Raw genomic sequence first — 144179 nt, 5'->3', positions numbered from 1 at the left:
AATGGATCCTCTGATGTATCTCGTAAATTACCCCACTAATAATCCCCAGAATGGTGGCAAACTTCTACAGTAGTACAAATAGGTTTTGTACTCATAAAACAAGGCATTGGAAAGTTTGTAAGTACAAGAATGGTACCTTCTGCAAGTGAATCTCCACTAAAATTCAAGCTTAAGAGCGCCGCCGCGCGCATGCAAACAAACAGACGGAGAACTAAAATATACATATTGCTAAATATATTTGTTGTTGGAGACAATAAATGTGCCATATGTGGAATTTTAAACCTACAAGTAGATTTTTATGAAAGTGCCCATAATGGGGTAATCAAATGCAGACTAATTTAATCAATTTAAAAACAAAAGCATTATTTTTACTTTTAGATTGTAATGCTACATTGTTAGAATGGAATGTGATTTGAACCACCTTTTTGCACATAATATATTGCATAGCCTACATTACATTCACTTTATTACATGGCTTGGTTGAATTCCAGTGTAGAATGCAGTGTGTTATTTCTTGATAACAGACCGCTGCGAAGTATAACACACTGTTGCCATGAAAAACAGAGCGTTGCTATGGACGCAGGATTCTAACCGTAGAGACGGAACGGACTATTTTCTTTAGCGGAAGCAATTCAATCGTTTTTAAATCAATAAACTCCTTTTTAAATCAATATTTTGTGTCAAATTATTGATTTACTTGGTAGGTAGCCATGTAATAAGCGGGATAATGTAGAGCGAGGCGGTTGTTATACAATTGATTATAGTAATGTTTCTACAGTATGACATCCAAAAGTGTTTTAATAAAATAAACTGTATACGTTTTTTTTTTTAATTCCCCTCCAAAATGTATTTTAAATGTGTACTTTAATTGTACACATTAAAGTTGTTTTGTAAAGTTGTTACATGGTATTTTAGCATGCTCTCTAAATTCATGACTTTTATCACACACAAAAAGAAATCACTTGCTGATTCACTTCTCACATCTCAGCCTAGATTTCGGCCCAAAATTGCAGATTGCATTAAATAATTGTTTTAACTAATTGTATATCAGTGAGGGTTAGGATTTGTCAGGAACCAGTATTGTACAATATTAGAAAATCATTGTAGGGACAAAAAAACACATAAACCTGAAAATTGTTTATGGAGTAAAGAAATTTCTCTAAACTGTAGAATTATTGAAAATTAATTTTTCTGATTTATGACCCATTACCAATGATTCCTCTATTATACTATGCAGTGGAATTCAGCTACGCTGTACTATTTATTTTCACTTGCAGGAAAGTTGAGATGTGCATTCCCTGATGTGGACTCTCAACAAACTCTCAAATGACCGAAAACCTAGCAGTCTTAACATGTACACAATTGTTACTAATTTAAACTAATAAAAGTATTGTCTTCATATATAGTTGCCATTTCATTCTTTGTGTTATTGTGCTTTTACCCTAGTTTGTAGGGTATAGAGATGTTTGTGAACAGTCATGGTATGTGTTGTGAATAAATGTTAAATGTAATACAGCAAGTGTATTTGATGTCACATAACATGACTGACTGTAGCAATTTACCTTGTATATCAACATGTCACCACTAAAGCCTTGTCTTGCATGTGTACTATATCTTCAGATTATGACTAGTATGCAAGTAATATCACAGGTTTATCATGGACAAACAACTTTTCTAGCAGGAATACTATAGAATGTTGGGGTTTCAGCCAGTCCTGCAGGGGGCGCAATGCAGCAGAGCCAGCAGAAGTACTGTCGATGTCGAGGCCATGAGGCCTAGCATCCTTTGAAGGTTCTGAGTAGGGCTGGGCGATATATATCGTGAGCAGTGGCGGTTCTACATTGAATTACACCCTGGGCGAGACCCCCTTCGAGCGCCCCCAATACTATTTATTTCCCCAGAAAACAAGACTTAATATCTTATGTCAATTTACTACTTTAGTAAAATAACGTTATGCATCTTTATTTAAGAAATGTTTGATATTTGGACTGGAAACAAGACAAAAATACTAAGTAAGAAAAGCATTTTTTTTCAGTGTAATAACTGAACTTGTAACAGTTTTGTTGCAAAGAACAATATTATGGTGAAATTAGATCTCGTGTTTGAGTTAAAACCGAATTATTGTTAAGCATAGAAAGAATCATAGCAAAAAGGCTAACAAATAAGAGTTATACCCAACAATTAATATTGCCCCTTCATTCATGACATGGATACCGTAATCATACAGAGAAAACATAGTTGCATTGCATACCTTTATCTTTCGCTCGTTTCTAAATTGGGCACCTGATGGCTTTGACTTTTCTTGTCCATCTCTTATTTGGCACTCGACATCGACAATCAACAGATTTCCCCTGATCCCCCCCATAACAACTGTCACTCACGACGAGTCACATCCAGAAGTCAAGACTAAACCAATTCACCTTGGTGGTGGTGACCAAGTAATCGTTTTGTATTACCTATTTTTATTAGCCATTCAGACCATTCAGAAAATCAAAAATGTGCAGGAAATATAGAGGCCTGTATTTATAATATTATGAATGAAATGTGCGTTATTTGGAAGAAAGTCGAGGTGTGACTGACTTCGATAACTATATGGACACACACATTGGTGCGGGGCTGTAAAACAACCACTGGCTAAAGATGCTCTTTAGAGAGTGATATGCTCAATAATTGTCCCTGATAGCCACAGAGTATTTTAACACTTTTGAGTGTGGTCTAAGATAAATTCCCAGGAGAGTTAATTTAACACTGGAGTTTTTGCTGTGTATATATAGATGAAGTGTGATCTTGACACATCTGTCAGTGCAACTCTTCTGGAGGTTGTGAATTTGTGGTTTCACAAGCACAAACTTAGTAGCCTAATAAAAGCTTCATGGTACACACACACATACAGCAACACAATGTGTTAGTGATGTGATGGGAAAAAAAAGTGTAAAAAATACATTGTATTGGGTCACTTAAAAATAACTGTATTTCATTATGCTGAAATGTTTTCTCTGACAAATAATCAGTAGCTACAATAGCTGGGTTTCCATCCAACCGTAAAGTTTAGAAATTTTGCGTTTCCATCACTCATTTCTGATGCGATACTTCAAAATATGCATAAAAACAGGGTGATGGAAACAGCTAATGAGAGGATAAATATATGTTTGTATTGATTTGTGTGGAACGGTTCATTCAAAGCACTTTGTTCAGTGTCAAACATAATACTTCTTTATGGACTTGGTTGGTTTCTGGACGCCACTGTACAGTTCAGTTCACTTTCTGATCCAGAGCTTTTCAAACTCAACACAGTTTTACACCAGAGATCTTTCTGATCGCTTCTTCAGCTGTGTCATAGAGTCAGGACTAAACACTCAGATGATGAGATCAGAGGAAGTAACCAACCAGAGGAGGAGCTGATGATGTTTAAAGGAAGAGCTGTAACTATATATAATGAAGAGAAAGACTGACAGAAACACAAAATGGCTGGTAAGTGTGATCTGTGTCTGCTGGGACTGATCATTCTCTCTTCACTTCTCACAGGTAAAGACATCTGTATTTTCTCTAAAGACATTTAGTGGAATTAGTCTGGAAAGAGTTCATTTGAACATGCTCAGTTTATTCTTGCACACATTCACGTTGTGATCTCAGAGTTGTGTATTGATACACAAAGATCATACTGTATTATTCCTGATACTGGACATAGTGTCACTCAAACATCTGATGATGAAGAATTATCTTCATATTAAGAGTGTGTCAGTGATTTGAACAGCTCTCTGATAAATAATAATAGTTTGATACTAATGATAATTCAAAGCATGAACGATGGAGTCATTATGGATTCATGCATGAATAACGGCAGCCTTAACTACATGTTAGTACATGTTTGATAGTTAATGCATTCATTAACATTTATGGATAAACCAAATCAAACTGCCGCTTTAAGAAGGAATAAGAAGTACCCTGACTGCACCTCCGTTCTCTGACTTCTGGAAAAGTCACACAACAACTGAACTGGGCTGAATACTTCTTGTATCTCAAATAACAGAGGTTTAGTTGATGATGATTTATTGAAAATAATAGTTTGGTTTGATGTCACCATTGTGGTGATCAGTGTTTGCTTTAGTTGGTCAGTTTGACTCTTGATGTTTTAATGTTAGTTTTTCTCTGGCTGCTGGAACTGTGTGTTATGGCAAGAACAGTAAGAGAAAAATGTGATCAGGTGATGTCATCTTCTTGATGATGACGATAATGATATAATCATCATGTTGTGTTCTGATCAGCTGATCTCTTCTAGACTTTCAAATGTGTTATTAATTTCATATAATTGATTATAGTAATGTTTCTATAGGATGACATCCAACATTTTTGTAATAATAAAAAAAAAGTGTATAAAAAACACTAAATATTTTGTATCTCCTGCTTCACTTATGGCGCTTTTCCACTACACAGTACCAGCTCGCCTCGGCTCGGCTCGGCTCGGCTCGACTCGGCTCTGTTTGGTTTTCCACTGTGTAAAAGTTGTACCTGTACCTGCTTCCAGGTACTTTTTTTCGTACCACCTCCGGCGAGGTTCTAAGCGGGCTGAGGCGAGCTGAGGCGATACTAAAATGTGACGTGAAATCATGGCAGACTGCTGATTGGTCAGAGAGAATCGTCACTATTCACTGCGTCATCATTGCACGCGCCAGATGCATTATCCTGAAAAAAAAAAAGCAAAAACAAAAAAAAAAACATCCAAAAACAGCATACACTCGATTTCCTCCATTGTCCTGTGTGTGTAGGTAGCGGGTGTGTCTCGCGTAAGAGATTAAGTCAGGGCAGTTTCCTGCGGCGTCGCTATGACGACCAGGTACTATTGTGGAGGTACTATCTGCAATGGAAAACGGAGCGAAAAGCGAGCCGAGCCGAGTTGAGGCGAGTCGAGTCGAGCTGGTACTGGTAATGGAAAAGCGCCATTAGACACACTCAAACCTCAAGAATCGGCGCGTGAATCTCTATAATGGTGTTGTGCTTCATGCTGCAATGCATTCTGGGAGCCACTGATTAGTTTTGTATGATGCACCCAGAATGCATTGCTGCATAAAGCATGTCACCGTTATTGAGATTCACACTTTGATTCTTGAGGTTTGTGTTTGTCTCGTTGAAGGCGTTTAAATCTTATTGTGCACAGTTTTTGTTTTTTATAATAAATACTAATACTAAATAATTTCTGATTAAAACACTGGTGGTAGTGATGGGCAAATGAAGCTTTGGTGAAGCACTGAACCACAGTAACAGCGCCCTCACCTGGTGAAGTGCCAAGGCTGCATCTAAATGATCCCGGCTAGATAGTGGACAGGAGGCTTTAAGACAGCCTTTAAGATTTAGTCCCTGGGTGAAGTCAGACCGTCACATTATGATCAACAAGTAGCCAGCATACTTGATCACATTTTCTCTTGCTATAATAAACACTTATAGCAGCCAGAGAAAAACTTACATCAAATAGTCAAGGCCAAAGAGCCCAACTAAAGCAAACACTGATCACCATAACGGTGACCAAACCAAACTATTACGTTCAAACAAACTTCGACATCTAAACCTCTTTTAAGAGGTGCAGTCCTGTGTCTGCTGGGAAACTTCCCGCTAAAACTTTATAAGAATGTTAGGGGATAATGTTCTATCAATGTTAGGACTAAACATGTTTAAAATGTTTTAGAGAGTGTTATCCTTCCTTTAGGAGAACATTCTGGTAACAAAATAAAATGATCTACAGAAACCATTACAAGAACATAACAACACTGATAGAACAACAACATTTCTATCTGGGATGAGCTCATATTGTGGCCACAGAGAGTGCGCTGTGAGTTACACTTTTAGAGTTACACTTTTAGCTCACTGTGACTCACATTGATGACGTTGTGACCACATGGTGAGATCACTGTTAGATTAAAGTGTTGACTGGGCAAGTAAAGTCATGACAAAATAATGCATTAACAAATCATTTAATAAAATATGATTAAACATGCACTAGGATAATATTTGTATTCCTTTACACCACCAGTACAAAAAAAAGGGTTATAAAGGTTATTTGTAGTTATTTTATTATTTATTTACATCATTAAACATATAGACTCAAAATAAACAAACCTGTAAAGACACACACATGGCACATTTACAATCAAATATGGCACGTACACAAGTTAATTGAAGCATATACAATTAAAAAACAATACAGTTAATTACTGTACATAACTTCCTGGAAAATTCCCAATTTAAAACTCATGCAAACATGACAATAATTATCAATTCGGTTTACCAAAGCAGTCAACATATATTAGATTAAAATGCCAGCATTACCTTATAACAACACAACTAACACACCGAGAGCACCTATTCATGACGAATAATTCGAACGGTGCAAGATTATTTTCCCATTAATTTAATAGATCTATACTCTAATTAAACGTGGAAAATAGACTAATAACTACCACTAATAAATGAATAAATCTAAACCGTTTTCTGATTTTAATTATTCATAAATATTTAGTCATATTTTTTTTTTCCTGGAACTACAGTATGTTGGGTTTGTTTCTGGTGAGACACTTATAGCTAAAAAAACCAAAACTATTTTCGGTGTTTACAGAACACTAGAAGCACACGATATAAATATATTTATTAATTATTATTATTTTTTTTAACCAGAGCTTGTTCAGTGATTTGTTTAGTCAATCTGTTACTAATAATCTTCAATAATATATATTTTGCGCCTCCTGCTGGAAAACATTATCATCACACATCAGGACTGAGAAACTTCACATTACAGTGTCAGAAACTGACAAACAGATCAAATGCAGCTACGGTTATTGTTTTTATTAATTAATTGAATTTTATTTATTTATTTATTTTAGTTGTTGTATGCCATTTTTTTATTTTATTTTTTATTAAGCAAACAATACAATACTGATAAGTACATAAAGATAACAAGAAAACCAAATACAGACATATATATAATGTTGAAAAAGCAAGTATCAGACAAATACGACAAGAGAAAATGACGGAAAGCAAGAAAAGAATGCATAATACGAAAGAAAACCAATGGGTAAACAAATAAACAAACATGCAAAAACAACCTAATACATAAAGCAATATGGATGAACATACATATCTCCACATACACACATATATACACATATACACACTTACATGCATACAAACATTCACATCTACATACATATATATACATAGACACCTTGCACGTCTCTCCTTCCAGAATGTGTTTTTGTAAAGTAGAGCTTGTGTGATGTTATTGCTATCATTTATTATTTATTGTAAAAAAATATATATATACAGTATGCAAGGAAGAAGGGATATAGATGGGGACAGATAGAAGAGAAAAGTAGAAAAGAAGAGATGGAAGTGAAAATGGGGGGAATGGGAAGTTAAGATGGCTATTGCCTGGTTGAATCGATTTATTTCTGTATTGTGCACATTCCACTATCCTGCATCTTGCATGAGTTCACCAAGACACAAAAAAGGGGAGCCAGGAGAACAAAGAATAATTCATATATTCATATTAAAATCATATTTAGATTTTTCATTTATATATATATATATATATATATATATATATATATATATATATATATATATATATATATGTAATTATAATTTAGATATAGTTGTGGTAGTGGAATCAATTATGAGTTTGTAGAAAAGAAAGGGAAGGAGAGAAAAAACAAAAACAAAACGGTACTTATATGCAAGATACATGTGTAGTTCATGCCTTTAAATCCCTTCACACAAATCATATAGCAACAGTTAAAAGTAATTCAGAGTAATTGTAGAATATTTACATATATACCTACAAACATACACACCCATATACCCACTCACATAGACATACATATGCAGGGGCGTCAGTTTGTGTTGAAAAGTGGTGGGGACAAAAAATCTGATGAAAAAACATTACAGCAGGACGGGAAAAATATTGAATAACGGCGCATCAAAAATGGGCATAGCGTAGGCCAGACAAATACTGTCATTATGTATGCCACAAAAAAAAAAAAAAAAACTAAAATCCAAACTATTTTAAAACTATAAGATGGCACGCAGGCCCTCTCTCTCGCATGCACACGCACACGCACACACACACACACACACACACACAAAGCCAATTTTTTTTTTTATTGATCTGTAAATTACTTAATCGGCTAATTAACTAAATCAATCACAGTGCAAATATATGCTATATAAAAACTCCCCTACCTGTACTGTTGATCAACATCTTCTCTTAAAGTTGAAAATTTTTAAAACGTCAAGAAGAACTAACGATGTTAGCTGGCTAATACATGGATGAATGAAACCTCCTCCCCAACACTTCGAGGTCTGAACGTAGCACATCATGTCCATCCATTCCTGCTCAGGCCAGAGCGCAAATCCATGAAGCTGGAAAGGAGCGGTAGTCCCATGGAATTTCTAACACGTTCTAACAACGTAGAGTTCAATATAAGACTGACATTGGTCAGTAGCAAATCTGCGTGTTCGGGGCGTGGCTTTGCGAAGGGTCAATTCGCTCCGTGCACGGTGACCGTTGATGTTCGAACTTGAGTGTGTGGGCCAGTACTTCCGGTGAAAACTTCTGGTGATCTGAGTCTGACAGCGAGAGCGAGAGACAACAGTCAGTGACCGAGTTCCATTACAACAGAGATATTTTTTCACAATGAGTGTTTTTAGGATTCAAGAGAGGCGACTTGACTTTCAGAGGGTGACAGCCTCAGCACTTCATCGTTGTGTGCCGTTATGTACCGTTTCGTCACGTTACAACAGAGAAGTCAGCTTTCATGCATTCCCCGTTGACGCTGCGGTACGGGCTGAGTGAGAAGATCCGGAGGGATGACTTCAACCCGACCAAATTTTTAAAGGGATACTCCACTTTTTTTGGAAATAGGCTCATTGCCGTACCATGGGTGCTGCAGGCGTAATGATATGACGCAGCGCCTGAAAATAGTCCCCAGCTCGGTAGCCTATTATCAGGCGGCAGGCGCTGCGTCATATCATTACACCTGCTGCACTCATGGTACGGCAGCAAAGTTTCTTGATTATTACGCAGGAATGAGAGTATAGTTCCTAGCCATATCAAGCTAGAAAATCGCAACTTTTAATTTTCCGTCGGTTTTAGTACATGATGTAACTACAGAAGAGTCAAGTTTTAAATAGGAAAAATATCGAAACTCTTTGTTCATTTTTTTGAGAGAGATGCTAATGGTCCTGTCTGGTTCAATTCATTATGCTAAGCTATGCTAAAAGTGGTACCCCCAGACCCTTTTTCCAAAAAAAGTAGAGTATCCCTTTAAATGCATATACTTTTCAGTGCATTTCACCTATGCGTTTCTATGCTTTCTTTTACTGCATTTATTTTGTGCAAGTGAGATGAGTATAGATCTGTTTCATAAATCATTATTTGTCTGGTGTTTATTAGCAGTATACAGTATTGTACTACGTGTAAAATATACACAAACTAACCTATATTAAATTGTTTACAGGTAGCCTACCTACAGTAAAAAATGTAAATGTAAAATATGTGATGATAATATTGATCGAGCAATTGATGAAAGTAAAAATATATGCGCAGAATTGAGAAAATAGTATTTATGGAGATAAATCGTAGCCTATCACAGGGCAAACATGTGAATGTTCACGGTGCATTTTATGCAAACAACTCTAATCATAGTTGTAACTCTATATTTACAGTAGGCATAATTGTCATTGCGTATGTGTATGCAGCATAAGTCAAATACAATCTTCTGTTCGTGAATCATAAATCTGACTATGCATCCGTGCATTTAATTGCCATTGGCTCGTGTGATAGCAATATGGATTTTAGTAGTATTTTAAGTGATAATTGATAAATAAACCTTTAACATTTCTTGGTTCGCTTCATTTTTCAGAACATTTTAACCAAATGCTTTCAAAAAGTGGTGGGGACAAAATCAGCCATTTCAAAAAGTGGTGGGGACATGTCCCCAGCGTCCCCAGTGTAAATGACACCTATGCCTGATAGTAGAAATATTAATAACAATAATAGTAAAATGTCTTAGGTATATACGTACACGCCCTACACATACATAATATATTAACTAGTAAAATGCAAAACAATAGCACGAATATATCTGCACTGTAAAAATAAATCCTAATTTTACAGAAAATAACTGATTTTTTTACGATCATTTTCTTTCATTTTAAATTGTACTCAAAACACTTTAAAATTACAAAAAATATCTGTAAAATAAAAATTCAGCTGTTATTTTAGGTATTGTGACATTAATGACAAATTACAGTAATTCACACTTTTTATACAGAACATTTGTTGTATTTTTCATACAGTATTTTTTCTGTTTTCTTAAATTACATAAAAATGTATGTAAAATTACAAATATAATCTGTAATTTAACAGAAAGAAAACAGTTAAATGATAAAATGGTCAAATGACTGTCAGCTCCCCAAAAAACTGTAAAACATCCTAAATTAAATAAACTGAAAAACACTGTTATTTTACAGGTATTTCCTGAATAATCACGATCAAAAACCTTCATTGTAAAAAAAATCTTAAAAAAAGGGTCAAATGACTGGCAGCTGCGGCTGCCAAACAAAAACCTTAAAATTAAAGTCAAATATGGTAATTTAAATAAATCGAAAAAGCACTGTAATTTCACAGGTATTTCCTGCATTATTATAATCAAATACCTTGTCATCACATGCATGAAAGTAATCATCTTGAGTATTGAGATTGCAGTGTTCGCATTTATTTGATTATGATAATCCCATTTTAAACAGTTTATGTTGGGATAAATGTGTTCTGTGTATTACTTTAAACTGGATTAGTTGAACATTAGTATTTCTGCTTAAACTAAATGTATTTAAGCAGACTTGTTTACAGAAATTAACATCTGTTTTTATGTTAAGGTCATTTTCCCGTTGTTTAATAGGTATTGAACATAAAAAAAAAAAAAAAGATTGGGAAAAAAAGGGAAAAAATCTGACAATGACTTGCTGATATGCACGGAAACCAGCCATGTATTGGGCATTTCTTGGTTTGCCATCATGTGGTCCCATGCCATCTTTGTCCTCCTCCTCCACCACCTCTTCATCTTATTCCTCCCTGTTAAGTAGGACTCTCTCATATGCCCTGACAACAACTACACACATTCTCAAACTGCTGAGGTGTTGTGGCTGCAGTCTGGACAACTGAAGATGGAGGCTGAGGCCAGGGAGGGTTGTTTGGAGGACTAGGAGATGGCAGATGAAACTGATGAAGGACCTGACTCAGGCTCAGGTTGAGTTACCTCTACTCCTCCATGGATGTCAGTACCACCACAAATGCCATTTGAAGCACTTGTGCCAAGTATTGACAAGGCCTTTTCTTCCTCTGCTGTGAGAAGGGGGGACTCATTGGTCCCACCACCTGTTTTATTAAATGTTGTCCTCTGCAGTGCCCTTTTCCTTTTAGCAAGGCTGGCAAAGTCCTGCCACTTCTTCCTGACCTCCTTCCCTGATCTTCTAATGCCACTAGTAGCAGTCAGTTTTCTAGCAAAATCCCAGATTTTTAGTTTTTGTTTATTTGTATGACTTCCATTAAACCTGCTGAAAATAATGTTTGTATAGCTCCACCTCCTCTAAAATGACATTAATCTCCTCTTTTAGAAAAAAAAAAAAAGTATTTTCTTTGTTTTTGGTTTTTTGTTTCAGCCATTTTGCACATCAGTTGAAAACAATTAGGTTAAACATTTCAAAAATACAAGTGTGTGCTACAATTACGAGCCATTCTACAAGGTGACATTTCAGCACTTGACAAACGGACAGCGACTCTTAAAGGGATACTTCACCTCTGGGAAGATGAATGTGTATTTAAAACAGGTCATTTAAGTAGTGTTGTGGCAAATTCATAGTTCTTTTTGGTTCAGGTCTCGAAGAAGTTTCTCAGAGTCGAGGTTCCAGGTCAGAAGAATTAACTTTATTGACAAGCAACAAAGTGAGAAGCCGGCCGGCCGTCCGGACATCTAAGGTTACATTGGCCAGTGTTCATGTCTTATACTTTTTCTTATCGCTAGGTGCCCAATGGATACTCTCAAATCTATTTCTTCCCCTCTGTCACGCCTGGTGACCTTGGCACAGTTAGACATGTCTTCTCTATTGGTCAAACCTCACACAATGGTGCTCTGTTTCATACTTTGTTTTGACACTTCATATTGCTGATGCATACTGGTTATTTTCCATTCTCTCATCCTTCTTCAGGCCTATTTTTTCATGCTTGTCATCATTTTTTGTTTTGTTTCATTACATCATACTTAGACATGGATCAAAGGAAAATTCTCCAACATATCCCCCCTTTGGGACTAATCCTAGTCCCACCTTCATTTCTGTCCCAGAATGTATCTTCATGATCAGGCCTCTCTCCATTATCTTTCAATCATGGCCAATATGGACCATCCATCTCTTATCAATAAGCCCACTCACGAAGGTACACCCTGGAGGAATAGTGAGACCAAACATCTCCGCCCCCACTTGACTAGGGTGGAGTAAAAGATCCCACCTTCCTTTTCTATCATCAATCTTGAAGGGATAGATTACTTCAAACATTTGATTTTTCATCATAATCAACATATCTCAGTGTGCAGACTTGGAGTTACGATTGTCCCACGGTGCCAGAGGAACTGCACAGGCGCTTCCGGTGGCCTGGAGTGCTATCTGGGTTGCTCCATCGTTGCCAGAGGTGCCCTGGGCACTATCTGGTGTTGGAGCAGACAGCGGGCTTTTAAACCACCAGTTGAGTCTGCCCTTGCTGGTCCAGCAATTGGTGACCGCGCTTGTAATTCATTTCTCTGTTTTACCCCGTGAAAACAATTTCCAGTAGTCTAATGCATGTGCTTCACTTTTGATTCATAAAAAACTTTAAAATATTAAAAATAACTCTTTTATAGCGAGTAAAATGATTAGTAAGTGATAAAAATAGTAAAAAACATTCTTATCTTTTCCCTTTATATCTGGTTGCATTACCTCGTACCACGGGCAATGACCTGCTTCAAACCTTTTATCGTCCCCTCTCATTCACATATTCATATTTGTGACTGTTAGTGTGATTATATGTAAAAATATTCTCAGTAGGATTATAAGTGTAAAAAGAAAGAAAAAAGAAAACACTCAGGAAGGGGTCCTTTATAAAAATCAAAGAAACAATTAAAACCCCTCTAACTAACTCCCTGCTCTACTCATGTTCTAATGATCTGTCTAATTTTACCCCAAAAATAAAATACACAGTGTTACTACCTCCCTTTCTATCAAAAACAGAATCAAACTGTTAGAAATCAAAAGTAACAAGGTACCCCATTCCTTACTCCTTCACCAGACCTCCTTACAGGAAGTCATCTAGTTCGTCCAGTCCTGGCCCATTTGGTGCACTCTTGTGTTTGTGCACCCGATGTCAACTGCCGATGGCCTGACCGACACATTAATCATGTTTGGCAGCCACGTTGGTTAGCATGGATCTGAGAAAAGGCACAACACAGCAGAACAAAAAAAGAAACATACAACAGCCACAGCTATTATTATTCCCACCTTAAAGAACCATTCTTTCCAAGACCCAAATATAGAGTCAAACCAGTATTCAACTTGTCTGTCTCTCCCCACATTCTCAGCAACTTCTTGTCTCAGATCCTTCAGCTTCTTCATGGCCCTAGTAAAAACTCCATCAGAGGCTGTGTTATTCGGAATAAAGGTACAACAGTCAATTCCAAACATCACACATACCCCTCCTTTTTCTGCCAGTAGCCAATTCAGAGCTTGTCTATTTTGCCATGTCATTTTGCTGGTGTATTTTAGCTGATGGCCTAAGGCATCCATTGCTTGATCTTAGTCTTAATGGTTCTGTTGATTGTCAGAGCTAATCTGAGATGGTATGCCAAATCTTGGGATGACTTCTTTGGTTAAAATTTTATCAGTTTCTGCTCCTTGGTCTGCTGAGGGTTCTGCTTCAACCCATATGCTAAATCTATCAATGAAAACTGTATCGGTATCTTTTTCCTCTTACTGATTTTATCATGTCCTCATAATCCATCACTAGATGTTTGAAGGGTCCTTCTAGAACTGGGATAGAGCCTATTGGAGTTGCTGTTCCTTTTCTGACATTATTTTGTGAATCTTTGTCTTTTTTATTTTTCTAATTTTATTTGTCTAATAATTAAATTTTTCTAATAATCTAATCTCCCCCCTTGCGCAATGGTCAACCATGCGCATCTGGAATGAAAATGTTAAGCAATAGGCTGGTGTCTATCATATGGCCTTCATGTGATCTCCATATATATTGTTAGTGTCTCTCTTGTCGCCCCCCTTTGCTGCCATATATGTATTTCAGATTGATAGGCTCTGGATTGCATTTGAGCAATGCTGTCTACAGCAGGTAGGGGCTGGATCAGAACAGACGGTGCCATAACTGCTAATTGACATCCTGAGGCTTGTTTAGCCTGTATATCGGCCGCATTATTACCTTTGTTTACAAAGTCATTGCCTTTTTTTTATGAGCTTGACACTTGATAATGGCCAATTTGTTTGGAAACATCATAGCTGTGATTAGTTTAGTAACTTGGTCCCCATGTTGGATTGGGGTTCCATCACTCTTTTTGAATCCTCTTTGTTTCCATACTGCACTAAAGAGATGACATACGCCATCAGCATATGCAGATTCGGTATAGATGTTGGCTACTTTGTTTTTAGCCAACATGCAAGCTTCAGTAAGTGCTTTTAGTTCGGCCAGTTGTGCTGAGCAAGGTTGTTCACAATGCTGCATCACAACAGAATTGAAATCATCTCCATCTCTTTGTACAACAGCAAAACCAGCATGATTACCTAAATGGTTTCTAAAACACGAGCAATCCACAAAGTAGTCCACGTCTGCATCAACAATTGGTGTTGATTCCAAATCTGGTCTCAGACGAGTAAAGGCTAGAGAGGCAAAAATACATTCATGAGGTGTTCCCTCCCCCTCTAGCTGGACAAAATTAGCTGAGTTTGCTGCAGTAAATATCCCTATTGTAATATCAGGATATGTTAGTAACATGGAGTATCCCAGCTGGCATTTTAACGTAGAGTCAGCGTTGAATCAACGTCAGGTGTCAGTGTTGGATAACCGTTGGATTTTGTTTAGATTTTGCAAATCTAATCAACGTTGAAATAGCAACGTCATTCCAACGTCAATCTAATCAACGTTGAAATAGCAACGTCATTCCAACGTCAATCTAATCAACGTTGAAATAGCAACGTCATTCCAACGTCAATCTAATCAACGTTGAAATAGCAACGTCATTCCAACGTCAATCTAATCAACGTTGAAATAGCAACGTCATTCCAACGTCAATCTAATCAACGTTGAAATAGCAACGTCATTCCAACGTCAATCTAATCAACGTTGAAATAGCAACGTCATTCCAACGTCAATCTAATCAACGTTGAAATAGAAACGTCATTCCAACGTCAATCTAATCAACGTTGAAATAGCAACGTCATTCCAACGTCAATCTAATCAACGTTGAAATAGCAACGTCATTCCAACGTCACGTTTCTCAACATAGGTGAATTCGCCAACGTTGAATCAATATTGATTTTAGTTTAGATTTTGCAAATCTAATCAACGTTGAAATAGCAACGTCATTACAACGTCACGTTTCTCAACATAGGTGAATTTGCCAACGTTGAATCAATATTGATTTTAGTTTAGATTTTGCAAATCTAATCAACGTTGAAATAGCAATGTCATTACAACGTCAATCTAATCAACGTTGAACAGTCAGCTAGGAAGAAGCCAATTGGTCAAAGCAAGACCAGGAAGAAGATTAATAAAGACATTTCACTGACGTAAGAAACATGCTTTATTGCATGGCTGCAAGTGTGCCAACATTTCACACAACATCATTTTACATGTGTCGAACTTTAACCTTTAGAAAAACGGCCCAAACATTGGGCAACATTGAACACAGCTGGTTAAATCTTCCCTTCTTGTTACTTCTTTCTGCCACCGCCACCTATCCTCTCTGGTGCATATTTCAAGTATTTGGCCATGTATTCGTCTGCTTTTGTTGTAGTTGTATCAAATGAGCTCAAGACAGCGTCTGATGAGGGGGGGGGGGGGGGGAACAGATCAGTATTAGCAAACGTTAACCTCTCAAATTAAAATATTTTGCAAATATCAACTTTTGTGGAATTGCCAATGTTTCAAGTATATAAATTAGTATTGATCAATGTGCAAGGTCATTGATAATCATGTGCTTGGGCAAGCAACAAAAGGCAGTTGGTAGTAACCAGTGCTGCCGGTAGAGAAGTTAGTCTAGAGCCCAGAATGGAGTACTGTATATAATATTTGACCATGCTCTGTAGAGTCCTCCAACTAAAATGATTTCTTCATTTCTTATGAATTATTATTCTGCTTACTATATTCAATTATTTAAAACACTGTTACAAAACTACTATGTTAAAGCAAACTCACCACAGATTATCTTGTAGAGACGGGTCTTCATGAAGGCAACCTTCCCACTTCTTCCTCTGAGGCTCATTATGGCCATCATTTTATTTGTCATAGTTCTGCCATGGTTAAACAGATTTATATTAGAATATTATATTGCAATCAAGTTCATTATGAAAATGTAGCAGAGAGTGAGTAAGTGGGTGTGTGGGGGGAGTGCATGACAGTATATGACAGGGAACATCACTGTAAACTAATGCAAAAAAGGAACATAAAGTTACTTACGCAGCCATTGACTTCTTCACATGGTCTGCAGCATCAACGCCTCCCAACATCTTCAGTTGTTTACTCGGAAAAGAACAAGAAACAAGAAATTAAAATTATAACCAGAAAATGTGGTCAGAGTCAGACCTCCACAAAGCAGGCACATGATGAGGACGAGGAGTTTGTAGTGGTCACCAAAGTGAACAAGCCAATTGTCATAATGAAACTTTGCCAGCACTTTACAAGATTAATTATTTAAAACTTACCAGTTCTACTCCCTCATTCTTGTCCTCCAAGTGATTCTCTAAAGCTTCAAGCTCTTCTTCAGTGTTTGCCGGCTTCACTTCATAACTTGTTCCAGCAGAGCTCTTTTCCCGCTGTCTTCCCGTATAGTATTTTCCTATAAAATATCCCGAAAAATGAAAATTTCAACATTCATCTTTCTGTTGCTATCCCTCTGCTGACAGCAAAAATTCGTACTACAAAACTGCAGCATTAACTATGCGAGTTGTGAAGCTAGGTCTAACGTGACTTTGCTTACAGATTGGCATGAAATCGTGCTCTCACAACAACCACGCTGTTATCTTAAAAAGGCCAATATCACGCTAAGGTTGACTTCAAGTAAGCAAAACGATGCTTTGAAAACATCTGTTTCGCTGAAAGGGCAAGGGGGTAGAAACAGGACAACAGTGCAGAGACTGACAGGTCCGATGGAAGGGCTAACATTAATGTTATGAGAGTAAGGTATTAAAATACGGGATATTTTACAGGAAAATTTGTCCACATACTGGTCCCTGGTTTCCCCATTTAACGTATCCCGGTAAATTCCACATCCTTTTCGGGATTCTAGCATCTTTTTTCTTTCTTTTCTTCTCCCTACTCTGTTTCTCCTCGTTCGACTTGCTGTATGTTTACATTCGCGAGGCCATCAACATGGCCGCCACGCCAAGTATGACGTCACGACGCCCATTAATATATGTGACAGAGTCAGGCACACACAACATTTATTTAGGAATTTTCTAGTTATAAAATGTGACTTCAAAAACTTTGCTTACCGTTTGAGATGTTACCACCAAATTCATTCCGAACCCGTCCAGGTCAGAATCTGCCTGACGATGACAACACAGACCCACTTCGCGCATGCGCAATCGGGTGTTGTCTGGAACCGTCAGAGCCAATAGAATCACAGTTGTGTGATGGACAACCGCCGTCCTCCAATCAAGCTCTTGTGTTGAACGATATTCCAAAATGATCAATCAGACTGGAGTTGCTCTCAAAGTACGCCAGATGTAGAAAGCGTCTCAATTCTCTTTTGGCTGATGTGTATTTATTTTTATTTTTTATTCCTTATGAAAACATGAATTGTATCTAAATGATGTATTACAAGATCAATTTCTTTTTTCGGCAAATTGTAACAAATGTGTTATGCAATAAAAAAGAAAAAAAAAGAAAAGATGTAACGTTAGAAAGCGCTTTTATCACGACTCAACAAACGTTTAATTCAGAGTTGATCTTTCAACGTTGTATCATTATTCATGTATCAACACTTTTTCAACAGTTAATTGATCAGCATTGTTTGGATGTTGGAACAACGTTATTTTTCTATTGATATATTTCAACAAAATGTTTAAAAGTCATGGTTGTAAAAAAATAATGTTGATTTGAAGTACAACTAAAAAAAAATTTTTTATTTCTATGTTGAATCCGTAGTGAGTTAACAACACCACTTCAACCATTTAGTGTTCAACGTTGTTTTGACGTTGAATTAATGTTACTTAACAAACGTTTAATTCAGAGTTGATCTTTCAACGTTGTATCATTATTCATGTATCAACACTTTTTCAACAGTTAATTGATCAGCATTGTTTGGATGTTGGAACAACGTTATTTTTCTATTGATATATTTCAACAAAATGTTTAAAAGTCATGGTTGTAAAAAAATAATGTTGATTTGACGTACAACTAAAAAAAATATTTTTATTTCTATGTTGAATCCGTAGTGAGTTAACAACACCACTTCAACCATTTAGTGTTCAACGTTGTTTTGACATTGAATTAATGTTACTTAACAAACGTTTAATTCAGAGTTGATCTTTCAACGTTGTATCATTATTCATGCATCAACACTTTTTCAACAGTTAATTGATCAGCATTGTTTGGATGTTGGAACAACGTTATTTTTCTACTGATATATTTCAACAAAATGTTTAAAAGTCATGGTTGTAAAAATAATGTTGATTTGACGTACAACTCAAATTTTATTTATATTTCTATGTTGAATCCACAGTGAGTTAACAACACCATTTCAACCATTTGGTGTTTAACATTGGTTTGACGTTGAATTAATGTTTTTCCATAAACTGACATTATTTCAACCACATTTAAACGTTTAAGGTCAGTCGAATGCCAGCTGGGATGTCAAACATCTAGCCTGGGTTAAAACAAAATGTCATTGTTCAAAATATTAGTCTAAGTCTTGTTGATAGCATGGTGGGTAGCCTTGAGCAACATTATTCAATTTGGTGCTATAATATGCAATATAAAAATATAAAATATATTTTATCCAGTCTTAAATCTTCCAAATCAAGCTTCAGGACTTGGTCCAAGTCCAAATACTTAGGGCATCCCAGTTTATGTATATTGCTTACAGAACAGAGATCAATTATAGTGTAATAATGAGCAGCAGGTGGAACACTCTTTCAATAGCTCATGTGGATTTGGGACTTCTGCCGGCCAATCTTCTACTATCTCATTGATTGCCCTTAAATCATGCACTAATCTCCATTTTGACTTACTGGTCTTTTCAACTGGGAGAATAGGTGTTACAATAACTAACAGTTTCAACTAACACTCCAGCTTTTACCAATCCCTCAATTGTTGTTCTGATTCCTTCTACTGGTTCTAACTTCAATGGGTATTGTTGTTTTCTTGGCAACTTCATTCCTGATTTTACTCTAATTCTAACAGGATTGGCTGACTTCACCAGGCCCACATCTGTATCATGCTTAGACCACAACTCTACCGGTATCTTTTGTTCCATCTCCAATTTCAGCTCCTCCATTTTTGACTTCAATTCATTTTTCTTTTCTGTCTCTACTATTAATTTAGGGATCCTTAACATGTTAGCCGAGCATACAATTTTAAGATGTGTCTTATCTGGTGTTTGAAAAAATGAAAGGGTTTTCAGTGGCTTCCCACTGTTTTTCTGTGGCTTTCAACATCATTGGGCCTATATCTTTCGCTTGACACCCTTCATTCAGGTAAAGAGTTACATGTGGGATTGAATCGTCTACTCTAAACCATGTTTTAGTAAAGTCACATTTTTCAATTTGCAATGCTGTCCCTTCTGGTCCTACGATTATATCATTTGAATTCAAATATACTCTCTGTCCCCTCGTTTTTTCTAACCAGTCATTTTCTAATCTCGGGTTTCTAAGGGGGTCATATATCATTGTACAATGAAACTCAGATTATGGCACACTTTTTTTTAACTGTTCTGCTGGTTCTGATTAGTCTGTTGCCATGGTTGGTACATTTGGTCACGCAGCGGTTCATTTTGGGGCCATGGGTTAATAGGACAGTTTCTCTTGATATGTCCAGGCTGGTTGCACCCCCAACACATGCCTTGAATGTCTTGTGTTCTTTGTTGATTGTTGTATTCTCTTCCTCTTCCTCTTCCTCGTCCTCATCCTCTTCCTGGCATTGCTCCATTTCTGTTGTTTTGCTGTTCAGGTAGGTATATCACAATTGGTGCACTTGGCTGTTGCTGATTTCCTGTGGTGTTGGATGTGCTCTGACCCATAGGGGCTGGTGCCTGCGGCATGGCTTGTGCAGCTGGGTTCAGTATGTTCACCGCTGCCATAACTGCTGACTGATCTTCAGCATTTTTCATGGTAGCTTGGACTTTCTTCTTTTTGTTGATAAGGTCATCCAGCTGTAATTGGGTCAGCCCTCTTTGAAGCTCTCTTTCTTGATTCTTCAGCTTCTGTTCACTCTTCCTATATTGTTGTACTGCATGAGTCACATGGTCACAGAACTCTCTTGTCGTCTTTGAATTCAGTCCCACTACATCTTCCAGCTTGGCTTTTACAGCGGGTGGCATGGCTTCCATTATAGCAGTCCTGAACAGCACTGTTATCACTGGATCTCGTTCAGGGTCTTTTTCCAGCTCTTGCTTCCATCTTCATGATTGTCTCTGGATGTAGGTAGTAGGGTTTTCTTCTTCGCCTATTGGTTCCCCTTTTAATAACTTTAATCCATCTGGGTGGGATAATATCCTCATAGGGCTTGCCACATCACTGTTCTGTAATGGTCAAGTGGCATGGTCAAGTGGCATGGCAAGTGGCATGGCATCCATCCTCGTCGAGTCAACTGCTTGGTTAAGTCCTGAGTCATCAAGGATTTCATTTGTTCTTGCACCTCCCACACACTTTGCCAACAAGGCTTTGATGTCTCCGATGGCTAGTATCTTGCCCATTGTCTCTTCTTCCAGTAGTCGAATCCATTTGCCCGCCCCTTCGTGTATGTCAGGGAGGCGTGCTATCAGTCCTTCCAGATCTTGTTCCGCCCACAGCACGTACTGTCCTTGGTGTCCTTTAATCAGGATGGGGCACTGTTTTTGTTCCTCTCTTAGTTGGTCTCTTCCGTCTTCATGCAGATATGCTCCACTCATTGACCTTCTTCTCAAATTGTCCCCTCTTATCCAGTGTGGTTTGCTTTGGGGGAGTTCTTCCAAGAGCAGGGTCCCTGACACATTCTTGTATTTTTTGTTAGGGCTGGCTGAGTGGGGTCTGTTTCTTGTGTAGTCCTGAAGTCTCTGATGTTCTCTTCGCATGTTTTCCTCCAAGGCTTTTCACATGGATTCAGTCTCTCTTTGGATTTGTTCTTTGGTGATGAGTATGACTCTTTCTATTTCATCCTGTTCAGGCTCGGATTGCTGAGTTGCAGCTTCCATCTCCTTTTGCAGTCTCTCTTCAAGTTCTTGCAGTGCTTTGCTTGCATGATGATAAGGATTGGATAGGGTGGGGTCTGGGGTTACCCTGGTCAGATGTTTCATGCTTAGGTTGCTGTCTTGACTTCCCCCATAGTTCAGTGTGTCTTGCTTTGAAACTTCAAAGATGTCTGTAGTTTTTCTTTCCCTGTGGCCAGGACTCACTTTTCTGTCGTCATCCTCTCCTCCCTCTTTCTTTCTTTCTTTCTTTCTTTATTTATTTATATAGCACAAGTAAACACAACCAACGTTGACCACTGTGCTTTACATAAAATACACAAAAAACAGAAAGACAGAAACATAATATAATATAAAAACCTCGTCAAAAAAAAATCAAGGAAATGCCTGTTCGAGAAAATATAACTTTAGTTTGTGTTTAAACTCAAGTAAGGAGGTCAGTGTTCTCAGGGAAATTGGGAGGGTATTCCACAGCCTAGGACCCACAACAGCAAAAGCACGATCACCTCGCGACTTCAATCGAGAGTGAGGCTGGGACAGATTTCGACTGCTGGAGGAACGTAAACACCTAACAGACACGTTTGCTGTCAAAAGTTCAGATAAATATGAAGGGGCGATACCATTTAAGGTTTTAAAAACAAACAGCAATATTTTAAAATCGACCCTATAACGCACCGGCAGCCAGTTTAGTGACTGTAAAATAGGCGTGATGTGTTCATGTTTGCGGAGCCCGGTTAAAAATCTGGCAGCAGCGTTTTGGACCATTTGCAGTCTAGTAATAGAAAACTGCGGCAATCCCACATATAAGGAATTGCAATAATCAAGGCGGGATAGCACGAAGGCATTTAGTACTCTTTCAAGCTCATTCGACGATAGAAAAGACTTGGCCCTGGATAACAACTTTAGGTGGTAAAAACAGGATTTAACCACTGAGTTAATATGTTTATCAAGCTTAAGGGCGGAGTCTAGGGTAATTCCTAAACTCTTAACAGTAGGTTTGATCTCAAAATAAATATTTCCCGCATTAAGCAATGTTTTCTCATTTTCTACTGGAGGCCCAAATACAATAGCTTCCGTTTTACTAGCATTTAAGAGTAGAAAATTAGTAGACATCCAGGACTTTATCTCATTTAAGCACAAATAAAGATTTTCTAGACCCTTTGTGTCAGTGCGTTTAAAAGGCAGATAGATTTGGGTGTCGTCTGCATATAGATGAAAAGACACTCCGTGTTTCCTAAAAATAGAGCCAAGTGGCAACATGTATAACGAGAACAGAGTAGGTGCCAAAATGGAGCCTTGTGGAACACCACAGGTAAGAGGAGCTACAGACGAAAGAGAGCTACCAATGCCAACAGAGAAAGTTCTATTTGTGAGGTACGACTTAAACCAACTGAGAGCACTTCCCTCTCTACTTGCTTCATCACTTGGCTCGTCTTCAAAATCCACTTTACCTTGAACTCTTAAAGTTGCATTCACTAGTGGCAGTTGTTTACCGGTTGAATCATACAGGGGTAGATAAGGGGGTGGTGTTGCCATTATGTCACTTTTATTTTCTATCTTCTCCCTAATTCCCTTAATTAATTTTATCCCCATGTCTCTAAAAAGATTCAACACTTCCTGCTCTTTCTCTCTCTTCTCAACTCTTTTTTTGCTTCTATCTTTGGCTTTGTGATTCTTTATTAGTGCTCCCATTTCCCTGCACATAGCCAAATCAAATGTTCCCTCTGCTGCCCACTTAGTGCCTAACTCTCTGGTCCTTTTTTTTTTTTTTTCACTTCCGAGATAAGTTTTTAATAGCATCTCTACATATCGGAGATTGTGATATAATCTGCTCTACAAGGGTCTCTTGTTGCTGTGACATCGAAGCCATTGCTGCAAGTCTCAATTATTTACTTCACTCAATGAATCAAATTATAATTTTGTGTTTTCTGTTAAGTTTAAAAATTCTGGTATCTGTTTAGTTTTTTGAAGATACCTCAAAATGGTTTGTATTTATACCTCAGACAATGGCTTCGGCATCACTTTTTCTAGCTGGTTGTGTATATTTCGTTTCCAAATGATGTCCTCCCCCAGACACACCAGTTAGAAACTCCAGATAATGTTCTTTTCCAACCACTGTCCTCGTGCAGTTACTTCTCCCGCCCTATATAGATAAGTGAGAGATGGGGTTAACTTCACTTCATGGCCGTTCAACATGATGACTGAAATATTTAATTCCTCCTTGCTACAAGTGTCTGATTCAAATGGTTCAAATAAATCAATTAAAGTCTTTCTTCCTTTTTTATTTAAAATTCTTCTCCCTCTATTGCCCCTCGCGCCCCTCCTGTTCTTCCAGAACTGCGGCATTCTCGGTTGGTGCAGGATGTCTTTCTATCTCCTGCCTGTTTCGGTGAATTTACACCCACAAATGAGTTATATCTCTTGGATCTTTTTCAAAAACAACCAACACTGTCAGTCTTTCCAATGTCCAACTATCTACAAAGACTGGCCTGATTTCCCCTCCCTGCTTGACTTCAAAGATTGTGTCACTCTCCCATTTCACTGACCTAATGTACGAATCCACCTTTATATATACATTTCTCAGAATGGTTGCCACTTTCAGTTCTCTAGGCAAATTCCTCCTTTCCTTCCTTTTCATATATGGAATCCATATTGGATCTATCTTTATTTCGATGGCTGTGAGCTGTGGGTTCAAAAGAACTGTTTTTAGAAGATTAAATTTGTTCAAATGTGGTCTCAGGGCTTCAAGAGTTATCTGTTTTTTTTTTTTTTATCACATTATGCCAATCCACTAAAGGGCCACTTTTGTTCAACCTGGTTCAAATTTGTTATTCCTGTCAGTTTTTTCAAAAGCTCATTCTTCCCTTGGTCTGTTAACTCCTGTCTCTGTCCTTCATTATCTATGAACTCTTTTTCTAACCAGAAGTGATTCTTAATACCGTTGGTTAGTTTTAATGCCTCCTGAAAATCATTCTCATCTTTTCTTCCTTTCTGCAATCTAGTCTTCTCTGCCTCATAAAGATCTCTCGCTTTAGACTACATGTGTACTTTTTTCATGTGTCAAAAGATGAAAAAACTCTCTCTGTCACTTCTCTCCCTCCTTATTTCTTTATCTCAATATAAACGCTTTCAGTCTGTTATAACGCACACTCATACACCCGGGATTTCATACACACCGTCACACAACCATGCACAGAGTCACTCACACCCACGCAGAGCCGCTCAGAGTCACACACACTCAGTCACACACACACAGAGCTGCTCTCACACGCAAAACTGCTCTCTCACCCACTCGAAGCCACACACACACAGACAGCCGCTCTCACACTTATTTATTATTTTCCTGCTTTGTCTCGTAACAAAGGAAAAGTCAAAGTCAATCAATCAAACTTTTGACAATATCGGCTGTGTTTTCTTATCCGGATCACAACGATTACAGTCCGGAAGATGGCCAAACAGCCGACAAAGCCAATTTCGTGGAATATTTTTTGTTCTTTGATATCTTGATTTCTTTATTTTAATTTTAATTCTCCTGTCATCAATTTTTGTTTTATCATCCATTTAACTTTTAATAACACTGATTCAAAAATTATTTCTTGTAAGAGTTTTATTTTATGTGCCTTTGTCTGTCTCAGCCTAATTACTCCCTTTTTTCTCTCTGAGCGGTGCCAAGGTCACTTGTATACCATTGTAACAATTTCGGGACAGTGGCTCAGCTGTAATTTCATGCAAAGCACAGAGCTCAGCCAAAAAACACTTTATCTCTGCGTCTCTGTCCCTTCCATGAATTTTTACTCAAATACAGCTGTATTATTTCTAACTTTTAATTTCTATCACTTTTGGATTTTTGGAAAAATACATTATAAGTAAACTGTATTTTATTATTATTATCACTTTTGCTAATTTTCTCCTGAAATGACCCTTCCCCTTATTTCTAAGACGAAAAATCACTTAGACAAACAAGACTACAGATTTTTCTCCTTCTATTTAAGATGAAAAATCACTTTAGACAAACAAGACTACAGATTTCTCTCCTTCTATTTAAGATGAAAAATCACTTACACAAACAAAAAACAGATCAGACTACAGATCTTTCTCCTTCTACTCAAGGTGAAAAATCACTTAAAAGACAATTCTACAGATTTCTCTCCTTCTATTTAAGATGAAAAATCACTTTAACAAAAAACAGATCAGACTAACAGATTACGTGCTCATCATTTCAAACGCACTTTTCACGTAGGGCGTTGCACGACTAACATCAAACAGGACAAACGGATCACGTGCTCATCATTTCAAACGCACTTTTCACGTAGGGCGTTGCACGCACACACAACAAATAACAAATCACGTGCCTCTCACGTGCAACGCGTCTACTGCGTTGGGGCCACGCGCCTCACGCGTGGGTACACGCCTCCGTGTACAAATAACGTGCCTCTCACGTTATAACGCACCTTTCCTGCGTTTAGGGACAATACAACATATAATCTTGCAAACGCACTTTTCGCATAAAATACTGTGACGCACACATGTACAATGCACCTTCATGCGAATGGAATACGCACTTCTGCGTATGGACAGACAAACAGATACTGCATGCACTTTTTCTCAAAACCTGGAACCTACCCTCCTTTTACCTCCTTATCTTTTATCACTTTTAGGTTCTTTTTGGTGGAGTCTTTTGTTTAAGGCAGTCACCAACCGGGCGTTAGCTTACCAGGGGCTGCACAAAACAAATATAAGCAAAATTTGCTTACCTTATATTTATGCCGCGCCTTTGTTTTGTTAGGCCTCTGCCAGCAAGCCCACTGTGGTCACTCCTCGACCCCTTGTCCCTCCTGGCTCGGCTCGACAATTATGTTGTGGCAAATTCATAGTTCTTTTTGGTTCAGGTCTCGAAGAAGTTTCTCAGAGTCGAGGTTCCAGGTCAGAAGAATTAACTTTATTGACAAGCAACAAAGTGAGAAGCCGGCCGGCCGTCCGGACATCTAAGGTTACATTGGCCAGTGTTCATGTCTTATACTTTTTCTTATCGCTAGGTGCCCAATGGATACTCTCAAATCTATTTCTTCCCCTCTGTCACGCCTGGTGACCTTGGCACAGTTAGACATGTCTTCTCTATTGGTCAAACCTCACACAATGGTGCTCTGTTTCATACTTTGTTTTGACACTTCATATTGCTGATGCATACTGGTTATTTTCCATTCTCTCATCCTTCTTCAGGCCTATTTTTTCATGCTTGTCATCATTTTTTGTTTTGTTTCATTACATCATACTTAGACATGAATCAAAGGAAAATTCTCCAACATTAGTTCCCTTGGTTTCCCTCCTGTGTTCCCATGACAGTCAACCAAACCCCCTTGTTACCTTGTTATCCTGTGTATAAGTTGCCTTTGTGTTTCTCTTGTGGTTTGTCAGTCATCGTTTACGGCTAACTCTATTTCACACAAGCCAAAAACCACTTATGTGTAGTTATCTTCTAGTCATTGATTAGCATATTCTGGCATGATAATCTATAAATCACGTTCCCGGGGGCGGGGTTTATGTAAATTCTCGGGTTGGTGATGTCACTTACCTGGGAGAAATGTTGTGTAGTCCCTACCAGCCGTTTGTTGTAGTCCTTAAAAAGCCATTTCTTAAAAGAAAATATTTCCCTTTACTTTGAACTTTGAGCGTTGTAACTTTGCAGATGTTGTTTATGCTCAAACAGCAACATTACACACTGACTAAAGTTTAAAAAGTGAAATCATAATCAACCACCCCTTTAAGAGATTTTTATTCTAAATATGGCGTCTCCATCACTCGTTTCTAATGCAATACTTCAAACTTCATAAAAACAAGGTGATGGAAACATAGCTAATGAAAGGATATATTTTTGTATTGATTTGTGTGGAACTGTTCATTCAAAGCACTTTGTTCAGTGTCAAACATAATACTTCTTTATGGACTTGGTTGGTTTCTGGACGCCACTGTACAGTTCAGCTCACTTTCTGATCCAGAGCTTTTCAAAGTCAACACAGTTTTACACCAGAGATCTTTCTGATCGCTTCTTCAGCTGTATCATAGAGTCAGGACTAAACACTCAGTTGATGATATCAGAGGAAGTAACCAACCAGAGGAGGAGCTGATGATGTTTAAAGGAAGAGCTGTAACTATATATAATGAAGAGAAAGACTGACAGAAACACAAAATGGCTGATATGTGTGATCTGTGTCTGCTGGGACTGATCATTCTCTCTTCACTTCTCACAGGTAAAGAAATCTGTATTTTCTCTAAAGACATTTAGTGGAATTAGTCTGGAAAGAGTTCATTTGAACATGCTCAGTTTACTCTTGCACACATTCACGTTGTGATCTCACAGATCATACTGTATTATTCCTGATACTGGACATAGTGTCACTCAAACATCTGATGATGAAGAATTATCTTCATATTAAGAGTGTGTCAGTGATTTGAACAGCTCTCTGATAAAGACTAATAGTTTAATACTAATGATAATTCAAAGCATGAACGATGGAGTCATTATGGATTCACGCATGAATAGCGGCAGCCTTAACTACATGTTAGTACATGTTTGATAGTTAATGCATTCATTAACATTTATGGATAAACCAAATCAAACTGCCTCTTTAAGAAGGAATAAGAAGTACCCTGACTGCACCTCCGTTCTCTGACTTCTGGAAAAGTCACACAACAACTGAACTGGGCTGCATACTTGTTGTATCTCAAATATATTGAGATTAACAGAGGATTAGATGATGATGATTTATTGAAAATAATAGTTTGGTTTGCTGTCACCATTATGGTGATCAGTGTTTGCTTTAGTTGGGCAGTTTGACTCTTGATGTTTTAATGTTAGTTTTTCTCTGGCTGCTGGAACTGTGTGTTATGGCAAGAACAGTAAGAGAAAATGTGATCAGATCATGTCATCTTCTTGATGATGACGATAACGATATAATCATCATGTTGGGTTCTGATCAGCTGATCTCTTCTAGACTTTCAAATGTGTATTTAATTTCATATAATTGATTATAGTAATGTTTCTATAGGATGACATCCAAAAAATGTGTAATAAAAAAATTTGTATAAAAACACTAAATATTTTTAACTATTGTTTCACTTAGACACACTCAAACCGGTGACATGCTTCATGCCGCAATGCATTCTGGGAGCCACTGATTAGTTTTGTATGATGCACCCAGAATGCATTGCGGCATGAAGCACGTCACCGTTATTGAGATTCACACGTTGATTCTTGAGGTTTGTGTTTGTCTCGTTGGAGACTTTTAAAACTTATTGTGCACAGTTTTTGTTTTTATAATATTCCATATTTTCTGATTAAAACACTGGTGGAAGTGATGGGCAAATGAAGCTTTGGTGAAGCACTGAACCACAGTAACAGCGACCTCGCCTGGTGAAGTGCCAAGGCTGCATCTAAATGATCCCGGCTAGATAGTGGACAGGAGGCTTTAAGACAGCCTTTAAGATTTAGTCCCTTCGTGAAGTCAGACCGTCACATTATGATCAACAAGTAGCCAGCATACTTGATCACATTTTCTCTTGCTATAATAAACACTTATAGCAGCCAGAGAAAAACTTACATCAAATAGTCAAGGCCAAAGAGCCCAACTAAAGCACACACTGATCACCATAACGGTGACCAAACCAAACTATTATGTTCAAACAAACTTCGACATCTAAACCTCTTTTAAGAGGTTCAGTCCTGTGTCTGCTGGGAAACTTCCCGCTAAAACTTTATAAGAATGTTAGGGGATAATGTTCTATCAATGTTAGGACTAAACATGTTTAAAATGTTTTAGAGAGTGTTATCCTTCCTTTAGGAGAACATTCTGGTAACAAAAATAAAATGATCTACAGAAACCATTACAAGAACATAACAACATTGATAGAACAACAACATTTCTATCTGGGATGAGCTCATATTGTGGCCACAGAGAGTGCGCTGTGAGTTACACTTTTAAAGTTACACTTTTAGCTCACCGTGACTCACATTGATGATGTTGTGCCCACATGGTGAGATCACTGTTAGATTAAAGTGTTGACTGGGCAAGTAAAGTCATGACAAAATAATGCATTGAGAAATCATTTAATAAAATATGATTAAACATGCACTAGGAGAATATTTGTATTCCTTTACACAACCAGTACAAAGTTAATTGAAGCATATACAATTAAAAAACAATACAGTTAATTACTGTACATAACTTCCTGGAAAATTCCCAATTTAAAACTCATGCAAACATGACTATAATTATCAATTCGGTTTACCAAAGCAGTCAACATATATTAGATTAAAATGGCAGCATTACCGTATAACAACACAACTAACACGCCAAGAGCACCTATTCATGACAAATAATTAGAACGGTGCAAGATTATTTTCCCATTAATTTAATAGATCTATACTCTAATTAAACGTGGAAAATAGACTAATAACTACCACTAATAAATTAATAAATCTAAACCGTTTTCTGATTTTAATTATTCATAAATATTTAGTCATAACTTTTTTTCCTGGAACTACAATATGTCGGGTTTGTTTCTGGTGAGACACTTATAGCTAAAAAAAAAAAAAACAATTTTCAGTGTTTACAGAACACTAGAAGCACACGATATATATTTATATATATTTTTTCATTTTTAAATTTTTTTTAACCAGAGCTTGTTCAGTGATTTGTTTAGTCAATCTGTTACTAATAATCTTCAATAATATATATTTTGCGCCTCCTGCTGGAAAACATTATCATCACACATCAGGACTGAGAAACTTCACATGACAGTGTCAGAAACTGACAAACAGATCAAATGCAGCTACAGTTAGTACAGTCGCGTCTGAACGCGTTGTTGTCTTTGGAGCTCCATCGATTTGATTTATAAATCTTGATTTTATTCTTTAAACTTACAACAAACATTTTCTACTTTACCTCACTGAGAAGCACTACTGCTCAACCCTCATAGTTACAACGCGGACTGTTGAGCAGACGCGTCTCAAGCCTATTAGTGATCCAACGCTGGATACTCCTATAGGTTACGTCCGTGGATCACGGCTGAACGCGTCTTCTCAACACTCACTTACAAACATTTTTTGCTTGTCGTGCGTCTACTCTACACCCGTACCACTAAAAAGACGGATTAAATCTAAGACTTCAATCATAAATTACAACGCGGACTGTTGAGCAGACGCGTCTCAAGCCTATTAGTGATCCAACGCTGGATACTCCTATAGGTTACGTTCGTGGATCACGGCTGAACGCGTCTTCTCAACACTCACTTACAAACATTTTTCGCCTATCGTGCGTCTACTCTACACCCGTACCACTAAAAAGACGGATTATATCTAAGACTTCAGTCATAAATTAGTATTAATATTTATAGCATCACTGGTAGCTTCGTTGCTAACTTACTGTCCATCTGTTAAAATGGCGAATATATCAGATGTAAGTAGTCTACCTTTTGGTGCAGGTGAGGACACATTTGATCTGCACGCACTGCAGTCTGAGCTGGAAGCTGTTGAGAAACAGATCCACGGCCTTTTATTGAGACAAGCCGAGCTGATAGACCGGCGGTTAGCTCTTGAAACATCACGCGCCGATGCACACAAATCAGAGATTAACGTTACTAACCCGCTGACTCCGACTTCGTCTACTCCGTGCGTTTCTCAACATAGGTCCCGAGCGCCGAGGTCGCGATCAGCCATGGTCTCGTTCACTCCGGCTCCAACACGCCACCACGAAGCCTGGGTGGTTCCGCAGCGGAAGACGCGAGTCAGGTCTAGACCAAGACTCTCTCCGACCCTCCCGGTTTTCGAGTTATCCACACAAAACCGCTTCTCCCCTCTTCGCGAAACAGAACGCGATGCTGTGATCATCGGCGATTCCATCATTCGGCACGTACGCGCAACGTTAGGTAAAAGTAAGGTGCACAGTCAATGCTTTCCTGGTGCTCGTGTTTCTGAAATCGCTACTCACGTTCCCGAGATTCTGAACGGTGACGAGCGCGTCGAAACTGTTGTCCTGCACGCGGGAGTGAACGACATCAGGATGCGCCAGACGGAGATTCTGAAGAAAGACTTCAGGAATCTGATCGATACGGTACGCAGCACATCGCCTGAAACAACGATCATAGTGTCAGGACCGCTTCCCACGTACCGACTAGGACATGAAAAGTTTAGCAGATTATTTGCGCTAAATGAATGGTTAATGTCATGGTGCAATGAGCAGAAACTGCTCTTTGTAAATAATTGGAATCTGTTTTGGGAGCGTCCTAGGCTTTTCCGTGCCGATGGCTTACACCCAAGCAGATTCGGAGCAGATCTTCTGTCGGATAACATCTCCAAAGTGTTAAATACCTTTTGACTAGTAACCAAAAGTCCAAATCATAGTCTCTGCTGCACCAATTTAACTGATATAAATACTAGTGTAGAATATTGCATAGAAACCGTGTCTATTCCTCGTTTAGTGAGATCAAATAATAAATCTACTGCAGGATCTAGGAAAAATCTAATTGTTATTAAAACAGAAAATGTTGCTATTAGTGAACAAAAACATTGTCTAAAGCTAGGTCTTTTAAACATTAGATCATTCACACCTAAGGCAGTTATTGTAAATGAAATAGTCACAGATAATAGCTTCGATGTAATTTTCCTTACTGAAACCTGGCTTAAACCAAATGATTATTTCGGTCTAAATGAGTCTGCTCCTCCTGGATACTCCTATAAGCATGAGCCCCGTCTGATTGGTCGTGGCGGTGGTGTTGCGACAATCTATAGAGATATTCTCAATGTTACTCAGAAAGTGGGTTATAAGTTTATTTCGTTTGAAGTACTTGTACTAAATGTTACGCTCTTAGATGTTAGAAAAACATCCCTATTATCTCTAGCCTTGGCTACCGTATATAGACCGCCTGGGCCTTACGCTGATTTCCTAAAAGAGTTTGCAGATTTTCTCTCAGACCTATTAGTCAATGTCGATAAAGCATTAATTGTTGGAGATTTTAACATACACGTAGATAATCCAAATGATGCGTTAGGGGCTGCGTTTACAGATTTATTAAATTCATTTGGGGTCAAGCAAAACGTCACCGGACCAACTCATCGTCTTAATCATACACTCGATTTAATTATATCACATGGAACCGATCCAACCGATATAGATATTATACCGCAAAGTGATGAAGTCACTGACCATTACATGGTAACTTGCATATTACGTACTGCTGTAATATGTCATGCGGCACCGCGTTATCAACCAGGCAGAACAATCCTTCCATCCACCATAGATAATTTCTCAAATTGCTTATCTGATCTGTCTCAGCTGCAACCTGAACCCAAACAAACAGATGAACTAGAAGAACTAACTAGCACTATGAGCACTATTCTCTCTAGAACATTGGATGTTGTTGCACCTATTAGATTAAAAAAGGTCAGAGAGAAAATTAAAGCACCGTGGTACAACAATACTACGCATGTTCTAAAGAGAGAAACCCGTATTTTAGAGCGTAAATGGAAACAAACTAATTTAGAGGTCTTTAGAATCACGTGGAAAGACAGTATGTCACGTTATAAAAAGGCCCTAAAAGCAGCCAGGGCTGAGCACCTCCGCAAACTAATAGAAAATAACCAAAATAATCCAAGGTTTTTATTTAACACCGTGGCTAGACTAACAAATAAACAGACATCACCCGAACAAAATATCCCGTTACAGTTTAGTAGTAATGATTTCATGAAATTTTTCACTGAGAAAATAGAAAACATCAGAACCACAATTGTAAACGTTCAATCCTCAATCGCACCTTATAATTCAGCCTCGATTACCCCTCAAGAACAATTACAGTACTTTACAACTATAGAACAAAAAGAGTTAAATAAACTTATCACTTCCTCTAAAACAACAACATGTTTATTAGATCCGATACCAACTAAACTACTGAAAGAAGTGTTACCTGTAGTGGAAGAGCCTCTCCTCAATATTATTAACTCGTCTTTATCTTTAGGTCATGTTCCAAGAACATTTAAACTGGCAGTTATAAAACCTCTCATTAAGAAACCACAATTAGATCATAATAACCTAGCAAATTATAAACCCATTTCAAATCTTCCATTTATGTCTAAAATATTAGAAAAAGTGGTGTCCGCTCAATTGTGTTCTTTCTTGCAAGAAAATGATATCTATGAAAAGTTTCAGTCAGGATTCAGGCCGCACCATAGCACTGAAACTGCGCTCGTTAAAATCACAAATGATTTACTTTTAGCTTCTGACCAAGGCTGTATCTCAATACTAGTTTTACTTGATCTTAGTGCTGCGTTCGATACTATAGATCACACAATACTCTTAGATCGACTACAAAATTATACTGGTGTTCAAGGACAAGCATTAAGCTGGTTCAGATCATACTTATCTGACCGCTACCATTTTGTCTATTTAAATGGAGAAAAATCGATCATAACTCCAGTAAACTATGGAGTGCCGCAGGGATCTGTGTTAGGCCCTCTATTATTCTCAGTATGATGCCACTTGGAAATATTATAAGGAAACATGGAATTAGTTTCCATTGTTATGCTGATGACACTCAAATATATATTTCATCACGGCCAGATGAAAACGCTAAATTATCCAAATTGACAGAGTGTGTTAAAGATATAAAAGATTGGATGACGCGTAATTTTCTTTTATTAAATCCAGACAAAACAGAGGTACTACTTATCGGTTCAAAAAAACGCCAACAAAACCTCTCGCAATACAACTTTAATATAGTAGGATGTCCTGTTACTTTATCCTCTACAGCAGGGGTTTTCAAATTGGGTGAATGTGAGCCTCCCCTTAGAGTAGGTAAGGACAGCCGAGCCCCCCCTTCCCCAAAATCCGGTCCGCCTGCCCTAACCCACACACGCCTCGGTAGTAAATGCCATCTTCTGTGTGTTCCAGGTAATGATGAGTTTCAGTAACAACTGATAAAATGTAAATATTTTTTAATATTGTATTTTATTTCCAATTTTTTTTTTTTTTTTTAAGAAGTGCATTCATAAATGATTCTTTGCAACAGCAAATAACTTCCAACTTTTATGCAGGCCTAATTGAGGCTACTTTTAAAAATCACAGAACATTAGTAGGCCTAACCATAAGTCAACAAAACATGCTTAACGTGTAAATGTTAAAAGTGTGAAACTTGTGTCTGGGCCTTAAAGGGATAGTTCACTTTAAAATGAAAATTCTATCATCATTTACTCACCCTCAAGTTGTTTCAAACCTGTATGAATTTCTTTCTTCTGCTGGACACAAAGCAAGATATTTTGAAGAATGTCAGTAACCAAACAGTTAACTGGTCCCATTGACCTCCACAGTAAGAAAAAAAAATAAAAACTATGGAGGTCAATGGGACCAGTTAACTGTTTGGTTACTGACATTCTTCAAAATATCTTGCTTTGTGTTCAGCAGAAGAAAGAAATTCATACAAGTTTGAAGCAACTTGAGGGTGAGTAGCCTATGATGACAGAATTTTCATTTTAAAGTGAACTATCTCTTTAAGCGCACATTTGAATGCACATCGTCTCGAACAAAATCAGCACAATGGACAGCTCTCTGATCAATGAACGACAACGCTTTTTGTTCACGGAATGCATAATAACACATAACAGTCAACTGCATTGAAGGCATGTTATCAGATCAAACAGATTTGCATTACATTTTTTTTTTTTTTCAGCCACATAAAATTTCAGATTTAAACAGCGAACAAAATGCACCATTCACGTCATTTGCACGTGTCATTCACGTCATTTGAATTTTGAATTTAACCGCCCATATCAGTGGGAACAATGAGGACGCGCTTTTGATGCGCAGAGGTGTTCGATGCGGGGCTGCACTGCGGAGAGAAATAAACGCAAGTCGTCCTCCACCTGCAGCCTTGATCTGTATTTGTTTTTAATCATGGTCAGAGCGGAAAACCCACACTCACACAAGTAAGTGGAGGTGAAGGGGATTAGGACTTTCATAGCCTTAGTGGAGATCTGGCGGAACTCGCTCTCCACAGACAACCAGAAACGCGTGATCGGCATTTCTACCAGTCTCTGCTTCAAGTCCACATTCGAGCTGAGATCGATCAGGGCCTCCTCCTCCTGCAGGCTCAGTCCATCACTGGGTGTGGCGGGGAAAGAGAACGGATTTCTCACCCACTGATTTCCCATTGCGTCCTCTCCAAAATACTCGCCAAACTGTTCACGCAACCCATTTAAATGCGCAATGATGACCGGTTGGACAGAATTAAGAGGCAGCCCTGTCTTCTCCGCAACATCCTCCAGGGTTGGGAACATTTCCACAGAACCTCGTTCAACACGAGCACACCACAAGTTCAGTTTTTTCCTGAACCCAGACACTTGGTCGTGTGCCGAAAAGACGTGGCACTCTTTGCCCTGGAGAGAGGTGTTGAGGGAGTTGATCCTATCAAAGATGTCAGAGAGATAGGCCAACATAGCAAGCCAGTTCATGTCTGCCAGATGTTTTGCCAGTGGGGAGTTCATCTCGGTGAGGAAGAGGAGGACTTCTTCGCGCAAATCGCACAGCCTGGTGAGGACTTTGCCCCGAGAGAGCCACCTGACCTCGGAGTGCAGGAGCAGCTGCTGGAAGTTAGCGCCCATCTCATTGCAGAGAATTGAGAATAGACGGGCGTTTAAGGCACGCGATTTAATTATGTTTACAATTTTGACAGCCTCATCAAGAACTGCACGCAATTCTTGGGGCATCCTTTTTGTTGCTAAAGCCTGACGATGGATAATGCAGTGCTTCCAGACAGCCGCAGGGGCAAGTGCCTGCACCTGTTTTACGAGACCGCTGTGACGGCCAGTCATGCCCCATCAGTGCATATCCCACAGCACCGGCCCCAGTCAAGGCAATTAGACTGGTAAAAGTTATTCAAGGCCTTGAAAAGTTCGTCAGCTGTTGTGCGGGCAGGTAGAGGAACGCAAAAAAAAAAATTCTTCCTGCACACTGAGGTCTTTGATAAAGCGAACGTAGACCATCAGTTGAGCACAGTGTGCGACGTCAGTGGACTCATCCAGCTGAATGGCGTGAAAGGGGCTTTCACGAACACAGTCCAGGACCTGCTCTTTGATATCACAAGCCATGTCTGATATTCGTCGCTGGATGGTATTGTCAGAAATAGGGATCGCGTCAAGTTTAGCAGCAGCTGCTTCTCCCAGCATCACTGAACACATATCTCTAGCTGCAGGGAGTAGCAATGTTTCGCCGATGTTATGGGGTTTGCCTGCCTTCGCTATACGTAGCGCGACACGATACGATGCTTCTGTCGCCTTTATGTTAACAGTGCCAAATGACTGTATTATTGTTTTTTGTGACTGCAAATCATCACGCTTCCTCTCAAAAAACTCAACGGGCTTGTTCACTAAATTTGTGTGCTTGGTTTCAATGTGACGCCGAAGTTTGCATGGTCTCATGCTATCATTTGCCAGCACCTCCTTGCAGACCACACACTGTGGCAGAGGTGCGGCCTCGGACCCCGACCAGGTGAATCCTAACTTCAAGTATTCAGGATCATATTTCCTACGTTTTTTGCTGGGTCCTGTCGCCTCCCTTAATGCTGACTTCTGTTGAATTGGGACAAGGAAACGATGCATTTTTTAAAGCTAATACACGCAGAGTTACAGATATCAATAGAGCTGTATGAATTCACAACTATCCCGAAATCCTTTCAAATGATCACTATGGCAACGTAGAACAACAAGCCTATAACAAACTTCCGGTTTGCGTTGGCCTGAATTGACCGTTCGCAAAAGCAAAAGCCACGCCCCCTAGTTATTGTTACTACGCCCGTCAAACAATTGAGAACCAGACACATAGCTATGGCTGGGTTGAGCTCCATACCGGTATAAATGATTGGTTTTGGAGTAATGCAGCAGACATATCCTCCAGGGCACGACAGAAAGGGCTGCAATATGCAGTGGAGGGATATGTTAAAATGTTAAAATAAGCAAAGACGGGAATATTACAACAATCAAGGCCAGTGCTTGAAGTGGGGGAAAAAAGGTGCCGATAGGCTAACTGTTACTCTCTTGCATTGGCAAATCATGACATTTGAGATTAATACAGTGAAAAACAAAACTTGAAGATATTGCTGGTACAGCAACAATTTATTGTTATTTATTAACAATATAAATGTATTTAAACAAGTCGTGTGTGCGTGTGTGTGTGCTTGTGCAAACGGAACTCCTCCAAGTCTGCAAGTCCAAAAATACATTTAGGCTATGGTGAGTTTACTTCATTTTATTTTATTAAATGCATTTATGGTGAGATAGATTATTATATTTTCATGTCAATCTGTGTTCATTTTGACCACATATTCATGTCAATCTGTGTTCATATTCAACCTAATAAAAAAATAATATAGCCTACTGTTATATACTATCTGTGCGTACACATAATATAGATTTTAATAGCTTGATGCTCTTTAAATATTTTGTTGCATTGTTAAATGTTTCGGTGCATAGGACAGACCTATCCGCGATCGCTCTCCATGGTTCTGACCTAAGAAGAGCGCTTTGGAATCTCCATTACGCATCATATGCATCATACCTGGGCTGCATTTTCCGATAACATTGTCTCTTAGCGCGCTACGAAGACTCTTAAGGTATAACTTAACTAAAGGTATACTACCACTAAAGGTATATCATTGCTAGGCGTCTTCAGGGCTATCATCCACTCGCAAGGCAGAGGCGCTGAAAGGCAGAGGCGCTGGCGCCCTCCTAGCAACGACGCTGTTTTTGGTAAAACATGATTTTGACGACTTCATTAAGTTTTGTTTTATATAAAACTCTTTTTAAAAGATTTTCGTTTTGTATAAATTGTATCTTAATTTTGATCAATGTTTTATCAATAAATTGCCCGTATTTAATAAATAAGAAGCAAATATATAGCAGACAATGTAATAAGATGCAGGCACGATCACTTGCATTGCATGTGAACTGGAGGGCGCCGAAACTCAGCTTGTGCCTCACAGATTTGAGAAATATAGGCTATCTATTACAGAAAGCTTGAAATGTCTACTTTTAAACGAAAATATTCAACATATATTCCCCCCCTAGTTCCTACGTCTATGGCCCAATGACGCAACGATGAGTATTTACTACTTTTAAAAAATGCGGGTCAGGAAGCGGGTCGGGTACAATATTTTCTTTTTCTTTTTTTGCGGTCCGAGTTGCGGGCGGGTTAGTTGAAAACGTCGGCCGGGTGCGGGTTGTTTATACATTGACCCGCGCACAGTGGTGGAGGAAGTACTGAATCTCAGTACTTAAGTAAAAGTACAAATAACCAGAGACATATTTACTTTAGTAAAAGTAAAAGTACCACAATGAAAACCCTACTTAAGTAAAAAAGTACCTGATTTTAAATGTACTTTAAGTATTAAAAGTAAAAGTACTTTCATAACAATTTATTCTCTTAATATCTATATTCTAATAATTAGGGCTGTAACAATATGCAATATGAAACCGAAATCGCGACACTCGGATCCACAAACCTGTGTCGCGGTGTGAGTGTGAGAAGGCAGAATCGCGACACACCCCTTATTTGAAGTTAACAATACGCAGACCTGGATAAATTCTTTAAAATTGGGCAATCCCAGCGTTATGGTCGTGACAATTGCAGTAAAAACTTGAAATGTAAATTCTCAAATACCAATTGAAACTGTTTTAGAGTCTACAGTAAAAGACCTGGGTGTTATACTCGATTGCAACCTGTCTTTCAAAAATCATATTTCATATGTTACAAAAACCGCCTTTTTCCACCTTAGAAACATTGCTAAGCTACGTAATATGCTATCAGTTTCTGATGCAGAAAAGTTAGTTCATGCATTCATGACCTCGAGACTAGATTACTGTAATGCTTTATTAGCTGGTTGTCCTGCATCCTCAATTAACAAGCTACAGTTAGTCCAGAATGCCGCCACTAGAGTTCTTACTAGATCAAGAAAATATGATCATATAACACCGATTTTATCATTACTGCATTGGTTACCTATAAAGTTCCGTATTTATTACAAGGTATTGCTACTTACTTATAAAGCCCTAAACGGTTTAGCTCCAGTCTATTTAACGGATCTTCTATCGCCCTATAATCCATCGCGCTCTTTAAGATCACTAAATTCAAGGCTTTTGGTCATACCTAGAATATCCAGAACCACCAAAGGAGGGAGAGCATTTTCACATTTAGCTCCAAAACTCTGGAATAGTCTTCCTGATACTGTTCGTTGCTCAGACTCGCTCTCTCCAGTTTAAAACTAGATTAAAGTCGCATCTCTTCAGCCAGGCATTCATATAATATTTTTAATCTTACAGTTCAAATTACAATCCGGCCTCTAGTTAATAAACGCCAGAGGAGAACTGGCCCCCGACTGAGCCTGGGTTCTCCCAAGGTTTTTTTTTCTCCATTGGGTCACCTGATGGAGTTTTAGGACACCATTAGGTCACTTGATGGAGTTTTTCGGTTCCTTGCCACTGTTGCCTTTGGCTTGCTCAGTTGGGGATATTCTGGGGATATCTAATTTGATTTTATCAATAAATTCCACTAGAAACAAACCTTGTTGTATTATTTTAATTTAATACTGTGAAGCTGCTTTGATACAATCTGTATTGTGAAAAGCGCTATACAAATATACTTGACTTGACTTATTGGTTTTAATTATTAATTTAATTAATTAATTTATTTATTTTAGTTGTTGTATGCCATTTTTTTAATTTTATTTTTATTAAGCAAACAATACAATACTGATAAGTACATAAAGATAACAAGTTAAACCAAATACATACACAGCAAAAACTCCAGTGTTAAATTAACACTCCTGGGAGTGTATATGAGTCCACACTCAAGAGTGTAAAGTGTTAAAATATGAGTATTAAATTAACACTCAAGAGTGTTAAAGTTAATGAGCTAATTAAGTGATTAATTTAGTAATGATTGATCATTATTGAAGACACCTGATGTTAACAAGCCGAATCACTGAAGGAGAAAATCACAAATTGTAAGCCACCGTTATGGTGATGGGTGTTTGCTTTAGTCGGGCTCTTGACCCTTATACATTTACTTTAGATTTTGTTTGGCTGTTGTATTTTATAACTGCCCGATGAACAAAGAGAAAAAGTGATCTGATGGTGTTGGTTATATTATGACAATCATCATTTGAACTTGATCACTGAACTCATTAAGATCCTTATTTCTGACTTAGATTAATGTTGTTGATTACAGCATAACTGTGAATCTGCATAAATATCCAGAATTTTAGATATAATACAAAAGATTTCTTAAAAGTTGTTTAAAAAAAAAAAAAAATCATTATTTTAGGCACACACAGACATCAAGATTCAGTCTATATGCATCTCAACAATGGTGACGAGCAGAATATTCAATTAGGAAAAGTAAATTACACAGACAATTCAGATCATAATTTATTCATACCGCAATGCATGATGGGAGCCATTAATGAGTTGTGATTGGTGGCAGCGACTGCAACATGCTTTATTATTGTCACCATTGTTGAGATTCACAGGCTGATTATTGATGTCTGTGTTTCTAAATAAATTCATTTGAAAGTCTTTTGATCCGAACAATGGTTATGAAATATTTTCGGATTATATGAAAAATACTGAAAATCATGTGCTGTAGAATCACAGAGCTGCTGTAACTAACAAGTTAAGCCATCTCAATAAGTTTTGTTTTACAGATCACAACATGATTATGTCAAAACATAACCAACACCATCAGATCACATTGTCTCTTTGTTCATCTGACTGTATATCAATAACAGCAGACAAGCAAAATTTAAAGTAAACATATAAGTGTCAAGAGCCCAACTAAAGCAAACACCCATCACCTTAATGGTAACTAATTAATTAGTGATTTCCTCCTTCAGTGATTCTGCTTGTTAACATCAGGTGTCTTCAATAATGCTCAATCATCACTAAATTAATCACTTAATTATCTCATTAACTTTAACACTCTTGAGTGTTAATTTAACACTCATATTTTAACACTTTACACTTTTGAGTGTGGACTCATATACACTCCCAGGAGTGTTAATTTAACACTGGAGTTTTTGCTGTGTACATATATATAATGTTGAAAAAGCAAGTATCAGACAAATACGACAAGAGAAAATTACGGAGAGCAAGAAAAGAATGCATAATACGAAAGAAAACCAATGGGTAAACAAATAAACAAACATGCAAAAACAACCTAATACATAAAGCAATATGGATGAACATACATATCTCCACATACACACATATATACACATATACATACACACATACATACATACTTACATGCATACATACAAACATACACATCTACATATATATATATATATATATATATATATATATATATATATATACATAGACACCTTGCACGTCTCTCCTTCCAGAATGTGTTTTTGTAAAGTAGTGCTTGTGTGATGTTATTGCTATCATTTATTGTAAAAAAAAAATATATATGCAAGGACGAAGGGATATAGATGGGGACAGATAGAAGAGAAAAGTAGAAAAGAAGAGATGGAAGTGAAAATGGGGGGAATGGGAACACTGTAAAAAATTAATCATGAGTCTTGTAATTTTCATTAAAAAAAATGAGGTGATCATTAAAAATATTATGTATATTTTATTAAGAAAATTGTGGTTAGGGTTTTATTGAAAATATTGAGAAAATTTCACTAATAACACCAAGATATGCATTTTCCTATTTTTTTTAAGGAAACATACACAATTTTAAGGCTTGAATTGAGGAACTGATAAACCTCATAAAATTAAGGAAAATGGGCTACCTATTTATTTTAAGAGAATTAGCTCATTTAAACGGTTTTATTTAGAGACACCATTGTTTGTTCCCAGCATGCTTTGCACATGGCTGGAAATGGAGAGTAAATCTTGAAATTAAGTGTTATTTCATGTGTTTTTGAGTAAAGGGAAACATCTGTTAATGTTTAATGTTCAGGTATGTTTGACATTTGAAAGAGTTTCTATTATGTTAAAGTTTTGATCGTTACCATTGTGCAGAAGAGTAGGGCTTATGGTTAGGTTGTGAATAACTGCATTTATTTAATATTATGAAGCATATTGTTATATACATGTAGCAATAATTCTGCTAATGATCATGCAGTAATAAGATTGGTTCTGTGCTGTTCTAGCAGTATAAGGAAATTTTATAAGACAATATATCTCAAAGTTAAATATAAACAGGTCATATCCATTCACTTAACTTCACACAATTTTGAGAATAAAAAATACTTAAAATAAAAAAGCACATTTTCACAAAAAAATTGTGTGTCATAGACTAAATAAATTAGGGCATTTTACATGATTTATTCAGGTAGATTCCATGAATGAAATCAAGCTTTAACTACTCAAAAATATTATGTGTAATATTGTTACCATAATTTTTTTAAGTAAATAGCAGTAACATTTTTTACAGTGAAGCTATTGCCTGGTTGAATCGATTTATTTCTGTATTGTGCACATTCCACTCTATCCTGCATCTTGCATGGGTTCACCAAGACACAAAAAATCTCTTTATCATTGTGTTTTTCATCGTTACTTTCAGCAATTCCACGTTTCCCAAAAAATGCACTTAACATGAACGCGCGAGAACGCGCTCTACGTGCTACTTAAGAGTCGCTGTCCATTCGCGAAGTGCTGAAATATAACCTTATATGGAATCGTATTCTAATAATTGTCATATGTTGTGGATTAGCAATCAAGACAAGTCTAAAGACGCCCTACAGGCGGAGGCACTGACAAAATGGCAAAAAAAAATAAAAATCCCCGCGGATCGGGTCCCGCGTCCGTTGAGGCGGCGCGGCGGCTTAGATCGTGGGGATCGCAAAAGGATCTTGCGGATGAGAACGAGACTGCCGAGGCACTTTCTCGTTCATCATCCGAAGATTCTGTGGCGCCCGTTCGCGGTGCAGAAGCCCGCGCTGCGGCTTCTTCTGCCCACGACGAGTGCCCGGTGCTCGAGCTATCTGCTTCTGAGGAAGTGGATGTGCTCAGCATCGAGGGCGGGGAACATGAGTCATACTCGCCGGCTCATGTTCCCGCTTATGAGGAGTTAATAGAGATTGTAACGCGTGCTGTGGCCAGACTCAACATCAGCTGGCCACAAAATAAGCAGGATGATCCTTGTCAAAGTAAACTAGACGAGAGATTCCTGCAGCACAGTTCACAACCTCAGCGCCGGGGTTTACCATTTTTCCCAGATCTGCATAAAGAGATCTCAAGATCGTGGGAAAAACCACACTCGTCTCGCATCTCATCACCAACATCATGTGATTATAGTAATGTGGTGGGTGCGAGAGAGTTAGGTTATGGCAAGATGCCGCAAATGGAGGAAGCTCTTGCGAGTTATCTTTCTCCTGAAGCGGCATCTTCGCTTAAAGCCCCGGCGCTGCCCAGCAAACCGTGCAGAGACACTTCTGGCGGCTGGTCGGGCTGGTACGTGCTTGCACTCAATGGCGATTTTGCAAGCGTACCAGGCCGACCTTCTTAAAGACCTAGATGAGGGCTAGGGACCGACTCCCGCTGATATTGCGGAACTGAGAAGAGCCACAGATTTGTCTCTCCGGGCCACTAAAGAGATGGCACGTGCTATTGGCCGCTCGATGGCAGCTATGGTGGCCACGGAGAGACATCTGTGGCTAAATTTTTTCGGGAATAAAAGAGCGAGACAAATCTTTTCTGCTGGACGCACCGCTATCGCCTTCTGGCCTGTTCGGCGACGCAGTCACTACTGTCGTCGACAGGTTTCAGGAGGCGAAAAAACAATCAGCGGCGTTCCAGCAGTTTCTCCCTCGCCGATCTAAATCCAGGTCTAGGAGGGCTGGTCCAAGTGGTCAGCCCCAGCCGTCAACTAGCTCCTCCTCCTATCGCCAGGAACAGAAAGAGAGTGTTTCCTCTAGAGCCCCTCCTGCGGGAGCTTGGCAACAGAGGAAGCGCTCTCACTCGAAGTCCTCTAGCCAGAAGGGCGACCTGAGGGACGTCATTCAGGCGAAGAGGGCTTCGGGAAAGAGGTCCTAACTGATGTGACAGGACCTCTGAGGGCTGCCCCTCCCGCAGTGAAGCAACCGAGGTTGTTTTCACAGCGGAGCCCTCTGGAAAAAGATGTTGTCCCGCCGTCCTGGACGCTTCGGGCCGCATCGATTTCCAGCGAACGCACACCGTGGCGTTCGCCCCAAAAGCTTGCAAAAGAGCACCGACTATGGTCACAAAATCTTTCTCGACTTTTTCCTGCCGGTCCTCCGTTTCAGGAGGTCGAGAACAGTGCTCGAAAAACACCCGAGGCCAGTCTCGAGAGGCTGGTTCCCTTAGTAGATTTTGTAGAAGAATGGCAACGCCTTCCGAATATATCTCTGTGGGTTCTGAATATAATAAATAATGGGTACAGACTGCAGTTCGGTCACCGACCTCCCAAGTTTGCTGGGGTGGTACCGACTGCAGTAGTTCCAGAACAGGCTCGGGTTATGGAACAAGAGGTACGGACTCTATTGGATAAAGGGGCCATAGAAAGTGTTCCCCTACCAGACAGGGAGTCCGGGTTTTACAGCCGGTACTTTATAGTTCCAAAGAAGGATGGCGGGCTGAGGCCAATTTTAGATTTGAGGCAGTTGAATCGTTCTCTGAGGAGATTCAGGTTCAAGATGCTCACTATTCCCATCATCGTGAATCAAATCAGATCCGAGGATTGGTTTGTCACGATAGATCTAAAAGACGCCTATTTTCATGTCTCCATCCTTCCATGTCACAGGAGGTTCCTGAGGTTCGCTTTTTAGGGCGAAGCGTACCAATATCGGGTTCTTCCATTTGGCCTAGCACTCTCTCCCCGCACGTTCACTAAGTGTATGGATGCAGCTCTGGCTCCACTGAGGCTTCAGGGCATCCGTATATTGAATTATATCGATGACTGGCTCATATTGGCCCAGTCTCGAGAAATGGCAGTTCGGCATCGAGATGTTGTCCTTGGCCACATTCAGAAATTGGGGTTGAGACTCAACACTAAGAAAAGTGTGTTAGAACCAGCTCAGAAAACTACTTTTCTGGGTGTGGTGTGGAATTCGGTTACGATGCAGGCACGTATGTCTCCCGCACGTATCGAATCCATCCTGACCATGGTGTCAGGGATAAAGCTAGGCCAGGCCATGACTGTAAAGCAATTTCAAAGACTATTGGGCCTCATGGCAGCGGCATCCAACATTATTCCTTTGGGCCTTCTTCATATGAGGCCCCTTCAGTGGTGGCTCAAAGCCAAGGGGTTTTCCTCCAAGGGGAATCCGTTCCGTATAATAAAGGTTACGCGCAGATGCCTTCGTTCCCTATTAATATGGAAGAAACCTTGGTTCTTGTCCCAAGGGCCAGTGTTAGGGGCGTCATGTCGCCGGAAAACCGTTTCGACAGACTCTTCCCTCACTGGCTGGGGCGCGGTCATGGACGGCCGCTTTGCTAGGGGTCTGTGGCAGGACCATCATCATTCTTGGCATATAAATTGCCTAGAAATGTTGGCTGTGTTCAGGGCTCTGAGGAGCTTCCTCCCAGACATCAAAGGTTACCACGTCTTGATACGTTCGGACAATACACCAGTGGTAGCTTATCTGAACCGACAAGGGGGACTCAGATCGCGCCCTCTATCCAGATTGGCGCATCAGATTATTTTATGGTCCCAAGGGAAAATATTATCTATAAGAGCAATATATGTCCCGGGGGTTCAGAATCAGGGAGCAGAAATCCTGTCGAGGCAGGGGCTGAGGCCCGGGGAATGGAGACTCCATCCAGAGGTGGTGGAGCTGATATGGCAGAGGTTTGGACCAATGGAAGTGGATCTGTTTGCGTCTCAAGGGACGTCCCACTGTCCACTTTGGTTCTCCCTCACTCATCCAGCCCCGCTGGGGTTGGATGCTATGGTACAGGCCTGGCCGAGGCTTCGCCTGTACGCTTTTCCCCCGATTGCTCTGCTCCCGGGAGTCCTGGAGAGGGTCTGTCAGGAGGGCATCAGTCTTCTTCTGGTAGCCCCGTTTTTGCCGGCCCGAGTATGGTTTTCGGACTTAATTTCACTCCTGATAGCTCCGCCATGGCAGATTCCTCTGAGGAGGGATCTGTTATCTCAGGCGGAGGGCACTATATTCCATCCTCGCCCAGAGCTGTGGAAATTGTGGGTCTGGCCTCTGAGGGGGCTCAGTACCTAGATGCTGTTCTATCATTTGGGGTGCACGGAACCATACTTATCTCTGGGGTTCCGTCTACTAGGAGATTATATGGCCTTAAGTGGAATGTTTTTCCACTTGGTATAGAGAACATGAGTTAGGCCCAGTTAACCGCCCAGTGGCTTCAGTTCTGGAGCTTCTTCAAGATCGTTCTCTGCGAATCTCTCCCTGTCCACATGGATGGTGCTTCTTCTTATAAAGATACTGGGAGATCTCCAAGCCCTGGCATTAGTACCAGCTTGCTTGGGGTTTACCCTCGGTGGAGTTATGGCCATCCTGCATCCGAGAACCAGCTATGTGCCTTAAGTGCAATCTAACATGGCTAGGTCCATGGTCCTGCAATCATGTCATCCTCCACCACATGTGTCAGCAGAAGAAGAGAGGTTCCTTGCTCTGCCAGTCAGAGTTCCGAGTATTTACCTTGAGAGGTCCTCTTCTTGGAGAAGGTCGGACTTACTGTACTGTGTTTTGGATCACCTAATAGGGGCTCCCGGCTAAACAAACCATAAGTAGGCCTACAAGGTGCACAATTTGCCTTCACCTTTGGCCGTAAGGGCTCATTCTACTAGAGGCATGGTGTCCTCTAGAGCCCTCCTCTCGGGAGTGCCCCTCCAGGAGATCTGTGGGGCAGCCGGTGGGCTACCCTGCACATTTTATCAGGTTTTATAGTCTGCACCTCCCTAGTACGCCTGGCGCACGTATGCTCTAGTCCTAGCTGAGTGTCTGAGATCAGTTTCACTCTAGGGCAGGCCTTTTTCGGTGCGTGGCCTAGTGGGCATTCGTTCCCCAAAGAGTCGTTTCCAACGACGCAGTTCGAGTTCCCTAACGAAAGGGAACGTCTCGGGTTACGGTTGTAACCCTTGTTCCGTGAGGAGGGAACGAGACACTGCGTCGTCTTGCCACGCCCCTCGATGCCTAGGAGCGGCTTGCTTCATCGCGAGGCTAATGTGTGTGTGTGCCAGCGTCACTTTTATGCATCCGGTTATGCCGTCACATGTTACGTCATGACACAACACCAATCAGGATTGGATTAGTTTCATTCATACTTCAGAGGCGCACGCTAAGGGAGCGTCCCCAAAGAGTCGTTTCCAACGACGCAGTGTCTCGTTCCCTCCTCAGGGAACAAGGGTTACAAACGTAACCCGAGACGTTTTCATCATCAATGTTTGATCCATAAAGGTTGGCAATAGTGATATTGTTATTATTAATGGTAGAATTTATGATAATATATCTGCCCTCTGTGTCAGTTATTGTTTTATTGATGGTAAATATTAGGTTCTGTCGTATTAAAATGGCTACTCCTCTCTTCTTTGAGTTATAAGATGAAAAGAAGATATGTGAAAACTGGGAGGTTTGAAGTTTCTTATGTTCAGATTCTATTAGATGGGTTTCTTGCAATAGACAAATGTCTGCATTTAATTTTTTTAAATGATTTAATATTTTGGATCTTTTAATCGGTGAGTTAATGCCTCGCACATTCCAACTAACAAATTTAATACCCTTTTTTATCTTTTTTTCTTTTAGGATAGACGATGTTGCACATTATCAATGTAATATCGTATTGTAGTTTGTATATTCCAGATAGTCTGACATAATCCAGATATTTGTGCAGATTTCCTTTATGTGATATGTTTAGTAAAAGGTGTGACAACATACAACATTTAACATATAACAAATACATTTTAGAAAGTGGATGGCATACACTGAAGTTGGTGAAAGACATGTTTATAGAATACGAGTTTTGGACATTACATTTTTATGCGTAGCTGATCGGCGACCTGATGATCCAGCGTTGTCAGATATTAAATCCAAGTGGTCTCGGAGTCTCTGCCATTTTTATTAAATATCAGACTTATTCTAGTTTTACTTGTAGATTTTATTCATTGTGTAGCATAAAATTACAAATATAACAAATTATATATAGCTAAATATAATTAGAAATAATTGTAATTATAATTAAAGATTTTGAGGATTAACGTCAAATAATATAAGATAAGTACAATATAAGAACAAGTGAGCAAAAAAAAGCATTTGTAAAATTCACAAATATATTGCATAGACAATTCTCATTATTACATTTCTGTACTAAGTGTTAATGTTTATAACATAAGTAAGGAACAAAAGTAAAACAGCATGTATTTATATCCTTAACATTTTGTATAAGATATTGGTAAACATGAGATAGTTTAAATCTGCCTAAATGCTACAAGAACAACATACACATATCAGAGGATCAGTGTGTTCAACTGTTATCTATTACATTCATTAGAGCATCAAAGGAAACAACAGAAAGAAAAAAAAAAGAAAAAACTATACAGTGGAAAATTTATAAAAAATTCTAAAAAAGGATTCAAAAATATATACATCCGTTCGCTTTTTTTTTTTTTTTTTTTTTTTTTTTTTAGGTCCTCAATATAATGCTTAAATAATATAATGTTAGGTTTATTATTGGTCCATTTCTGTTTGTGGTATTTTACATAATTATTAAGTTAATCTCCACATTTTGCTCAAAACTCTTATTTTTATTCAACAAAATTATATCTTTACCAGACATTTTATTTTGTGAATTTAAATATTAGATATTTCAATATCAATCCAAAATAATTACATTCATAAAATAAATGTTTTATGGATTCTTCTTCTAAATTACAAAAGACGCATTTAGTCTCCATGTCTGTAAAAACTCTTGAGCTCTTCTCTCTGGATAAATCAAATGAATGGCCTTATATGTAACATCTTTAACTTTATTTGAATTTGGTTTTGTTCTATATCTTACAGTAGGATAATGTTGAGATGTGCTGTGGATTAAATGTAGCCTTTATTCCCAAACGAACACATTTAAAACTGTTAAGCATTCGTATAGGCCTGATTGAACTCATGGTTAATGAGAGATCATTAAAAGGAAGAATATTATTATCCAAAACTGAAAGGTTGTGACGCTTAGTGTATTCAGCTCTTGCATTAGATGTTCCACAATCTGTCAAAAATAAAAGAGGTGAATACTATTTAGCTCAACTTAAAATATCTTCACTTTAGATGCTCTCGGCGTGTTAGTTGTGTTGCTACGGTAATGCTGGCATTTTACTCTAATATATGTTGACTGACGAGTCTTTAATGATGTCAATAAATAATAAAATAACTACAAATAACCTTTATCTTTTGTTTGTTTGTTTTGTTGTAGCCTACTGGTGGTGTAAAATAATATTCTCCTAGTGCATGTTTAATCATATTTTATTAAATGATTTGTTAATGCATTATTTTGTCATGACTTTACTTGAGAGGGCCCTAATCATGATCAAATTCACTGTTAACTACTTCCCAAACTCAGCTCATGATTGATCATAAACTTACTATCAAACACACAACGAGTGTTCAGCTCAGTGAAGTGATGTTGTGTGGTCAGAGAACAGAAGTACAGTATCATCACGACTGTGTCTGGATGGAGAGTGAACTACTGATCCCAGCAAACCTTCCCTGAGTTTTGCTCCTTCCTTTGGGAACTGTTCCACAAATATTCTTTGTGGGTTTTGAATTGTTATTTTGTATTTAGCTGTGCATAAGTCACAGTAGGGTGAGTTTGAAGGAAAGAGAGAAACACAGAACAGATAAAGAGCTTTTAAGGTCAGTTATTAGTGTATTTTCTACGGTTGAAGAGGAGGATCAACTAATCCTGTGCCGTCCAGTAATGTTTATGACAAAGCTGAAATCAAGAGTTCAAGATATGATGATATTACATTATTTACATTTGTTTCAGAGTCAGGGTATTTCTTATTCCTTCTGAAAGAGGCGTTTGATTTGGTTTATCCATAAATGTTAATGAATGCATTAACTATCAAACACCGGAAAAAGACTGTATGATTTGAATCTTCTGCTTGTTATGCTGGTATGGTTTGTTTTTTCATTTAATATCATAATGATCACTGAGATATACTGTGTTTCAGGTATCAGTGGAGTGGATGATGATCATGTGTTCATCAATTCTGGTAAAAATGTGCGTCTGTCCTGTAATAATGCTCTTTCTGACTGCAAATCAACTACATGGGCCTACTCTAACAGCTTCAGACATTCAGGGAGAGTTGAACTGATTACTGGAGGGATAAAGAAGAAAGACACAGAGAGACATGAGAGACTGAGTCTGGAGTCTGACTGCTCTCTGAACATCAAGAACGTCACAGAAGAAGATTATGGATCTTACATCTGCCAACAATATGTGAACGGACAACAACACCAACAAGGAACTGATGCACATGTTTTTCTACATGTTCTTCATGGTAAGTTTATGATTATGTGGTCAATTTAAAAAGGGCAGATTCTCCCTTTAAACTCAATGATGATTGAAGAGTCTGTGATTTGTGTCTTGTGTTCAGTTTCAGTGTCTCCATCATCATCATCATCTTCATCCTCACAGACTGAGATCAGTCCAGGCCGCTCTGTGACTCTCTCCTGTCAGTTGTATTCATATACTGGATACTCCTGTGATTATTGGGTTCGTTCTGGGGGTCTTGAGCTGTTGTGGGTGAATCAGGCTGGTGTTGATCTGAAGACAGACTCCAGATATCAGATATTATCATCATCAGATCAAGATCACTGTATCATCATCACTCTGACTACAACACTCCTGAATGAAGATAACAACAGAGAGTGGAGATGTCAACTTACTCACAGGAATCAACTCAAGACCTCAGTCAGATACACTGTCAAGTATTCAGGTGAGAAAACACTCTTTTCAGACAGATTTGTCAAAACTTTCACACACTGGCTCTACTCTTCCTGATGGCTTCATACGTTTGGCAATTGTAAAATATTAGAGGTCAAAGTCATAAACTGCATAAAAATCCTTATAATTCCCAATATTGACCTCCTAATGGGTCATACTAGGCTAAAATAGACTTTTCTGATTTATGCAATATTTCATGTATGACCCATGAGGGACGTCAATATTGGGAATTATAAGGATTTGTTTGCAGTTTGAGGAATTCTAAGGCTTAATAATGTCATTGATTCAGGAAAGCTGAAGGTTTATGGGAAGCAGCTCACTGTGTTTCACTCTCATATAAACCAGGAATAAATGATACAGTAACATCTCTCTTCTCAACTACTGCCACTGTAAGCTGTGATGATTGAACACAAACTGCATGTCATGATCAATATGAAAATATGATGTTAATGTCCTGTCAGTGAGTTTTGATACATATGACCGGTCTTGTTGTTATCTTTTTCACTTCGCCGCTCTCCGTCTCAGCAGCCGTATGTGTGTGCGTAACAGTTTACCAGTTACTCAAGTCCGTGCAAATGATGAGTTATACAAAGTATTCTGAGTATGCTGCTTTATTGGTCTCTCCGGCATGCATCCACATGACCCACAATGTTGCAATGAACACGAATACTCAGCGCATCTCTAATGAAAACAACAGAAATCAAGGAAAACATACATCTCCGCTCTATTCCATGCTATACACACGACCATGCGTGTTCCGGACTACTCTACCCATAATTCCCTCCCGCTCGTACTACAATTTACGTCCTTACGACATTAAAGGAACAGCTCCCTATTTCCCCTTTGTTCCACAACACTGTACAGTCTGTTGTCTAATGCAAAATAATCATAATATACAGTTAGTGTAACTCACGCCACTGCTATGATAAATTAGTCAAATTCATGATTTATTAAACACAACTCATCCCATATTTTGAAGATCTAAGCGCACGGTCTAAAAGTGTTGTCCTTATTCTCTTAATGAGTAATGGGTGTGTTTTGGGCGTAACGTGAAATAAACCAATCAGAGTCTCCTCTCCCATTCCCTTTAAAAGCCAGTTGCGGTTGCGGATTCGCTATTAACATGACTAAATTTGCAAGCGGAAATACTGAACGCTTCTCTAGCGAGGAAACTGATCTGCTCGTGTGTGAGTTTAAAGGTGTGTGTGTGTGTGTGTGTGTGTGTGTGTGTGTGTGTGTGTGTGGTTAAAGGGACAATCTACGGGACAAGCCGGATTCACCATTTCTTTATGTACACAATAATAATCTTTTACATTGTAATCGATTTATTTTTAATATTTGGCATGTTTGTGTGCTGCTGCACGTCCCTGTGTGTGTAATAAGCAGAGTGTGTGTAATAAGCAGAGTGTACTCGCGTTGTGGACCCGCCTATAGGTCACATTACTACCGCGCTCTTTAAATAACAAAAAAAAAATTCCATCAAAAATTACATTTGCTATTTAAACAACGTGTTGCAGGGCGTGAAAATGAAAACTGCGTCGAGCTGAAACTAGCAAAACACACTTGCGCGGGTGTATGAAAGGGCCCATAGTGAGGATTTATTAAAGGGCACCTATGATGTAAAATAAGTCTCTGATGTCCCCAGAGTATGTATGTGAAGTTTTAGCTCAAAATACCCAACAGACCATTTTTTACAGCATGTTTAAATTGTAATTTTTGGGGGCTCAGAAAAATGCGCTGTTTTAGTGTGTATCCCTTTAAATGCAAATGAACTGCTGCTGCATGACACAGGGGGCGGAGCCTCACGAGCTCAGAGCCAGGACAACCTCATCTGATCATGGTTGCCAGATTGGGCGGTTTACCTGGCAAAAATGGGTTTGGGCGGGTGGATAAAAATTGGGCTGGTTTCGGATCAGTTCGGCGGGTTTTTATTGCCGAAACACCAGCACTTCAGATCCTGCGACCCAGTGTTCAGCAGGCAGCAGTCTCACTCACTCATTCACACACACACACCCACACTACGTGCCCCGGGCCCTAACCTCACATTAGGGGTGTCGCAATATACCGGTATTAACGATAATCGTGATATTCAAAGCATGAAATATCGACATCGTGTTAATTTAGAGCAATACAATATACCGGTATTGGCGATATTGGCGTTTTCTAGACGCAGCGCTCGTCCGCGCCCGCGCAGCTAGAGTGAAACACTCTGTCCACACCCGAAAAAAGTAAGCTGAGCTCGCCAGTATTAACAACAGAGTTCTTCGGCTTCAAAGAAAACAGCACCTTAGAGGTGGTCGCACACCGGACGAGAAGCGCAGCGCCACGTCTTTAAAATTCGAACTCATTCTGTATGAGTGGTACACACACCGGACGAGAAGCGCAGCGCCACGTCTTTAAAATTCGAACACATTCTGTATGAGTGTACACACACCGGACGAGAAGCACAGCGCGGTTCTATTCGGCGTCTGTCCGCGGCGCCCAGCAACGGCTCAGGACCTTGTTCAAAATCCTGCCGCGACACAGAGCGCAGAAAAAAGTGTTCAGATCACAGACTCAGCAACTATTGTATTTAATTGTACAGTATAATCATAACATAGTACAGACATTATCTCAATTCCATAATGTCCTTAAACATAATGATATTGCTGGCCATAAACTGAGAAAGTGCGTGTCCGGTGTGCAATACCTCGAGTTGTCATAGACGCGACGCGGCTATTATTTTACTAGTCATCATGGAATGGGAAACGTGACATTAACTGTTACAGGGGGTTTCTGTGTTCATATATTTAATAAAGGGTGATTATTAAAATTAAGAACCCCGTTTTCTTTACTCATCTTATTTTTGTATTTGTATTTGCACTTGATTTTTTTATTCAAATCTGCTATCTGCATGACTTTATTGGCGCCAGTGCAACAACAGGTTTAAGAGCTTTTCAGTTCTTCAGGAAACCTTCAGACAGTGTTTGGCTTCAGTTTGAAACCAGATAAACTTCACATGCTTGTCTTCCTTCACAAAAATTTGCCATAGATTGAGTACCCCCCCATAGATTCTATAGATATCGCGATATATCGATATCGTGAATTCTTTTGGCCACAATAACCGTGGTGTGAAAAATCTAACATCGTGACAGCCCTACCTCACATCAGACACTCCCTCCCACTACCTTCAATGATGCACGCACCTGCCCCTCAAACAACAGCACACTAGATCGCAGGGTTTTCAAACTTACTTAGCTAGCTGACTGACATTGCGGTTTCATGACAACTCTCTCTGGGTCAGCGGCAGCGCCAACACAGATTTGAATGTTGCGATATGATTTTGTCAAATGTTTAAGACAGACGAAATGGAATAAGATCGCGTGGGTGTTTGAATCGAGATCAGTCCTTTAAAGATGAATCGTGCAGCTCTTTAATGACACATTTCATCCTGAAATGTTTTTGAAACGAAAGTGGCTAACTTCTGTCAACCTCATCAGAAATAAAGCAATTTAATTTGAATTAATATCTGTAATATTCTGTAATAAAAAAAAATTGATTTTAAAATCATTAAAAAAAGAAAAAAAAAAGTGATATCTAGGTGAATCGATTTTTTTTCTCCCAGCCCTTATATGCATGTTTCATGTTGCCATTTGAAATAATTGAAATGTTAAAGTGGGTTATTTTTTTATGTCCATAGGCTATATCCACTCAGTGTTTTTATGTTACTGAATGCTTCCAAGCGACTTTTATTGACAATAAACAGACTCATCGATAGCCTAAGTTGATCGCATTATTTTCCGTAACATAATAGAATAGTCTGACTGAGGTACAGCCTACTTCTGCGTTCATTTGATTTTAATATTGTTTCTAAAATTGGATAGGCTAAGTCGAAAAATGGGTCATTTTAAAGCTTGTTAGTGATTTCAATGTGTTTAAACGAGAAAAAAGCCACAAAAAAAAAATTGGGCGTTTTTTTGTGCATTCTCGCGGTTTTTGACGAGGTTTTGGGCTGGAAAACCTAGCTGGCATCTGGCAACCCTGCATCTGATAATATCAGAACAGAAACTCTCAGTTGCGGTGTTCATTTCGACTCAGAGTCGGACAATAATGCCCACAGAGCCAGAGAATATATGCTGTATGGAGATAGAACAGGAATAGTTTAGTTTAATTATGGTTATAACTTATTTGTCATCTGCTTTTATCCACTATTAATACAAGCCTGCTGTAGCAGACCCTGTCCGAATGATGACCAAAATATACTGACGAGTTCAGTGAAGTTTATTGTACATCACACAAAAGATGAGCATTAGTTTTACTCCAGAGAATCACTGTAAGAGCTGAATAAACACAGTATAAGAAGTGCGCAATGCATTAAAGTCTTATCCATAAACTCTCTCTCTCTCCCTTTTATTATCATCAACATACACAGTGAAGGACACAAAACACTCGTTACAACTAACAGTAAACAAATATAAACACACCTTTTCAATGACTCGATGAGCTGTCATAAAGTGCGCACTTTCATTTCTGCCGTGGTCAGTAACGTTAGGCCTGTCGCTCCGGAGACCGTAAGCTGGATCACAAACAGTTGGTGAGATCCATTCTCCAGTAACAACGAGAGTAAATGAAGACTGCTATGTTCATTCTTACATCCAACAACAAAACACCTCAATCGCTTAGGAGACATTCTTGTCTACAGCGGCTCAAGCGTCAAAACAATGGAGGACTCTGTGTCCAGGTCACTCAGGGCGGGGCTATGCTAAAACTGAAGTGTCAATCAACAGTCGTGGGAGGGGCCTGTGCAAAGTGACATCACATTGCACCAAATCTGAGAACAGCTTGTTCTCAGACAGTGCTTATGATTTATGGGGATTATAAAAAAGCACTGGGTGGATTTTTATCATTATAGGGTGGTTGTGTACACACACTGCCAACACACATTTATGTTCAAACACCATGTAAAAGTGAATTTTTCATAATAGGTGGCCTTTAAACATATAGCAGTTTGTAAAATGAATGCCTTGATATTGTGTTCATGCATTAAAATATGACATATTTCTATTTCCATTTTGTTTTTAATAGTTGTAACATCAACTACAGCAACAGCACTTACTCCAGATACCACTGCAAACTCTCTGAATCCAGGTGTGTATGAACATCATCTTCATTTGTCCGACTCATGGAGTTTTCTAAAATCAGTATCTGAACACACGCACACTCTTTTACCACCCTGTGCACAGGTCTCACCACAACACACACACACGCACACCAATAAGGTCAAGCATGAACACACAGCACTCCGTGACAGAATCCCACCACCGCACACGAGGGCCTATAAGCCTGAAGCCTCGGCTCCTATAACGAGATACAAAATTAACAAAATGGTCTCCAAATAAACAAAACAAATAACAACAACAACTGAAACTTAAAGTTACAGAAGAAATTCTTCTGTAACCACGCTGAGGTTAAGAATTGGGCACCAAAACTGGGTGGATATTCACTCCACTTTCATACTTCACCAGCAACCCAGCGATCACATAAACAATGCTGGAAAGCAGGTGTCACAATACACATGAACCGAGCACACATGCTCGTCACAGGAGAAATCAGGGTAGACGAAACAAACAAAAGAGATACAGCAATGGCACTGAAGAACAATAAAGTAAATGTACAAAAAGCAAAGAAAGCAAAACACGAACCGAGCGCACACGCGCTGACGAGCGAGTTGTCCAGGAGAAATCAGGATCAACAAAGCAGCAGCATCAAATAGTGTTGCCCCACAGGCCTCACTGAACACACGGTACCCAAGAACAGATTATTCCTGTTAAAATTTAAACAGAAGATTACTCCCAACGTAACTATGAATGAACGTTGCGCAGTAGCGGTAGTTACACGTACCTTCATTTCTTAGCGGGTCGCAAGTCCAAGTCTCGCACACAGAAGACTATCGCCATGCCAACAAAAGCACAGTAATGCAGGAGGGGCATATGAACAGCCGCCGCCAACAACCCCCAGCAACAAACCATCCGCCATAATGCTATAAACCAAATGACTGTTACATAAAGTCACAAATCTATGTGCTAACTAGTTAGCCAAACGCATACCTCAAGCGGAAGGGATTAAGCAAACCGGAATGGGTGTTCCCCGGCAATGACGCCCAGGCGGTGACCACACACACACAAACGGTGCATTCAAATCCCTTTTTATACGCTCCCTCATGGAATATAATTGGACACTACATTACCCACGAGCATTAAATTAATTAAAACGAAACTCGGTACGTCCCACCACATGTGGTCAAAGGGACAATTTACGGGACAAGCCGGATTCACCATATCTTTATGTACACAATAATAATCTTTTACATTATAATCCTTTTTGTTTACATTTTTGGCATTGACTGCTGCACTTCCCTGTGTGTTTAATAAGCAGTGTGTGTAGTAAGCAGAGTGTGTGTAATAAGCAGTGTGTGTAATAAGTGTACGCGCGTTGTGGATAACAAACTTTTTTAAACAAAACTTTAAATAACAAAATAAAATATTGCACCATTGACTTTAGAGCAGGTTTCAGTTGGTCAATGGCTCAGTCTATTTCAGTTCCTCAAAATAGCAACGCACCGACAACGCGCCTGAACACACACCTCGTGCTCGTTCATACAGACCAGCAACCCATGGGTGCACGGATGGGCACAAATGTATTTGCTATTTAAACAAAGTGTCGCAGGACGTGAAAATGAAAACTGTGTCTGGCTGAAACTTACGGTGGCCGAGAGAGCTCAACGCGCTGCAAATGAAGAAAACGCATGCAAACAGAAAAAAAAACGCATGCAAACAGAAAAAAACACATGCAAACAGAAAAAAACACATGCAAATAGAAAAAAAACCACCAGCGAATAAGAAAACATCTTCATCAGTTTTACGATCACGTGCGTCCCAATACTCACAACACAACCAAATACGGAAACGCGCTGCAAATACTGAAACGCGCTGCAAAAGTTCACAACACAATCAAATACAGAAACGCGCTGCAAATAGAACAGAACACAACGGAAATGTTTCCAGGGAACGCAATAAGTGACGGACCCGGCTAGGACGTGCTTACAGCTGTCTACTTTTATTATTTTTTTATTTTGTATTTTTTTGCAAAACATACAAAGATGACACGTTTATGACATACAACTTTGTATACAATATAGGCCTACAAAATGTATATTTGCGATATGTTCAATGCCATAAGAATACTAAAAAGAACAATGAGCTGAAGACTAAAATAAATAAATGAATAAAAAAGATAGAGAAAAAGAAAGAGGAAAATACATTAATCTATACATCAGTTACATTGAACACATTTTGTCATGTTATGTTAAAATAGGTTTCATAAGAAATGTTAGAATGTAGCTATAGGTCCAAATATGAGACGGCAAGTTGTAAAGTTGAGACACTCACACAAAGATAACACATATTTTAAAAACTTTGTTGTATAAAATGTATATTTATTTGCAACAGTTATGTTAACAGCATTAATACTATATTTCTGGTAAGAACAGCTGATGGACACGCACTGCGTTGTCATGGGAACATCCCAGGTGAAAATAATGAGGAAATTACATTGTCTTTCGTTGCTCCCTTCATCAACATAATGGCACACAACAAGTGCCCCGCTCCCTCCAAAGTGCCCAATTAAAGGGCTCTGCCGTCTGGCCTTTTAAGAGAGTAGGGCATAGGTAAAGCCAGAGCCCGCGTCTCTCTGGTAAAGCTCGCGAGCCGTCCGTCCGTCACTTATTGGGTTCCCCGGAAACATTTCCGTTGTGTTCTGTTCTATTTGCAGCGCGTTTTTGTATTTGGTTGTGTTGTGAACTTTTGCAGCGCGTTTCTGTATTTGGTTGTGTTGTGAACTTTTGCAGAGCGTTTCTGTATTTGGTTGTGTAGTGAGTATTTGGAGCACACATGTGTTGTGAAACTGATGATGTTTTCTTAATTTGCGGGTGTTTTTTCTATTTGCATGTGTTTTCTTCAGTTGCAGCGCGTTGAGCTCTCTCGGCCACCGTAGAAACTAGCAAAACACACTTGCGTCTCGCCTGGCGCTGTATTGCGTGAAGATTTATTAAACATACAGCAGTTTGTAAAATTAATGCCTTGACATTGTGTTCATGCATTAAAATATGACATATTTCTGTTTCCATCTTGTTTTTAACAGTTGTAACATCAACTACAGCAACAACACTTACTCCAGATACCACAGCAAACTCTCTGAATCCAGGTGTGTATGTTTATCATCTTCATTTGACCGACTCATGGAGTTTTCTAGAATCATCAATCTTCCCTGAAGTTGTCCGAGCAGCTGATCACAGATTTTGACTCAAGCCATGTTTAATTTGTAATCTACATCACTTTCTAATTAAATTCTCTTGTACATCACCAACAACCCATAAACATGAAAACTAATATTGTTAGTAATACATGTTAGTGAACATATGAGGTACAGTCTGTTAGTGTGCGGATGCTTCAGCACATATAAACAACTCTCTGGACTACTTGTTGGTGGAGGGCAGAGGGGGCGGAGTTTAGGGATAGGGATAGGGACCAATCGGGTTGCAGCCTCAACAAGGGGGTGGGGGGAATATTGTAGTGAAAATGACCTCAGAGGACGTCAGTATTAAAGGTGCTGTAACTTTTTTCACTCTACTAAAGCATAAAAATACCATAATATGTTTGCAGATATTTAGGAAACATGCTGAGTTCAAAACACTCGTTTCTCTGAAAAACACTTCTACTGCCAGTTATTTACTTATTATTAATATTCAGTCTGTTTTTGTTTTAGTCTGTGTGACTCCGCCCACTGCCAGTTCAGTCAATAGTATTCCCACACCCCGGGATGCCAGATAGCAGGAAAACACAGTGTATCGCAGCCATCAAACAAACTGGGTCAGAGATCGCAGATTCTATACAACCTAAAAAGCCTCGGTATCCATCTAAACATCTCTATGAACAAGAGCTTATTAAAACACGGATAAATCAACTCATCAACTTACAGTGTGTAAGTCTCCTCGGCTTTCATTGTCAATTGCGCTCGTTCTGTTGCGTGTCCTCAAACTGGCGACCGCCCGTAAGCGTCGAGTCTGAGGAGGCGGGGAAACAACGATCTCTGATATTATGAACATAACTCATCCCATGTTAGTGTGAGCAGCTTTCAGCACTGATACTGTAGCTCTGGACTACAGCAGCTTGTAAAATAAATGCCTTGATATTGTGTCCATGCATTAAAATATTATATATTTCTATTTCCATTTTGTTTTTAACAGTTGTAACATCAACTACAGCAACAACACTTACTCCAGATATCACAGCAAACTCTCCGAATCCAGACAGCACAGAAAACTCTCTGAATCCAGGTGTGTGTGAACATCATCTTCATTTGACCGACTCGTTGTTCGAGCAGCTGATCACAGATTTTGACTCAAGCCATGTTTAATTTGTAATCTACATCACTTTCTAATTCCATACTCTTGTACATCACCAACAATCATAAACATGAAAACTAATACCGTAATGTAAAAAGTAACTGTCATTAAATGTCAGACACATCATTCTCATCCAGACAATCCTAAACAATCATGTCACATTCATTTAGTGAACATATGAGGTACAGTCTGTTAGTGTACAGATGGCTTTTATTATATATCAATTTCTATAAAATCATCATCACAAGCATCAAGGATAATTATGCTATTAAATGTGCCATTTTTATGTATTTGGTTAAACAGTAATATAGTCCTGCTAATGGTGTCTCTCTATACTCTCTCTCAGGGATTGTGTTTGCGATTGTTGTTGCCGCTTCATTCGCTCTTCTCCTTCTGGCTCTTATTCTCTGGGCGATTCGTAAAAAAAGAGCAGGTGAGTTTTTCATATTTTGTAACAACAGATAAAAACATCTGATAAAACAAATATGTAATTTAGACAAATGTCTTTCTCTAAAAGTGAAGAGAAATCAATGAGTTAAGAAAAATAATGTTTCTATTCTACAGCAATAGATTCTTCTAGACTCTTTTAAAAACTGATTGTCATCTGCATTAGAGACTGTGTGTGTGTTTGATCATAAACTTTCCCGTGACATTATGTTTCAGGCAACAGAAGAGGGACTGGTGACTCTGTGGTAAGTATTGCAGGTTGATCCATGAGTTATTAATGTTCATAAGGACTGACCCTGAAATATGACACTCTTATTACTCAGATTATAAAATGTCAGGGTTCTCAGCAGACAGTTCTGTCAGTCTCGTCTTAGTTTAATGTGTCTTTGTTTGTGTTGTGTTTGAACACATGACTCTGTCTTTATTTGTCTTGGCCATGTGTTCCTCTTGTCCCGCCTCCTAGTTTCCAGTGACCACACACTCTTGTTTAGTCGTTGATGAGTCCTCGTCAGTCTGAGTGTGTGGTCACCTGTTCTTTGTCTGAGGGGCTGTTCACACAACACCGTTTTCAACCAAAAACGTAAAACCTTTTATGCGTTTTGGCCGTTCATTTACACGACAACTGCGTTTTGGGTCCCTGAAAACACAAAGTTTTGAAAACGCTCTCCGTGTAAAACAGCAAAAACGTGAATCTCTGAAGATGATGAGGTCATGCACGTGCGTATTACGTGTTCAGCCTATAGTGTTTCATCGCCATCTAGTGGCCTGGCAGCAGAATACAGCGTTTTTAGTCATTTTCGCAGGGAAATATTTCGAGGGAAATATTATTGATGGATGGCATTTAATTGCTTGAATTTTTCCATATTTCCATTGATGTTTAGGAGCAGACAGATGATGTGACTTATACTGAAGTCGCTGCGTTCAGTAAAAAACGAGGCAAAAAGAACAAGGTGAGCGAACACTTCCTCGATGTTGTCTAGCTTCTCTCAACAGGATTTTTCTATATTTTCCTCTTATATGCAGTTCTTCTTGATTTGTGTGATTATATGCAGTTCTTCATGAATTGAGCTCAAACAACATGCTGTAATAATCGTGGGTTGAAACAACTGTGATGTTCATTCAGGTTCGCTGTGATGATAAAGTGACTTATGCTTCCATCAGAGGAGCAAAAGCTGGAGCTCAGGAGAACTGCAGTCAACTTTATGCCTCTGTGAACAAGAACAAATCAGTCAAATAATTATACAAAACCCACATGAGCAGAGGAATATCAGTCTAATATAACTCAATCCTAATGGGTTCATTCATTGTTAATACTTTCATTGTCTTTTAAATGTTAACAAACAAATTGTAATGAATTGTTGTCTTTTGTCCTCTTTGTGTTCTGGCTTTGAGTTCTAGCGCTTCCAGAACTGTTTTAATAACCTTTGGTCTACTTTTAATTTAGCAATGTGGAACTAGTGTGACTACATATTTTCAGTAGTATTTTCAGAGCGGTGAACTCACTGTTGAGGTTTGGAAACATGTTACTGTGAGAACTAGTTTAACCACACGTTTTTAGAGAAACATGTGGGGTTAATGAAGAAAGAAAGAAGAGGAACTGACATCTTAACCCACACAGAACTGGTCATCTCTGAACCCAGTTTGGACTGAACCTGCTAAAACAAAAATAACTTATTTAATGGAAAATACAAGTATTTGTCTGGTACCTTTTATTGGATGCTGAATAAGACAAAACATTTTAAAATGTACTAATTATTCAGTCCCATAAGTACATAAAAACAGTTATTTGTACATAATCGCATTAATAACCTTATTAATATTGCAAGAGTAAATTAACTTCCATAAATTGCAGATCCTTTATGTATTCCTTAACATGTTTTCAGATGAGAAGTTTATTTATGTATAATCTTATTACTCTTTTAGGGCTGCACGATTAATCGCACTTTCCATGTAATCGCACTTAAATCGAGATCGCTTAGGCTATCGCGATTGTGAAATCGCAAAGGCTGCGATTATTTTTTATGCACAGTTTGTCATTGATGTACGGCTCTGTAAACGCTGCTCACTCTGAAAGGACTGTGAGTTTGAGTCACTTATAACGTGCATTTGAAAAAACAACATCAGAAGTCAAACATCTTTCCAAAACATGAGAAGCATTTATGAACCTCTTGTCCAACAACAGACAACATTTAATAACATGCATTTACTCCAAACTCACTTCATAACGACAGCTGAGCTCATCCTTCTGTACGATGATGTGCTTCTTACACAGAATAAGGCAGTCGTGTATTTATAAGTAATATTTAATCAAAGCGTTTCAATCTTCTGTTTATTCAGCTACAGCGATAGGGATTTCCTGGAATGATGCGCATTATTGTACTTCTGCAGCAGGGCATATTTTTCGTGTTTGCATGAAAGCGCCCTCTGGCGTTCAAATGGGGCATATTTGGGTCAAAATCACCATAAAGTGCCTTTGAGACTTCACAATTTCCACAAAAAAATCTGAGATTTTCCATTTAACTTCATATGTGTTGTGTTAAGGAGACATTAGGCTGTTAGAAATGCATATTGGTCAAGCTCCAGCACTTTTTATAAATTAACTGCAAGCTGACAATATACGAGCAAACCATAAAATATGTCCACCCTGTCATGGACAAACTCATAGTAGAATAAATACATTTTCATTGCATAGTGATTATAAAATGTAGATCTGAGGAAAGAGAATGTGTCCCTTTCCCAACAAAACATTTTAGTTAATGGTAAAAGTATTTTGATAATAATGAAGTTACTGCTTAAATATGTATTGCCCAATAAAATATGCGATAGTTGCACATTCTATTCTAAATAAAATCTAACAACAAAGATATTTAGTCAAAATTTAAAACCATACTAACTGGCCCTCATTTGTTTATTAAGAAATCACACACAAGGTTTTGTTAACTTGTTAAAATAATTAGTTTATTTTCATCATAAAAGTTGAACATGACAGGGTGGACAACAAAATGACAGGGTGGAACTTGGCATGACAGGGTGGACAAATGCTTTAATGGGTGAACTAGAATGGGGGAACATTTTATAAACAACAGGACCTTCAAGAAACCCTTAACCAATATAGAAGAAGGAGGGGCCTGGCTCAGGCTGATTTTCAGGAGTTGCAAATGTCCAGGGTGGACATTTTTGGGCTAAAGTTAGTATTTAATGAGCACATGGTGTGCAGCAGTAAGCAAAGTGATTCACTGTTGAAGCTGACTGTGCACTGTTTAAAATGTATATTTAGAATTTCTGAAAAGTTTTTAATATTTCACAATGACAGGGTGGACATGTTAAGCTTGACAACACGCAACTACAAACACAATATGATGAAAATTAGGAAATATAAGTGTAGATACTTTCTGTGTGTGTTGCAGATGTTTTAACCTCCACTGAAGAAAGACCAAATGGGGGAGGGGATGTCACTGAGTACATCAGTTGGTTTCTTAAAGGGGAGTTTACCCCATTATGACAGGGTGGACAGCAACTTCAGGGACACATGCAAACTGCTTAATATTATTATGAAAATAAAATATAAATAATCTAAATGACTTGTTTTATTAAATAACTTGCTGAGGACAATAAGTACATTAAAAAAGTATTTAAATTTTATGTCATTTAACCACTTTTTACACTCACTGAAGTTAGCTGAGCAGCGTGCGGGACATGCCAAAATCACATACATCCAATTAAAGAAAATGGTATAAAATCAGAAAAACACATTTCAAGAGATGTATCATTGTACTTGTATGTGTGTAAGTGTTTGGCCATTTATAATAAAACCTCAGAATTTCATTATTTTGCATTATGTTCATGATGACTGAGTGATTCTTATGAGGACTTATAGCACTTTATAGTGATATTGACCCATTTACTACCAATCAGCCGCACTCCACTGACAAGCTGTCCATAAAATAATCGCAAATCGCGTGCGGTTCAGCCTTACTTTTAATTCTTTTTATAACTGTATCCACTGTATGTCCAACTGATTGCACTGTATTCCTCCTTTTGATTCTAAACTAAACTCAAATGGCACTGAGAATTGGGTAAGAGACAAACATAAACCACTTAATTGGGGAACTTGAGAGATGAAACCCTGCTGATGGCCTGGGTCTGTGGTTTAGTAGTTACTTTGAGTTTGACATGTCAATTAAACTCGAGGTTCTGTGGGTGCGGACTGGATCGACTCCATTCCTAGAGCTTCCCAACAAATGGGTTTTTGGGGTTTGGACTGATGGGTTAGTGAACCCGAGGTTATCCCGTGAGTCAGTCCTAGAGCTCCTTTTAGGGAAAAATCGGGTTCATTGGAGACGTCCAATAGATTTTATAGGCGAAAGAACACCTCAGACACAGTGTAATCACAATGGGAAAATCTCCGGTAAAACTGGGAGTTGTGAAAAATATGATACACCGGTGTTTTGCCAGATGAGAAGTTTATTAATGTATCATCTTTTTACTCTTTTAATTCATTTTATTACTGTATCATATATCTCTTTTAATTTCTTTTATAACTGTTTTTATTTTCCTTAGTTTTATTTTGTGATTAGTTTAATTCCTTTCTGTGTAAAGCACTTTGAATTTCCATAGTGTATGAAATGTGCTAAATAAATAAACTTGCCTTGCCTATTTAATATGATTTAAGGGTGGAAAAAAATTAAGACTGAATTGAGGCTGAATGAACGTACATTTTGAAATTGTGAGAAATGCCTCTTTTTGGGTCACTGCCAGTTGTTTTGATCACATATACTAGGCTATATATTGATAGACATTTCAAACACACTGATTTGAAATAAGGTGAAATAATACGTCTTTTATTATTAATTCATGGCCTGCAGGCTAGAAAATGAGGACAGTTTTATCATTTTAGATCATTCTCATTAAATCATCTATTTTCTAAAGCAGCTCATTAACTGTCATCTTGCACTTATTATGAGAACAGGCAAAGCTTGATGATGTAGGCTAAGCGTTTATCACAATATGACAGGAATGATAATTTGGTGTTTGAACTCTTTGAATAGTTGCTTTCAGCAATGCTTGTAATGTTATATTAAATTTGTCAATAATAAAGCCTATATGTCAAACGTGTGTATTTATGGTGAAGTATATTTTCCATCATGCACATATTTTCTTGTTCAGACTCGATGCAGAAACCTCCTGAGGAACCTCTGATTGTATGGGCTCAAACCTTTACAGATACTGATGCAATGGATTCTGACAGTTTCTAGATGTGAGTTTGTGCAAATCTATGTTTGAATCTCAACCATCATTACATTTTTAAATATCCAGCTCAAAAACAGTAGGCCTTAATGCACAATCAGTGTCTGAATTCACTCACTCGTTTTCATTCACTCCTTCAAGTGCACTATATTAGTGGACTAATGTAGGGAATAGTGAATGAGGGTATAGAGGGCAGTTTCAGATATAGCCAGAGTATTTATCGGTGGAAGAAAGCATGTCTGAGAACCATTAACATCTTTCACTTCTGGTAGGATGGAACGATTCTAAATAAAATCAACCTATTCATTCCATTGTTTCAATATTCTGTGAACCTTAGATGATTCATACACATTTGTATACCTGATACGTTTTCATACATATCATTTTGTACAGTGTGGATGCTGTCAATAGATATTTTGCATTCTCAATGTCTGTTTCAGAAATTACAAAAGCATAGACGTTTACACGTAAAACATCTATTGACAGCATCAAAATGGTACAAAATGTTATGTATGAAAAAAAAACTAACATTAAAATAAGCTAAACCAATATATTTGTTTATGTTTTGGAAACAATCTTGGAAATCTAGATATATGAGGTAGCATAATTTTAAAAGTGGGATTTTCTAAACATCAAAAAGTCATGTAAATTAAAAAAATATATATATAGTTATGCCACACAGTGACACAGCAAAATCGTCTCCGTTACTAATGTAACCTCGGTTCTCTGAGAAGAGGGAATGACTATTGCGTAAGTGGGATTTTCTAAACATCGAAAAGTCATGTAAATGACCCAATATATATATAAAGTTATGCCACACAGCAAAATCCCCAGTGTTAAATGAACACTGCCCAGTGTTTATATGAGTCCACACTCAGAGTGTTATAAATAACATTGAAGCAGTGTTGAAGTTAATGAGATAATTAAGTGATTAATTGAGTTTGACCATTATTAAAGACACCTGGGGCCCTATTTTAACGATCTGAATCGCAAGTGTCAAAGCGCACAGCGCAAGTAACTTTGTGGGCGGGTCTCGGCGCTGTTGCTATTTTCCCGGCGGGATAAATGACTCTTGCGTCAGGCGCAAATCTAAAATGGATTGGTCTGAAGTAGCTTCATTATTCATAGGTGTGGTTTGGGCGTAACGTGAAATAAACCAATCAGAGCGACATCTCACATTCCCTTTAAGAGCAGGCGCTCTTGTTCTAAAGCGGATTCCTATTATAACGGCGGATTTGCCAGGCGCACGACAGGAGCGGTTCACAGCCAAGGAGAGCAACGCTCTCGTCAGGGACGTTGGGGATGGAGAAACCCACCCAAATTAACTTCGGTTAAAAAGGCGTATGATAATTTGGGTAAATGTGTAAGCTAGATGTATGCTTTTATAATAAATTATCTATCTATCTATCTATCTATCTATCTATCTATCTATCTATCTATCGTAATAATGTATGATTTGCAAAAATGAAAACTGCTGCTTCTGTGTAGATGAGAGAATCAAAGTGTATGTGCACACGCTACATTGATTAAGGCCAAGCATGCGTCCTTAAAATAGCATATGAATAACATGCGCAACGCGCCACTGACTTTAAACTATTTTTTCCTGGTTAGTGGCGCAATTGTTTTCTAAACCTGCAAAATAGCATGAAGGAACGTTTGCGTCGGAACACGCCTCCTCTTTGCGCTGAACCGCCCCGGGGAGCGCAAGTTCATTCCCTAGTTTAGCGACGTGCTTCTGTGGAGGGAAAAGTGCGCTTTGCGCGGGTGCAAACTAGGAATGATACATGCGTCAGTGTACAAAGTCAATTGCGCTGGGTGCAAGATAGGGCCCCTGATGTCAACAAGCAGAATCACTGAAGGAGAAATATCTAAATGTTAAGTCACCATTATGGTGATCAGTGTGTGTTTAGCTGGGCTCTTGATCCTTAAAGTTTTACATTTATATTTTGTTTGGCTGCTATAACTGAGTAATAACAGCCAGATGACAGGCTGATTCTTGATTTCTGTGTGTCTAAATAAAATAAAATTTCAAAGTTTTTGTATCAGAATGTAACGCAGTTCAGATGTTATGGGAAGAAGGAAGCGGGAGCCGGCATTTAAAGACTTTAATAATAAAATAAACAAATACAAAATATAAGTAAAGACATATATTAGCCCCTCACGGATGACTGCTGTCACATATAACAAAACACAAATAAAATCCAGGCCTGGCCTCACTCGATCTTCACTGTCGTCGCTCCTCCTTTTATGCATCCGCTCCTCTGTGAGAGATACGAGACCGGTGCGTCTCACAGGTGTCGCTCATTAGCAATCACGTCACCGGCCTCGCGCCATTCTCCCACGGCCCTCAGCCTCGTCCTGCTCGCCACACAGAACAAATTATAAGAAATCCTTTAGATTACAAGGAAAATGTTACAAATATTATGCTGTACAAAGACAGTGCTGCAGTAATCAATGAAGTAACTCAGAGATTAGGTTTAAGGAGACGAAGCAAAAAGAACAAGGTGAGCGAACACTTCCTCGATGTTGTCCAGCTTCTCTCAACATGATTTTTGTATATTTTCCTCTTATATGCAGTTCTTCTTGATTTGTGTGATTATATGCAGTTCTTCATGAACTGAGCTCAAACAACATGCTGTAATAATTGTGGGTTGAAACAACTGTGATGTTCATTCAGGTTCGCTGTGATGATAAAGTGACTTATGCTTCCATCAGAGGAGCAAAAGCTGGAGCTCAGGAGAACTGCTGTCAACTTTATGCCTCTGTGAACAAGAACAAATCAGTCAAATAATTATACAGAGAAATATCAATCTAATATAACTCAATCCTAATGGGTTCATTCATTGTTAATACTTTCAATGTCTTTTACATGTTAACAAACAAATTGTAATGAATTGTTGTCTTTTGTCCTCTTTGTGTTCTGGCTTTGAGTTCTAGCGCTTCCAGAACTGTTTTAATAACCTTTGGTCTAGTTTTAATTTAGCAATGTGGAACTAGTGTGACTACATATTTTCAGTAGTATTTTCAGAGCGGTGAACTCACTGTTGAGGTTTGGAAACATGTAACATGTTACTGTGAGAACTCTGTTAGTTTAACCACACGTTTTTAGAGAAACACATCTGGTTAATGAAGAAAGAAAGAAGAGGAACTGGCATCTTAACCCACACAGAACTGGGGCCTCATTTATAAAACTGTGCGTAGGAACCTTACTAAAAGTGTACGTGCGCCCGAAAGCCAAAAATGGCGTACGCAAAAAAATATTCAGACTTATAAAACCGTGCGTACGCCAGAACCTGCACAGAATTCACTTTATAAATCCCAGTCAGCGGAAGATTGTGCGCACATGCGTCTCCACCCGAAATAACCATATATGGAGCTTACAACGCATAGTTTTACTATGCAGATCCTCATCTACATATCATTTGCATATGATTATTCATCCACGTGATAACTTAAACGTTATCACATGGATGAATAATCATATGCAGATGATATAAACGGTACAAGAAACATTACATTAATACAAATCAAGTAGTTGTCTATCCTTGCCTTGTTTTTGAATACATAAATCAAATAGTGTAAAATACATTTCAGAGAAAGTTATTCTCAATCTTTTCCACTTGCCGAATTGTATTTTTAATTGATTTATATTTTTAATGGAAACAGATAGGCCTTGGGCATTATTTGCACGAAACTATTTTCTCAGACAATCTGGTATTATCATGATAAGCAATTATCTCTGTGGTTAAAACATTAAAACAGCACGCCACAGGAAAAGTGTTCAAAAACAATCGCATCCACAACAAATATTTCTAATGATTGAATTTAAAAAAATGTTGTAACTTCAGTAATGATTTCATGTTTAAGTGTTTAACTCCATTAATTTGAATGGCATATTTAATATAAATGTTTATATCAGAAGTATTTTATTTATTTAAACTGTTATTTGCGTCAGTTTCACTAAACGGCTCAACGCGCTCGCTGCCGCGGACATTTAAGAAGGAATGGATATTTGCTTCAAGTGACAGGCTTGGTGATTGAAATTGTATTTGTATAATCTTTCTGTATATGTTTAATTTTCTTTAGATTTTCTGTATAAAAGTGACCAAAAATACATTTAACTCCAGCTCACCATCGGTGTCGCCAAAGTGCTCCATCTCCAAAACGTTCGTACGCATGGGTCAGAGTTTGCGTGCAGGTGCGCAAATTTTCCCGTCAAGTTTTTCTTTATAAATCCCACCTTTTGCGCAGGAACTGGCGTACGCATGTTTTCAGCCCCGTTTTGTGCGTACGCAAGCTTTATAAATGAGGCCCCTGATCATCTCTGAACCCAGTTTGGACTGAACCTGCTAAAACAAAAATAACTTATTTAATGGATAAATAGTTGGGTTTGAATTGGAATGATAAATACAAGTATTTGTCTGGCACCTTTTATTGGATGACAAAACATTTTACAATGTACTTATTATTCAGTCCCATAAGTACATAAAAACAGTTATTTGTACATAATCGCATTAATAACCTTATTAATATTACAAGAGTAAATTAACTTCCATAAATTGCAGATCCTTTACAGTTTCATATTTGCTGAAGAGAAGTTTATTTATGTATAATCTAATTACTCTTTTAATTCTTCTTATAACTGTATCCACTGTATGTCCGACTGATTGCACTGTATTCCTCCTTTTGATTCTAAACTAAACTCAAATGGCACTGAGAATTGTGTAAGAGACAAACATAAACCACTTAATTGGGGAACTTGAGAGATGAAACCCTGCTGATGGCCTGGGTCTGTGGTTTAGTAGTTACTTTGAGTTTGACATGTCAATTAAACTCGAGGTTCTGTGGGTGCGGACTGGATCGACTCCATTCCTAGAGCTTCCCAACCAATGGGTTTTTTGGGTTTGGACTGATGGGTTAGTGAACCCGAGGTTATCCCGTGAGTCAGTCCTAGAGCTCCTGTCCGTTTTTAGGGAAAAATTGGGTCCATCGGAGACGTCCAATAGATTTCTTGGGCGCTGAAAGAACACCTCAGACACAGTGTAATCACAATGGGAAAATCTCACAGTAAAACTGGGAGTTGTGAAAAATACTGTAAGATACACCGGTGTTTTGAAAGATTAGAAGTTTATCAATGTATCATCTTTTTATACTCTTTTAAGTTTTTTTATTTTTTTATTATTATTATTCATTTTAATTTGTTTTTATAAATTTGTAATAAAAAAAATAAAAACTAATCCACATACAAGTCTACGTTTTCCATACTTTTTATTTTAAGTACCACAAAATCATGTTAAAAACTTAATATCTATATATTTTTTCTAAATAACAGTTTATTTAAAACAACTGCAGTCAACTATTGTTTATTTTGGCACGATCTCCACGGTAACAGCAGCTTTTCTGGTTGGTGAATGAGGTTCACATGATGCGTTGGTTGAAATTTCTCCCGCTGAAGGACGGTTGAAGAAGACGTCTCAGACAACCGCTGGTCAGGACAGGTAACTTAAGTGAAGGTCACTCTCTTTTTTGGCGCTTTTTTTAATACCTGATTTCAAAATCGGATGGCACTTTTTTCTTTATTGAAGTGAACTTTTGCCTATATGGTAGCTGATTCAGCTGCCCCTGAACATGAGAATGCCAGAACAGATGCGAACGGGGTGCGATAGACCGGCCTGCGGAATGTCCGAGGTGCGGAACAATGTACTGCTAATGCTGTTAAAATGATAGGAAAATCACAGCAAATTCAGCAACCGCAATTTACTTGTAAAGCTGAAAGTGATTCAATGGTTGTATAATCAGATATATGATATCTAAATCTAATTTTTGACTTAACTATATGTCTGATACTTTTGATTTAGCTAAACATTTTTAAAACAATAAGAAAGCAATTTGTTATTATTATTATTATTATTTTTTAATTTTTTTGCATTTTGCATCAGTCATGTTGAATCAAATCTGGATTAATCATTGTTTCACATGAAAAGGACATGTTTTTTATTTGTGATCACAGAGGCCTGCTTAGTTCTCTTTGCTAGTCATGTATTGCTAGTCATCTCATTCCCATGTGTGCCATATTTGTAGGCGATTGAGAGAAAAAATAATTATACTGTACTATTAAAATATCTACATTGAAAGAATGAAATTGATCAAATTATTATTATTTTTTTGTTGTCTAAAACAATAGTTCTCAACCTGGGTAATGTTTAGAGGTCACATCTAGGAATGCAATGAACAATTGGCCACTTATGGCAAAACTGAACCAGGAGAACAACCATACAAGTGGCTAGTATTATCCTATGAAATTAAAGGGAATGTAATAATTATGGTTAAAATAATTAAATATAAAATATTTAGATGCGGATATAAATTGATTGATAAAAACAATGAAATTAAAGTTACTTAAAAAGATGGGAAACTCTGGCCTAAAAGCACTCACTTTCCATGATCTAACAAAATTATTAATACAAATGAGTTTTAGAGCTACAGTAGTATCCTATATTGGTACATCTGGAATAGGTGAGGCATATTCAATGTTAATCTTTTTTTTCTTTTTCTTACAGGACTGTGCTTGGTCAAGAAAACTTGACAGACTGTTGGTATGGATGGTAATTGGAGTTACAGTGAGAGGAGCAATGTGAGAAGACGTGCATTAAAAAAAGTTGATGAACTAATACAGACAATACATAGTGAGTGTAGCAGGCAAGAGTTTGAAATAAATTATGCAGAGAGCTTCAATGATGAAACTTCTGTATGGTTTGATGAGGAGTTTCAGGGCAGCAGAGTTAGTGGGAATGAACAGATTCCAAAGGATAGGTTTCTGTCTGATGAGGAGGAAATGGATCATAGTGATGCATGCAGTGACACTATTGATGACTTGAAGGATTCTCTTGCTGACTGGGCCACTGAGTTTAGCATTCCCCTGATTGCGTTATCAGCCCTGCTCTGCATTTTACAAGTTCACCATCCCTCTCTGGCAAAAGATGGGCGAACATTACTTAAACCAAAAACAACATACGAAATAGAAACTCTATCAGGTGGAATGTTTCACTACTTTGGAATACTAAGCTTGTTTCATGGACTGTTGATTAAGGTGTGGTCTGTTGTCCCAGATAGACACTTATTTAAATTACAGCTGAATTTTGATGGCCTACCCCTGTTCAAAAGCAGTAGTACTCAGTTTTGGCCCATTCTTGGTATGTTGCAGGGGTACAGCGAGAAACCAGTGCTGATTGGTCTTTTTTGTGGCAACACTAAACCAAAGTCTTTGTCAGAGTATTTGCAACATCTGGTGAGTGAATTAAAGTCACTGAATGGTGGGTTTGTTTTTCAGGGAAAGAGGTTCTTTTTGAACATGTGACACCCCAGCCCGAGCCTTTGTCAAAGAAGTGAAATCACACTGTGCATACCATGGATGTGATAAGTGTCACCGAATTGGTGTCCGTATAGGACATCGAATGACATTTCCTGATTTAAGTGCAAGGCGTAGAACGGACGAATGCTTTAGACAAAATACAGATGTAGAACACCATGAACACTCACCTTTAGCTGGCCTTAATTTTGACATGGATGCCAGCTTCCCTTATGATTACATGCACTTAGTATGCTTAGGGGTTATGAGGCGTCGGCTTGATTTGTGGATGGGTCCTCCTGGACCCCTGCGTTGTCGTATGTCAAGCAGTCAAGCTTCCTTGATTTCAGAGAGACTGCTTTCTTTGAGGGATTACATTCCTTCTGAGTTCACTAGAAGACCACGTACACTGGCTGAAAAAAGTAGGTGGATGGCATCAGAATTTCGTCAGTTCCTGCTCTACACTGGACCTGTTGTACTGAAGGGTGTGTTAAAGTCTCAAATATATGACAATTTCATGCTTTTGTCAATTGGTGTACACATATTACTGAGTTCAGAACATTGTTTGACGATGAACAATCTGGCCAATTCTCTTTTGGTATCTTTTGTTGAACATTTTGGTCAGCTCTATGGACAAGAATTTTTAGTTTACAATTTTCAGGGTTTGGTCCATCTTTGTGAAGATGTAAAAATCCATGGTAATTTGGATTTATTTTCATCTTTTCCATATGAGAATTTCTTGGGTCATCTTAAAAAATTGGGTAGAGGCCCACGAAATCCTTTGACACAAGTGATCCGCAGGTTGTCTGAAATTGATGAAGCCAGCTCCAACTGTAATCTTAATGCACATACATCCAAAGATTACAAATCGGAACATATTGAAGGACCAGTACCACAATTTTTCACGGGAGAAGTAAAACAGTTTAAAGTGTTGTCCATGGATGGTGCAGTAATCAAAACTACAAATAGAGATTCCTGCATCGAAATAAAGAACAGGGCTGGGTTTCCCGATAACGTTGTCTCTTAGCGCGCTAGGAAGACTCGTAAGGTATAACTTAACTGAAGGTATACCATTTCTAGGCGTGTTCACCGAACTATACCTTAGATAGCTTACGATATATCTTCTTACGTGCGACGTTACCCGGTGCTGTCCGTGGCGATGCTGCTGAATTGGTTCATATCGACGGCTCGAGAATCAATTATTCTCTCGTGCAGGGGCTGTTTCACTGCGTTATGCTAGAAAGCGGTGTTCTTTATAAAAGAAGCACTTCAGAAATAGTTGAAATTACATTTATTAGGACTATTGGATATTATAAAAATAATCCAAACTATAATAGCCTATAATAGCCTAGCCTACATATTTTAAAATTGTAACATATATTTCAAATGTTTACATGCTTTCTACTCTTTCCCATTTTTGTTCGCTGAGGTGGAGCTGCGATGAAATATTGTTCTTGTAAATACTTTCCAGCATTTCAGTAATAAAAGTGTACATCTTACGTACGGTGCTCGGCAGTGATCAAAAAGGATTAAAACAGTGAATTTTGAATCTCTTCTTGTAAACTCAGAGATGTGGATTCAGACGGCAATTAAATTACCATACAACCTGTTTGTCAAAAAACAGTATAATTTGGCCAGGGATTTTTACGCGGGTTGGGTGAGAAAAAAAACACTGATATTATGGATTCGGACGGCACTAAAAGCACTGACTTACCCCTGTAAATGTTTAAAATACTGTACGAGCCCATGAGAAACAATTAGCGTCCGAATAGGACTTAACTGACAGTAGCCTATGCTTTCACTGGCCTTTAAAAGAGCGTTTTAATTAAATTAATAATATTGTATAATAATATAATTAAAAATCTAACAACAATCAGTGTAATGACAATTTTATTCTTTGCATGAAAACACTTGAATTAGCCTAATTGAATACTGTCTGGGTGTATTAAAACTTCAGAATTATATTCATATAGACCTGCAACAGTGATAAGGTAAAGCTAAGAGTGGTCCAGACCAACCTTCCGTGTGTGACTTACAGAAGGTATACTTAACTAAGAATGTTTCGGGAAACACATATTAACGATAAGGTACAGCGATAAGAACGACGTAGCGTTAAGGAGGTTTCGGGAAACCCAGCCCAAGTTTGTGTTGGTTGAAAATATTGTTGTTGATAGGGGAGTGGAATATTTTGTCGGTAGGGACTACAGATGCAAGGAATCATTCTTTGAATACCCTTTTGACTCTACAGAGTTAGACATCTTCATGTTTTCTAACTTGTCTATGACAGTGAAACATTTTCAGAGAGTGGAGAGTGTGCAAAAATATGTCAGACTGCCATTTCATGACAAGTTTGTTGTTATACATTTGCTGCATTTAAACAAACCACACGGCAGCTATTGATTTACATTATACTTAAACATTTTTTGGTAGCATGCAGTTGTTTATGGGTCCAGTAAATCTGCAGTTTATATTTTGTTGCTTTCTTTGTATCTGTGGTAAATGTTGTGTGCAATTAGTTCACAAAAATAGTCTCTCTTCTCACATTATCCACTCAAAAGTGTTCCTACAGATTATTTTGAAAAGCCATATAAATGACTAAATTACAATTTTATTTTGTTTAGACAATGTATCACATTGTGATTTTTGAAAAAACGAATGAAGTAGAAGTGGTGCCTTCCAGTTGGGTCAAATAAAATGAATGTATGTGGCCAGGAGCAACCTGGGGAAGGTTGGACTCCACACAGGGTCAGAATTATATTTACATTGAGTAAGTATTACTTTATAGATTGTGTGTTGAGATGTTTCTGATACGTTGTATATACAATACATATATTACTTTATATATATCTTTATATAAAGATATATATAAATATATATATATATATATATCTTTATAACATGACTGATATCTTTCACTCATTTTCTTCTGACTCCCAAAAGATGCAGAAGACTGGATCTACTCAGAAGTCTGTGTTGGCCAAAATCTAAGCCAACAAAATTGTAAGCAGTATAAGTTGTTATTTTGAGTAAGGTAATTGATGAATTTAACTTGTGAAAATGCCTAAAATGCTTTGTTCTAACTTTCTTCAAACCCCCACATAGTTTACCAAATATCCCTCCTAATTCCCAAAGTCATCATACTTCTAATGTACCTAAGAGGACCCACACACATTCTGACCAGTCTCGAAGAAACCATGCAACTGCTGATCCACTTGAGAGGAGCCACATTAACCCTGACCCGCTTCAGAGATTCCACACAAGCTGTACTTCTCCCAACTTGTCTGACAATGATTGCACTCCACCTGACCTGCTTCAGAGATGCCACGCTTCCCCTGATTCACGACAGAGAAATAGTGCAACTGCTGAGCCGTTTCAGAAGGTCCAGACTCCAGACTTCCTCTGATCCACTTCGAAGAGGCCACAAAACTTCAGACTCATTTCAGAGAGGCCGCAATTCCCCTGATCCGCTTCAAAGAAACCATGCAAATGCTGACCCGTTTCAAAGAAGCAATACTTCCCCTGACCTGCTTCAGAGAAGCTGTATTTCTCCTGACTTGTTTGAGATAGATTATACTCTCCCTGACCCTTTTCAGAGAAGTCACTCTCCCCCTGACCCACTGCAAAGAAGCTGCACTTCCCCTGATCGGCGTCAGAGAGGGAATGTTTACCACCAGCCACAAGGACTATTAATATAAGACATCAAGCTGTTCTTGATACTTGTAAGTATTTGTTTATTGGGAAATGTGATACTATCGTGTACCACTTTTACATATTGTGTACCTTATGGACTTAGGGGGGTTATTTCAGTTTCTTGCTTTTGTTTCAGCCCTCCTGCGTAACATTCTCACAAATCAAGAGATCATGATGGATCAAATGAAGATAATCTATAGGACAGTTCAGGGTCTAAAATCTGTCAGTGAAGAAGACATAGGCCTTGAAGCAAACCTACTGCCAGTAGCTGATCTTCAGTCTCTGCAAAACTTGGAGGAGCGATTGAGAAAATGTCCTGACTTTCAAAAGCAATTGGTAAGTCAGTTATATTCAAGATATATATGTTTTGTTTAGGCTTACTAAAGGCATATATATATATATATATATATATATATATATATATATATATATATTTGTCTGTTGTTGTTTTTGAAAGGAAGTTCAAACAAAACTGAAAATTTTAAACTTAAGCTTGGATGAGTTGGTTTCTTTTGATGAACACAAAGAAGACATTTTGAGGAATGTTGGTAACCAGACAGTCGAAGGTAACATTGGTAAAAAAAATAAAAATATTGTCTAGTTAAATGATTAGTTCACCTCAAAATGAAAATTTCCTAATAATTTACTCACCCCAATGCCATCCAAGACATCCATGTCTTTCTTTCCTCAGTGGAAGAGAAATTACGTTTTTGTAGGAAAACATTTCTGGATGTTTCTCCACAGACTGGACTTCAATGGTTACCATCATTTTGCAGTCAGAATCAATGCAGTTTCAAAGGTCTTTGAAGAGCTTCAACGGGCTGGTGAACGATCCCAGCCTAGGATTAGGGGCTCATCTACCGAAACGATCTGTCATTTTCAAAAAAACTAAACAAAGTTATATACTTTATAAGCACTTAAAGGTCACGCTCGAAGTCCCGGCGGAAGTGCCCATAGATGGAAGTACAGACAAATACAGAAAACATTTGCTATGTGAGACCCTGTGACTAGCTGCTTTCAGCAATGCTTGTAATGTTATATTATATTGGCAATAATAAAGCCTATATGTCAAACGTACGGTGGCCGAGAAGGGCCACAACAACTACATATTCAGAAAACACCTCCAAATTCAGAAAACACATGCAAACGCCGCCACAACAACTACATATTCAGAAAACACCTCCAAATTCAGAAAACATATACAAACGCCACAACAACTACATATTCAGAAAACACCTCCAAATTCAGAAAACACATACATTTTACATTTGGCAGACGCTTTTATCCAAAGCGACTTACATTGCATTTCAAGGCACACATTTTACATTCTTATCAGTTCTTGCTTTCCTTGGGAATCAAACCCATGACCTTGGCGTTGCAAGCACCAGCGCTCTACTGTTTGAGCTACAGGAAAGTTTGAGCTACATACAAACGCCACTACAACTACATATTCAGAAAACAACTTCGTCGATTTCACATCACGTACGCTGCAAATATTCACAGCACGAGCAAATAGGGAAACGAACTGCAAACTGTAAAGACACAACGGAAATGTTTCCAGGGGGGCCTTAATCAGTGACGGACCCGCATCCATCCGGTTGTCTTCGCGCTATCTGAATGTGCGCTTTTGTTGTCTATAGTCTGTCATAATAAAAGAGAAACACTAAGATAGAGGAGAAGCTGATCATCGCCGTTGCTGGGTTTCCTATCATTATCGGATTAATTGCACAGTTTAACCATCATAGAGTGAAAGTTTATCATTAGCATGTGTTTTTAAGTCCTGTCAGTTTAACAGGGCGCGCTTGACAGGGAATATAAACGAGCAGAGAGAGAGCCCCGGCCGCGCGCGCGCACTCACTATTAATAATAATAGCTAATTATTATTTTTTTACAACCAAATGTGACCAAAACGGTTATAAAAATACTGTCATTATAAAAGGTTTCTAGTGTCAATGTATTGCTTGTTTTTTCTGTTTACATTTCATGGTGTGACACTTCTCTTCTCCCATGATTGAACATTGAATGCTGCTACGTCAGAGCGGCCAAAGCGTCAACAAGCTTCCCCGTACTTTTTGACAAGCTTCCTTGACAGGGCGGCGGCGGCGGTGTGAACGAAAAGTTACCTCTTGTAACCATAGACAACAAAAGCGCACATTCAGATAGCGCGAAGACAACCGGATGGATGCGGGTCCGTCACTGATTAAGGCCCCCCTGGAAACATTTCCGTTGTGTCTTTGCCGTTTGCAGTTCGTTTCCCTATTTGCTCGTGCTGTGAATATTTGCAGCGTACGTGATGTGAAATCAACGAAGTTGTTTTCTGAATATGTAGTTGTTGTGGCGTTTGTATGTGTTTTCTGAATAATGTAGTTGTTCTGGTGTTTGTATGTGTTTTCTGAATTTGGAGGTGTTTTCTGAATATGTAGTTGTTGTGGCGGCGTTTGCATGTGTTTTCTGAATTTGGAGGTGTTTTCTGAATATGTAGTTGTTGTGGCGGCGTTTGCATGTGTTTTCTGAATTTGGAGGTGTTTTCTGAATATGTAGTTGTTGTGGCGTTTGTATGTGTTGTGACCCTTCTCGGCCACCGTACAAACGTGTGTATTTATGGTGAAATATATTTTCCATCATTGCACATATTTTCTTGTGCATGAGCAGATGAATATCAATCTAATATAACTCAATCCTAATGGGTTCATTCATTGTTAATACTTGCAATGTCTTTTACATGTTAATGAACAAACTGTAACAGATTGTTGTCTTTTGTCCTCTTTGTGTTCTGGCTTTGAGTTCTAGCGCTTCCAGAACTGTTTTAATAACCTTTGGTCTTTAGTTTTAATTTAACAATGTGGAACTAGTGTGACTACATATTTTCAGTAGTATTTTCAGAGCGGTGAACTCACTGTTGAGGTTTGGAAACATGTTTCTGCAGAGTGTGAGAAGTCTGTTAGTTTAACCACACGTTTTTAGAGAAACACATGTGGTTAATGAAGAAAGAAAGAAGAGGAACTGGCATCTTAACCCACACAGAACTGGTCATCTCTGAACCCAGTTTGGACTGAACCTGCTAAAACAAAAATAACGTATTTAATACAAATACAAGTAATAAATACAAGTATTTGTCTGGTACCATTTATTTGATGCTGAACATTTTAAAATGTACTTATTATTCAGTCCCATAAGTACATAAAAACAGTTATTTGTACATTATCGCATTAATATCCCTATTAATATTTCAAGAGTAAATTAACTTCCATATATTGCAGATCCTTTATGTATTCCTTAACATGTTTTTAATAAATGCTTAAATGTTTATATGTGGTCAGTGAATATATATATATATATGTGTGTGTGTGTGTGTGTGTGTGTGTGTATATTTAATATACAAAATTGATGTTACTTAAAGGAAGGCTATAGGCTATTCTTTACATTTTGATAAAATAATTATTTGTTAAGAAGCCGTTGATAAGAAACTGTTGAATGGCCGTATTCTGTTGTTTAATATGATTAATGGGTGGGAAAAAACACTGAATTGAGGCTGAATGAACGTAAATGTTGAAATTGTGTGTGAAATATACAGTATGTGTAGTAAGCAATCACTGTGATGATTAAAGGTTTAATAACCTTTGGCCTAGTTTTAATTTAGTAATGTGGAACTAGTGTCATATTTTCAGGAGTATTTTCAGAGCGGTGAACTCACTGTTGAGGTTTGGAAAAGTTTATTAGTTTATTAGAGAAACACGTGGGTAAAGAAGAAAGAAAGAAGAGGAACTGACATCTTAACCCACACAGAACTGATCATCTCTGAACCCAGTTTGGACTGAACCTGCTAAAACAAAAATAACTTATTTAATGGATAAATACAAGTATTTTTGTCTGGTACCTTTTATTGGAGTCAGTGACGGTCGGTTTAGTCAGTCTGTCTGCTAGCTGAGCAGAAAGACATAATCATGTTTCGCTGGATTTTCACAAAGTTGCGTTGGATTTTCTCCTCAGCGTAAAGGTTAAGAGGTCAATCTATTTAATGTTTTCCATGTTCGTCGAGTTAGTTTCTGGAGTAAATATATGGGCTATAATCTGTGCATTTACACAGCTTTTTAAAAAAATGACGGGTGCCATTTTCAGCCAATCAGTGTACAGTAACGTCACGGATAGTTCCTATAGTGCTGGTTTAGACCCAACTCTGAAGTAGGAGTAAATGAGTGCCTCCAAAAGGAGTTCCTAAAAATGGTTCCTAGTTCCTGCAGTGAGAACTTGTCACAATCTGTGAACTTCTGCCAATATTTCGGTGTGAAAGCCCCTAATGATTTTGCCAGCTCTTTTACTCACTCTGGATGAGTACAGTTCTTGGAGACTGGGGAGATGTGCACCAGTGATTCGCACAGCAGACTATCTGAGATCTTTCAGCAGCTCCTGTGACAGGTTGAACTTCATCAGTCGGCGAAGGAAGTATATTGCGAGTCTATGTGGAACTCCTCCTTCAGGTCCTGAGAGATGGTGCTGAAAGACTCATGCTGTTCATGATGGTGAGTGGGAATGATGCTGAGGCGTTTCTCCTGAAGTCCACGATCATCTCCACTGTTTTAAGTGTATTAAAGGGATAGTTCTCCCAACAGTGAAAATTAGCCCATGTTTTACTCACCCTCAAGTCATCCTAGGTGTGTGTGATATTCTTCTTTCAGACAAACACAATCTGAGTTATATTAAAAAAATGTCCTGGCTCTTCCAAGCTTTATAAACATATTTTGCTATTTGTATGCTTTAGTATAGTAAAAAAGTTACATACAGCACCTTTACACTCAGATCTTGAAGAATTTGCAGTCCTGTGGCTCCCTCTAGTGCACAACATTAGTGGGTTATGAATCACATTGATAAATATGGCTGATTTTTTTTAATGATTACAAATGTTTTAATGATTACTTTTTACTGATAATATACCCACATTAAGCTCAATTTCAGTAATTTGTGGTACCTTATTTCATGCTTTAACAGTTGAATTATAAACTTGCTGTGAACTCTAACCAAGTTTAAAAAAAAATAAAAAATACTTTCTTGTGTGATCATGTTGATGTTTATAGATGTTTTATCTTTTTTGTACATTTATTATGGCAGACAAAATATGTTTAGAACACACAGGCATGAAAACATAATTTCAAAATCTCCTGTAGACTTCACATGTATGTTAAAATAATGTATCAATTTAGGCTATAAGAACTATAAAAATTGAATAAATAAAAATAGTAGAATAATCAATATTAACAATTAAAACAGATAAATAACTAAATTCTGCTCATTCTCCTTCAACTTTTCTTTTTCTGATAGCTCCGTAAACCTCCAAGACTTACAAAATGTTTCAGCAAATCTGTTAATATTGATTAAGAAATAACAGTATTATCCTTTTTTTAGTAGTGCAGTTTTATAATCTTTTATCATATATCCTAATTCAAATAATGTGTTTCTAGCAGCAAAAAACTCAGAATAAAGTGAGATGATCTGCTGATAAATCTTTAACCTCTTATTCTTAGAAGGTAAAAGGTTTTCTTGGAACTAAAACGTAGGATTTAACCAGAATAATTTAAGTTATAATAACTTTAGCTTTTAACATTATCATTAATAAGAGGAAAGATTCTCATAGCCTTTAGAGCAGGCAAAGTTGTTTATTACGGCACGTTTAAATATACTGACAGTAGAATGGACCGACTGTATACTGTATAGAAAAACTTTCCTTTTCTTCTTATACCCTGAGCAAGGCATTGGTAAACATGAGTGCAATATCAACACCGAAACCTAAATACTATAAACCTGAAGGCAAGAGAAGGAGAAGTACATTAACATATTCTCCTCAGTGCATGTTTCAAGCAGCAGTGCCTAGACTGCACATTACGATACTTTAGTATCTCTATTAACCCTTTAGGCGCCAGAGGTTTTTTCCTAAAACTTTCCATTTTGACATCTTAATTTCAAAAGGCTATATCTTAAAAGTGATAAAAGATAGAGACTTTCTGTAAATTAGAGAAATATTAAGGATGACCCAAAGTTTATGTCGGGATTACATTTTCCCATCTATTTTGCATATTATGACGTCATATGGTGGCGGCCATCTTGGATTATAGAATTTTCATGAAAAGTCACGTTTAAATTATAAAATGCAGCACTTCTTTCCCCCCCAAATGTCCCTCACCTGTATGCTATACTGCACAATACTGAATGCTCAGGTAAATATTAAGTAGTAAACAAACTGTGTAAATCATTACTAATAAATGTTAGAAACAAACTGAATGCATGTAGCGGTTGGCCTTTTGCTGTAGAGATTTTCCATTTACGACATAAAGTAGGCACTCTGATTCCATGTATGGGGCACATATATATTATTCATATGACACACAAACACAAGTAGACAAGACCTGTTTAGTTCAAAAGCTCACTCGCCACAGCAAGGCACAGATCATGAGTGAGATGACGAGACAAGACGAGAGACAATGTTAGTATTATTTTTTTCTCGACCGTGGCGCCTAGAGGGTTAAGTTCAACACAATTCTTTTCAGTTTATAAGCTGTCAGATGAGACCAAACATGTGGACACACACTAGTAGATCAATAGTATGTAGTGGGAAGAAGTGTGTTTGTCCTGTGAAGCAAATGGCACAGATGTGTGTTAGAGGGTTAGTTCACCCAAAAATGAAAATTCTGTCAGTAATTACTCACCCTCATGTTGTTCCAACCCCGTAAGACTTTCGTTCATCTTCAGAACACAAATTAAGATATTTTTTCATTAAATCTGAGAGCTGTCTCACTCCTCCTTTGGCTTCTATTGTAATTGAAACTTCCCGGCCCAGAAATTTAGAAAAGACAATGTTTAAAATATTCCAAGTGACTACAGTGGTTCAATCTTAAGTTTATCAAGCGACAAGAATACTTTTTGTGCGCAAAAAAAACCCAAAAACCCCAGTTGTGTATTAGCATCAGTTACTTTACAGTTGACAGACAAACAGAAATAAATGCTTATATGTTATATTAAGTATAAAAACAATCCCAGTAACTGATATATTTTAAATTTTGCCATATCAGCCCCTCCCACACTGTAATTCATCATCAGTGAAGCTCCTCCCACATCAGTCACATGGTCAGTTAAGCTCCTCCCACATCAATTATCCAATAAATGCTGGAATATTCCAATCAGCTACAAGTGAAGACGAGCATCAGAGCATCTAGAAGAGCTGAAATCTGCTAAGACTGAGTTTATTAAAGAGGACAGTGAGAACGTCTCGGCGGCTGCCGCTGGAGGTCCGCTAGAAGAACAATGAGCAAAACGCCAGTGATCCAGTTGGGCCGCCAACTTTGCCACAGGTGGTCCACCACTGGACTCATGTTAGCTGGGAAGTATACAAATGCTGCCTGGTATCGGTTGTTGGTATCGGATCATTTTTACGAGTACGAGTACATGAGCTCAGTATCGGGCCCGGTGCACCCCTACTGTTTGACATACAATGGTGTTGTGGTTTTTAATTTAGCTTGGTAGGGTTCAACATTAACTATGTCATCTTTAAATTTTGACCATAATTTTGAATTCACTTCCTCAGCTGTAGGCCCCTGTGTGTGTGAATGGTGCTCAGTACCTGTGGTTTCCTTTTCAGTAGTCAGCTCAACCGCATCTTCTAAATTTGGTAATGGCTCAACAGAAAGCTGCAAGACAAACAGACTGTTTCTTCATCAAATGTAGATTCCATTCCTAACTTATGCATAAAATTTCTTCCTAAAAGGTTCAAAGGTAAGTCAGGAGTTATGGTAAATTTATGGAAAAGGGTCTCCCGTCAAGAGGTTTAACCTCCGGCGTGGGTGTCACTGGGCAATGTACGTCAGTTCCAGATATTACCGAAGAGCATACAATTTGGTTTGCAACTGGCCCCTCATATTCAATGAGGGAGGGAGGGGGGGGGGGGGGGGGGGGCGTGGCTTATGTGATGACTTCTGTGATGAATGAGTACATTCAAAACTCATCGGCTTAGACTGCATTTGAAGAAAAATAAACGCAACAGTATTCATTGACCCTCACGCATTCCAGCCACGGGTAGTCATTTTCCCATTCAATTCTATATTTTTGTGCTCTTTTCTTTTTCGCCGGCTGCTCGGAGGTAGTCATTTTTACATTTCCCGCTGTTGTCACTTGTCGTCATCATTGGTACGATACGTGACTCACAATGACTGAAACGACCAATTAAAAGGGCATTCTCTGATGATGTTCCAAGATGTTAAAAACGCTACGCTGATCATAGACAAACAGGGGGAGAAATTAGTATCTTAGCCTACAAATGTCTTCGTTCATAGTCTGACATATATTAGAAGTTATGTGTCTGTCATGGATTTGCACTGAATTGATTCTCAAAAATACGGAACAAAGTGCGTTCCATATCAGTTCAATACGGAACAAGACTTTTATGTCAAATATGGGACGATTGGCAACCCTATTTGCGGATCATGCAACCCTAACAACAGACCAACATTGAATCAACATTGACAAACAAGATAACAAACAACTTAACAAAAGAGATCAAGATCAACATAAAAACGATATTTGTTCAACTTAAATTAAATCCTTTCATTTACATTGAATCAACATTAAAACAATATCAAATCAGTCTTGCTTTATGTACAGCAGGATTCTATGCCAGTATATCTATTTTTTAAATAGAGTTGTATATCTTATTTATTCTTGTTATGAATAATAATACCATTTGGTTTGTTAGTCCGTTGGGTTGGTTTCACTCCTCAAGCAAACCGCCCCAGAGTTCATTTGCAATCGGGCCAAGACCACCTCATTCAGGCAGTCTAAGAGCGATTGTTTTGGTGCAGATCCGAGCGTTATTGCCGTATGCTTAAATGAACCGAACCAAGCGAGACAATGCACCAGATCCCGAAACAAACGCTCAGGTGTTAAAGCACCCTGAAATGGCTAATGTCTCACCCAAACATGTCTGGCCAGCTGGCTCAGTGGTCTCTCCAATTGCAGAACTCCTGTACTTTGTGGATGACAAAGTGTTCGCCCTATGAAGCGCCTGAAACTGTACCCTACAGCCTGATGGAATCTCATGGTGTTGGATATGAACGAAGCCCTGAAGAGGTAAGAAAAAAGTGGAGGGACATTGGAAATGTCACAAAGCGGAGGGTTACAGCATAAAAAAAGAGAAGCAAACAAGACTGGTGGAGGTACCAGTTCTGCTCCTCCTCTGAGTACAGAGGAAGGGAAACCTTTGGCCATCCTTGGGCATCCGAGGCATTGGAAGGGATCTGTGGAGGCATAGACCCATGTGCTTTAACCAGCAATGTGATTCCCCAAAAGTCTTTTGAAATATGCATTTTTAAATACGTGCTTTTCTAATAAAAACGTAAGCAATTGTTAAATGAAGCTGAATCATGTCTAAAATGCTTTTAAATTATTAAATGCCTGAATAATGTGACTAAAATATGTTGATTATGAAGCATAAACTTTATTTTTCAGCGTAAGCCACCTTCACATACACTACAACCAGCAAATAACTGAAGTTGGCTACAAAACACGACAAAACAAGCCAAACATGACACAAAACACATCTTTGATTGAAGCACTCGTTTAATTCTTAAGAGTGGTCTTCTTAATTCAACAGACAAACAGAATGTCAATCATTGATCCCATCATTGATGAATCACTCACATTTACTTCAATTAGAATTATTAGCCTCTGAGGTGTGTCTGTCCATCCCTCAGGTGGAGCAATTATAGCAAGAAATGACTTCTAAATGTCTTAAAACCAAAGATTGGGCATTGATGGTGGACTGGTGTTGAATCCAGTTGTTTGACGATTGATTTTTGGTCCCTTATTTTATGTGACATCAGAATTCTAAGAGAGAGGTTTTACAACCAGCTGTTTGAGAATATTCCTACTTTCTGTGAGAACGTACAGTATGATTTATCATTGAGGTCCTCGTGATGATGTCTGTTCTCTCGTCCCTACTTTGCATCCCTGGATCTGATGTCATAAACCACAAAAGCAACAGCAGCCACGCCCACCAGAGCAGTGATGACCAATCGGGTCACAGGTTCAGTAAAACCACAACAGTAGATTTCTAAAGGAAAAAAAATGAGAACTTCAGTTTTTTTTTTTTTTTTTTCTGGAATTTGTAGTTACCAAAGAAACGCTGACATACCTGGACATGGCTGACAGAATTCACTGATTTCCAGATGTTTGGTGTGGTTTCTGATGGGATTGTTGAGCACACAGCTGTAGGTGTTTTTATCCTGACTTTCCACCTCCAGATGTAAAGAGATGCTGCTTCTGAGATCAGACACACTGATGCTGGACAATAAACTGTTTCCTTTGTACCAGGAGAGAGTCACATGATTCACATTCAACACTGAACACAGCAATGAACAATTTGATGATGGCGAAGACGAAGAACATTGTGAAGAGTCTCTGGTGATGACAGGAACAGGCAGACGAGCTGGAGAATAAACGTAAATAATCACTTTTGGCTGATAAACCAATGTATTTGTAAAATACAGAAAAGCATTAATTTAAAAAAGGACTCATTTGCAGTAATCACTGGGTATCAATTGACACCGTATCTGTGTCCAAATTCAGAGGCTGCATCCTTCGAAGGCCACATTTGAAGGCCGACTGTGTCACTGTGGCACAATGAATTCTGTTCCAATTCAAAGTGCATTTCACATGTAGCCTAATGAATGATACAACAGATGGATCCTGTGCGGCCTCCCTTATCCCAGAATTCATTGTGCGCCAGTGACGAAAGGATTTTATTTTATTAATTTTTTTGAGATATTGCCAAATTACACCTTAGACCACCTACTTCAGCTGGCTGTCTAGGACTTTTTAATTTAAGTATTAGGTTCTATTTACTCGATTAATGTAATGTATATAAAAGTGAAAAAATATATATGTATAAAGTGGTTCAAATGTTGACATTTTACCAAGATACGATTTTGTTTTGTTTATACTCGACACGAGTATAAAATATAAAGTATCCTCAACAAACTCGTCTCCATACCAGCGTAATGATTCCGATCTTCAACCAGATGGAACTGGATAATGTACTGATTGGTCCAATCCAATCTGATTTCTGACCTGTAATGCTGCCTGGATCATAATCATACACTGTTCTTTCATTGGCCAGAGGAGAACTGAGCGACTGAGCCTGGGTTCTCCCAAGGTTTTATTCTCCATTCTGTCACCTGATGGAGGAATTGGTTCATTGCCACTGTCGCCTTTTTCAAGTTTTTTCGCCTTTGCCACTATTGGCTTTTGGCTTGCTTAGTTGGGGACATTTAATTTAATTTTTAACAATATTATTGATCTGCCTGCATTGACACCATTAAATGAGAACTGAACTGAGCTGGACAATGACATCACGGTTTTCTCCAGAGTGGCTTTATATATATAAACTAAATTAATATTTTTATTTTTGTTTTTTACAACAAAGCTTACTTCAGCTGGACTGTAACGCTAATTTTCTTCTGGAAACAATCTTTGTTGCATTATTTTCCTGTTATCTCTGGAAAGCTGCTTTGAAACATTCTGTATTGTAAAAAAGAGCTATCCAAATAAAGGTTTTAAAAAGTAGGTTTTCCAGAAAAATAAAAAGGAAGAAAGTCCATTCAGGCAAAAATTGAAAACCACGTGCACGTGACTCGGCATGAGCCCACGAAAATGATGTTTCTTGAACTGAAACATCTCAGTTCTAGAAATTGTTTTATAGCAATAACAATACTAACAAGTACAGTAAGTGAACACACCCTAAGACCAATGCTACAAAAAAATTAACAAATTGTTGATTCTGTATCTCATCCCATCTATTTTATTCATAATATTGTGGTTTTGTACCAATAAAATAATTTGAAATGGTCAAGTTACTCACAATAGACGGTAAGATTAAATCTCCTGACTTGGTCTCCTGCTCCTCCCTTGATGTTTACTTCATAAGCTCCAGTGTCTGTGGTTCTGATGTTTGTGATGGTCAGAGATCCAGTGTGATTCAGCTTCAGTCTGTCTTTGAATCTCCCATCAGAACCATTGAATAATGAGATCTGACCAGCGTCTATGAGAGCTACGAGAGCACCTTGATCTCCAAACCTCCACAGTATCTTATTTCTCAGTAGTATAGCAACACCAGGCTCTAGAGTGACTGAATCTCCCTCCGTCACTGACACGGACTTCACCGCATCTATATCACCAAACACACCTGCAAAACAAAACAAACTTATAGACAAATGAGCACTAGCCACTACTTTAACTTTAAATTAAACACACACACATAGGCCTGAGGATTATACACACATATAAAAGTCTACAGAATTACAAAAGTTGCCTATAAAGAATTAAATCTGTTCCCATAAGGATATGAATTTTTCCCTGCAATATCTATTACCATGCATGTTTAAACTAGCGTTAAGGCCAGGTTCTGTTTTTGCTGGGTAAAAAAAAAAGATAATAACGTCAAAACAAAAGACATTAACAAAGGTATCTAAATAACAAATGTGTTTTAGCTAATAAAAAAAGTACGTTGCTTAGAGGACATAGTATTTATTTTTTATTTTTTTCTGTATTACTGAAGCCATGATATGCTTACCAATGGGATTCCACAAACAACAGAGCAAAGCAAACAGACGAAGCATTTTCCTCAAAGGTTCGCAGACGTCTCCAGTAGCTAATAGCCTATCAATCGGCATTAATCTCCTGAAAACTCTTCAAAGCCCACAAGTTTTGTAATTAAATGAGAACAAAAGTTGTATGAAGTGATATTTGTGAAAGTCGGAAGTCAGAATAAACTCCTGTGCTGTTCTCGTGTCGTTACACCAGTAAAACCACAAAGCACAACTTTTATTGGTGTCATTTCCCTTTTATTAAAGTTAGTTGTAATAGGAAATGAGAAAACAATCCTTTTGTTTCAGTTTCTGAAATGCATGCTATAAGAGATGAGAATAACTGAAACTGTGTGTACACGTGAAAAATCCGCCTGTAGTAAACTTTAGTAGCCTATTTACTATAGTAAAATGTAGTCAATTGTAGTATACTGTAGTATATTATAGTATTTACTGCACTTTGTTACAGCATGCTGAAGTATTAACCATGGTGAACTGATAAACTGTAATAACTACTGCACTGTAGTAAACTTAACATAGAAAATGTGGTTAAAATTTCTTTAGTAAATACTATATTGTTTTTGAACCATCCTTGAATTAATTTGTTGTGGTAATTTTATAGATGTTGTGGTAAATATGTGGTAATATAAACAACTTTACCCAGTACTCTAGTAAGTTTTCTAGAACTATAGTCAAGAATACCACACAGTTTACTTTAGTAAAATCTAAAGACTATAGTATTTTAATTACTGTAGTACCTTAACTATAGCATGGTTCAAAATCACTATTGTATTTACTAGAGAAATTTTACTATAAATTTTTATATAATTTTTTATCATGTGGGATATGTACCCTTAACCTATGGAAATTAACCATAGTTTTACTATAGTAAAACTGTAGGCAAGGCATGTTGATTTATGTAGCACATTTAATAGACAGGGGTAATTCAAAGTGCTTTACAGAATAGGCTAGTTAATAAAATCACAGATAAGAGAACCAGCTGTAGAACCAGCTGTGAAACATTGGATATTATCGGTTTGGTTTGACCACTAGATGGCCACAACGTACACCGTGTTGAAAATCTTCCAGCTGTGAACCCTTTAAAGGTGGGGTAAGTGATATTTGAAAAGTGCTGTTTGAAAGTTGGTCGGACCGACACAACCACCAGACACTACAACAAATCTGTAGCCAATCAGCATTAGGGCGCGTATGATTGAGGAGGAGAGAGAGCGAGCAAGAGGGAGATTTGAAGAAAGTCTGTAGAAAGAGAGATGGCTGAGAGACATTACCAATGAGAAAAGCTCAGAAGAAATCACTGGAAAATGAAGGGTTATGATGAGAAAGAGCTTTAGCACCTGCGTTAATATTAGCAAAGCTTTCCAGCGCTGGAGAGAGCGAAGCGGGAAGGCCTGATAACCAACGCGGATGTTGCTTTGATTCCGTTTAATACCTTAGTAACACTGGTTTTGCTATGTTTCACAGAAACAAGATATGCTGTTGTTGTAATGTTAGCTATAGTAACAGGACAGTTTTGTGTGTCACTGTTTGTCTAACAACAAACCCTTGTTTGTATTTATTCTTGTGTATGTATTTTCGTTTTATGTGCTTCCTCGTCGTTCGTTCATCATCTTCGCTTTAATTAGTTGCGCTTCTTCGATAAATAGACATACACATTGCATGTGTAATGGAGGCCAGCTAGTGAGAGTTGACTGCTTGAGAATGTGGTGTTTACTATTTGTTTAGCACCCTTGTTAGTGTACTACCCGACTAAGGAAAGCTTCAGTGCTTCACAAAGCTTTGTTCAACCATCACTACTAAAAGGTAACACACTCCGAGAAATACTCACATTCCCCCACATGGAGTCTACCATGTGCTTCTGGAGGTGAATATTAACATGAATTTCTTTATATTTGTATACAGTAGGCTATACATAATAATCATATAATCTTCAGCATCATTACATATATAAATATTCATCATACAACAGAACATATATAATATTCATTGCCATTCATTAGCCTGGGTCTTGTTTTCCCAGCTCTCCCCCAAACTAACAACATTTAAGACGGTCCATTCACAGGAGCGATTGCGCAGGCGCAGTGCGGGATTTCTGCGGTGGGTGCGGTTCAGGAGTCTCACATACTCAAAACACAGACACAACGGTGGAGATTTATAGCCACAATCGTCCTTATCAAACTAAACTTCCACTCAACTTCTTATCAAAATGAAGAATGTGTTTTCTATTTGTGTATTTTGCTTCGTCATAGAAGGTAAGTGTTTGAATTCTGGTTTTCTGTAATGGTTTCGGTTTCTCTTTCTACCTGGCAGGTGTGGCAAGTGCTGTCTTTAAATGCCTTTGCTTATGAAGTACGCATTTTAAACTACACATTATACCTATGATTGATGATGTGCTTGACGCATTCATTTAGAATTTTATAGGAACATATCCTCCAAACATAAACGAAATGTTCTGCTTTAAAGGAAACTAGTTTATTAAAGTTGACAAACATATTCACAGATTCGAGTTTCCCGGATCAATAACTTCAATGTTACACACTGTAGTGCCAGTAAATTCAGTTCACACATCAGTAATCTCCTACTGGTTATACTATATAATTTAGTTTGCACAATTTGCATAATTTGCTTTTGCATAATTGTATGAGTTTTTATTATGAAAATATTCAATATCTTCACTGTAACACAATGTACTGTCACCAAATTTAGTTCACACAGTACACGCATCACTGCTCTCCTGCTGGTTATACTACAACACTAGTGCAGTTAAGTAATTGATTGTATTTCAAAATGTAAAAAAACTAAGTGTTGTAGTTTAACCAGCAGGAGAGCATTGTTGTGTGGACTAGATTGGATGGCATTACACTGCATTAGAGTGAAGTTATTCAATATTTTTCATAATATAAAGTAAAAAAATTATGCAAAAGCAAAAAAGTTTCAAAGTAAATGTCTGTAAAATGTAAACGTAAGATGTCTGTTAAAGATCTGTTAATCTCGAAAGCATCTGCTGTGTAAAAACATCTAATAAACATCTTAAATCTGAAACATCTTAAAGACATCTTCTAAATGTCTAGATGACATCTAACAGGAAACGTCCTAGAGACGTAGTGCAGATGAACAAACAAAACATAGCCTACATCTTGCAGATTAGTGTTGTCACGATACCAAAATTATGACTGTGATATGATATCAGACTAAAACACCTTGATATTGACGGAAAAAAAAACAACCTAAAACAGTCAAATTAATTGAAAAATATGACAGAATTTACAATTCATTGTTTTATAAATTAATAAAAAAATATCTTTTTAAAAACTCACCTGACCAGCATGTTCCTGCCCTGCTTTTTGACCATTCCCTCCCCTTTATTTTAAAAATAAATAAATAATAGTAATTACATGTCAGTGTGAACAGCTTACAGAGAGGTTTGCAACAAGCACATTATTATTAATCATGTTAACATTCACTAACCTTTTACAATTCTGAACAGGTTGGGATGACCAAAATCATATTTCGTGATAGGAGTCATTTAAAAGTTTTTAAATGTAATTTTATAATTGCAATACAGATATTTTATTTTATTTTATCTTTGTTATTAAAAAAAAGCAAAAATACAAATTACAAACAATATGACAAATACTATAAAATTAAACTAATAAAATAAACAGTGCTTTGTTTTTTCAGCTACAATAGGTCTATTTAACAGTAGCATTAAAAAAAAAAGAGTCTTCACTCTATAAATTAACCATAGACCGATTCTTAATAAATAGATTAAAGTAATTCAGTCAAGCATTGGGTGATTGTCTTTTTTTAAATATTGTCTAACATTAATCACACAGAATATTTAGGCTGCCGGTCCGACCCTTTAAGGCCTGCACGGACCCAAACATGAATACATCCGATTTCTAGATGTACAAAACTAACTGTGAAGACTTAAATGTAAACACCGCTTTTGGGTCTTTATCAGCTTTTACATATAGACTGGCCCTGATAATCATCATAAATGCTTGCTCCATTTCTGTAAATCTGTTTTTATGAATGAATGAGTCTCTCACCTGTTGCTCTATCTGTAGTTTTCTTCGTCGACACCTCCTTCTGGTGAGGTTGACTAACAGCTATGGAGATCATCAATCGGCAATTTACTGATATTCCTGCCGTTCAAATGTTGAATTTTTTTGTCGAATTTGAACCACTTTATTTTGAGGAAGCGAAGTAAAATTGACCGAAAATTGCCTGTCGAATATTATAGGTTGTATTTTTAAACAGAATGAATATTTTGGAAGTGAAATCTGAAAGGTGAATATGGATTATTGAATTTTTAATAATGGATTTCTATTGTAATATACTTTAAAATATTATTTATTTCTGTGGTGCACATTCATCATTACTCCAGTCTTCAGTGTCAGAAATCATCATAATATGCTGATTTATTATCAATTTCAGATTCAACAGTTGTGCTGCTTAATATTTGATTGGAACCCGCGTTACTTTTTTCATGATTCATTGATGAATAAAACGTTTATGGAAACTTGTTCTATTATATTTATTCTATAAAGTCCGTGGAAGTCAATGGCCACCGACAACTGTTTGGTTACCAGCATTCTTTAAAATATCTTCTGTGTTCGACAGAAAAAAAAACAGGTTATACAAGTTTGGAACAAGAAGTTCCAACAAGTTAAGTAAATGATGAGAGAAGTTAAAATTTTTCTGGCAATTGTTGATGAAAGGTAAAGCACTTGGTAAATGTATAAATGTTTAATTTCTTGGTGTTTCCGTTTGTTCTGCAGGCGTGTTTGATGTCGATCCAGACGAAGTGAAGACGGCGATCGAGGGAGATTCTCTCACTCTACAGGCTGATTTTACTGAAACACAGACAGATGGTCTGGCAGAGTGGAAAGTTAACGAGACTACGATAGCAACAATTAACAAAGCAACTGGCAAAGTTGAATATAGTGATGTGAAGTTGATGATGTTTAGTGGCAGACTTAATTTGGATCAAACTGGCTTTCTCACCATCTGGAACGTCAGAATCAAACACTCTGGTGAATATACAGTAGAGAGCATCAGCAGTGTAGAGACCAAAGCCAAGACATTCAGAGTTATTGTAAAGGGTGAGTAAATTAAATCTGAACTTCTTTGTGAGTAGGCAAACTGCATTTGAATGAAATGAGAGAGTGTGTCCGCGGTGGATGTGCGCTGTGTTATTATAATATCTTGCGATTGATGACGGTCATATAATTTAAAGCTGCAGGATGTAACTTTTGCATGTGCATTGCATTCTCTCTGTTAATGTCTATAGCCGTGTTTCCATTACAAATTTGCGCAAATCTTTTGCGATATTTTCCAAATGTCGATAAAAAAACGATTGCGAAATGACACCATTTCCATTAACCGATGTTATGCGACTGAAACGTAATTTTTTCCTCTCGCGATACAATAAGTCATTCCAACAATTGTGTTCATGCGACGAACAACCGTATAAGTCCAAAAAAACTAAAATTGAGATAACCATGTGACTTGAATGTATGTGTGCCACTTTGTATACAGAATCACTTTGGCGGGGTGTTCGCACGACCAAAACTCTGTATTTTAAAATTTAAAATAGTCTCACGCGGAAAAACCGTTTATGTCCACTAACGAAAAATGGAGACGCCGGTTGCTTTCATGTCCGCTGCGGACATTAATAGGCAAAACCTCGGCAAAAAAAGGAGAGCGAACGTGAATGAATGGAAGGACAGAGCAAGGAAGTCTTTGAGGAATGCTGGGAAACCCTATGTGAACCGGAGAGGAGAGCAAAAACAAGGAAAAGGTCCACCAAAAGAGGTGAGTGAAAACCCGTATACAAAGTATCTACCTAAAGTTAGCGGTTACAGTCAGAGGGGCGTGTAGGCTCTGTCTACTACAGTTCATATAGCTCACTCTGTTTAAAGGATCATTTCATGAATGGGTCGAAATGAAAGCTGAGAAAATTAGGATTCAGGGGACGTTTTAAACATGTCTCTACTCCTTTTAACCACGGAGAAATGAATCGAAACGCTTTAGGTGCGTCTCTAACACCAGCCCAGAGCGTCACGTAACTTAGGCTAATGTTATAATTACCATTCATAGATTGTGTAATACGTAACGTTACTGCTGGCAGAATTGTATATACATAAACAAACATATGTAAATTCATCCCCAATCTTTAAGATGTTTAGAGTAGAATTTGATTGCTTTATGTCTTCACTGAAAAAAAAAAAAAGTCATTGACGTGTTTAAAATATTTTGATATAATTTTTGTATCCCGTTACCATTTAATGCAACACGTTGTTTTGTAATATTGTATGCTATGTTATGTTTGTTACTTGTTATTTAATAAATAATAAAAATAAATTAAAAAAAGGTAATAATAAAAAAAAATGCATTGATTGTGTAAGCTGATATTCAAGTAACCTTAATAGCTGCTAATAGCTCTAGTTTTTATAGCTAAAAAAAAAAAAAAAAACGCTAATGTGACTGTTTCTGTTAAGGGCAAGGTGTGCAAGGAGACGTGTCCCAGGCAGCGTTCAAGCCTAACAGACCAAAGAAAACTCCAGCTCTTCACAGAGTTTTATGCTGTCTCTTATGAGAGGCAGCAGGCTATCATTCTCTCTGGTTTGGAGCAGGTAGGCTAACTTAAGCAATTCATGACTATATCATGTCAACAGTATGCAATGCATTACAATGTAGGCCCATGAAATAACCAGTGAATTACTACTGTATGCCTTCAATTCACTAAGACTGCACATGTGCCTGATCACTGTAAATGTTACATTTTGTGAGGATGGATGAAGGATGACCAGCATCAAGTAGGCCACCAAGTGCATTAAAGACCACAGCGCTTTGATGCCCTAAAAGGCACACACATGGCTTATTCATTCTCCTAACCAAAGCCTACTCACATACTTAATGACCTTAACTTGACAGCATACGACGGCTAGCCTGCTACGCTATGGTAAATGTATTTTTACTTCATGTCTTTTTACTTCTAGCACAAGGTGAGTCGCAGACGACCACGTGGGCCTGACACTGAGAATACTCAGAGGAAGTACACCTTCAAGTACAATGTGCAACAAGGAGGCCAAAGACTTGCTGTTTGTAAGCTTACATTTATGTCAGTCTTTCAACTGACCAACAGTCGCCTACAGGCAAGTTTTCTATAGCCTAGCGTTTTCCGTTTGTTAACTTTTCATTACATGCATGATTTTAATTAGATACATTGTCCATAACATATTTATTTAAAGTTACATATCTTTGAAAAGGTTATTCAAGAAAAGTTAGGCAGTCAGTCTGAGGGAACAGAGCAGGTAGCTAAAGTCAGGTCTCCATTAGAGGACTTCAGAGGAAAACATAACAGGTAAGTAAAAAAAAACAAAAACAACTTCACCTCAGGAAAGATTAATGTGTATTTAAAATGGGTCATTTATGTAGTAGAAATGTGAAATTATTTTTTTAATTTGGAGCCTTCTATACTGAGAAAAGCCAGAAAATTAATTTTTGATTTATGGGGATGAAAGACAACTCCTCCCAGAATGCACTGGGACACAGAGACGCACTGGTCTCGTAGGCTCTCTCTCACGGAGGAGAACGCACATCAACCGATCACTTGGTTAGCGTTCATGTAAACACTACATTCAGATTCACAAATCGGAATGAATTCAGTTAGATTTAAACAAAAGATGTGCATGTAAACAATGACGATTTTTGCATCATCACAGGATTTTTTCCAGACAAAAAATACATAAATCTCTCGTCTCAGGGGGACATGAGGGTGGAAAGCATGGTAATTCGAAAATACTACAGGTTTTCTACTGATACAAAGCTTAATGCTAAATCCTGAAGTATCCCTTTAATGACTGTATGTGAAAAACAAAATCCTATAATTTAATGTCAAAGAAACAATGCCATTTTGCAAAACAGACCAGCATAGTTTATTATATTTCCCTTGTTCATGAGTTGTGTTGTTTATTTTTTAGGCCTCATAGTATTCATCCTGCAGTGAGAGAGGGGATAAGAGAGCATGTCCTGAGCTTCCCACGCCAACCGAACCACTACTCACGGTTGAAGGGAGATGTGGAGAGGGAGTACCTGAGCCCTGATTTAAACCTGCTCCGCATGTTCCGCCTGTACAAGGAAAACAATCCTACATCCACTGCAAAGTTCTGGCTCTATAGGGACCTCTTCAAGCAGCAGAACCTCAGTTTTGGGCAGCCAAGAAGTGACACTTGTGCGAAATGTGACGCCCTGTTCTCAAAATTAACAGCTGCTACAACAGATGGAGAAAGGTTGAAGATCGCAGCCGAGAGTGAGCTTCACCACCGGAAAGCTGAAAAAGCGTACACCCAGTTGCAGGCTGACACAGAGTGGGCCAAAGCCAATGATGACTGCCATGTCATTTGTATCGACATGCAGGGGGTAGTGTTCACGCCAAACCTGACACACTCCAACGTGTACTATCAACGGCAGCTGGCCAACTACAACCTCTGTATCCAGGAGATGGGCACTGACGATCCTCCTACAATGTGCCTCTGGCATGAGGGCATCGCTCACAGAGGTTCCATCGAGGTGGCAAGCTGTCTTTTGAAGTGGGCAGAAACATCTTTCGCTCCCCTAGTCCAGGCAAAGGAACGGAAGCTCATCATCTATAGTGACCGATGCTGTGGGCAGAACAACAACTGGCGAGTCCTAAACCTCATGGCCCTGCTCGTATCTAGAAGGTACTTCAGTCAGATAGAGCAGAAGTTCATGGTGTCTGGTCACTCCTTCCTTCCCTGTGACCGTTCATTTGCCACGCTGGACAAGAGGCGTAAGGTGTCCACACTCCACACCCCCAGCGATGTCGCCGAGATGATCCGTGGAGCCAGGCAGCAGCAGCCATTTAAAGTAACTGAGATGAAATGTGCGGACTTCAGGCAGCTCCCTGATGCAACATTAAAGCGTCCACCTGGCCTCCTAATCACATCCATGATGTGGTTGAAAGTGACAGGTAAAAAACCGAAGAACTAAACTAAAACTAAACTGGTTTTCTGAGATTAACAGTGTTGGGGATATGTGCGTGAAGGAAGAATCTTTATTGAATTTCTTGTTGAATCATGATTTCAGCTGCTGATCCATGGTGTGTCCACACAAAAGGGAGCCACAGCCTCTACGAGGGATGGAAGACCTGGCTGATCACCAAACAGAGGAAGAATCAACCACCTCCAGCTCCCTTGTTCTCCACCACGTATGCTCGTGCTTACGAGGACCCTCTGCCCGTCAAGAAGGAGAAGCACCGTGACCTTATGAAAATGCTAGCCTACATGCCAGCGGAGGCCCAAGCATTTTATGGGACATTAGAATGTGAAGAGTAGCCTGGTATGTGTAGGTCATGTGCAGGGTAAGGTGGGGTATATTGTGTATATTGTGTAAAAGTAATCATAAAAGTAGTTGTAGCTTATCTTGTATGCCTTATCTTATGTTGTATAATAGGAATATATAGGTATTTATTTATTTAGTAAATGAATGAATGGGGTGATTATTTATGAAATGTATTCTAAAAGTTAAAGGAACAAAAAAAGGAAGATGTATATGGTAAACTAGCATATGGAACTATAGCATGGAATGATGATGATGTATGTCTGTATTGTAAATATGTATTGTTTACTGTTATTACTGTTGTTTATTGTTTGTATGTATTGTTTATTGTAAGTATGTATGGTTTATTGTTTGTATTGACGTTTTATTTTTTGTACTATAAGTAGGCCTATGTATTGTTCATTGTTCGTATTGTCCGTGTTTTTGTTTTGTGATTTACGTTGGCAAAAAATAAAAGAAATTGAAAGAAAGAAATGCTTAATATTTTCTTTAAGGTTCTGTTACTGTATTAAAACTAAGATAAAGCAATCAAATCTCCAGTGGTTTAAAATGATATGATGAATTGGACTTATACTGTTATTCCACATTAACTGGACATATACTGTTCTTCCACATTCCAGAAATGTAAATTACTCTAACTTTTTATTTTTAAGATTGATACTAAAAAGTCTTATCTCATCAGAATTGGGAAGCTTTTGTTGTCTTATCTTCAAGTAAAAAACAAATATATATATATAATATTCAGAGTCTAAATAAAAAAAAAAAGTATTATTCAAAATTTGAAAATATGGACTTATATGGTTCTTCGTCTCAAGCCCTCAATTATGGCAATGGATGTTGTTAGGTTTATGTATATCTCAGTCACCGCACTAGGCATTATTATTAATGGAGGACACATAGTTGTGTTTTCCAAGCATTAATGGCAAGTAAATTCGCATATACTGTGACTGGCACATATGAGGCGTTTCTGGTGTTTCTCCCTCATTTCTGCTTCATGATCTTGATTAATTGTGGCATTTCTTTGTCGGTTAGAATCCAGTATTCCCGTAATTCGTTTGTCTTTTATAAGTTTAATAAAGAGCTCTGTCTCGTCTTCTGTCCAAACACACCGCGTCATCCTTAAAGAATTATCGACTTTTACCTACGTCAGGTGACCTGTGAATAGGAAAAAACTTCCATTGCAGTTTTGCGAAATGCAGATTTTGCAAATTTATTTTTCGAATTGCCTGAAAAACCACCTAAAAACGTTTTTGCGATATATGGGAGTTTTTGTGAAATTAGCCGTGTTTCCATTACCCTTCAAATTGCGCAAATTGAAATTGCGAATTGAAAATACGGTTAATGGAAACACGTCATTTTTGTTTATCTCATATCCCATTTATCGCAAAAAATTAGGTGTATTTCTTGCATGAGGTGGTTTTTCAGGCAATTCGAAATAGAAATATTTTTTTAAATAGAAACAGTTTTTGCGCATTTACAGGTCACCTGACGTAGATGACGCTGTGTGTTTGGACCGAATACGAGACAGAGTTCTTTATTAAATTCATAAAAGACAAAATAATTACAGGAATAATGGATTCTAAACCTCAAAGAAATGCCACAATCAAGACCTCGAAGCAGAAATGAGGGAGAAACACCCATAAACACCTCATATGTGCCGCGTGTAAGGGTCGTTCCTTACCATTAATGCTTGGAAAACACACACACATCTCCTTCGATTGATAATAATGGCCAGTGCACTGGCTGGGATTAGTACATAAATCTACCAACGTCCGTTGCCATGATTTTTGGAATGATTTTACTGATCGCGAGAGGAAAAAATTAAGTTTTAGTCGCATAACATCGGTTAATGGAAACACCATCATTTCGCAATAGTTTTGCAAATCTGTAATGGAAACGCGGCTATTGATGTGTTTCCATTGGGCGTATTTTCAATTCACAATTTCAATTTGCGCAATTTGAAGGGTAATGGAAACGCGGTTTCCTCCGCAGCGGCACCGACCCATATAAAATAGTCCCAATATAAACACTATTATAGGCGTATCGTAGTGATACTCACTCATTATATACATTTTGTACATTTTTAACACAAAAAAGTTACTTACTGCAGTTTTAAAGAAGTTCATAGAGCTGCTAATTTTATTAGTTGTTTGTTGATTTTCAAATATAAAACTTTTCACTGTGCGTATCGGTCCTTTTTTTAACATTTTCATCTCATTTGAATAAAATCGTGATAATATTGATAATCGTGATATGACATTTTCACACTGTTAGATCTCTATTTGTGAGAATATATAACCAACAGTTATGACATTATGGGATATTACTTTTGCAGAATCTCCACTCAAGTCTGTTGAAGATAATGAGGAAATAAAGGCATTGTTGGCCACAAAGGGAAACTCTGAGACTCTACACATTGACACTGAACTGCAGAAACGGGATCTAATACTGTGGAGATTTGGAGCTGAAGGATCTCTCATCGCGAAAGGCGATACAGAAGACAGTCACGCGTCACACTACGATGGTGACGATGGGAGATTCAGAAACAGACTGAAGATGGACATTAACACTGGATCTCTGACCATCACTGACCTTGAAACTGAACATGCTGGAGAATTCAGACTCAAGATCATTAGTGACAGACGGATCTTATTCAAGAGATTCACTGTTACTGTCTCTGGTGAGTTGTGTTATTCTTTCAGCACAGCTCTGAAACACTAGCGTCTGCTAGTACTTGAGTTGATCCAGGTGTCTCTTCGTCTCTTCAGTGCCAGGTCTTCCTCTCGGAGTGGTGGCGGGGATATGTGTTGTTCTGATGCTGGCGGCTGTGGCGGCGGCGGCTGCTGGTGTCGGAATTTACTGTCGACGCCGTGATTCTGAACTCAAGAAACTCATACGTAAGTCATGCAAATGATGAAGAATCACTCAGTATCTTCTCAGTGTCTCATCTGTTCATTCATCTCTGTTTCGATGTGCCGCCGACATGAAGCGGAGATCTCCAAACGACTAGAGCAACTGCGTAAGTATTACAGCTGATACAACAAAACAATTTACTTTATTGTGCTACTGTAGATTTGTCAATATTTATCATTTTCAAGTTCTGCTTGTTTGGTTTAGTGCAGTAATGAAGTGTGTGATTATCCAGTATTGAGCTGCATGACATTAATAAACTCATGAATGAATCGCTGTTTACAACACACTCACTTAGAATCTCATTTGTGTTTCGATGTGCGGCTGTGACGTGAAGCGAAGATCTCCAAACAACTAGAGCAATTGTGTAAGTGTTGCAGCTGATACGCATAGTTTAAATGTGTAATATGATTTTTTCATAGTATTTTTTTATTTTTGTCATAAATTCTGCTTTAAAAAAAATCATTAATTATTTGTGATTGTCCAGTATTGAGCTTCATGAATTTAATATACTGATGACTGAATTATACACAACCGGTGGTGGACATTAACAAAGTGTTTTTATTTCATCTGGGGCTGTATTCACAAAGCATTTTATCTTACATCTAGGAGTACACCTAAATCGCACTAAAAGATTTTAGCTAGGAGTTTTCTCTTAAAAGTTATTCACAACGCCTTTCAGGCCTACTCTTAGTAAAGAAAAATGACAACTCCTAAACTAAGAGTGAGTCTTCGTTGCTATGGATGACGTCATTACTCATGCACGAGCTTGACTGAAGTGACCACCTTGATTGGCTGATGATTGTAACGCGGGAATGATTCCAAACACCTCCCCAACGATGATGATTGACAGGTGACAGGTCTGAGAATGCGTGCGCTACACAAGTAGTGCGAAGGACGGAAGATGATGAATAACTGAATAAATAGCCTAAATGAATAAAGAGTAAGGAAAAACAAATAGCCTAGTAGCCTAATGAAACATATGGATTGATGCAATATCTTTGCAACATTATTGAATTAATCTGTCACTATATGCCTCTGCCTACGTTTGCAAAGAGAAGAACATTTTAATTTGATTCACAATCAAACGTTACAATTAGTTTACATGCAATGAGTAGCCTAGTTTTGGTTGTTGTTGGTGGCGTTATGGCATCCCTAGTTATGCCTACAATGCAAAATTGTTCCCTCGCAATTGGAAGCTCCTTGCCTTAACGTGAAATGCCACAAAAAGCGGTTTGTGAATAGGTCTTAGTGAGTTAGGAGTCCTCTCGACTTCTTTTAAGCTGTCCCAGGCTTAGGTGCTACTTTTAGGGCTAAAATGCTTTGTGAATTACTCTTAGTCAAAAAAATTAGGAGTCCTAAAGTTACGAGAGACACGCCCATTATTTTTAGGAGTTGCTCCTAAATTCGCCAGTTAGGAGCTACTTTTAGCCTTAAAATTCTTTGTGAATACGGCCCCAGAGCTTTAGTACATTTTGTATTTTTATTTGTAAATAAATAAAATGTATTTGTGTTTCCGGCACTAAATAAAAATAAAATAAATAAAGGTCATTTTTACTCTTTATCGCACTATTCTGCCTTTTTCCCCTCACAATTGTGAGTTTGCATCATTTGTTTTAATTCACAATTGTGAATTGTAAAGTTGAAAATGTGTGATTTAAAAACTCACAATTCTGACTTTCCAACTCGCATTTGCGTAGGCTACTATATGGTCAGAATTGTAAGATATAATTTTTTTTTATATATTCTGCACCGAAAACAAGCTTCCATACAATCCTTGATCAGGCTTATTCTTGTCAATTAACCTGTTAAATCAGTAAAATCAAAGAAAATAACTATTATAATAACTAGACTAAAATCACGGACATTAACATATTCACCTGATCGCTCATTTTGAATCTCCTCTTTTCTGTTTCTATGTGCTGTTGTGACATGAAGCAAAGCTTTCCAAACACTTGTGTAAGTATTAAAGCGAATACAGCAACAGAAATCTTCACTTTATTGTTTGATATAAAAACATTACAGGTGTCACACATCACTGAAGTAATTTTAAAATATATATAAATTAATATTAACCAATAAGTTCAGTGATAAGTATTGTTGGTGACACTTTAGTAAATGATAAGTATGCACTAGTGAACTAATGTTAACAAATAGAGCGGTTTTGTGAAGATTTGTGTTTATTTTGTTAAATCACATTAATGATGGATTTTACTGATGCATGATGATGGAAATTATGTATATTGCATACAAATTTACTGTAGCCTAATTGTTACTGATCATTTATATAAAGTATCATCATTTCTGTTTCTATGTGCTGCTGTGACGCGAAGCCGAGATCAATGAAGAAGAACTGGGTAAGTGTTAAAGCTGAAACAATAGTTCATAAATGAACTGAAAACCATGTATTTTTTTAACACGTCTGTGTGTCTAGTGCATTACACATTCATCCGGTATTTTGTACAATAGTTTGGAGTATATAAAACAAAAAATGAAAACATTAAAAATCAAATATTCACTTGTTCCTTTTTTTATGGCATTTCGGATCACATCAGAGGATTATGTTTGTTCGGAGCATTTGACTTAAGATATAAAATATGCAAATAAGTATTGCTTAAAAAAAACTGTCAGTTGTGATTTCACACACAACGTTACTGTAATTGTGACAGACCATTAAGATGAAGTGATTATCGCACAGTATCTTCTCGGTGTTTCTTCATCTGTTCCTCATTTCTGTTTCTATGTGCTGCTGTGACATGAAGCGAAGGGCTGTGAAAATGAAATAGGTAAGTATTTTTAACGTAGAAATGATCTTTTATCTGTTCATTCACTTATAATCTCCTCATTTCTGCTTCTATGTGCTGCTGTGACACGAAGCGAAGATCTCGGAAAAACTAAAGAAAATGTGTAAGTATTACAGCTGATACAGAGAAAAAGTTCGCTTTATTGTGCAACAGTACAATTTAAATGTACAAAATAGTTTCCATAGGCAATATTTCTTATTTTTTAACCATATGTTTTGCCTGCATTTGATTTAGTACAGTAATTAATGAACTGTGTGACTGTCCAGTATTGAGCTGCGTGATATTAATATACTATTTGACTGAATCACATAAAACATTTAGTGATTTGGGCGTAATACAGGAATTGGCTCAATACAATTTTTCATGTACATGTTACAAATAATAGCTTTCTTTCATGTTGCAGAGCCCTTGTTCACATGTAAACAGGTTTTAACAGTATTAGAGTAGGTTGGACACTTTGGGGTAATTTTAACGCATGGCTATCTAATTCTAAACTTTAAAATACAGTTACTTTTTATTTATTTTAATTACAAATTTCAATTAAATTGAAGAAAGTTATACATTTACACACTTAAGGATTATTTGAACAAAAAAGTGAAGTGTGCCTTTGTGGAAAGTAACTGCGCATGCACGCTCAACTTGAGTCCTGCGAGTAAGCGATATTTATACAAAATAAAATATAATACACACTGTTGCTCAGTATTTAATTAAAGCTTCAGGTGCATGATATTATCTTTTTTATTTTTTTCCTAATTACTTTCATACTCGTCATCCAGAGGCATTTTGATATTCTAATATCTGAGGATTTTGATCATGTTACTCCTGCCTTCCTTCTGGCTGGTTTTATAGAGTATGTTGACTGTCCATACAGCCATAAAAAACTGAGATATTCTTATGAAAATCAGAAGAATATCTATTAGCCTATCTTGTTTATTTTAATATGATCATTACATATATAAATGATTACTTTTTTTTTGAATTGCATTTCTCTAGGTAAATGTTATATCACACGTAATATTGGTCTATTGGTACAATATGCGTCACATGACTAAATTTACGTCATCGTTTTTAAATACCACTGGTTTCACAGTCCACACACTACAACGTGAAAATGGCGTTTTCAAATGTATCCACTTTGGAGTGCGTTTTCAAAAAGCTTCGTTTTCATTAATAAAAACGCCGTCTAAGTGTGTGTGTGTGTGTGTGTGTGTGTGTGTGTGTGTGTGTGTGTGTGTGTGTGAATTTACAACAACTTCATAAAGATCTGTGTTTGATTATGTCTATTTGTGTTATTAGGGGTCAAGCATTAGTCATTTGTAGTGTTTACATAAATTTCACATTAATGATGGATTTAACTAATGTTCACACATACAACATTACTGTAATTGTTACTGATCATTAATATAACGTAATGCAAATGATGAAGCTGATGAAGAATCACACAGTATCTTCTCACTAATAATCTCCTTATTTCTGTTTCTATGTTCTGCTGTAACGCGAAGCCGAGGACTGTGAAAAAGAAATACGTAAGTTTCATTAAGTTAAGTTACATTATGCTTTAATGTTCACACACAACTTGACTGTAATTGTTACTGATCATTAATATAAAGTCATGTAGAAGTGATTATTAGAAGCTCATGAAGAATCACTCAGTGTCTCATCTGCTCATTCATCTCTGTTTCGATGTGACATGAAGCGGAGCTCTCCAAACAACTAGAGCAACTGCGTAAGTATTACAGCTGATACAACAAAAACATTTACTTTATTGTGCTACTGTAGTTTTTAAATGATTTTTCAGAGTCAGTATTTATCATTTTCAAGTTCTGCTTGTGTGTGATGTGTGTGATTGTCCTTTATTGAGCTGCATGATATGAATATACTGATGACTAAAACATATACAACATTACAGTAATTGTTACTGATTGCTAAAATGTTGATTTAAATAATAATAATAATAATAATAATAATATCTGTGTTTCTGCCATTGAATCTCACAGAACTGCTGACATTTAGTGCCAATTGGCCTAAAGTCACAGTCCTGCTGACTCTCGATCTGTTATTTTGAGATTTGATCAGTGTTTCTGTTCATCTGATCAATCACTATAATCTAGTTTCTCTGTTTCTATGTCCTGCTGTAACAGAAGAAGAGAAGATCTCAGAGCGACTGTGTACGTATTAAAAATGATGATAATAAGCTTTATTGGGCTACAGCAGAAATTATTTTTCTTTGTCAATATGTATAATTTTTCACCACATGTTCTGCTTGTGAGAGATTAATATGCTATAATATTACTGATGACTGAATCACATACAACATTGTGATTTACAACATTACTGTAACTGTTACTGATGCCGAATGATACTGATACTGATGAAGTCATGCAGATTATATGATTATTAGAAGCTCATGAAGAATCACACAGAATCTTCTCAGTGTTTCTGACATGTTCATTCACTTATCATCTCCTCTTTTCTGTTTCTACGTGCTGCTGTGACATGAAGCCGAGATCTCTGAAAACATAAAGAAAGTGTGTAAGTATCACAGCTGATGCAGTGAGAGAGAAAAATCGCTTCATTGACAGTTTAACATTAAAGTGATAGTTCACTTTGAAATTAATTTTTGATATGTTTTAGCTTACCTCAAGGGCATCCAAGATGTAGGTGTCTTTGTTTCCGCAGTAGTTTCAATGTTGATATTTTTAGGTCAAACCGTTCTTGTCTGTCAGTCATATAATGCAGGTCTATGGTCACTTGCTCAAAACACAAGCACAGAGTCCAAATTAAAACAATTCCCCATCGTCCAAATGAAACAATTCCCCATCATAAGTACACATTGATGGCCTAAGACACGAAACGAGCGGTTTGTGTGAGAAAACGAACAGTATTTATATCGTTGTTATCTCTTGAAAACAGCACACGTCCAAATGATCTGACGGCACGGGCGGGTATAGATATATACATACCTGTAAATGTCGCCTTGGCTACGGTTTCGTTCCAATGAACTGCAGTAGCCAAGGCGACATGTGCTGTTTTCAAGAGATAACAACAATATAAATACTGTTCGTTTTCTCACACAAACCGCTCGTTTCGTGTCTTAGGCCATCAATGTGTACTTACGATGGGGAATTGTTTCATTTGGACGATGGGGAATTGTTTTAATTTGGACTCTGTGCTTGTGTTTTGAGCCAGTGACCATCGACATGCATTATATGACTGACAGACAAGAACGGTTTGACCTAAAAATATCAAAATTGAAACTACAGCGGAAACAAAGACACCTACATCTTGGATGCCCTTGAGGTAAGCTAAAACATATCAAAAATTAATTTCAAAGTGAACTATCCCTTTAAGACATCACAGGTGTGAAACTCTCCTGAACCAATATATGCATTGCTATGAAAAGTATTGTTATTTGATAATTCATCTTAGTGATGGATTTAACAGATTTTACTGATCATTAATAAAAAGTTATTATGAAGAATCACACAGTTCCCTATCGTCCGGTCACTACGACGTACGTCGTGGTGAACGACGAATAGGAATCTCGCTAGAGAGGCCAATCTACTTCGAGTGAAACTAAAACAAGCCAATACACATTGGCGTGCAATCATTTGTATCAGCTGCGCAGCCTCGCAGCGCGGGTATTTAACGAGCAGCTGATGCGATTGCACTTCAGCTTTTTGCTTCGGAGCCAAGCACTTCGATGCGTCTTCTGAGAGTGGAAGGAACTGAGCCTTTTGGATCTCTCTTTCGGTGCGGGTGTCACAACACGGCAGCGGGGACAGTCTTCTTTTTTTTCTTTGTGTGTTTGTCTTTCTGTGGTTTGTCACGGTAAACTGAGCAAACAAAAAAGGCTGTTTTTACAGCTGGTAAGGTGCGCCGCGAGCGCTCAAAGGCTGTTATTACAGCTGGTAAGACAGCGAGAAAAGAGAGAGCGCACAGACGGGTGCACATTCCCGTTTGTGTTCGCAGTGTCTGTTCCCCCTGTGTGTTTCAGCACCAGTGAGAGCAGTCCCTAAAAGAGCTTACACAGATAGAGAGCGTCTTTTTCAAAAGAGAAAAAATGACTTTCTATCTGTGTGTTTCTGGATGCGGTCGTTACCTGGGCTCACAGGATGGTCACAAACGCTGCCTCGTGTGTCTGGGCATTAAACACGCTGAGGCAGCGTTTGTGGATGAGTCATGTACCCATTGTGGGAAGATGACCATCGCGGAGCTGCGGTCGAGACTCACGTTCCTGCAAAGGGGCGGAGTCCCCGTGCCGCTGCCTCGATCCAATCCTCCTCAGAGGGTTGCTTCGGGCAGTGACATGGGTGACCTGAGGATCACGGTGAGCGCGTCTCCTTCGGGGAACCAACCCCCTAGGAGCCCTCACCCCTCTCATGCTCCGCAGCCAGTTGAGCCCCCATTGGAGAAAGCTGGACCATCCTCGCGGTGTGTAAGGCAAGGCAAGGCAAGGCAAGTTTATTTATATAGCACATTTCATACACAGTGGCAATTCAAAGTGCTTTACATAGAAGAAATTAAAATAATAAAAAGAATAAGAATAATTAAAACAGTTTATACAGAAAATACAGTACAGTTCAAACAGTCGGACGAACATTGGCACAGTGCTCATTCATTAAATGCATAGCTAAACAGATGTGTTTTGAGTCTGGATTTGAATGTGACTACAGTAGGAGCACATCTCATCTCTTCTGGAAGCTGGTTCCAGCTGCGGCTGGCATAATAGCTAAAAGCAGACTCGCCATGCTTAGAGTGAACCCTTGGTATTTCTAGCTGATATGATCCTAATGATCTGAGTGATCTGTTGGGTTTATATTCAGTGAGCATATCTGCAATGTATTGAGGTCCTAGGCCATTGAATGATTTATATACCAGTAATAATACTTTAAAATCAATCCTAAATCTAACTGGGAGCCAGTGTAAAGACCTGAGGACTGGTGTGATGTGTTCATATTTTCTGGTTCTGCTCAGAATCCTGGCGGCAGCGTTCTGTATGAGCTGCAACTGTCTTATGGTCTTTTTGGGAAGGCCAGTGAGGAGTCCATTACAATAATCCACCCTGCTGGTGATGAAAGCATGAACAAGTTTCTCTAAGTCTTGTCTGGAAACAAAGCATCTAATTCTTGCAATATTTTTTAGATGATAGTATGCTGATTTTGTTATCGCTTTGATATGACTACTGAAACTAAGGTCTGACTCTAGTGTCACACCAAGATTCCTGACTTGATTTTTAGTTGTTTGACCCCTAGAGTGAAGGTATGCGTTCACCTTGAGAACTTCATCTTTGTTTCCAAATGCAATGACTTCAGTTTTGTCTTTGTTTAATTGAAGAAAGTTTTGACACATCCAACTGTTGACTTCATCAATGCACTGGTACAGGGAGTCAATGGGGCTGTAGTCGTTAGGCGATAGGGCTAAGTAAATCTGTGTGTCGTCTGCATAGCTGTGGTAAGAGATCTGGTTCTTTCTCATTATTTGGCTCATTGGGAGCATATACAGGTTGAACAGGAGTGGCGCAAGAATTGAGCCTTGAGGGACTCCGCATGTCATGGATGTCCACTCAGACTTATGGTCTCCTATACTCACATAATAACCTCTCCCATCTAAGTATGACCTGAACCATTTTAGGACTATCCCAGAAAGCCCCACCCAGTTTTCCAGCCTGTCCAGAAGTATGTTATGATCAACAGTGTCAAATGCAGCACTGAGGTCGAGTAGTACCAGCACTGATAATTTGCCTGAATCAGTATTTAAGCGAATATCATTTATTATCTTTATGAGCGCTGTCTCTGTGCTGTGATGTGGTCGGAAACCAGATTGAAAATTGTCAAAGTATCCATTCGAGCATAAGAATTTATTCAGCTGATTGAAGACAACTTTTTCAATGATCTTGCCTATAAAAGGAAGATTTGAGATCGGTCTATAGTTGCTTAATATGGTCTTATCCAGATTGCTCTTTTTCAGGAGGGGCTTGACAACTGCAGTTTTCAGGGAGTTTGGAAAACTCCCAGAGAGAAGTGAGGCATTTACCACTTCTAGAAGATCTGCTTCTAAACTGTTAAACACACTTTTGAAAAATGAACCGGTACCGGTACCGGTTGTCTCCTTTGGGGCTCCCAAAGGAGGGAACGGAGACGTACGTCCCGTCGCCACATCTGCTGCTACCCGTCCAGCTTTTCAGGCTTGGCTCCTCAGCAAAAAACTGAAGTGCAATCGCATCAGCTGCTCGTTAAATACCCGCGCTGCGAGGCTGCGCAGCTGATACAAATGATTGCACGCCAATGTGTATTGGCTTGTTTTAGTTTCACTCGAAGTAGATTGGCCTCTCTAGCGAGATTCCTATTTGTCGTTCACCACGACGTACGTCTCCGTTCCCTTCCTCAGGGAACGAGGGTTACCATATGTAACCGAGACGTATCTTCCCAGTGTTTCTTTATCTGTTCGCCCACTTATATTATACTTATTTCTCTGTTTCTGCTGTGACAGTTGAAAGCAAGAAACCTGAAAATCAAGAGCGACTGCGTAAGTATTACAACTAAGACAGCAAGTGTAAAATGAGTGTATGAACGTCTGCATGACATGTCTTTCAGGAGACTGTTTGCTCCTCGCCAATTATTGTTATTGTTTTTAATAACTATAAAAAAGTGACAAGCTTCAGGCTGATCACAAATGTTATGTTTGTCTAAAGTTATTTCTGCTTATTAATGTTTGAATTGGATTTTACTGATCATTAATAAAAAGTTATTAGAAGCACATGAATAATCACACAGTATCTTCCCAGTGTTTCTTTATCTATTAACCCACTTATTGAATATATTCATTATATATATATATATATATATATATATATATATATATATATATAAAATTCACATATATTATTATGTCCTCATTTCTCTGTTTCTGCTGTGACAGTTGAAAGCAAGAAACCTGACAATTCAGAGCAACTGCGTAAGTATTACAACTAAGACAGCAATTGTAAAATGAGGAGACTGTTTGCTGATCGCCAATTATTGTTATTGTTTTTAATAACTACAAAAAGTACCCTTTCACACCAAAAGTGAAATAAGCTTCAGACTGATCACATATGTTATGTTTGTCTAAAGTTATTTCTGCTTATTAATATGTTTGAATTGGATCCTTGAACTGGTGAGAGTAAATACATTAATTATATCTGTTTAATTTAAAATATTTAGTTATAAGTTTTTATTGACTTTGATGAAGTGATGCTAAATGCTAACATTTAGTCTAGAACTGCAGCACACACGCACACACACTCACACACACCACTCTGCACTTACTCACGATTTCTCTCAACATGGGACAGGAGAGCTCTCAGTCAATATATGTAACTATAAATGAAAAAGTAACTCAGTACAATTTAAAAGCAATGTGTTACTTTACAAGTTACTTGAAAAAAGTAATCCGATTACATAACTCAAGTTACTTGTAATGTGTTTCACCCAACACTGTTAATAAATGTCAATTCCCATAAAAAAAAAAATTGGGTTCATTTTAAGCAATATAAACAATATAATAATTTTTTAAACAATAGTTGAGCTAAATAAAACAATTTCAAACATTTAACCGAGCTGCTGATACTGTTTATTAATAATTCACATTAAAGCAACACTATGTAGCTTTTCAACCTTCATTATATATTTCCAAGACTCTTGTGATGGTACATCAACTAACAATAGGTTGAATGACACGTCTGCCATAGCCTGACGGGGACTGTATCGCTTTTACTGGCACTACGTAACTTCGGGGTTCGGGTAGTAACCCGAGCACAAAAAGAACTACAAAATTCGACTGCTTTACGGCATACGTCACTTCCACCACCACTCGGACGTGAGAGGCCAACCAGCGTTTGTTTTCCAGCTTTCATGCGTATGTTTTTGTCATGGCCAAAGCAGCAATGGACAAAAAAAAAGTCAAAATTATACCTATGTCTAAACGGCGTGTACAAGTTTGGTAGGAGCTGTAAGTAAGATTAGACGGACAAAATTATCTTTTAGGCTAATAATGACTGCAGGCTGATAGTCATGTTTGTTTATTTATTTTTCTGGGGAAAGTGTCTTGCCTCAGGCTATAATGCAAATCGATTTTTCAACTTTGCAGATTCATCTATGGTAGCTTGATATTATAATATTGACGATATATGGCTATTACCTACCACACAAACATTGAATTGAATTAGCATTCTGTAAAACAGTAGCCAATAGGCTACTATAATGACGCTGGCTTGTAAACGTGAGCTACGCGATCTTTTGGCGTTTGAAAAAAAATAAAACCCATGAAATTATATTCATATGACATGCTGAAATATATGCCACTGTACCTGGGATGAAGACATTTCACACGCAACGCAGGCAGTCTGCCTAAGACGTGAGAACTCCTTCTGCAGAGTTTGGGGGTATCGGCTTGTCAACAAATGCATGTGTATCCCCTGTTGTTACCATGACAGATTTTACGACCGCAGTAGAAGACAATACTGTTTCCCAACTGTAGGGGGACCCCGAGAGCAAAAGTTACTTAGTGTTACTTTAACGATAGATTTAACTATTTAACTAATGTTCACACACAGCATATAGTCATGCAGATGATGGAGCGTTTATTAGAAGCACAGGACGATTCACACACAGGATCATCTCAGAGTTTAATTCTGTCATGTTCATCTGATCACTCACTTATAACCGAATTTCTCTGTTTTTATGTGCAGCTTTGACCGGTGAAGAAGAGACCTCTGAACAAGAAATACGTAAGTATTACAAATTAAACTGCAAGTGTGAAATGTGTTTTGTTGCAGGGTCAGGCTGATAGGCTGACAGACATCACGATGTTGAGCCGACATTTATAGGATAAATATTTTGTTGACTTAACTCAATTTTAAAGAGAAAACTGAAACTTTTACTCTGATACTTTTCTCCAGACCCTTTAATAACATGTGACTGCAAACAACACCTGCAAGAAAAGATGTGGGTCATTGTTAGTGTCGTATCAAATAGACAAACCTTTGATTCACTTTTAACACTTTTATTCATGGCAGACCATTGAAGATCGCCACACACAAGACTCTCAGAAATCAGTTTGAAGCCAGGATTTCTGGAATTAAACATGTTTTTGGCTTTTCTCATTACCGCTACAGCCTGCAGAAATTAGTACCATTAAGAAAGCTAATACAGTTCACATCATCTTCACGGTTTTAAACTTGAAACTATGAAATCATTCTAATAATTTTGACTGATTTATTTCATTACCGCAATGGCTATTGCAAATTACAACTTAATTTTTTATATTTTATTGAAACCTGACATTTTCAAAATGATGGCTAAATGAACAAAATGAACACCTGTTGCGGTTATGACACAAGTTGCGGAAATGAGAATTTCAACAGAAAATGCAATAAAATACAAACATTATTCATTCCTGTGTTAAAATTGCTATTTGTGCAATGGTTGTCATCAAAGTTTATTGCCATTTGCACAGGTACGTTTCAGTACAGGTACATTGGAATTCTTATGCATTTCTCAAAGTCAGGTTCTAAATTAAAAATAAAATATATAAAGTAATATGCATACACCCACACATAGCCTACATACATACATATACGTACACATACTCACATATATATATATATGTACACACACGCACACCATGTATATACACATATACACATACACATCATGAGGTAGAGCAGAAAGCGACTAGACATTTTAAAAGGAATACAAAAGAGATATAGAACCGGTGTATAAATAACCTTTCTAGTTTAGATAAATACACATTATAATAAATAATAGTAATATTGTGCGTACAAAAATAAAACTCTAAATAGAATAAATTACTATTGCACTGATCACTACAATAATTAAAAACATGGAATAGGATACTTTTTTCCCTCCTTAATGTCCTGTGCCACTAGCCTGACAGTGGCTGGGAAAAAACTTTTAAACAGACGGGCCTTGTGGGTGCTAATGCTCACAGGCCTACGATGTCTCAGGTTATAGCCTGTGTCCACCCATTTAAACAAAGCATAAGCTGGGTGGTGTTTGTCCTTAAGGATGCTCTGTGCTTTTCTTTTGCAGCGCTGGGTGTATATAGTGTCCATGGAGGGGAGGTTAGAGCCGATAACCCTCTCCGCAGTCTTAATGACCCGTTGCAGTGATTTCCTCTCAGCCAGGGTGGTGTTGCCATACCACACTGTGATACCACTGGTGAGGATACTTTCAACAAGGCCTTTATAAACATGGGTTAGAGGTTTGCTTTTAAGTCCGGCCTTCTTCAATACCCTAACGAAATGCAGCCTCTGCTGAGCTCTTTTCACTGTTGCAACAGTGTTTTTAGCCCAGCTGAGATTTTCGGAGATATGAAGTCCCAAGAACTTATAGCTGTCAGTTCGTTCCACCTCAATCCCCTTGATGGTTAGAGGCTGTAGGGGGTCCAGAAGGAGTTCCTTTGTTTTGTCTATGTTGAGAACAAGATCATTGTCCTCCCCATAGACAGTGACCCTGTGAACCATGTCCCTATATGATGATTCATTGCCGCCTTTGATGAGACCAAGGATAGTAGTGTCATCTGCATATTTAATGACGATATTGTTATTGTCCGAGTTGGTGGCACAGTCATATGTATATAGTGAGAAAAGTATAGGGCTGAGACAGCATCCCTGTGGGGCTCCTGTACTCACTGTGAGCTCAGCTGAGACCTTCTTTCCCATCCTCACCACCTGTGGCCTGTCTGTGAGGAAGTCTGTTATCCAATTACAAGTGGTAGTTGGTACTCCCAGTTCTATCAGCTTGCCGGTCAGCTTCGTCGGCCGGATCGTGTTAAAAGCGGAGCTGTAGTCCAGAAACAATACTCGTACATATGTATTGGGAGTGTCTAGGTGCTGCAAAATATAGTGAAGTGCCAGTGCCACCGCATCATCCACTGACCTGTTCGAGCGGTAGGCAAACTGAAGAGGGTCTGCTGTTTCTTAATATGCTGTAGGACCAGCTTCTCCATGCACTTCATGGCGACCGATGTAAGCGCCACTGGTCTAAAACCATTCATTGCAGTTGTGTTTTTTTTTTTCGGAACCGGCACTATAATAGAGGACGTAAAAATACGTGGAACTGTTTCTTGGAGGAGAGAAGTGTTAAAAATGTCTGTGTACACCTCCGCCAGCTGTTCAGCACAGACTTTAAGGACTCTCGGAGCCACACCATCAGGTCCTACAGCCTTACGGGGGTTCACCTTTCTCAGAGCTTTAAGGACCTGTGAGTGCGTTACCTGCAATGCAGTCTCCTCTGAGTTATGGGAGGCTTTCAAGGGTATGTCTCTATTGTTTTGGTCAAATCTCGCATAAAACGTGTTAAGATTGTCCAGTAGAGAGGAGTCTTGGATCACAGTTTTGTTTGCAGCTTTCCTGTAACTGGTGACTGACTGTATTCCTTGCCACATCCTTCTGCTGTTATTTTCTCTGTAACAGTTCTCGAGTCTCTGGGTATATGCCCTTTTGGCGGCCCTGATGGATTTTTGGAGCTCATATCTGGCATGCTTATACTCCATGATGTCTCCTGACTTAAAGGCTTTACTGCGGTTTTTGATTTTGATGCGCACATCCGCATTAAACCAGGGCTTCTGATTAGGAAGAGCTCTAATAGTTCTGGAGGGGATGCAGATGGAAGTACACCATTCAATATAGCTGCTAACAGTATCTGTATATTCGTGGATGTTATCTGTGGCTTCTCTAAAAATGTAGAAGAATTTTACATTTCTGCAGTTCCTCCAAAGCGGAATCTGTCCACATATTCACAGTTCTAACTGTGTCTGGGTCCGCTTTAAGCCTCTTGATGTAAATGGGCTGAAGTAGAATTGCAAGATGATCACATTTCCCAAAATGTGGCTTGGAGACAGCAGTATAGGCACTTTTAATGTTACTGTAGCATTTATCCAAAGTCCTATTTCCCCTAGTGGGAAAGTTAACAAACTGATAAAATTTGGGAATAGTTTTTCGGAGGTCGCAATGATTAAAATCTCCTAAAATCACCATAGCAGCATCTGGATATGAGTTTTCGTGCCTACTAATCATATCGTGTAGTTCTTTAAGTGCATTATACTCGTTAGCCGCGGGATGAATATACACTGTGCTTTATATAACACACTGCAGTTCTCTAGGCAAATAAAAGGGCCTACATTTCACAGTAATATACTCCACATTTTCAGAACATGACTGTGATATTACCGTGTTGTCGGTGCTCCAGGATTGTTTGACGAGGATAGCCGTTCCACCCCCGCGAGTTTTACCGCATTCTGTTTCGCTGCGGTCAGCTCTGTAAACATTGTAGCCTGCCGGTGTTATGGCTTCATCGGGGGTCCTCTGTCCAAGCCATGTTTCACAAAAACATAAAACAGAACAGCCCTTAATGTACCTCTGTGTAGCCATCTGACAAAAAAGATTGTCCATCTTATTTACTAAGGACTGAACATTGGCGAAAAGTATGATCGGAAGAGTTAGCCGGCCTTTGCTAACCAGTCGGCGGAGTCTTGGTCCCCCTCCTCCTCGTCTACCGCGCTTCTGTGTCGGCCTCACGGTGCCAGGAAATCCCCCTGTTGTGGCCTGGCCTGGCGTCACTCCAGCATGGAGATGTAGCTCCGGGAAGGAGTTGAGAGCATTTGTATTGAAATTACCTCTGTAATTCAGTTCTCCTAGTTGTAACAGAGTCACTCGATCATACTTAATATGAGCTCTAGCATACCTCACATGAAAGGATAGTAACGACACTACCAATACAAAATTTAAATAAAACTTGACTCGGAGAGCTACGCTATGTCGCACACAAGTGAGCGCCATTAGTCACAAACAATTAACATCATTATAATATTTGTTTATAGTAGTAAATTACATGTTTTATTTTTAAAGTCTTTACCACTGTGGTGTTTTAATGGTTTTGTGATAATCACCCAGCTAAAACTTTACACTGTTCTGTTGCTGACCTGCATCCGTAACTGTTTTCCTGAGCTATTTAGATACATTTTGTGTTTTTGTTTTTAAAGCCGCAAACCAAAATGGAGACCAAAAAAAAAAAAAAAAAAAAACTGATAAAGTCACTTCAGTGATCTTTGTGTAGTGATTTCAATCTCTGATGTTCACATGCAAACACTTGATCTAATGTCTACTTTGGGTTTGTATGTCTCTGTGTCTAGATGCTGATGTCACACAAGAAGAGGCATCGAGATCAGAGATGGACAAAGGTGCATTCATGTTGAAGAAGTCAAGTGATAGGTGTTGATAGGATATTCAGAGACAGTCTTTGGGATGTGCTGGAGTGCTCACCTCTTGCATTGTCAATTCAAGATCTTGAACAAAAATTGATGCACTTCTTGATGGAAATAAATATTGTGATGTTATTTCCATCAAGAGATTCATCAGATTTTGGTCAGTATCTTGTACACTGCAATATTTTTTTTTTTCAGTCCAAATATCTAAAAATTCTTAAATCAAGATGCATTTACTAGATGAGTAAAATTACATAAGATAGTATGTCCTGTTTTCCGGGGGAACTAATCAAAGTTGATGTTTAAAAAATTTAATTATTAAACAAAATTATTTGCCAGTGGGGTAAGAAAAATAATCTTAATATTCAAACAGCAACAATATTATTTTTTCTTACCCCACTGGCAGATATTTTTGCTTGTTTTAAGCAAAAACTCGCTTAATTTGTATTTATTTCCCAAGAAAACAAGACTTATATCGTATGTCATTTTACTACTTTAGTAAATGGATCTTGATTTAATAAATGTTTGATATTTATTTGGACTGGAAACAAGACAAAAATACAAAGTAAGAAAAGCATTGTTTTGCAGTGTATAGCCCAAAATACACACGTGTGTCAAACAAAATAAATGTTGCATGATAATTAATGGTTAAATGTTTACAGATTTTTATTATTTTACTTTTTCTGTGTATTTCTCTATTTTTAGGTGCTGATGTCTCAAAGATGGAGAAAGGTGAAGGGGTACGGCACATGATTGTTGCAGAGACTGCCTTAAGTCGAGCGATAGGTGCTAACATAACATCCATAGACCGACGGGGCAGGAGGAGCATTGCAATCCGTAACCCCAGTACTAAACGTGCTGGAGATCATGGTGAGTCTTTTGATTTTTTTTTTTTAAAGTAAGAAGGGTTTGTTCATTCAATAGTATTTGCGTATAGTTACGATTGTTACTGCCAGGTGAAAACAGCCTGCTTGTCCATATAATCTGATTACACTGAAATAAAAATCTCCATGCCATTGAGTGGAAAGTGCAGATGCCCCCTAGTGCTCAACGGCCCCTGCTTGAGAAGAACTATTGTTTTAGACCTCATTTTATTTCTAGTTTTCAATTGACCATCATGTGTAATGAATGTAAAGTTTCATTGTCTAATTCCTCTGTGATTTTTGTTAAAACAGGATCAGATGGAAAAGCTCGTCAAAATGAACTGAAAGAGCTGAAAGAAGGTGATATATTCGTCATTCAGTACCGCTTTACTTTTAATAAGTAAATGCTAACATTTAGTCTAGAACTACAGCAACCGTCATGTTTACACAGCACACGCACACACACACTCACACACACCGCTCTGCACTTACTCACCATGGGACAGGAGAGCTGTCAGTAAATAATATATGTAAATATAAATGAACAATAAATGAAAAAGTAACTCAGATATTTTGTTGTAAATTTAAAAGTAATGCGTTACTTTACTAGTTACTTGAAAAAAGTAATCCGATTACATAACTCAAGTTACTTGTAATGTGTTTCACCCAACACTGTTAATAAATGTTAATTTCCATCAAATTTTGGGTTCATTTTAAGCAAGCAATATAATATTTTTTTAAACAATAGTTGAGCTAAATAAAACAATTTCAAACATTTAACCCAGCTGCTGATATTGATAATTCACATTAACAATTTATTTATTTATTCACATTAACAACGAAGCATTTATTAGAAGCACAGGACGATTCACACACAGGATCATCTCAGAGTTTAATTCTGTCATGTTCATCTGATCACTCACTTATAATTGAATTTCTCTGTTTTTATGTGCAGCTTTGACCGGTGCAGAAGAGACCTCTGAACAAGAAATACGTAAGTATTACAAATTAAACTGCAAGTGTGAAATGTGTTTTGTCGCAGGGTCAGGCCGATAGGCTGACAGACATCACGATGTTGAGCCGACATTTATAGGATAAATATTTTGTTGACTTAACTCAATTTTAAAGAGAAAACTGAAACTTTTACTCTGATACTTTTCTCCAGACCCTTTAATAACGTGTGACTGCAAACAACACCTGCTATGGTGTTTTAATGGTTTTGTGATAATCACCCAGCTAAAACTTTACACTGTTCTGTTGCTGACCTGCATTCGTAACTGTTTTCCTGAGCTTTTTAGATACAATTTGTGTTTTTGTTTTTAATGCCGCAAACCAAAATGGAGACCATAATATGAAGAACACAAATCATGTACAAACTGATAAAGTCACTTCAGTGATCTTTGTGTAGTGATTTCAATCTCTGATGTTCACATGCAAACACTTGATCTAATGTCTACTTTGGGTTTGTATGTCTCTATGTCTAGATGCTGATGTCACACAAGAAGAGGCATCGAGATCAGAGATGGACAAAGGTGCATTCATGTTGAAGAAGTCAAGTGATAGGTGTTGATAGGATATTCAGATGTCCCAGTCTTTGGGATGTGCTGGAGGAGACTTTACAGAGTGCTCACCTCTTGCATTGTCAATTCAAGATCTTGAACAAAAATTGATGCACTTCTTGATGGAAATAAATGTTGTGATGTTATTTCCATCAAAAGATTTATCAGATTTTGGTCAGTATCTTGCACACTGGAAAAAATGCTTCTTTTTTTCTTTTTTCTTTATTTTTACTTAGTATTTTTGTCTCGTTTCCAGTCCAAAGATCTAAAAATTCTTAAATCAAGATGCATTTACTAGATGAGTAAAATTACATAAGATAGTATGTCCTGTTTTCCAGGGGAACTAATCAAAATTAAGTGAGTTGATGTTTAAAAAAGCAAAATTATCTGACAATGGGGTAAGAAAAATAATCTTAATTCAAACAGCAACAAGATTATTTTTCTTACCCCATTGGCAGATAATTTTGCTTGGTTTGCTTGTCATTTATTTCCCCAGAAAACAAGACTTAATATCTTATGTCATTTTACTACTTTAGTAAATGGATCTTGATTTAATAAATGTTTGATATTTGGACTGGAAACAAGACAAAAATTCTAAGTAAGAGAAGCGGGGTTTTTTTTTTTTTTGCAGTGTATTGACGTCCTAGAATATGGTCATCATGATACATACAGTATTCCTACATGGATGTTTAAAAAAATGTTGTGAGAAGACATTTCTTTCAACTCTTAATAAATGAAAAGTTAAAGTATTAGCCTATTACCCCCTTTTTACTTTAAAAACTGTTTATCATTACATATCACTGTCGTTGTAGATCATCTATTCATTCACTATAATCTAATTTCTCTGTTTCTCTGATCAGCCTTGACTGATGAAATGGAGAACTCTGAAAAAGAAATATGTGAGTATTACAACTAAAACATCAAGTGCAAAATGTGTTATGCTGTGCGACAATAAATGTTCAAGGAAAAAGAAGTTTGTTGCTTTGCTAAAACCCATAAGCTTGATAAAGTCTGATCTCCATAGCTGCTATAGCCCACAATACACATGCTGTGTGTGTCAAACAAATATATATATATACTGTATTATTAGGTAATCTTATAAAGAGTTAAAGGTCCCATTGCATGAAAATTTCACTTTTTGAGTTTTTTTAACCTAAACATTTAGTTTCCCTAGCCTGCCTATGGTCGCCCAGTGGCTAGACGTTTTGATGGGTGTAAACCAAGCCCTGGGTATTTTTGTGAAAATATAAGCTCAGACGGGCAAATCTAGAAATCTTCCCCTTAGGTCGTCATTCCCCTTTCTCTTCTTTGCCCGCAAAGAGAATTTGGCCCGCCCATGAGAAAATGAGCTGCGCGAGCGCGATATTGTTTTTTCCTCGAGAGACTTCATGGCTTGCAAACGAGCGAAGCATGGCAGTTGCTCAGTGTTTGGATGTACAAATGAACACAAAAGTATTTTTTTAGTTCCTTCATCCGAGCCTTTGAAGATCCAGTGGGTTATGTGAATTTCTGATGTGTAATTGTTCAAGTTCAGACATATAATCTTTCTCTCAAAGTCGTTCAATACTGTTTATGCATCAGTAAATCAAGCCAGTGACTAAACGATCAACTTCACGTCGTTTCTCTTAGTAGGATGAAAATAATCTTACTTAAACTGTGATTAATATACAGAAAGCAATCAAAGAACAATCCCTTTTCAGTCGCCCAAGCTGTCAATCACACAATCACACAGCGCGAGTTTATCTGGACATTTGCCAAAACTCGTTATGAAATCAATGACGCTGCACAACGAAGCTCTTACTGTACTTACCTCATGTTTGCATTGGTGTAATCATTAGTGAGAGTGCAGAGACTGCATTGCAATGATAAGATCTTTTTTCACGCTATCAACAGGCTGTCATCTGCTGTAATAGTAAAAATGTATAATAGCTGTAATAGTAAAAGTTTTCGAGAGAGTTCCACATGTAATGCTAAATATTTAATATTCAAGCATGTCAGCCAATCACAGCAATGGCCGTTTCCACTGAAGTCTCACAGCAGACACGCCCCTTCAAACAGAGCGTTCAAATCAGAGGCTAAAATCAGGCTAGGAAATATGCCTTTTATTTCTAAATTATAACAATCTAAAAATCTTTTGATCTAAAAAACATACTAACATTATAGGGGCACCCCAGGAAACACTCTAAAATAATAAAATAATCCATGGAATGGGACCTTTTAAGCCTTACTCACTTGAAGTGTTTTATAGTCCTAAAAATCTTGGTGATCCTCTGTGACTTCTGTGTAGTAATTTCAATCGTTGAGGTTCGCGTGCAAACACACACTTGATCTAATGTCTACTTTTTCTGTGTATTTCTCTAATTCTAGGTGCTAATGTCTCAAAGATGGAGAAAGGTGAAGGGGTACGGCGCATGATTGTTGCAGAGACTGCCTTAAGTCGAGCGATAGGTGCTAACATGACATCCATAGACCGACAGGGCAGGAGGAGCATTGCAATCCGTAACCCCAGTACTAAACGTGCTGGAGATCAGGGTGAGTCTTTTGATTTTTTTTTTTTTTTTTTAAGTAAGAAGGGTTTGTTCATTCAATAGTATTTGCGTATAGTTACGATTGTTACTGCCAGGTGAAAACAGCCTGTTTGTTCACATAACCTGATCACACTGAAATAAAAATCTCCATGCCGTTGAGTGGAAAGTGTGTTTTAAGCCTTGTTTGCCTACAGCCCACAACTTATTTGATGAATGCTTTTTACTAAAGAGCCAGACTCCTGCTGACTGGACCTGTAAATAAAACACAATGATCATTTGTACGAACACTAAACCACTGAAGGTGTGCAGACAGTGGTGTAGTCTACGTGATACGCAGGTATACGCCGTATAGCCACTAGAAAAGGCCAAGGATTTGCGTATACCCACTTAAAAAAAGCGTGAGGATACGTATCAACTTCGTTTTGTGTCAGAACTTTCACAGTTTCATTCATAAATTTACCCCGTCTGTGTTTGCGAAGCGCCGGATCGAATCGCGGAATCCAGTCACAAATGGAACTTGCTATATAAAGCAGAACGTCACGGATTTTGGCTATTTTTGAATGAATAAATCAAAAGTAGCTGCTGTACAATGAATAAAATCTCGATATGGACTAGTGTCTATGAATATTAAAGCTAAAAGAGACTGCAATTGTTCTACGCGTCCCTGGGAATGAGCGCTCATTGTGTGCTCCACTACACACACACACACACACACACACACACACACAGAAGCACGCGTGACTCACGCTCGTGGTGTTTTCAGCGTTTCACTGTATTGAGACATGATGTAGGCTACACATGTGCATTTCATCGCAGAGCTGCTATGAGAGTCACTTGATGAGAATTTCACCATTTCATTTGATCGTCATTCATTCGTTTCATATACACACAGAAACTGTTATGTCTTTACGACAACCTGTCAAAATAAAAGTTCTGTATAACTTGAAGAAATTATAACAGAAATATATTACTATTGCACAGAAATATATTACTATTGCACAGAGTATACTTCAGGCTTAATAATAATAATAATAATAATAGTTTATTAAAACACACAGAAACTCAAATGTCTAAAACCCACCAAAATAAAAGTTCGGTCTAACTCAAATTAATTAGAAAGGAATTGCACAGTAAAATGTATTTTAAAATAACATTTTTTTCAAAAACACCATTTCTGGGGGTCTGGGGGTATTATATTAGAGTATACTCACTACAAAAAACTAGACTACACCACTGTGTGCAGATGCCTCCTAGTGCTCAAAGGCCCCTGCTTGAGAAGAACTATTGTTTTAGACCTCATTTTATTTCTAGTTTTCAAGTGACCATCATGTAAAGTTTCATTGTCTAATTCCTCTGTGATTGTTGTTAAAACAGGATCAGATGGAAAAGCTTGTAAAAATGAACTGAAAGAGCTGAAAGAAGGCGACGTTAAAACACGATCATGATCTGTCGTGTGTGATGTAGCTTCATTCAGATGATTCGTTCAGATTTCAAACGCCATTTTACACTCTGATCTGTTCATATATTCCAAAAACAAATGCTGCCAGACAGTCATCAATGAACGTAATTGAATAGCAAAGTGATTGTCCTGTGGGAAATGGCCAAGTTGTAAAGCTTTTAATGCGTTAATTTTTACGTTTACACGACAACGATGTACAAAAACAGATGACAACGTTGTCAAAATGATCTCCGTTCACACGGATCTGCGAAAACGACAAAAAAGGCTGTAATACGCATGCCTGGCCAGTAGTTGGCAGTGTCACTGTCAAATAACACCTTGCGAAAACGTAATACTCATGTGTGAGCACATTCATAAATTATTGACTTTCATTTTGATTTCTCATGCTTTCAGAATTTTGATTTCCAGATTCCTCTCTTATATTAATTTCTGTGATTGTCTCTGTTTCAGGAAGAGAAACACCTTCTATTAGCCAAACAGATGAGGATGGAGAGAATGAGCAGTAGATGAAGAGTTCAGGTTGATGAGATAAGACACGCCCTCCAGTGTCAATCACCGTGACATCATCAGCATTTCAGCTCAGTCTTTTATAAGCTTCTAGAAACCATCCAGTGAAAGTGAGACAGAATCAGTGTCTTTTGAGCTGTTTAAGTCTTGTGTGAAAAGCTTCTTTGGGTTTAGATGTGTTGATGGAAACACTGCCATATATAATTGTATTATTTCTTCACTACATGCCTCACCTTTAGTGTTACTCTTAACATAATACTAAGTTGACTCTCACAGCTTTGATCATTGACAATGATTGTCAGAAATATCACATTCATTTTAAAGATGTGTTTTACCACAGCAGTATCTCTCAAACCATTCAGTGTGCTGTTTTATATAATTGACACTAGTACAAGGAGTTTTTGGCCAAGTAAAAACAAATAGCAATATATGGGGGGACGTACGTGTGTTATCCGAGCATTAATGGCAAGGAAAGACCCTTTATACTGTGAGCGGCACATACAGTATGAGGTGTTTCTGGTGTTTCTCCCTCATTTCTGCTTCGAGGTCTTGATTGTGGCATTTATTTGAGGTTTAGAATCCATTATTCCTGTAATTCTTTTGTCTTTTATGAATTTAATAAAGAGCTCTGTCTTGTCTTTTGTCCAAACACACCGCGTCATCTACGTCAGGTGACTGTAAATGCGTAAAAACTATTTCCATTGCAGTTTTGCTAAATATATCTTCGAATTGCCTGAAAAACCACCTCATGCGAACGTAAAAACTTTTTTGCGATAAATGGGAGTTTTTGCGTAATTTACGTGTTTCCATTGGGCGTATTTTCAATTCGCAATTTAAATTTGCGCAATTTGAAGGGTAACGGAACCGCGGCTAGTGTCTGCCATGAAGAGTCATTAAAGGGACAGTTCACCCAAAAATGAAAATCCTGTCTTCATTTACTTGTTCCAAACCTGTATGAATTTCTTTGTTCTGCTGAACACAAAAGAAGATATTTTGATGAATTTTGGTAGCCAAACAGTTGATGGACCCCATTCACTTCCATAGTATTATTTTTTCCTACTATGAAATTCAGTGGCTGCTGTCAATTGTCTGGTTACAGACATTCTTCAAAACTTCTTCTTTTGTGTTCAGAAGAAAGAAACTCTTACAGATTTGGAACAACATTCGGGTGAGTAAACAAAGACAGAATTTTCATTTTTAAGTGAACTATCCCTTTAAGTACTTATTGGGTTTGTTCAACTATACATTGATTTCTTCAACGACTGTATATGTTTAGATACATCGGTTTGCTCAGGTATATATTGGTTTGTTGAACTATATATTGGTTTAGATACAACTGTTGGATCAAGTATAGAATTTTTTTTTAAGTATACATTGATTTGTTCACACACATATATATATATATATATATATATATATATATATATATATATATATGGAGGGAAAAATGTTTTTTCAAAAATATATGACTATATGAATATATTTGGCCATTCCTATACCAAATGTATGAATGGCCGAAATCTTTTTAGTAGAAAACATTTACATAAACATTTTGAAATACATTTTAGTAAATATACTTCTTTTTTTTTTTTTGTAAGTCAGAAATGTCCATGTATGATGAGCTCCAAACCCTCAGATGCCTAAAGGGGGACAAACTGATTGCAGATTTTTTTTTTTTGATAAAATAATTAAATTCCCAAATTATTCTGTGTATTCTTTTTTTTTTTTTTTTTTTTTTTAAACGACATGACTAGAATATCTGTGCACCCCCCCCCCCCCCCCCACCCCACAGTATTAAGGCCATTTGTGAATTTATCTCAATCATATATTATTGATGTAATAAATGATGCTCCTAATATGCTCTTTGCTTTTAAACGTGGGAACTGAGTTGCCCTTGCAGGTTTGCTAAAAATAAAACACTCACCTATTTGCTTGTCTTATTTATTCCTTTTAAATTTACACATAGAATCTCCACCTCAAAAAGAAAATGTGAATGCATGTACAACAGTGCAGTTGTGAAAATAATTTAGATGGAATATAATTTCGGATGGACTAAATCCACATTGTTTTAATCAAATGGTAAAAAGTATTCTGCCCACAGTGCCCAGTAGTCTGAAACCAGCCATGTGTCACACTAAAGAAAAGAAAAAAAGAGGACAAGTGTGCTCTGAGACTAGTAGCAAGACCAGGAACATGTATTAGTAGACTGGGAGTGTTACTTCATTTACAGTTTATTAGTCACATATGCTTCACTGCTATAGCTATAGCTTCTAGCTATATTTATTTTATTTCTATTAACCTTTATTAGCTAAATGTACAGCCAACATAAAAATCGATCTTCAATCTAGGAACACAAATATGATACAAAATTGAATATAACATTTCAAGAATACTTCTTTAATATATTACAGTATATTGAATAATACATAAGGAATTGCTGCTCTTCAAATACTGAAAATATGTAACAATATATTTACTAGTACAATATAATGTATGTATTTTTCTTTATATTCAGTAATACACTTCATAATATGTATATGTGATCAGATATGGTACTGCATTTGTAATATATTGCAGATATAGTTACTCATGCATCATAAACACACATATATAGAGAAATATATAATGTAATATATAATGCAATGTTTCATTTTTTCAAGCTAGTTAAAGGAGAACTCCGGTCAATTTTAACATTGAGCTCATTTTTTTGTACATTTGGAGTGCTCTCAATACAGAGAACAACGACAAAAATCGGTGTTGCTTACACCGTGTTATCCTCTTTTTAAAATTTGCACCCTGTTGACTTCAATGGGGCAAGTTTTAAACCTGCTTTTAGCCTCTTAACATCCTTGATGTGTCATTACAAGTGCACAGGTCATGTGAGTGATTCATTCAGAGTGAACACGGGTGAATCTGACTGCAGTAGATGTGAAAGATATGAATAAAAATGATGTTATTTCAGCCAGCGCACATACCTGTATTTACATCCTGTTTTTGGTCGAAGTCCATAGTAATCGATCGATTACTATGGACTAGGCCTATTTAACAAAAGCACAAGCACACCTGAATGTACTAAAGTATTTAGCCAAGAGACTATCACTGTGCTGAGGAGAGCACAGATATTACTGATGAGTATTCCTCATTTGTAAGTCGTTTTGGATAAAGACATCTGCTAAATGACTAAATGTAAAATGTAAATATGTATTAATAGACATACATGGTCAATGCATATATTGCAGTATATAAAAAAATATAAGCACTAGTTTCCCATATATGGAAATGTATTATGGAATATATCGCATTATATTTTGCAGTATATTCTGTATCATTAATGTTTATTTGTGAAGGTCTTGTTCTTGTTCACAGAGGCGTAAAGTTCATCCTGCGGTTAATCTTCTCTTCCTCTGATGGCAGCATAAGTCACTGTATCATCATGATCCTGAAAGAACAGATTCTGTCCATCAATGTTTGAACCCCAGCGATTATTATTATTATTATTATTATTAGAGCATGAGCTTAATTTATTTCCTAAACTTCTGACACAGTCAAACTCACATAGATGAGAGAAGCTGCTGTGATTTTCTCTGAATAGGACTGGTTTTAGTGGACACAATAAGTCACATGATCATTTGTCTGCTCCTAAACATCAATGCAAACGTGCAGAGAATCAAGTTTAACACACAGAACAGACATATCTCTCACTATAATATGTAGAATAACACAAAAGCTTTTAAATCACATTATTGAACAGACAGTGAACGTAATGTTTGATGATTTAGTGGACTCACATTGGCTCTTGCAGCGGGAGGAATGGACATGTTGATCGTCTCATTCGTCTCTTTATGATCATTCTCATCTTTGACCTTCAGAACAAACAGTTAAACTGCATGAATGACACTTTATTGAGCTTTAAAGACAATGCTTCCATCAGAGGAGCAAAAGCTGGAGCTCAGGAGAACTGCAGTCAACTTTATGCCTCTGTGAACAAGAACAAATCAGTCAAATAATTATACAAAACCCACATGAGCAGAGGAATATCAGTCTAATATAACTCAATCCTAATGGGTTCATTCATTGTTAATACTTTCATTGTCTTTTAAATGTGAACAAACAAATTGTACTGAATTGTTGTCTTTTGTCCTCTTTGTGTTCTGGCTTTGAGTTCTAGCGCTTCCAGAACTGTTTTAATAACCTTTGGTCTTTAGTTTTAATTTAACAATGTGGAACTAGTGTGACTACATATTTTCAGGAGTATTTTCAGAGCGGTGAACTCACTGTTGAGGTTTGGAAACATGTTTCTGCTGAGTGTGAGAACTCTGTTAGTTTAACCACACATGTTTTTAGAGAAACATTTAAAGAAAGAAGAGGAACTGACATCTTAACCCACACAGAACTGGTCATCTCTGAACCCAGTTTGGACTGAACCTGCTAAAACAAAAATAACTTATTGAATTGATAAATAGTTGGGTTTGAATTGGAATGATAAATACAAGTATTTGTCTGGTACCTTTTATTGGATGCTGAATAAAACAAAACATTTTAAAATGTACTTATTCAGTCCCATAAGTACATAAAAACAGTTATTTGTACATAATCGCATTAATAACCTTATTAATATTGCAAGAGTATTAACTTCCATAAATTGCAGATCCTTTATGTATTCCCAAGTCCAAGTCTCCACCTTCACTTCATCACCATCTTCTTCTTTGTCTGTCCTGTCCGGAAATCTTCTGCCCATATTCCTGCCTGTCCTTATCCTGTCTCCATCGCTCATCACGACCAGCCCCCTGGATCCGTCGGCACCACTGGTGTCATGTAGCTCCTCGCCGCCGCTCACTCCGTGCGGCTCATCCTCCGCGCCTCGTGCTCCCCTGCCACCAGCTTGTCTAGAGGCCGAGTCCCTGCTGCACCTCGTTATGTCACGAGTATGTTCTGTCATGTCTGCACCTGTTCTCGTTAGTCTCTGATTAGTTGATCTTCCTCCAACTTTTTAGTTCCCTCATTTACCCTTATGGCAGTTGTTTTGATCACATATTTTAGATGATTATATACTAGGATATATTGATAGAATTTTCAAAACACACTGATTTGAAATAAGGTGAAATAATACATCTTTATTATCAATTCATGGCCTGCAGGCTAGAAAATGAGGACAGTTTTACCGTCTTAGATCATTCTCATAAATCATCTATGATCTAAAGCAGCTCATTAACTGTCATCTTGCACTTATTATGAGAACAGGCAAAGCTTGATGATGTAAGCGTTTATCACAATATGACAGGTGTTAAGGTTTCATTTCTCTCCGTCATGTCTATGTGCAATATGTTTTTGTCATCCATCCATTAAAGAAAATCCAGATAAAACTTCTTAGTATTATTTATTTTGTTCGTTTACATCTCAACGCGCTGGTATAACATCAGCGCCCGAGGGAGCAGCAACACGTACTAAGTACTCAGTACTAAGATTCGCATTCAACAACTTGAGTCAAAATAAAAGTCCCGTTTGTTCACACATGCGCACAATGAACTCTTGCACATTTTTGGCATATGATACAATACAACAGTTGGTATAATCTAAAAAATAAATAAAATAACAGCAAGCTACATAACAAAATATAAATTATATGTTTAATGAGAACATATAACTCAACACCCCCACTTGTTCTCATCACCTTAAGCCATGCACAATGTCATCACAAATATTTAGTTCCCAAACAGAAAACCTTTGAACTTTAGAATTTTAATTTTTGAAACAGATTTTGTCAAAATGTCTGCTACCATGTCTTCTGTTGGGCAGTACACAATATGTATTCTTCCCTTACTGACAGCATCACGGATAAAGTGATATTTCACATCAATGTGTTTAGTTCTAGATCTATTCACTGGATTTTTACTCAGTGCAATGGCCCCCTGATTATCACCATACATCGTGGTGCAAGTGTAAACACTACTGTCCATGCCATTTAGCAGTTGAGTTAGGTACATGCTTTCCTGAGTAGTGTTTGCTAGACCAATGTATTCAGCTTCGCAGGTCGACAGTGCCACTGTCGGCTGTTTCTTAGACTTCCATGAGATAGCAGGGCCTTGTTCTGTTAGGCTGAAACAGTATCCTGAAATGCTACGCCTATCTTCTACAGAAGATGCCCAATCAGAATCACTGAATGCTATTAGACTTAAAGTCTTGTCTGTTTTCTTGAAACACAGCTCGTAGTCAGCTGTACCTTTTAGGTATCTCAGGACATGTTTAGCAGCTACTAAGTCATGTGTTTTAGGCTTTGCAAGGGTTTGTGACAGTTTACTGACTATCCAGCTAATGTCTGGTCTGGTGCAGGTCATTGCATAGATCAAGCTTCCAACAAGTTCACGGTATTCTTTGGGGTTCTCAATCTCATTGTTGTTTCCTTCCTCATTCCTATTACACTCCACTTTTAACTCACTTGGGGTAGCTTTTGGTTTACAGTTTGACATTCCAAACCTTTCAAGCATTTTGAGGATGTACCTTTTCTGATTCATTTTAATTTCTCCCTCTTTTTGCTCAAACTGAATCCCCAAAAAATAAGATATTTTCCCTAGATCCTTCATGTTAAATTTGGACTTCATTATTTCTTTAAAACTGTTGAGCTGATCCTCACTGCTTGCTGCAATTATCAAATCATCTACCCAGATGATCACTATGATCGTCTCATTTTCAATCTGCTTTCTATACACACAGTGATCAGACTGATTTCTCTCAAAGTTGTTTTGTTCCAAATGATCATTTAAAAGTTCGTACCAGTTTCTTCCAGACTGTTTTAGACCATACAGAGATTTTTTCAACTTGCATACTAACTTGTCTCCTATGTCAGATGTCTCTTCAAAACCCTCTGGTTGATCTAAGTATATGTCTTCCTCTATGGGAGCATGCAAGTATGCTGTTTTGACGTCCATCTGATGAACTAAGAAATTGTTCTGAGCAGCTATCTGCATTAATGCCCGTACTGAGGTGAGATTTGCTGTAGGAGCAAATGTCTCATGGTAGTCTATGCCTTCAGTTTGGTTGTATCCCTTTGCAACATACCTAGCCTTGAAGATTTTTCCTGTTTCTGCATTTTCTTTAAGGGCATATACCCATCTTCCCCCCACTGTCTTTTTGCCCTCTGGTAGAGTTGTCAATTCAAATGTGTCATTTTCTTTAAGTGAGTCCATCTCTTCCTTCATAGCATGTTCCCATCCGGGAGCCTCAGGTGACATAAGGGCCTCTCTATAGGTTTGGGGGACCCCACACACTGCCCTGTAACAATAATCAACACTCACATTGGTTACGTCATCTTTGGAGTATGTCAGATAATCTTGTAAATACTTTGGGGCTCTCTTTTCTCTTTTTGAGTGGTAATGTTTTTGACTAGCCGTGGCTGTTGGACCTGTACTGTTTTTGTTGTCTTCTGTGTCTACTTTTTCTATAGTTCCATCATGTTCTGACACCTCTGTATTGTCTGTATCAATACTCTCCATGTTTCCATTTAGGACCTTGTTCTCTGTGCTTTCCTCACTTTGTGGGGCATCACCACTGTTCTTACTATCCTGTGTCCTGTCTCTGTATTGTATTTCTAAGAAATCTTCATCGGTTTGTGTCTGCTGTTCAGCACTGCTCTTCCTAATGAATTTTACCAATCTATGTTTTGACACCTTTTCTGTCTGTGGATTGTATATCAGATAAGCTGGGCTATTTTTACTATACCCCACAAATATTCCCTTCTCACATCTAGGATCCAGTTTCTTATGATTGTGTTTGTACGCATAGCATTCTGATCCAAAAATCCACATTTTAGAAAGGTCTGGCTTTCTTCCTGTCAACATGAAGTATGGAGTATTCTTAATTCTGTCATTATAGCATCTGTTTCGGATGTGAGTTGCAGTTTGGACAGCATAAGGCCACAGAACCTTTGGTAATCCCTTCTCTATTAGCAGACACCTTCCCATTTCAAAGATGGTTCGCCATTGTCTCTCAGCTGTACCATTTTGATGAGGGGAGTACGGGGATGATGTATCATGTCTTATACCATTTTCTCGTAAAAGTGACTGAAATGCATTGCTTGTGTATTCTGTGCCATTGTCTGATCTTATGCATTTGACTCTACCGTATGGTGCACTGTCTGCAAGGAACTTCTCTGTCGCTAGAGTAGTGTCACTCTTGTTCTTAAGGAAGTAAACAGATCCTGCCCCTGAAAAATCATCTGTGAATGAAATTGCATACTTATATCCATCTTGAGAAGTTGGTTCAATGGGACCTGCTAAGTCAGTATGTACCAACTCTAGGGCCTCACCAGCTTTTGTGTCAGTTTTCCTATTTCTGCTGTTGATGAACTTTCCCTCAGTACAAACATTACAGTCTAATTTGGTATTACCCGTGATTTTCATACCCTCAACCACTTCAGGTAATTTCAACACATCACTAACATTACAATGTCCCATGATCTCATGCCATGTTTTAACATCACAAGTTAGACTCACTTTGTCCCTGGACATCATATCTGTAACTGATGCATCAACACATTGTTTGTTGTTATTTACCGTTTTCAGATAGTACAGCCTTTCATGCTCTTCTATGCGGAACACAGCTCCATCCTTGCTTATCAGTTCATTCTGTCCTTCCTGGAAGATCACCTTGGCCCCGTCTGTTGTAGCAGCTTGAACGGAGATGATGCTCTGTGGGTATGATGGTATGAACAAGGCCTTTTTTAGAGTGATCCTGACGCATTTCCCTTCCACGTCCAGCAGTAACACCTCTGCGTCGCCCCGCTTTAATGCTACGTTGTTCATCCTGGCTCCATCCGCCAGCTCCATGTAGTGTGACTTTGGGTCGAAACTCTCGTCAAATTTTGTGAAATTGTTCTTGTCTGTTAAGATGTGGGATGTTGCTCCACAGTCTACCATTAGTCCATTTTTCGTAATATTATCTGGAAGAAATGTCTGACTTACTTTGAACACAAATGTTTGTTCTTTCTCACGCTCCTCTTGTTTTTCCGCAGCCTGTTTTGCTTCATCTTTGTGTCCGTCCTTTCTCCGGCGGCATGTCTCATCACTGTGTGTTGAACTTCTATGGTAGCTGCACCACTTAGGTACGCCTTTTTGGCGGCAATCGCGCGCAATATGACCGCGGTTTCCACATCCGTAGCAGGTCACGGATGCTATGTGCACTTTCATCACATTGTCAGATTTGGGTTTATCATCAAATTTTTCTGTCTCTTCGTAGCTTCTTAGTTTGCTTTTGAACTGGGAAAAAGTCAATTCTTCACTACTCTGTGTAGTATGGATAGCAAAAGGTTTGTAGGAATCTGGCAGGCCCTTTAGGATCATAGCTATTATCAGTCCGTCACTTATTACTTCTTTTGCGTTTCTTAGGGAAGTCACCGCTTTCTCAGCTCGGATAATGTAGTCTGTTATCGTCTCGTCAGATTCCTTCTTTAACGAAGTTAGTTCAGTGTATAGGGCGATAATTCGAGGCTTACCCTGACTGGCGTAGTGATTTCGAAGTATTTGCAGAGCTTTCCTGCCGTCATCAGTCGCCTCCCGCATCACCAGTGACAGGCTTTTATCATCGAGAAACTGGATTAATTCAGCGTAGCACTCCTCATTTGTTTCCTCGTCTATATCCCCGGTAGACAGTATTGTTTCTTTTAAACCCATTATTCTCAGATGGCCAAGAAATTTTACTTCCCATAGTTCGTAGTTGTTTTCGTCTCCGTCGAAAACTAACCTCTGCCATCTTCCTCCTGTAGCATTGGCGCGCCTGGGCCCATAACCTGTTAAGGTTTCATTTCTCTCCGTCATGTCTATGTGCAATATGTTTTTGTCATCCATCCATTAAAGAAAATCCAGATAAAACTTCTTAGTATTATTTATTTTGTTCGTTTACATCTCAACGCGCTGGTATAACATCAGCGCCCGAGGGAGCAGCAACACGTACTAAGTACTCAGTACTAAGATTCGCATTCAACAACTTGAGTCAAAATAAAAGTCCCGTTTGTTCACACATGCGCACAATGAACTCTTGCACATTTTTGGCATATGATACAATACAACAGTTGGTATAATCTAAAAAATAAATAAAATAACAGCAAGCTACATAACAAAATATAAATTATATGTTTAATGAGAACATATAACTCAACAACAGGAATGATAATTTGGTGTTTGGACCCTAACTAGCTGCTTTCAGCAATGCTTGTAATGTTATATTTGGCAATAATAAAACCTATATGTCAAACGTGTGTATTTATGGTGAAATATATTTTCCATTGTAATAATTCCCTTGTTCGTTAAACAATCCATCATTGCAAATATTTTCTTGTGCAGACTCGATGCAGAAACCTCCTGAGGAACCTCTGATTGTATGGGCTCAAACCTTTACAGATACAGATGCAATGGATTCTGACAGTTTCTAGATGTGTGTTTGTGCAAATCTATGGTAGTGTGCAGAATGACCTATGAATCTCAATCATCATTACACTTTTAAATATCCAGCTCAAAAACAGTAGGCCTTAATGCACAATCAGTGTCCGAATTCACTCACTCGTTTTCATTCACTCCTTCAAGTGCACTATATTAGTGGACTAATGTAGGGAATAGTGAATGAGGGTATAGAGGGCAGTTTCAGATATAGCCAGAGTATTTATACAGTGTTCCTGTCATATATCGGTGGAAGAAAGCATGTCTGAGAACAATTCATGTCTTTCACTTCTGGTAGGATGGAACGATTCTAAATAAAATCAACCATTCATTCCATTGTTTCAATATTCTGTGAACCTTAGATGATTCATACACATTTGTATACCTGATACGTTTTCATACAGAACATTTTGTACAGTTTGGATGCTGTCAATAGATATTTTACATTTCAATGTCTGTTTCAGTGGTTCTTTGAGCTTCCATTTTAAAAAAGCACAGACGTTGACACGTAAAACATCTATTGACAGCATCAAAACGGCACAAAATGTTATGTATAAAAAAATAAAAAAACTAACATTAAAATAAGCTAAAACCAAAAAATATATCATTGTTTTAATTGTTTTGGAAACAAGTGGGATTTTCTAAACATTGAAAAGTCATGTAAATTATAAATATATATATAGTTATGCCACACAGTAAAATCCCCAGTGTTAATTAACACTGCCCAGTGTTTATATGAGTCCACACTCAGAGTGTTATAAATAACATTGAAGCAGTGTTGAAGTTAATGAGATAATTAAGTGATTAATTGAGTTTGACCATTATTAAAGACACCTGATGTCAACAAGCAGAATCCCTGAAGGAGAAAAATACAAATGTTTAAGTCACCATTATGGTGATCAGTGTTTGTTTAGCTGGGCTCTTGACCCTTACAGTTTTAACTTTAGATTTTGTTTGGCTGCTATAACTGAGTTATAACAGCCAGATGACAGGCTGATTCTTGATTTATGTGTGTCTAAACAAAAGAAAATTGCAAAGTTTTGGCACCAGTGTAACGCAGTTTAGATGTTATGGACCTTGGCTGAGACGCATGAGTCTCACTGTTGGATCCATGTTTGGCAAAGTTTTCTGTTACAAACTGCTCCGAGACACGAGGGTAGAGGATCCAAATGCAGCTTTTATTAAAGGGGTTATCCAGAATCGTAATCCAACAAGCAAAGGGTCAAGCACAGGAAGACAGTCCAAACAAACAAACAAACAAACAAAAACAAAACAGGCAGTGTTCAGAGGCACAAGAGTAATCCATGGGACAGGCAAGAAATCTAAAAAATCAAGAGACAAGAAAACCAGGGAAAACGCTCAGAAGTGCAGTGCAACATCATACAAAACTTTGCAGTGAGTGATGGGGTGAACCAGGCTTATATGGGGTGAACTAAACAAGATAATGAGTTACAGGTGAATGTGATAATGAGTGCTGATGAGTCCAGGCAGAGAATGATGGGAGATGTAGCCTGTGAGTGAACAAGATAGTCTGGTGTGGGCAAGGGCACTCCAGATGGTGACCGTTATACATACAGTATATTGCAGATCCTTTATGTATTCCTTAACATGTTTTTAATAAATGTTTAAATGTTTATATGTGGTTTATATACATTTATATATGAAATATATGTGTAATATGTGTAAGCCACCTTCACATACACTACAACCAGCAAATAACTGAAGTTGGCTAAGTGAAGATTTTGTCAAAACATGACAAAACAAGTCAAACATGACACAGTATGATTTATCATTGAGGTCCTCGTGATGATGTCTGTTCTCTTGTCCCTACTTTGCATCCCTGGATCTGATGTCATAAACCACAAAAGCAACAGCAGCCACGCCCACCAGAGCAGTGATGACCAATCGGGTCACAGGTTCAGTAAAACCACAACAGTAGATTTCTAAAGGAAAAAATTAGAACTTAATTAAAAAAAAAAAAAAAAATTACTGGAATTTATATTACTGCAGTTACGAAACGCTGACATACCAGGACATGGCTGACAGAATTGACTGATGTCCAGATGTTTGGTGTGGTTTCTGATGGGATTGTTGAGCACACAGCTGTAGGGGTTTTTATCCTGATTTTCCACCTCCAGATGTAAAGAGATGCTGCTTCTGATATCAGACACACTGATGCTGGACAATAAACTGCTTCCTTTGTACCAGGAGAGAGTCACATGATTCACATTCAACACTGAACACAGCAATGAACAATTTGATGATGGCGATGATGACGAAGAACATTGTGAAGAGTCTCTGGTGATGGCAGGAACAGGCAGACGAGCTGGAGAATAAACAGAAATAATCATTTTTGGCCAATACACCAATGTATTTGTAAAATACAGAAAAGCATTAATTTAAAAAATGAATCATTTGCAGTAATCACTGGGTATCAATTGACACCGTATCTGTGTCTGAATTCAGAGGCTGCGTCCTTTGAAGGCCGACTGTGTCACTGTGGCACAATGAATTCTGTTCCAATTCACAGTGCATTTCACGGGTAGCCTAATGAATGATACAACAGATGGATCCTGTGCGGCCTCCCTTATCCCAGAATTCATTGCGCGCCAGTGACGAAAGGTTTTTTTTTTTTTTTTGAGAAATTGCTAAATTACACCTTAGACCTGGGTTAGATCTGGGTTGTCTGGGACTTTTAAATGTAAGTATTAGGTTCTGCTTACTCAAATAATGTAATGTATCTAAAGATACTAATTTAAAAGTGCAAAAATATATCTATATATCTATAAAGTGGTTCAAATGTTGACATTTTACCAAGATACAATTTTATTTTGTTTATACTCGACATGAGTATAAAGTATCCTTAACAAACTTGTCTCCATATCAGCGTAATGACCTGTAATCCAATCTGACTTCTGACCTGTACACTGTAAAAATGAATACGCTATATTTACTCAATAAAATTGTGGCAACAGATTACAAGCAATATTATTAATTAAATTGAACAAATCAGAATTGAGCAATAATTAATCAAATTAATTCCTTAAAAGTTAACCATTTAAAATGAGTAAAATTTACTTTTTTTTTTTAAACAAAAATATCGAAATAACAGACAGAGGTCAAAGATGAATTAAGAACTCTTTATTTTTTATTGCCAACATTGAAGACACCTGATGTTAACAAGCAGAATCACTGAAGGAGAACACCATAATTAAAGTCACCATTATGGTGATCAGTGTTTGTTTTAGTTGGGCTCTTGACCTTAAATCATTATCTTTAGATTTTGTTTGGCTGCTGTACATGAGTTATAACAGCCAAATGAACAACGAGAAAAGGTGATCTGATGGTGTTGGTTGTGTTTTAACATAATCATTATTCCACAATCATTTGACCTGATTCTCTGAACTCATATAGTTAAAAATATGATACTATACAGGGACAGAGCTGCTATAATTAATTATCTAATATATCTAATATATATATAAAAAAATTGATTTGTTTTTTAAATACACAGACATCAAGAATCAGCCTGTGAATCTCAACAATGGTGACATTTATAAAGCATGTTGCAGTGCATTCTGGGTTCCACCAATCAAAACTCATTAATGGCTCCCATCATGCATTGCTGCATGAATATATAATGAGCTTATGATCAGAGGTGATCTGTTTGTCACCATTGCTGAGATTCGTACGCTAAATCTTGATGCCTGTGTGTACCTACATAAAAAAAAGTTTTTTTTTTTTTTTTTTTGATCATTTGGATTTCATTGAAAAGGCTAAACATATTATGCTGTACAAGGACAGTGCTGCTATAATTAATAAAATAAACAAAACTCAGACATTGGGCTCTGTATGAGTTCAGCGATTCAGGTGAAATAATGATTGTTAAAACACAATCAACACCATCAGATCACCTTTTCTCTTTGTTCATCTGGCTGTTATAACTCAGGTACAACAGCCAAACAAAATCTAAAGTTAATGTTTTAAGGTCAAGAGCCCAACTAAAACAAACACTGATCACCATAACGGTGACTTACAATTACGGTTTTCTCCTTCAGTGATTCTGCTTGTTAACATCAGGTGTCTCCAATGTTGGCAATAAAAAATAAAGAGTTCTTAATTCATCTTTGACCTCTGTCTGTTATTTCGATATTTTTATTTTTTTAAATGTAAATTTTACTCATTTTAAATGGTTACCTTTTAAGGAATTAATTTGATTAATTATTACTCAATTCTAATTTGTTCAATTTAATTAATAATATTGCTTGTAATCTGTTGCCACAATTTTATTGAGTAAATATAGCGTATTCCTTTTTACAGTGTAATGCTGCCTGGATCATAATCATACACTGTTCGCTCATTGGTCAGAGGAGACCTGGCCCCCGACTGGGTTCTCCCAAGGTTTTTTTCTCCATATGTCACTGATAGAATTTTGGTTCATTGCCACTGTCGCCTTTTTTTTTTTACCTTTTTTCACCTTTGTCACTATTGGATTTTGGCTTGCTTAGTTGGGGACATTTAATTTAATATTTAACAATATTATTGATCTGCCTGCATTGCACCATTATATGAGAACTGAACTGAGCTGGACAATGACATCACGGTTTTCTCCAGAGTTTTTTATATAATTTATATATTATATAAACTAAATTAATATTTTTTTCTTTTTACAACAAAGCTTACTTCAGCTGGACTGTAACGCTAATTTTCTTCTGGAAACAAACTTTGTTGCATTATTTTCCTGTTATCTCTGGAAAGCTGCTTTGAAACATTCTGTATTGTAAAAAAGAGCTATCCAAATAAAGGTTTTAAAAAGTAGGTTTTCCAGAAAAATAAAAAGGAAGAAAGTCCATTCAGGCAAAAATTGAAAACCACGTGCACGTGACTCGGCATGAGCCCACGGAAATGATGTTTCTTGAACTGAAACATCTCAGTTCTAGAAACTGTTTTATAGCAATAACAATACTAACAAGTACAGTAAGTGAACACACCCTAAGACCAATGCTACAAAAATTAACAAATTGTTGATTCTGTATCTCATCCCATCTATTTTATTCATAATATTGTGGTTTTGTACCAATAAAATAATTTGAAATGGTCAAGTTACTCACAATAGACGGTAAGATTAAATCTCCTGACTTGGTCTCCTGCTCCTCCCTTGATGTTTACTTCATAAGCTCCAGTGTCTGTGGTTCTGATGTTTGTGATGGTCAGAGATCCAGTGTGATTCAGCTTCAGTCTGTCTTTGAATCTCCCATCAGAACCATTGAATAATGAGATCTGACCGGCATCTATGAGAGCTACGAGAGCACCTTGATCTCCAAACCTCCACAGTACCTTATTTATCAGTAGTATAGCAACACCAGGCTCTAGAGTGACTGAATCTCCCTCCGTCACTGATATGGACTTCACCGCATCTATATCACCAAACACACCTGCAAAACAAAACAAACTTATAGACAAATGAGCACTAGCCACTACTAATTTAACTTTAAATTAAACACACACACATAGGCCTGAGGATTATACACATATATAAAAGTCTACAGAATTACATACAGTAGATTAAATGAAGACAAAAGTTGCCTATAAAGAATTAAATTTGTTCCCATAAGGATATGAATTTTTCCCTGCAATATCTATTACCATGCATGTTTAAACTAGCGTTAAGGCCAGGTTCTGTTTTTGCTGGGTAAATAAACAAATAAAATAATAAATTATTAGATATTAACGACAAAACAAAAGACATTTACAAAGGTATCTAAATAACAGATGTGTTTTTAGCTAATAAAAAAGGTACGTTGCTTAGAGGACATAGTAGTTTTTTTTTTTTCTGTATTACTGAAGCCATGATATACTTACCAACGGGATTCCACAAACAACAGTGCAAAGCAAGCAGACGAAGCATTTTCCTCAAAAGTTCGCAGACGTCTCCAGTAGCTAATAGCCTATCAATTGGCATTAATCTCCTGAAAACTCTTCAAAGCCCACAAGTTTTGTAATTAAATGAGAACAAAAGTTGTATGAAGTGATTTTTGTGAGAGTTGGCAGTCAGAATAAACTCCTGTGCTGTTCTCGTGTCGTTACACCAGTAAAACCACAAAGCACAACTTTTATTGGTGTCAATTCCCTTTTATTAGAGTTAGTTGTAATAGGAAATGAGAAAACAATCCTTTTGCTTCAGTTTCTGAAATGCATGCTATAAGAGATGAGAATAACTGAAGAGTGTACACGTGAAAAATCCGCCTGTAGTAAACTTTAGTAGCCTATTTACTATAGTAAAACATTTACATTTACATTTAGTCATTTAGCAGACGCTTTTATCCAAAGCGACTTACAAATCAGGACTAAATTAAGCGAGTCATCATGAAGAGGCAAAAGACAACAACAACGCAAGAAGTGTTCAGAATACGAAGTTCATGCATTATTCAGAGTAGCATAAGCATGATAAGTGGGATTTTAAGGGAAAGGTTTTTTTTTTTTTTTTTTTTTTTTTTTTATGAGTTTAGGTGCTCATGAAAGAGATGGGTTTTCAGCTGTTTTTTGAATGTTGTCAGGGATTCTGCATTCCGGATGAGGGTGGGGAGAGTGTTCCACCAGCATGGAACTGTGAATGAGAATGATCTGGAAAGTGATTTTGTGGCTTTCTGTGATGGAACCACGAGACGTCGCTCGTTGATTGATCGTAGGCGTCTGGTGGCAGTGGCGGATTTAGCAAATCGGGGGCCCAAGGCGAAGGTAGGCTATGGGCCCCTCCCCTCCCCATCCAATCTTTAAAAGAGAACGAAAAAAAGATGTAGTGACTGAATGGTGGATAGGCAGGTAAAGCTATACGGGGAAGTTAAGGTTAGAGAGGAGAAAGAAACGTCCCCTTTAAACCCTGCCTACACTTCTTTACTCCTAACAGAAACATGTTACAATGTTTACATGGTACAATTTCTGGTAAGCAAGGTTTTTTTTGTTAGTTTTTTTGGCAAATTTCACCATTTCGATTCAATTCTTGTGATTTGATTCAATATTGACTAATTTGGATAAATATTAGGTAACGTTTTACAAGGCAGGCGTTACTTTTTCTCAAAAAAAGAAAAAAAGAAGCCCTATCAGCTGGTATAATTTAAGGTTAAAATAAGTAATATAGTACACATATTTAGCCAAATACTCTCTATAGCTCTTTTTTTCTAGCCAATTAAATGGCTTTCCTGGGGTAAATGTTATGTGACGATTGTTCTCCAGCTGTTTTACCTCTTTCCGCGGTTGAAAAACACTTATTGATCGATATTATGAATGAGGAATATGCATTTCGGTAAGTTATACGGTATCTTTCAACATTGTTAATTCGTGTTTATTTACTATTGGGTAGTTTTTAGAATTAGACCAGTTCACGTGCCGCTATAGGAATCTGTCATGTCACATTAAAATGGCAAAACGGTATTTATTGTTTGAATTTCGTAATAGTATTGACAGAATCTGAGAGCTGAGATTTTTTTAAATATCATGATTCATAAACTGCTCAGTTTTGTCTGTCGGTCTCTGTGTCCTCTTTGCTTCACGATTTTTCTGTGCGTTGGACATTGTTGTTCCTGATCTGTATCCCCAACAGTAGCCGTAAAAAAGTTTGTCATCTTTGGCAGCGTTCCCAAATACTTATCAGCGTCTTTTCACTTTTTTTATTTTATTTGAGCGGCTTGGGTAACTTCGAAACGTTAAATTTTCGCGTTTAGACTCGTCTTGCTCTGGGGATCAATTGCTCTATTTCCCAGTCCTCCTGTTACTGCGTGTTGTTTATCTTTCGCGCCGCGCACTTTTTCGGACTTTTTGCTTTCCTCCCGCTTCCTCCTTTTTTCAGCACCGCTTGGGTAGCTTAGCTTCGCTTCATTTTTACTCTGTCTACTACTCTATACACTCTGTCGGTCAATCACTTCTTTTTCTCCGTCAGTTTTTTGGCACAGCCTTGTCACTTGCAGTTGCGCAGTAAAAGTAAGATAATGGAATAGTCCAATGTAGTGAGG

At 37.9% G+C, this 144179-nt stretch overlaps 6 protein-coding genes and 1 long non-coding RNA gene across 8 annotated transcripts; 4 read left to right on the top strand and 3 right to left on the bottom strand.

Annotated features, from left to right (window-relative positions):
• Positions 1-15561: 15561 nt before the first annotated feature.
• LOC311290751 lies at positions 15562-17758 on the bottom strand. Of its 2 annotated transcripts, none has more exons than XR_014627449.1 (5): positions 17504-17758; positions 17002-17135; positions 16757-16819; positions 16496-16590; positions 15562-16121 (listed from the first exon to the last, which is right to left on the bottom strand). It is a non-coding gene; the product is annotated as an uncharacterized lncRNA (long non-coding RNA). The 2 variants fall into 2 exon arrangements; XR_014627450.1 differs by having other exon boundaries at positions 15567-16121; positions 17524-17748.
• A 10111-nt stretch (positions 17759-27869) lies between these two features.
• Positions 27870-63209, top strand: LOC311288863 (uncharacterized protein). Its single transcript, XM_084406487.1, has 10 exons — positions 27870-27931; positions 50888-51217; positions 51314-51655; positions 56728-56790; positions 59842-59904; positions 60947-61036; positions 61452-61538; positions 61769-61797; positions 62434-62502; positions 62676-63209. The coding sequence occupies exons 1-10, from the start codon at positions 27871-27873 to the stop codon at positions 62787-62789; spliced, it is 1248 nt and encodes a 415-aa protein (XP_084262613.1). The 5' UTR covers position 27870; the 3' UTR covers positions 62790-63209.
• Positions 63210-87297: 24088 nt separating this feature from the next.
• Positions 87298-90693, bottom strand: LOC311275808 (uncharacterized protein). Its single transcript, XM_084385053.1, has 4 exons — positions 90448-90693; positions 89737-90060; positions 88012-88305; positions 87298-87930 (listed from the first exon to the last, which is right to left on the bottom strand). Exons 1-4 carry the CDS (start codon positions 90545-90547, stop codon positions 87815-87817), a joined length of 834 nt encoding a protein of 277 aa, XP_084241179.1. The 5' UTR covers positions 90548-90693; the 3' UTR covers positions 87298-87814.
• A 1857-nt stretch (positions 90694-92550) lies between these two features.
• Positions 92551-105125, top strand: LOC311304178 (uncharacterized protein; the record flags this gene model as incomplete). Its single annotated transcript, XM_084431052.1, has 8 exons — positions 92551-92730; positions 95263-95586; positions 102183-102527; positions 102616-102744; positions 102837-102866; positions 103095-103124; positions 104696-104716; positions 105091-105125. Exons 1-8 carry the CDS (start codon positions 92685-92687, stop codon positions 105123-105125), a joined length of 960 nt encoding a protein of 319 aa, XP_084287178.1. The 5' UTR covers positions 92551-92684.
• LOC311299201 (uncharacterized protein) lies at positions 98294-100208 on the top strand. The gene is made up of 2 exons (XM_084422640.1): positions 98294-99479; positions 99596-100208. The coding sequence occupies exons 1-2, from the start codon at positions 98381-98383 to the stop codon at positions 99841-99843; spliced, it is 1347 nt and encodes a 448-aa protein (XP_084278766.1). The 5' UTR covers positions 98294-98380; the 3' UTR covers positions 99844-100208.
• Positions 105126-105638: 513 nt separating the features above from the next.
• Positions 105639-126389, top strand: LOC311290745 (uncharacterized protein). The gene is made up of 16 exons (XM_084409441.1): positions 105639-105664; positions 107064-107087; positions 107258-107287; positions 107703-107729; positions 108064-108093; positions 112054-112089; positions 112483-112518; positions 114290-114328; positions 118756-118803; positions 119533-119697; positions 120003-120050; positions 120646-120684; positions 121175-121222; positions 122110-122148; positions 123617-123781; positions 125687-126389. The coding sequence occupies exons 1-16, from the start codon at positions 105661-105663 to the stop codon at positions 125740-125742; spliced, it is 834 nt and encodes a 277-aa protein (XP_084265567.1). The 5' UTR covers positions 105639-105660; the 3' UTR covers positions 125743-126389.
• A 10938-nt stretch (positions 126390-137327) lies between these two features.
• Positions 137328-142246, bottom strand: LOC311286171 (hemicentin-1-like). Its single transcript, XM_084402249.1, has 4 exons — positions 142033-142246; positions 141282-141605; positions 138200-138496; positions 137328-138113 (listed from the first exon to the last, which is right to left on the bottom strand). Exons 1-4 carry the CDS (start codon positions 142130-142132, stop codon positions 137998-138000), a joined length of 837 nt encoding a protein of 278 aa, XP_084258375.1. The 5' UTR covers positions 142133-142246; the 3' UTR covers positions 137328-137997.
• Positions 142247-144179: the final 1933 nt, after the last annotated feature.

This window comes from Rutilus rutilus, assembly GCF_951802725.1.
Source record: "Rutilus rutilus genome assembly, chromosome: 1".
Lineage (NCBI taxonomy): Eukaryota > Metazoa > Chordata > Actinopteri > Cypriniformes > Leuciscidae > Rutilus > Rutilus rutilus.
Note: the sequence above shows the minus strand (reverse complement) of the source record. Positions and strands in the feature narration are given on the sequence as shown.

Excerpts from the sequence above, each read along its gene's own strand:
- LOC311290745 (XM_084409441.1), top strand. Across the intron at positions 120,685-121,174 it reads GACCTCTGAACAAGAAATAC|ATGCTGATGTCACACAAGAA; the intron begins GTAAGTATTACA and ends CTCTATGTCTAG. Across the intron at positions 123,782-125,686 it reads TAAACGTGCTGGAGATCAGG|GAAGAGAAACACCTTCTATT; the intron begins GTGAGTCTTTTG and ends TCTCTGTTTCAG.
- LOC311299201 (XM_084422640.1), top strand. The coding sequence starts at position 98,381 with ATGTCAAAGAAACAATGCCATTTTGCAAAACAGACCAGCATAGTTTAT. Across the intron at positions 99,480-99,595 it reads GATGTGGTTGAAAGTGACAG|CTGCTGATCCATGGTGTGTC; the intron begins GTAAAAAACCGA and ends TCATGATTTCAG.
- LOC311286171 (XM_084402249.1), bottom strand. The coding sequence starts at position 142,132 with ATGCCAATTGATAGGCTATTAGCTACTGGAGACGTCTGCGAACTTTTG. Across the intron at positions 141,606-142,032 it reads TTGTTTGTGGAATCCCGTTG|GTGTGTTTGGTGATATAGAT; the intron begins GTAAGTATATCA and ends TTTGTTTTGCAG. Across the intron at positions 138,114-138,199 it reads ATTCTGTCAGCCATGTCCTG|AAATCTACTGTTGTGGTTTT; the intron begins GTATGTCAGCGT and ends TTTTTCCTTTAG.
- LOC311275808 (XM_084385053.1), bottom strand. The coding sequence starts at position 90,547 with ATGCCGATTGATAGGCTATTAGCTACTGGAGACGTCTGCGAACCTTTG. Across the intron at positions 90,061-90,447 it reads TTGTTTGTGGAATCCCATTG|GTGTGTTTGGTGATATAGAT; the intron begins GTAAGCATATCA and ends TTTGTTTTGCAG. Across the intron at positions 88,306-89,736 it reads ATTTAATCTTACCGTCTATT|CTCGTCTGCCTGTTCCTGTC; the intron begins GTGAGTAACTTG and ends TTTATTCTCCAG.
- LOC311288863 (XM_084406487.1), top strand. The coding sequence starts at position 27,871 with ATGGCTGATATGTGTGATCTGTGTCTGCTGGGACTGATCATTCTCTCT. Across the intron at positions 51,218-51,313 it reads TTTTCTACATGTTCTTCATG|TTTCAGTGTCTCCATCATCA; the intron begins GTAAGTTTATGA and ends TCTTGTGTTCAG. Across the intron at positions 59,905-60,946 it reads AGCAAACTCTCTGAATCCAG|TTGTAACATCAACTACAGCA; the intron begins GTGTGTATGTTT and ends TGTTTTTAACAG.